Below are 131,887 nucleotides of genomic sequence, written 5' to 3' on the forward strand. Positions count from 1 at the left end.
CTTCTCCCCTGTCTCCCGTCCTCTGTCTCCCTCTCCTCTGTCTCCCCTCTCCTCTGTCTCCCCTTCTATCTTCTCCCTCTCTTCTGTCTCCCTCTCTTCTGTCTTCCTCTCCTCTGTCTCCCTCTCTTCTGTCTCCCTCTCCTCTGTCTCCCTCTCCTCTGTCTCCCTCTCTTCTGTCTCCCTCTCTTCTGTCTCCCTCTCTTCTGTCTCCCTCTCCTCTGTCTCCCTCTCCTCTGTCTCCCTCTCCTCTGTCTCCCTCTCCTCTGTCTCCCTCTCCTCTGTCTCCCTCTCCTCTGTCTCCCTCTCCTCTGTCTCCCTCTCTTCTGTCTCCCTCTCTTCTGTCTCCCTCTCCTCTCTCTCCCTGACTATCTTCTCCCTCCCCTCCTTGTCTACCTCTAAATTCTTTCCTCTGGTGACGGCTCCAGGGCAGCCAGGGCAGGAGGGGAGGAAGGGTGATGTCTCAGCCCCCCTGGGGTGTCTGATTCTGGGGCAGGCCTCTCTGGCCCCTGGTCTCTCCAGGCCAATAGTCGACTGTCTGACAGTGTTATGTTAACCGAGAGAATGGGACTAAGCCTGCTGTGGATGGATACAGAGGAGAATGTGCGTGTGTGTGTTTGTGTGTGCATGTACGTCGAGTTAGTGTGTGATTGTGTCTCTGTATGTTTGTCTCTGTGTGACGATATGTGTGTGTGTGTGTGTGTGTGTGTGTGTGTGTGTGTGTGTGTGTGTGTGTGTGTGTGTGTGTGTGTGTGTGTGTGTGTGTGTGTGTGTGTGTGTGTGTGTGTGTGTGTGTGTGTGTGTGTGTGTGTGTGTGTGTGTGTGTGTGTGTGTATGGCCAGCACAGGGAGAGTAACTAATATAGTCTGGAACTGGCAAGGTACTGTAGGTACTGTAGATATTGTAGGTACTGTAGATATTGTAGGTACTGTAGATACTGTAGGTAATGTAGATACTGTAGGTACTGTAGATATTGTAGATATTGTAGATACTGTAGGTACTGTAGATACTGTAGATACTGTAGGTATTGTAGATACTGTAGGTACTGTAGGTACTGGCTAGGTACTGTAGATACTGTAGATACTGTAGGTACTGTAGATACTGTAGGTACTGTAGATATTGTAGATACTGTAGGTACTGTAGGTACTGTAGATACTGTAGATATTGTAGATACTGTAGGTACTGTAGATATTGTAGGTACTGTAGATATTGTAGGTACTGTAGATACTGTAGATACTAGCAAGGTACTGTAGATATTGTAGGTACTGTAGATACTGTAGGTACTGTAGGTATTGTAGATACTGTAGATACTGTAGGTATTGTAGATACTGTAGGTACTGTAGGTACTGTAGATATTGTAGATACTAGCAAGGTACTGTAGATATTGTAGGTACTGTAGATACTGTAGGTACTGTAGATACTGTAGATACTGTAGGTATTGTAGATACTGTAGGTACTGTAGATACTGTAGGTACTGTAGGTACTGTAGATACTGTAGGTACTGTAGATACTGTAGGTACTGTAGGTACTGTAGATATTGTAGGTACTGTAGGTACTGTAGATATTGTAGGTACTGTAGATATTGTAGGTACTGTAGGTACTGTAGGTACTGTAGGTACTGTAGATATTGTAGGTACTGTAGGTATTGTAGATACTAGCAAGGAACTGTAGGTACTGTAGGTACTGTAGGTACTGTAGATACTAGCAAGGAACTGTAGGTACTGTAGATACTGTATGTACTGTAGGTACTGTAGGTATTGTAGATACTAGCAAGGAACTGTAGGTACTGTAGGTACTGTAGGTACTGTAGATACTGTAGATATTGTAGGTACTGTAGATATTGTAGGTACTGGCTAGGTACTGTAGATACTGTAGGTACTGTAGATATTGTAGATACTGTAGATACTGTAGATACTGTAGGTACTGGCTAGGTACTGTAGGTACTGTAGATACTGTAGGTACTGTAGGTACTGTAGGTATTGTAGATACTAGCAAGGTACTGTAGGTACTGTAGGTACTGTAGATACTGTAGGTACTGTAGGTACTGTAGATACTAGCAAGGTACTGTAGATACTGTAGGTACTGAGGGTACTGTAGGTACAGGCTAGGTACTGTAGATAATGTAGATACTAGCAAGGTACTGTAGATTCTGTAGATTCTGTAGGTACTGTAGGTATTGTAGATACTGTAGGTACTGTAGGTACTGTAGGTATTGTAGATACTGTAGGTACTCTAGGTATTGTAGATACTGTAGGTACTGTAGGTACTGTAGGTATTGTAGATACTGTAGGTACTGTAGGTATTGTAGATACTGTAGGTACTGTAGATACTGTAGGTACTGGCTAGGTACTGTAGGTATTGTAGATACTAGCAAGGTATTGTAGGTACTGTAGATATTGTAGATAATGTAGGTACTGTAGATACTGTAGCTGTAGTGGCTTCCTCTTTACCATAGCCACTGTCCTAGCCTGAAGCGGGGTTGTTTCGTACGCATACAGTCCACACTCAAGGTTTCCAAAAGGTTTCCAAAACATTCAATGAGATCCAGGGATATGGTGCAACAAAAAGGTTTATTCTTCTTATATCTAACAAAAAAAAATATTCTCCAATCAACTTAAAGCATAGATTACTTGATATGGAAAATATATAATATGACCTGTCTGTCTGTCTGTCTGTCTGTCTGTCTGTCTGTCTGTCTGTCTGTACGGTCAAAAACTATACCGCTCCCGTGTCTATCTAGGACTCCTCCCCCCGAAGGCCCAACTTCCTGCCTTTATCCTAACACACTTACCACAGTACAATGAATGGGCAAGAGGGGGGGGGTCCAAAAACTAAGTTGCACTAACAACAAATTAATACATCTAAATCACGTAAATATAAATCATAAAGGTACCTAATATTTCATCATATTCATTAATATTTAATATATTTACACAAATGTACATGGAGCTCTGTATGTTCTGTCTTCTTTACAAATATGTCCAAATCGGCTCTAAAATACCGGCCCCTAATTGTTGACTGTACTGAATGCACAACAATGACTTAATATTCAGACGTAGAGCCAATACACAAAACATTCTATACCAGAGCACTGTTACAGTTCATAGCTATACAGAAATATACAATGTCCCATATCGGAAAATATTCCATAGATCTCAGTCTGAGTTGAAGTGTTCAGGTGTTCAACTTCCAAAATGTCAAGAGTTTGACGTCCAAAAAATGTATGACTATGACATCAAAGAATGTAAGAGTACCACATCAGCGAATCAGACGTGCACGTGATTCAAAGATGGAGCACTGTGTCTGTATCTCACTCCGCCGCCTCCAGGAGCAGACAGAGTTTATTGATAGGTCTCTGTAAGATATTGGTCTCAGTCTTAACCATGACCTTTGGCCCCTTGCAAAGCCTCCACCACACGCCCCATTAGCCAAGAGTTCCTAGGGGCGGTGTTGTCGACGATGACAACAAGGTCACCAGGACTGAAGTTTCTCTTAGTTTTTGTTCCACTTGTTCCACTCCTACATAAGTGGAAGATACTCCCTGATCCATCTCTTCCAGAAGAGGTCAGTAATATATTGTACTTGCTTCCATCTCCTTTGTGAGTATAGATCTCCTCTCTGGAATAGTCCTGGTGGCAGGACTGGCTTTGCTTTCAGATGACGCAGATGGTTTGGAGTCAAGGGTTCTAGATCATTAGGGTCATTTGTTACAGTTGTGATTGGTCTGTCGTTCATAATCGCCTCAACTTCACACAAGGCTGTCTGCAAAGCCTCATCATCCAGTACTTGCTCTTTAAGGACTGAATAGAGGATATTTTTCACCAGTCGGATCAACCTTTCCCATACCCGCCCATGTTGGGCTCCAGAGGGAGGAATGAATGACCATGTCACTCCTTCCTTCAGTAATCCGTTTTGAAACTTGTTGTGATCCAGCTCTTTCAGAGCTTCTCCTAGCTCTCTGTGTGTTCCAACAAAGTTGATGCCATTTTCTGTTCTGATACTTGTTACTGGGCCCCTTCGACAGATGAACCTGCGCAGGGCATTGATGCAGGAATCAGTATCCAGATAACTAGAAACCTCTAGATGGACAGCTCGACTCACAAGGCAAGTAAAGATCACACCATACCGCTTCACATGAATGCGGCCTCGCTTCACCTCTATGGGGCCGAAGTAATCTATGCCCACATGGGTGAAAGCCGGCAAATCAGGTGACACCCGATCTTGTGGAAGGTCGGCCATCTTCTGTTCTCAAGCTCTAGCTTGCATCCGCCTGCAGAAGACACAGCTCTTAAGGATCTTCCTTACTAAGGAGTTGGCACTGGGTATCCAATATCGCTGGCGAAGTCTAGAAAGCATGTGACCTCTCCCAGAGTGGCCAACCTGCTCATGGATGTGGAGTAAGATCAGTCTGGAGATGTAGGAGTCTTTGGGCAGGATCATAGGATTCTTTAGTTCCGTAGGCATAGCAGCTTTGCTTAACTTTCCTCCCACCCTCAGAATGCCATTGTCAAAAATTGGATCAAGCTTACAGATTGAGTCGCTTCTCTTGGCACATTGTTTTCCTTTCACAACTAGTGCAATTTCTTGTTTAAAGTGCTGTCGTTGCTCAAATTCAATGATGACCTTTTCTGCTTCATCTAGGTCATCCACAGACAGACTTTCTTTTCCAAACGTCAGTTTGAACTTGTCAATTTGTTCCTTCAGTGAGTTTGTTAGACTCTGATCTGATCCTGGATCAGTTTGTGTGAGAACTTTCCTTTTCTGTCTTAACTGTAGAAGAAGTCTCTTCAGTTTCAGCATCCAGGCAACTGCTTTCTTCAAGCTGTTCCATGTTGAATAGTACTCAATCAGTTTCCTGGTCGGACTCTTTTCTTCCACACTTGTACTATTTACGATGATGTCTTTTCTCACCTCTGGATCATTCGGAGGGATGGAGCCAAGCTCCTCGGGGACTTTCGGCCATTGCATTTCTGGTTTCTCCAGGAATTCTGGTCCTTTGCGCCATCTCTTTGAGTTCAGGAAAGTTTCAACATGTAATCCTCTTGAGGAATCATCGGCTGGGTTGTGTTTGGAGTTAAAATACCTCCACTGCTTTTCTTTTGATAGGTCACGGATCATAGCAACCCTATTAGCCACAAAGGTATGGAATCTCTTGGTATTGTTGTGGATGTATTTTAGCACAGACTGACTGTCTGTCCAGAAAGTTGACTCCTCAAGTTCAATCTGGAGCTCCAACCTTAACATCCTGTCCACTCGCACCTCCAATGTTGCTGCGGCAAGTTCCAGTCTGGGGATCGTCATCTGCATGAGTGTAGTCACTCTTGATTTCCCCAGTATGAATGGGATGTGGACCTTTTCCATACCATTTGTGAACCTAAGGTAGCTTACCGTTCCATAACCTTGTTCACTTGCGTCACCGAAGTGATGCAGCTGTGCGGTCTTGACCTGACCAAAGTTCTCAGGCATCATACACCTGTCAATCTGGAATCTGGACAGCTGGTCCAGCTCTGAGAGCCATCTCTTCCATGAAATAGTGTTCTTTGGCGATGACTTCATCCCATCCACACTTTAGCTTGCAGAGCGCTTGGAGAATTTGCTTTGCCTTTAAAACGAATGGGGCGAGGAAACCTAATGGATCATAAATAGAGCTGACAGTTGAGAGAATAGCTCTTCTTGTAAGGGGTCTGTTCTTGACAGTGACTCGGAAGGTAAACGCATCACTTTCAATGGCCCATCGGATTCCAAGTGCTCTTTCAACAGGCAGCTTTTCTCTGTCCAGGTCCAGTTCTTTTATCTGCTTGGCCTTGTGTTCATCGGGGATAGAAGCCAGCACAGCGCGGCTGTTGCTGACCAACTTGGTCAATTTCAATCCACCCTGAGAGCGCACATCCCTGAGGTTTTTTGTGAGATCTATGGCTTGTTCTTCTGTGGCCACTGACTTGAGGCAGTCATCAACATAGAAGTTGGACTTGACTGTTTGAATCACCTCTTCATCGTACCTCTCACAGTTGTCTACTGCAGTCTTTCGCAGTGCAAAATTTGCACAACGTGGAGAGGATATAGCACTGAAAAGATGTACCGTTATTCTGTACTCCTCCAGTCTTTTGTTAGTATCACCGTCTGGCCACCATAGGAATCGCAGGAAGTCTAAGTCATCTTCATGGACACGTACTTGATGGAACATTCCTTTGATGTCTGCCGTCATGGCAACGTGCTCTTGCTGAAATCTTAGCAAGACTCCTATAAGCGTGTTTGCCAGGTCAGGGCCTTGAAGGAGTTCACTGTTGAGAGATGTGCCTTTATAGGATGATGAACGATCAAACACCACTCGTATTGTTACTTTGAACTTATGGTGAACACCATGGTGTGGTATGTACCATACCTTGCCTTTCTCTCTGAGGAGCTGTTCTTGTGGTACCTTCTTGGCGTAACCTTTTTTTATCATCTCTTCCATGAAGCCTTTGTACTCTGCAGCGTAACCTTTGTCCTTCTTGAACTTCCTGATAATATTTAGAGGCCGCTGCTTTACCATGTCACGATTGTTTGCAATCTTTCGTAAAGCCATCACCAAGATTGTCATAAGTTCTGCTGATGGATATGTGCATGGCTGTCAAAAAATTGGGGCAATCCACAAGAAAATGTACACTCTTTGAACCAGCGACCTAAGGATTGCTGCAATTAGCACCTACAGTCCTCCAGTCTACCAACTGTCCTATGGAAGATCAAAAAGTGAAAAATTCAGCGCTCTCAGGGAAAGATAATATGTTAGTAAAATGCAAGTCAAAGTGCACAGCTGTCAAAAAATTGGGGCAGAAAAAGTTATCCTCCTTTGAGAGAGTGTGAGCCAGTGACGTAAGGATTGTTGCAATATCATGAACACTCCGCCTCTGTACCAACTTTCATATGGAAGATCAACAAGTGAAGAATTCGGCGCTCTCAGGGAAAGATAATATGTTAGTCAAACGCAAGTCAATGTGCACGGCTGTCAAAAAATTGGGGCAATCCACAAGAAAATGTACACTCCCTTGTGCCGGATTTGAACCAGCGACCTAAGGATTGCTGTAATTAGCACCTAGGTTGAAGAGTATGTTGCACCGCAATCACCTAGATGGTCATAAGTTCTGCTGATGGATATGAGCCCTTTTAAAAGTTAAACTTCTTAGTTTGGCGGTTTCATGGAGATGCCAGGGATTGTAGCCAGGTCCTCATACATGCAAAGCATGCGCTCTTCTGCTGAACTACATCCCCTTAGAATGCAATTAGTTGCATTTGGGATAGAGAAAATGTGAGCCGAGGGTAAAGAATGCTGTTTAGGCCCGACACTGCTGAAGGTTTTTCCCTTTCCCTGGTGGTCTAGTGACAAGGATTTGGAGCTTTTGCTGTTGTGTCCCGTGTTTGATTCCCGGTCAGGGAAATAATTGCTTTTAGGGAATAACTTTGCAAACGTCGAAAAGTCAGCACAAATGCGGAAAAGGTTATCCTCCTTTGAGATAGTGTGAGCCAGTGACATAAGGATTGTTGCAATTTCACGTAGACTCCGCCGCTCTACCACCTGTCCTATGGAAGACCAACAAGTGAAGAATTCGGCGCTCTCAGGGAAAGATAATATGTTAGTCAATCGCAAGTCAAAGTTCACGGCTGTCAAAAAATTGGGGCAATCCACAAGAAAATGTACCCTCCTTTGAATCGGATTTGAACCAGCGACCTAAGGATTGCTGCACAGAGCACCTACCGTCATCCACTCTACCAACTGTCCTACGGAGAGCAAGAAATGAAGAATTTGGCGTTCTCAGGGAAAGATAATGTGTTAGTCAATCGCAAGTCAAAGTTCACGGCTGTCAAGAAATTGGGGCAATCCACAAGAAAATGTACACTCCTTTGAGCCGGATTTGAACCAGCGACCTAAGGATTGCTGTAATTAGCACCTACAGTCCTCCGCTCTACCAACTGAGCTATCAAAGGTCGATGAGTATGTCACAACGCCATCACCTAGATGGTCATAAGTTCTGCTGATGGATATGAGCCCTTTTAAAAGTTAACTTCTTAGTTTGGTGGTTTCATGGAGATGCCAGGGATTGAAGCCGGGTCCTCATACATGCTAAGCATGCGCACTTCTGCTGAGCTACATCCCCTTAGAATGCCAGTAGTAGCATTTGGGGATAGAGAAAATGTGAGCCGAGGGTAAAGAATGCTGTTTAGGCCCGACACTGCTGAAGGTTTTTCCCTTTCCCTGGTGGTCTAGTGACAAGGATTTGGAGCTTTTGCTGTTGTGTCCCGTGTTTGATTCCCGGTCAGGGAAATAATTGGTTTTAGGGAATTACTTTGCAAACGTCAAAAAGTCAGCACAAATGCGGAAAAGGTTATCCTCCTTTGAGATAGTGTGAGCCAGTGACATAAGGATTGTTGCAATTTCACGTAGACTCCGCCGCTCTACCACCTGTCCTATGGAAGACCAACAAGTGAAGAATTCGTCGCTCTCAGGGAAAGATAATATGTTAGTCAATCGCAAGTCAAAGTTCACGGCTGTCAAAAAATTGGGGCAATCCACAAGAAAATGTACACTCCTTTGAACCGGATTTGAACCAGCGACCTAAGGATTGCTGCACAGAGCACCTACCGTCATCCACTCTACCAACTGTCCTACGGAGAGCAAGAAATGAAGAATTTGGCGTTCTCAGGGAAAGATAATGTGTTAGTCAATCGCAAGTCAAAGTTCACGGCTGTCAAAAAATTGGGGCAATCCACAAGAAAAATTTCACTCCTTTGAGCCGGATTTGAACCAGCGACCTAAGGATTGCTGTAATTAGCACCTACAATGCTCCGCTCTACCAACTGAGCTATCAAAGGTCGATGAGTATGTCACAACGCCATCACCTAGATGGTCATAAGTTCTGCTGATGGATATGAGCCCTTTTAAAAGTTAACTTCTTAGTTTGGTGGTTTCATGGAGATGCCAGGGATTGAAGCCGGGTCCTCATACATGCAAAGCATGCGCACTTCTGCTGAGCTACATCCCCTGAGAATGCCAGTAGTTGCATTTGGGGATAGAGAAAATGTGAGCCGAGGGTAAAGAATGCTGTTTAGGCCCGACACTGCTGAAGGTTTTTCCCTTTCCCTGGTGGTCTAGTGACAAGGATTTGGAGCTTTTGCTGTTGTGTCCCGTGTTTGATTCCCGGTCAGGGAAATAATTGCTTTTAGGGAATAACTTTGCAAACGTCAAAAAGTCAGCACAAATGCGGAAAAGGTAATCCTCCTTTGAGATAGTGTGAGCCAGTGACATAAGGATTGTTGCAATTTCACGTACACTCCGCCGCTCTACCACCTGTCCTATGGAAGACCAACAAGTGAAGAATTCGGCGCTCTCAGGGAAAGATAATATGTTAGTCAATCGCAAGTCAAAGTTCACGGCTGTCAAGAAATTGGGGCAATCCACAAGAAAAGGTACACTCCTTTGAACCGGCGACTTAAGGATTGCTGCACAGAACACCTACAGTCATCCACTCTACCAAGTGTCCTACGGAGAGGAAGAAATGAAGAATTTCGCGTTCTCAGGGACAGATAATGTGTTAGTCAATCGTAAGTCAAAGTTCACGGCTGTCAAAAAATTGGGGCAATCCACAAGAAAATGTACACTCCTTTGAACCAGCGACATAAGGATTGCTAGACAGAGCACCTACCGTCATCCACTCTACCAACTGTCCTACGGAGAGCAAGAAATGAAGAATTAGGCGTTCTCAGGGAAAGATAATGTGTTAGTCAATCGCAAGTAGAAGTTCACGGCTGTCAAAAAATTGGGGCAATCCACAAGAAAATGTTCACTCCTTTGAGCCAGATTTGAACCATCGACCTAAGGATTGCTGCAATTAGCACCTACAGTCCTCCGCTCTACCAACTGAGCTATGAAAGGTCGATAAGTATATCACAACGCCATCACCTAGATGGTCATAAGTTCTGCTAATGGATATGAGCCCTTTTAAAAGTTAAACTTCTTAGTTTGGTGGTTTCATGGAGATGCCAGGGATTGAAGCCGGGTCCTCATACATGCAAAGCATGCGCACTTCTGCTGAGCTACATCCCCTTAGAATGCCAGTAGTTGCATTTGGGGATAGAGAAAATGTGAGCCGAGGGTAAAGAATGCTGTTTAGGCCCGACACTGCTGAAGGTTTTTCCCTCTCCCTGGTGGTCTAGTGACAAGGATTTGGAGCATTTGCTGTTGTGTCCCGTGTTTGATTCCCGGTCAGGGAAATAATTGCTTTTAGGGAATAACTTTGCAAACATCAGAAAGTCAGCACAAATGCGGAAAAGGTTATCCTCCTTTGAGATAGTGTGAGCCAGTGACATAAGGATTGTTGCAATTTCACAGAGACTCCGCCGCTCTACCACCTGTCCTATGGAAGACCAACAAGTGAAGAATTCGGCGCTCTCAGGGAAAGATAATATGTTAGTCAATCGCAAGTCAAAGTTCACGGCTGTCAAAAAATTGGGGCAATCCACAAGAAAATGTACACTCCTTTGAACCAGCGACATAAGGATTGCTAGACAGAGCACCTACAGTCCTCCGCTCTACCAACTGAGCTATCAAAGGTCGATGAGTATGTCACAACGCCATCACCTAGATGGTCATAAGTTCTGCTGATGGATATGAGCCCTTTTAAAAGTTAACTTCTTAGTTTGGTGGTTTCATGGAGATGCCAATGATTGAAGCCGGGTCCTCATACATGCAAAGCATGCGCACTTCTGCTGAGCTACATCCCCTTAGAATGCCAGTAGTTGCATTTGGGGATAGAGAAAATGTGAGCCGAGGGTAAAGAATGCTGTTTAGGCCCGACACTGCTGAAGGTTTTTCCCTTTCCCTGGTGGTCTAGTGACAAGGATTTGGAGCTTTTGCTGTTGTGTCCCGTGTTTGATTCCCAGTCAGGGAAATAATTGCTTTTAGGGAATAAATTTGCAAACGTCAAAAAGTCAGCACAAATGCGGAAAAGGTTATCCTCCTTTGAGATAGTGTGAGCCAGTGACATAAGGATTGTTGTAATTTCACGTACACTCCGCCGCTCTACCACCTGTCCTATGGAAGACCAACAAGTGAAGAATTCGGCGCTCTCAGGGAAAGATAATATGTTAGTCAATCGCAAGTCAAAGTTCACGGCTGTCAAAAAATTGGGGCAATCCACAAGAAAATGTACACTCCTTTGAACCGGATTTGAACCAGCGACCTAAGGATTGCTGCACAGAGCACCTACAGTAATCCACTCTACCAACTGTCCTACAGAGAGCAAGAAATGAAGAATTTGGCGTTCTCAGGGAAAGATAATGTGTTAGTCAATCGCAAGTCAAAGTTCACGGCTGTCAAAAAATTGGGGCAATCCACAAGAAAATGTACACTCCTTTGAACCAGCGACATAAGGATTGCTAGACAGAGCACCTACAGTCCTCCGCTCTACCAACTGAGCTATCAAAGGTCGATGAGTATGTCACAACGCCATCACCTAGATGGTCATAAGTTCTGCTGATGGATATGAGCCCTTTTAAAAGTTAACTTCTTAGTTTGGTGGTTTCATGGAGATGCCAGGGATTGAAGCCGGGTCCTCATACATGCAAAGCATGCGCACTTCTGCTGAGCTACATCCCCTTAGAATGCCAGTAGTTGCATTTGGGGATAGAGAAAATGTGAGCCGAGGGTAAAGAATGCTGTTTAGGCCCGACACTGCTGAAGGTTTTTCCCTTTCCCTGGTGGTCTAGTGACAAGGATTTGGAGCTTTTGTTGTTGTGTCCCGTGTTTGATTCCCGGTCAGGGAAATAATTGCTTTTAGGGAATAAATTTGCAAACGTCAAAAAGTCAGCACAAATGCGGAAAAGGTTATCCTCCTTTGAGATAGTGTGAGCCAGTGACATAAGGATTGTTGTAATTTCACGTACACTCCGCCGCTCTACCACCTGTCCTATGGAAGACCAACAAGTGAAGAATTCGGCGCTCTCAGGGAAAGATAATATGTTAGTCAATCGCAAGTCAAAGTTCACGGCTGTCAAAAAATTGGGGCAATCCACAAGAAAATGTACACTCCTTTGAACCGGATTTGAACCAGCGACCTAAGGATTGCTGCACAGAGCACCTACAGTAATCCACTCTACCAACTGTCCTACAGAGAGCAAGAAATGAAGAATTTGGCGTTCTCAGGGAAAGATAATGTGTTAGTCAATCGCAAGTCAAAGTTCACGGCTGTCAAAAAATTGGGGCAATCCACAAGAAAATGTACACTCCTTTGAACCAGCGACCTAAGGATTGCTGCACAGAGCACCTACCGTCATCCACTCTACCAACTGTCCTACGGAGAGCAAGAAATGAAGAATTTGGCGTTCTCAGGGAAAGATAATGTGTTAGTCAATCGCAAGTCAAAGTTCACGGCTGTCAAAAAATTGGGGCAATCCACAAGAAAAATTTCACTCCTTTGAGCCGGATTTGAACCAGCGACCTAAGGATTGCTGTAATTAGCACCTACAGTCCTCAGCTCTACCAACTGAGCTATCAAAGGTCGATGAGTATGTCACAACGCCATCACCTAGATGGTCATAAGTTCTGCTGATGGATATGAGCCCTTTTAAAAGTTAACTTCTTAGTTTGGTGGTTTCATGGAGATGCCAGGGATTGAAGCCAGGTCCTCATACATGCAAAGCATGCGCACTTCTGCTGAGCTACATCCCCTGAGAATGCCAGTAGTTGCATTTGGGGATAGAGAAAATGTGAGCCGAGGGTAAAGAATGCTGTTTAGGCCCGACACTGCTGAAGGTTTTTCCCTTTCCCTGGTGTTCTAGTGACAAGGATTTGGAGCTTTTGCTGTTGTGTCCCGTGTTTGATTCCCGGTCAGGGAAATAATTGCTTTTAGGGAATAAATTTGCAAACGTCAAAAAGTCAGCACAAATGCGGAAAAGGTTATCCTCCTTTGAGATAGTGTGAGCCAGTGACATAAGGATTGTTGCAATTTCACGTACACTCCGCCGCTCTACCACCTGTCCTATGGAAGACCAACAAGTGAAGAATTCGGCGCTCTCAGGGAAAGATAATATGTTAGTTAATCGCAAGTCAAAGTTCACGGCTGTCAAAAAATTGGGGCAATCCACAAGAAAATGTACACTCCTTTGAACCAGCGACCTAAGGATTGCTGCACAGAGCACCTACAGTCATCCACTCTATCACCTGTCCTACGGAGAGCAAGAAATGAAGAATTTGGCGTTCTCAGGGAAAGATAATGTGTTAGTCAATCGCAAGTCAAAGTTCACGGCTGTCAAAAAATTGGGGCAATCCACAAGAAAAATTTCACTCCTTTGAGCCGGATTTGAACCAGCGACCTAAGGATTGCTGTAATTAGCACCTACAGTCCTCCGCTCTACCAACTGAGCTATCAAAGGTCGATGAGTATGTCACAACGCCATCACCTAGATGGTCATAAGTTCTGCTGATGGATATGAGCCCTTTTAAAAGTTAACTTCTTAGTTTGGTGGTTTCATGGAGATGCCAGGGATTGAAGCCGGGTCCTCATACATGCAAAGCATGCGCACTTCTGCTGAGCTACATCCCCTGAGAATGCCAGTAGTTGCATTTGGGGATAGAGAAAATGTGAGCCGAGGGTAAAGAATGCTGTTTAGGCCCGACACTGCTGAAGGTTTTTCCCTTTCCCTGGTGGTCTAGTGACAAGGATTTGGAGCTTTTGGTGTTGTGTCCCGTGTTTGATTCCCGGTCAGGGAAATAATAGCTTTTAGGGAATAAATTTGCAAACGTCAAAAAGTCAGCACAAATGCGGAAAAGGTTATCCTCCTTTGAGATAGTGTGAGCCAGTGACATAAGGATTGTTGCAATTTCACGTACACTCCGCCGCTCTACCACCTGTCCTATGGAAGACCAACAAGTGAAGAATTCGGCGCTCTCAGGGAAAGATAATATGTTAGTTAATCGCAAGTCAAAGTTCACGGCTGTCAAAAAATTGGGGCAATCCACAAGAAAATGTACACTCCTTTGAACCAGCGACCTAAGGATTGCTGCACAGAGCACCTACCGTCATCCTCTCTACCAACTGTTCTACGGAGAGCAAGAAATGAAGAATTTGGCATTCTCAGGGAAAGATAATGTGTTAGTCAATTGCAAGTCAAAGTTCACGGCTGTCAAAAAATTGGGGCAATCCACAAGAAAAATTTCACTCCTTTGAGCCGGATTTGAACCAGCGACCTAAGGATTGCTGTAATTAGCACCTATAGTCCTCCGCTCTACCAACTGAGCTATCAAAGGTCGATGACTATGTCACAACGCCATCACCTAGATGGTCATAAGTTCTGCTGATGGATTTGAGCCCTTTTAAAAGTTAACTTCTTAGTTTGGTGGTTTCATGGAGATGCCAGGGATTGAAGCCGGGTCCTCATACATGCAAAGCATGCGCACTTCTGCTGAGCTACATCCCCTGAGAATGCCAGTAGTTGCATTTGGGGATAGAGAAAATGTGAGCCGAGGGTAAAGAATGCTGTTTAGGCCCGACACTGCTGAAGGTTTTTCCCTTTCCCTGGTGGTCTAGTGACAAGGATTTGGAGCTTTTGCTGTTGTGTCCCGTGTTTGATTCCCGGTCAGGGAAATAATTGCTTTTAGGGAATAACTTTGCAAACGTCAAAAAGTCAGCACAAATGCGGAAAAGGTTATCCTCCATTGAGATAGTGTGAGCCAGTGACATAAGGATTGTTGCAATTTCACGTACACTCCGCCGCTCTACCACCTGTCCTATGGAAGACCAACAAGTGAAGAATTCGGCGCTCTCAGGGAAAGATAATATGTTAGTCAATCGCAAGTCAAAGTTCACGGCTGTCAAAAAATTGGGGCAATCCACAAGAAAATGTACACTCCTTTGAACCAGCGACCTAAGGATTGCTGCACAGAGCACCTACCGTCATCCACTCTACCAACTGTCCTACGGAGAGCAAGAAATGAAGAATTTGGCGTTCTCAGGGAAAGATAATGTGTTAGTCAATCGCAAGTCAAAGTTCACGGCTGTCAAAAAATTGGGGCAATCCACAAGAAAAATTTCACTCCTTTGAGACGGATTTGAACCAGCGACCTAAGGATTGCTGTAATTAGCACCTACAGTCCTCAGCTCTACCAACTGAGCTATCAAAGGTCGATGTGTATGTCACAACGCCATCAACTAGATGGTCATAAGTTCTGCTGATGGATATGAGCCCTTTTAAAAGTTAACTTCTTAGTTTGGTGGTTTCATGGAGATGCCAGGGATTGAAGCCGGGTCCTCATACATGCAAAGCATGCGCACTTCTGCTGAGCTACATCCCCTGAGAATGCCAGTAGTTGCATTTGGGGATAGAGAAAATGTGAGCCGAGGGTAAAGAATGCTGTTTAGGCCCGACACTGCTGAAGATTTTTCCCTTTCCCTGGTGGTCTAGTGACAAGGATTTGGAGCTTTTGCTGTTGTGTCCCGTGTTTGATTCCCGGTCAGGGAAATAATTGCTTTTAGGGAATAACTTTGCAAACGTCAAAAAGTCAGCACAAATGCGGAAAAGGTTATCCTCCTTTGAGATAGTGTGAGCCAGTGACATAAGGATTGTTGCAATTTCACGTACACTCCGCCGCTCTACCACCTGTCCTATGGAAGACCAACAAGTGAAGAATTTGGCGTTCTCAGGGAAAGATAATGTGTTAGTCAATCGCAAGTCAAAGTTCACGGCTGTCAAAAAATTGGGGCAATCCACAAGAAAAATTTCACTCCTTTGAGCCGGATTTGAACCAGCGACCTAAGGATTGCTGTAATTAGCTCCTACAGTCCTCCGCTCTACCAACTGAGCTATCAAAGGTCGATGACTATGTCACAACGCCATCACCTAGATGGTCATAAGTTCTGCTAATGGATATGAGCCCTTTTAAAAGTTAAACTTCTTAGTTTGGTGGTTTCATGGAGATGCCAGGGATTGAAGCCGGGTCCTCATACATGCAAAGCATGCGCACTTCTGCTGAGCTACATCCCCTTAGAATGCCAGTAGTTGCATTTGGGGATAGAGAAAATGTGAGCCGAGGTTAAAGAATGCTGTTTAGGCCCGACACTGCTGAAGGTTTTTCCCTCTCCCTGGTGGTCTAGTGACAAGGATTTGGAGCATTTGCTGTTGTGTCCCGTGTTTGATTCCCGGTCAGGGAAATAATTGCTTTTAGGGAATAACTTTGCAAACATCAGAAAGTCAGCACAAATGCGGAAAAGGTTATCCTCCTTTGAGATAGTTTGAGCCAGTGACATAAGGATTGTTGCAATTTCACGTAGACTCCACCGCTCTACCACCTGTCCTATGGAAGACCAACAAGTGAAGAATTCGGCGCTCTCAGGGAAAGATAATATGTTAGTCAATCGCAAGTCAAAGTTCACGGCTGTCAAAAAATTGGGGCAATCCACAAGAGAATGTACACTCCTTTGAACCGGATTTGAACCAGCGACCTAAGGATTGCTGCACAGAGCACCTACCGTCATCCACTCTACCAACTGTCCTACGGAGAGCAAGAAATGAAGAATTTGGCGTTCTCAGGGAAAGATAATGTGTTAGTCAATCGCAAGTCAAAGTTCACGGCTGTCAAAAAATTGGGGCAATCCACAAGAAAAATTTCACTCCTTTGAGCCGGATTTGAACCAGCGACCTAAGGATTGCTGTAATTAGCACCTACAGTCCTCCGCTCAACCAACTGTGCTATCAAAGGTCGATGAGTATGTCACAACGCCATCACCTAGATGGTCATAAGTTCTGACCAACTGTGCTATCAAAGGTCGATGAGTATGTCACAACGCCATCACCTAGATGGTCATAAGTTCTGCTGATGGATATGAGCCCTTTTAAAAGTTAACTTCTTAGTTTGGTGGTTTCATGGAGATGCCAGGGATTGAAGCCGGGTCCTCATACATGCAAAGCATGCGCACTTCTGCTGAGCTACATCCCCTGAGAATGCCAGTAGTTGCATTTGGGGATAGAGAAAATGTGAGCCGAGGGTAAAGAATGCTGTTTAGTCCCGACACTGCTGAAGGTTTTTCCCTTTCCCTGGTGGTCTAGTGACAAGGATTTGGAGCTTTTGCTGTTGTGTCCCGTGTTTGATTCCCGGTCAGGGAAATAATTGCTTTTAGGGAATAAATTTGCAAACGTCAAAAAGTCAGCACAAATGCGGAAAAGGTTATCCTCCTTTGAGATAGTGTGAGCCAGTGACATAAGGATTGTTGCAATTTCACGTACACTCCGCCGCTCTACCACCTGTCCTATGGAAGACCAACAAGTGAAGAATTCGGCGCTCTCAGGGAAAGATAATATGTTAGTCAATCGCAAGTCAAAGTTCACGGCTGTCAAAAAATTGGGGCAATCCACAAGAAAATGTACACTCCTTTGAACCAGCGACCTAAGGATTGCTGCACAGAGCACCTACCGTCATCCTCTCTACCAACTGTTCTACGGAGAGCAAGAAATGAAGAATTTGGCGTTCTCAGGGAAAGATAATGTGTTAGTCAATTGCAAGTCAAAGTTCACGGCTGTCAAAAAATTGGGGCAATCCACAAGAAAAATTTCACTCCTTTGAGCCGGATTTGAACCAGCGACCTAAGGATTGCTGTAATTAGCACCTACAGTCCTCCGCTCTACCAACTGAGCTATCAAAGGTCGATGACTATGTCACAACGCCATCACCTAGATGGTCATAAGTTCTGCTGATGGATATGAGCCCTTTTAAAAGTTAACTTCTTAGTTTGGTGGTTTCATGGAGATGCCAGGGATTGAAGCCGGGTCCTCATACATGCAAAGCATGCGCACTTCTGCTGAGCTACATCCCCTGAGAATGCCAGTAGTTGCATTTGGGGATAGAGAAAATGTGAGCCGAGGGTAAAGAATGCTGTTTAGGCCCGACACTGCTGAAGGTTTTTCCCTTTCCGTGGTGGTCTAGTGACAAGGATTTGGAGCTTTTGCTGTTGTGTCCCGTGTTTGATTCCCGGTCAGGGAAATAATTGCTTTTAGGGAATAACTTTGCAAACGTCAAAAAGTCAGCACAAATGCGGAAAAGGTTATCCTCCATTGAGATAGTGTGAGCCAGTGACATAAGGATTGTTGCAATTTCACGTACACTCCGCCGCTCTACCACCTGTCCTATGGAAGACCAACAAGTGAAGAATTCGGCGCTCTCAGGGAAAGATAATATGTTAGTCAATCGCAAGTCAAAGTTCACGGCTGTCAAAAAATTGGGGCAATCCACAAGAAAATGTACACTCCTTTGAACCAGCGACCTAAGGATTGCTGCACAGAGCACCTACCGTCATCCACTCTACCAACTGTCCTACGGAGAGCAAGAAATGAAGAATTTGGCGTTCTCAGGGAAAGATAATGTGTTAGTCAATCGCAAGTCAAAGTTCACGGCTGTCAAAAAATTGGGGCAATCCACAAGAAAAATTTCACTCCTTTGAGCCGGATTTGAACCAGCGACCTAAGGATTGCTGTAATTAGCACCTACAGTCCTCCGCTCTACCAACTGAGCTATCTAAGGTCGATGAGTATGTCACAACGCCATCACCTAGATGGTCATAAGTTCTGCTGATGGATATGAGCCCTTTTAAAAGTTAACTTCTTAGTTTGGTGGTTTCATGGAGATGCCAGGGATTGAAGCCGGGTCCTCATACATGCAAAGCATGCGCACTTCTGCTGAGCTACATCCCCTGAGAATGCCAGTAGTTGCATTTGGGGATAGAGAAAATGTGAGCCGAGGGTAAAGAATGCTGTTTAGGCCCGACACTGCTGAAGATTTTTCCCTTTCCCTGGTGGTCTAGTGACAAGGATTTGGAGCTTTTGCTGTTGTGTCCCGTGTTTGATTCCCGGTCAGGGAAATAATTGCTTTTAGGGAATAACTTTGCAAACGTCAAAAAGTCAGCACAAATGCGGAAAAGGTTATCCTCCTTTGAGATAGTGTGAGCCAGTGACATAAGGATTGTTGCAATTTCACGTACACTCCGCCGCTCTACCACCTGTCCTATGGAAGACCAACAAGTGAAGAATTTGGCGTTCTCAGGGACAGATAATGTGTTAGTCAATCGCAAGTCAAAGTTCACGGCTGTCAAAAAATTGGGGCAATCCACAAGAAAAATTTCACTCCTTTGAGCCAGATTTGAACCAGCGACCTAAGGATTGCTGTAATTAGCACCTACAGTCCTCCGCTCTACCAACTGTGCTATCAAAGGTCGATGAGTATGTCACAACGCCATCACCTAGATGGTCATAAGTTCTGCTGATGGATATGAGCCCTTTTAAAAGTTAACTTCTTAGTTTGGTGGTTTCATGGAGATGCCAGGGATTGAAGCCGGGTCCTCATACATGCAAAGCATGCGCACTTCTGCTGAGCTACATCCCCTGAGAATGCCAGTAGTTGCATTTGGGGATAGAGAAAATGTGAGCCGAGGGTAAAGAATGCTGTTTAGGCCCGACACTGCTGAAGGTTTTTCCCTTTCCCTGTTGGTCTAGTGACAAGGATTTGGAGCTTTTGCTGTTGTGTCCCGTGTTTGATTCCCGGTCAGGGAAATAATTGCTTTTAGGGAATAACTTTGCAAACGTCAAAAAGTCAGCACAAATGCGGAAAAGGTTATCCTCCTTTGAGATAGTGTGAGCCAGTGACATAAGGATTGTTGCAATTTCACGTACACTCCGCCGCTCTACCACCTGTCCTATGGAAGACCAACAAGTGAAGAATTCGGCGTTCTCAGGGAAAGATAATGTGTTAGTCAATCGCAAGTCAAAGTTCACGGCTGTCAAAAAATTGGGGCAATCCACAAGAAAATGTACACTCCTTTGAACCAGCGACCTAAGGATTGCTGCACAGAGCACCTACCGTCATCCACTCTACCAACTGTCCTACGGAGAGCAAGAAATGAAGAATTAGGCGTTCTCAGGGAAAGATAATGTGTTAGTCAATCGCAAGTAGAAGTTCACGGCTGTCAAAAAATTGGGGCAATCCACAAGAAAATGTTCACTCCTTTGAGCCAGATTTGAACCATCGACCTAAGGATTGCTGCAATTAGCACCTACAGTCCTCCGCTCTACCAACTGAGCTATGAAAGGTCGATAAGTATATCACAACGCCATCACCTAGATGGTCATAAGTTCTGCTAATGGATATGAGCCCTTTTAAAAGTTAAACTTCTTAGTTTGGTGGTTTCATGGAGATGCCAGGGATTGAAGCCGGGTCCTCATACATGCAAAGCATGCGCACTTCTGCTGAGCTACATCCCCTTAGAATGCCAGTAGTTGCATTTGGGGATAGAGAAAATGTGAGCCGAGGGTAAAGAATGCTGTTTAGGCCCGACACTGCTGAAGGTTTTTCCCTCTCCCTGGTGGTCTAGTGACAAGGATTTGGAGCATTTGCTGTTGTGTCCCGTGTTTGATTCCCGGTCAGGGAAATAATTGCTTTTAGGGAATAACTTTGCAAACATCAGAAAGTCAGCACAAATGCGGAAAAGGTTATCCTCCTTTGAGATAGTGTGAGCCAGTGACATAAGGATTGTTGCAATTTCACAGAGACTCCGCCGCTCTACCACCTGTCCTATGGAAGACCAACAAGTGAAGAATTCGGCGCTCTCAGGGAAAGATAATATGTTAGTCAATCGCAAGTCAAAGTTCACGGCTGTCAAAAAATTGGGGCAATCCACAAGAAAATGTACACTCCTTTGAACCGGATTTGAACCAGCGACCTAAGGATTGCTGCACAGAGCACCTACCGTCATCCACTCTACCAACTGTCCTACGGAGAGCAAGAAATGAAGAATTTGGCGTTCTCAGGGAAAGATAATGTGTTAGTCAATCGCAAGTCAAAGTTCACGGCTGTCAAAAAATTGGGGCAATCCACAAGAAAATGTTCACTCCTTTGAGCCAGATTTGAACCATCGACCTAAGGATTGCTGTAATTAGCACCTACAGTCCTCCGCTCTACCAACTGTGCTATCAAAGGTCGATGAGTATGTCACAACGCCATCACCTAGATGGTCATAAGTTCTGCTAATGGATATGAGCCCTTTTAAAAGTTAAACTTCTTAGTTTGGTGGTTTCATGGAGATGCCAGGGATTGAAGCCGGGTCCTCATACATGCAAAGCATGCGCACTTCTGCTGAGCTACATCCCCTTAGAATGCCAGTAGTTGCATTTGGGGATAGAGAAAATGTGAGCCGAGGGTAAAGAATGCTGTTTAGGCCCGACACTGCTGAAGGTTTTTCCCTCTCCCTGGTGGTCTAGTGACAAGGATTTGGAGCATTTGCTGTTGTGTCCCGTGTTTGATTCCCGGTCAGGGAAATAATTGCTTTTAGGGAATAACTTTGCAAACATCAGAAAGTCAGCACAAATGCGGAAAAGGTTATCCTCCTTTGAGATAGTTTGAGCCAGTGACATAAGGATTGTTGCAATTTCACGTAGACTCCGCCGCTCTACCACCTGTCCTATGGAAGACCAACAAGTGAAGAATTCGGCGCTCTCAGGGAAAGATAATATGTTAGTCAATCGCAAGTCAAAGTTCACGGCTGTCAAAAAATTGGGGCAATCCACAAGAAAATGTACACTCCTTTGAACCAGCGACATAAGGATTGCTAGACAGAGCACCTACAGTCCTCCGCTCTACCAACTGAGCTATCAAAGGTCGATGAGTATGTCACAACGCCATCACCTAGATGGTCATAAGTTCTGCTGATGGATATGAGCCCTTTTAAAAGTTAACTTCTTAGTTTGGTGGTTTCATGGAGATGCCAGGGATTGAAGCCGGGTCCTCATACATGCAAAGCATGCGCACTTCTGCTGAGCTACATCCCCTTAGAATGCCAGTAGTTGCATTTGGGGATAGAGAAAATGTGAGCCGAGGGTAAAGAATGCTGTTTAGGCCCGACACTGCTGAAGGTTTTTCCCTTTCCCTGGTGGTCTAGTGACAAGGATTTGGAGCTTTTGCTGTTGTGTCCCGTGTTTGATTCCCAGTCAGGGAAATAATTGCTTTTAGGGAATAAATTTGCAAACGTCAAAAAGTCAGCACAAATGCGGAAAAGGTTATCCTCCTTTGAGATAGTGTGAGCCAGTGACATAAGGATTGTTGTAATTTCACGTACACTCCGCCGCTCTACCACCTGTCCTATGGAAGACCAACAAGTGAAGAATTCGGCGCTCTCAGGGAAAGATAATATGTTAGTCAATCGCAAGTCAAAGTTCACGGCTGTCAAAAAATTGGGGCAATCCACAAGAAAATGTACACTCCTTTGAACCGGATTTGAACCAGCGACCTAAGGATTGCTGCACAGAGCACCTACAGTAATCCACTCTACCAACTGTCCTACAGAGAGCAAGAAATGAAGAATTTGGCGTTCTCAGGGAAAGATAATGTGTTAGTCAATCGCAAGTCAAAGTTCACGGCTGTCAAAAAATTGGGGCAATCCACAAGAAAATGTACACTCCTTTGAACCAGCAACATAAGGATTGCTAGACAGAGCACCTACAGTCCTCCGCTCTACCAACTGAGCTATCAAAGGTCGATGAGTATGTCACAACGCCATCACCTAGATGGTCATAAGTTCTGCTGATGGATATGAGCCCTTTTAAAAGTTAACTTCTTAGTTTGGTGGTTTCATGGAGATGCCAGGGATTGAAGCCGGGTCCTCATACATGCAAAGCATGCGCACTTCTGCTGAGCTACATCCCCTGAGAATGCCAGTAGTTGCATTTGGGGATAGAGAAAATGTGAGCCGAGGGTAAAGAATGCTGTTTAGGCCCGACACTGCTGAAGGTTTTTCCCTTTCCCTGGTGGTCTAGTGACAAGGATTTGGAGCTTTTGCTGTTGTGTCCCGTGTTTGATTCCCGGTCAGGGAAATAATTGCTTTTAGGGAATAACTTTGCAAACGTCAAAAAGTCAGCACAAATGCGGAAAAGGTTATCCTCCATTGAGATAGTGTGAGCCAGTGACATAAGGATTGTTGCAATTTCACGTACACTCCGCCGCTCTACCACCTGTCCTATGGAAGACCAACAAGTGAAGAATTCGGCGCTCTCAGGGAAAGATAATATGTTAGTCAATCGCAAGTCAAAGTTCACGGCTGTCAAAAAATTGGGGCAATCCACAAGAAAATGTACACTCCTTTGAACCAGCGACCTAAGGATTGCTGCACAGAGCACCTACCGTCATCCACTCTACCAACTGTCCTACGGAGAGCAAGAAATGAAGAATTTGGCGTTCTCAGGGAAAGATAATGTGTTAGTCAATCGCAAGTCAAAGTTCACGGCTGTCAAAAAATTGGGGCAATCCACAAGAAAAATTTCACTCCTTTCAGCCGGATTTGAACCAGCGACCTAAGGATTGCTGTAATTAGCACCTACAGTCCTCCGCTCTACCAACTGAGCTATCTAAGGTCGATGAGTATGTCACAACGCCATCACCTAGATGGTCATAAGTTCTGCTGATGGATATGAGCCCTTTTAAAAGTTAACTTCTTAGTTTGGTGGTTTCATGGAGATGCCAGGGATTGAAGCCGGGTCCTCATACATGCAAAGCATGCGCACTTCTGCTGAGCTACATCCCCTGAGAATGCCAGTAGTTGCATTTGGGGATAGAGAAAATGTGAGCCGAGGGTAAAGAATGCTGTTTAGGCCCGACACTGCTGAAGGTTTTTCCCTTTCCCTGGTGGTCTAGTGACAAGGATTTGGAGCTTTTGCTGTTGTGTCCCGTGTTTGATTCCCGGTCAGGGAAATAATTGCTTTTAGGGAATAACTTTGCAAACGTCAAAAAGTCAGCACAAATGCGGAAAAGGTTATCCTCCTTTGAGATAGTGTGAGCCAGTGACATAAGGATTGTTGCAATTTCACGTACACTCCGCCGCTCTACCACCTGTCCTATGGAAGACCAACAAGTGAAGAATTTGGCGTTCTCAGGGACAGATAATGTGTTAGTCAATCGCAAGTCAAAGTTCACGGCTGTCAAAAAATTGGGGCAATCCACAAGAAAAATTTCACTCCTTTGAGCCAGATTTGAACCAGCGACCTAAGGATTGCTGTAATTAGCACCTACAGTCCTCCGCTCTACCAACTGTGCTATCAAAGGTCGATGAGTATGTCACAACGCCATCACCTAGATGGTCATAAGTTCTGCTGATGGATATGAGCCCTTTTAAAAGTTAACTTCTTAGTTTGGTGGTTTCATGGAGATGCCAGGGATTGAAGCCGGGTCCTCATACATGCAAAGCATGCGCACTTCTGCTGAGCTACATCCCCTGAGAATGCCAGTAGTTGCATTTGGGGATAGAGAAAATGTGAGCCGAGGGTAAAGAATGCTGTTTAGGCCCGACACTGCTGAAGGTTTTTCCCTTTCCCTGGTGGTCTAGTGACAAGGATTTGGAGCTTTTGCTGTTGTGTCCCGTGTTTGATTCCCGGTCAGGGAAATAATTGCTTTTAGGGAATAACTTTGCAAACGTCAAAAAGTCAGCACAAATGCGGAAAAGGTTATCCTCCTTTGAGATAGTGTGAGCCAGTGACATAAGGATTGTTGCAATTTCACGTACACTCCGCCGCTCTACCACCTGTCCTATGGAAGACCAACAAGTGAAGAATTCGGCGTTCTCAGGGAAAGATAATGTGTTAGTCAATCGCAAGTCAAAGTTCACGGCTGTCAAAAAATTGGGGCAATCCACAAGAAAATGTACACTCCTTTGAACCAGCGACCTAAGGATTGCTGCACAGAGCACCTACCGTCATCCACTCTACCAACTGTTCTACGGAGAGCAAGAAATGAAGAATTTGGCGTTCTCAGGGAAAGATAATGTGTTAGTCAATTGCAAGTCAAAGTTCACGGCTGTCAAAAAATTGGGGCAATCCACAAGAAAAATTTCACTCCTTTGAGCCAGATTTGAACCAGCGACCTAAGGATTGCTGTAATTAGCACCTACAGTCCTCCGCTCTCCCAACTGAGCTATCAAAGGTCGATGAGTATGTCACAACGCCATCACCTAGATGGTCATAAGTTCTGCTGATGGATATGAGCCCTTTTAAAAGTTAACTTCTTAGTTTGGTGGTTTCATGGAGATGCCAGGGATTGAAGCCGGGTCCTCATACATGCAAAGCATGCGCACTTCTGCTGAGCTACATCCCCTGAGAATGCCAGTAGTTGCATTTGGGGATAGAGAAAATGTGAGCCGAGGGTAAAGAATGCTGTTTAGGCCCGACACTGCTGAAGGTTTTTCCCTTTCCCTGGTGGTCTAGTGACAAGGATTTGGAGCTTTTGCTGTTGTGTCCCGTGTTTGATTCCCGGTCAGGGAAATAATTGCTTTTAGGGAATAACTTTGCAAACGTCAAAAAGTCAGCACAAATGCGGAAAAGGTTATCCTCCTTTGAGATAGTGTGAGCCAGTGACATAAGGTTTGTTGCAATTTCACGTACACTCCGCCGCTCTACCACCTGTCCTATGGAAGACCAACAAGTGAAGAATTCGGCGCTCTCAGGGAAAGATAATATGTTAGTCAATCGCAAGTCAAAGTTCACGGCTGTCAAAAAATTGGGGCAATCCACAAGAAAATGTACACTCCTTTGAACCAGCGACCTAAGGATTGCTGCACAGAGCACCTACCGTCATCCACTCTACCGACTGTCCTACGGAGAGCAAGAAATGAAGAATTTGGCGTTCTCAGGGAAAGATAATGTGTTAGTCAATCGCAAGTCAAAGTTCACGGCTGTCAAAAAATTGGGGCAATCCACAAGAAAAACTTCACTCCTTTGAGCCGGATTTGAACCAGCGACCTAAGGATTGCTGTAATTAGCACCTACAGTCCTCCGCTCTACCAACTGAGCTATCAAAGGTCAATGAGTACGTCACAACGCCATCACCTAGATGGTCATAAGTTCTGCTGATGGATATGAGCCCTTTTAAAAGTTAACTTCTTAGTTTGGTGGTTTCATGGAGATGCCAGGGATTGAAGCCGGGTCCTCATACATGCAAAGCATGCGCACTTCTGCTGAGCTACATCCCCTGAGAATGCCAGTAGTTGCATTTGGGGATAGAGAAAATGTGAGCCGAGGGTAAAGAATGCTGTTTAGGCCCGACACTGCTGAAGGTTTTTCCCTTTCCCTGGTGGTCTAGTGACAAGGATTTGGAGCTTTTGCTGTTGTGTCCCGTGTTTGATTCCCGGTCAGGGAAATAATTGCTTTTAGGGAATAACTTTGCAAACGTCAAAAAGTCAGCACAAATGCGGAAAAGGTTATCCTCCTTTGAGATAGTGTGAGCCAGTGACATAAGGATTGCTGCAATTTCACGTACACTCCGCCGCTCTACCACCTGTCCTATGGAAGACCAACAAGTGAAGAATTCGGCGCTCTCAGGGAAAGATAATATGTTAGTCAATCGCAAGTCAAAGTTCACCGCTGTCAAAAAATTGGGGCAATCCACAAGAAAAATTTCACTCCTTTGAACCAGCGACCTAAGGATTGCTGTAATTAGCACCTACAGTCCTCTGCTCTACCAACTGAGCTATCAAAGGTCGATGAGTATGTCACAACGCCATCACCTAGATGGTCATAAGTTCTGCTGATGGATATGAGCCCTTTTAAAAGTTAACTTCTTAGTTTGGTGGTTTCATGGAGATGCCAGGGATTGAAGCCGGGTCCTCATACATGCAAAGCATGCGCACTTCTGCTGAGCTACATCCCCTGAGAATGCCAGTAGTTGCATTTGGGGATAGAGAAAATGTGAGCCGAGGGTAAAGAATGCTGTTTAGGCCCGACACTGCTGAAGGTTTTTCCCTTTCCCTGGTGGTCTAGTGACAAGGATTTGGAGCTTTTGCTGTTGTGTCCCGTGTTTGATTCCCGGTCAGGGAAATAATTGCTTTTAGGGAATAACTTTGCAAACGTCAAAAAGTCAGCACAAATGCGGAAAAGGTTATCCTCCTTTGAGATAGTGTGAGCCAGTGACATAAGGATTGTTGCAATTTCACGTACACTCCGCCGCTCTACCACCTGTCCTATGGAAGACCAACAAGTGAAGAATTCGGCGCTCTCAGGGAAAGATAATATGTTAGTCAATCGCAAGTCAAAGTTCACGGCTGTCAAAAAATTGGGCAATCCACAAGAAAATGTACACTCCTTTGAACCAGCAACCTAAGGATTGCTGCACAGAGCACCTACCGTCATCCACTCTACCAACTGTCCTACGGAGAGCAAGAAATGAAGAATTTGGCGTTCTCAGGGAAAGATAATGTGTTAGTCAATCGCAAGTCAAAGTTCACGGCTGTCAAAAAATTGGGGCAATCCACAAGAAAAATTTCACTCCTTTGAGCCGGATTTGAACCAGCGACCTAAGGATTGCTGTAATTAGCACCTACAGTCCTCCGCTCTACCAACTGAGCTATCAAAGGTCGATGAGTATGTCACAACGCCATCACCTAGATGGTCATAAGTTCTGCTGATGGATATGAGCCCTTTTAAAAGTTAACTTCTTAGTTTGGTGGTTTCATGGAGATGCCAGGGATTGAAGCCGGGTCCTCATACATGCAAAGCATGCGCACTTCTGCTGAGCTACATCCCCTGAGAATGCCAGTAGTTGCATTTGGGGATAGAGAAAATGTGAGCCGAGGGTAAAGAATGCTGTTTAGGCCCGACACTGCTGAAGGTTTTTCCCTTTCCCTGGTGGTCTAGTGACAAGGATTTGGAGCTTTTGCTGTTGTGTCCCGTGTTTGATTCCCGGTCAGGGAAATAATTGCTTTTAGGGAATAACTTTGCAAACATCAGAAAGTCAGCACAAATGCGGAAAAGGTTATCCTCCTTTGAGATAGTGTGAGCCAGTGACATAAGGATTGTTGCAATTTCACGTACACTCCGCCGCTCTACCACCTGTCCTATGGAAGACCAACAAGTGAAGAATTCGGCGCTCTCAGGGAAAGATAATATGTTAGTCAATCGCAAGTCAAAGTTCACGGCTGTCAAAAAATTGGGGCAATCCACAAGAAAATGTATACTCCTTTGAACCGGATTTGAACCAGCAACCTAAGGATTGCTGCACAGAGCACCTACCGTCATCCACTCTACCAACTGTCCTATGGTGAGCAAGAAATGAAGAATTTGGCGTTCTCAGGGAAAGATAATGTGTTAGTCATTTGCAAGTCAAAGTTCACGGCTGTCAAAAAATTGGGGCAATCCACAAGAAAAATTTCACTCCTTTGAGCCGGATTTGAACCAGCGACCTAAGGATTGCTGTAATTTGCACCTACAGTCCTCCGCTCTACCAACTGAGCTATCAAAGGTCGATGAGTATGTTACAACGCCATCACCTAGATGGTCATAAGTTCTGCTGATGGATATGAGCCCTTTTAAAAGTTAACTTCTTAGTTTGGTGGTTTCATGGAGATGCCAGGGATTGAAGCCGGGTCCTCATACATGCAAAGCATGCGCACTTCTGCTGAGCTACATCCCCTGAGAATGCCAGTAGTTGCATTTGGGGATAGAGAAAATGTGAGCCGAGGGTAAAGAATGCTGTTTAGGCCCGACACTGCTGAAGGTTTTTCCCTTTCCCTGGTGGTCTAGTGACAAGGATTTGGAGCTTTTGCTGTTGTGTCCCGTGTTTGATTCCCGGTCAGGGAAATAATTGCTTTTAGGGAATAACTTTGCAAACGTCAAAAAGTCAGCACAAATGCGGAAAAGGTTATCCTCCTTTGACATAGTGTGAGCCAGTGACATAAGGATTGTTGCAATTTCACGTACACTCCGCCGCTCTACCACCTGTCCTATGGAAGACCAACAAGTGAAGAATTTGGCGTTCTCAGGGAAAGATAATGTGTTAGTCATTTGCAAGTCAAAGTTCACGGCTGTCAAAAAATTGGGGCAATCCACAAGAAAAATTTCACTCCTTTGAGCCAGATTTGAACCAGCGACCTAAGGATTGCTGTAATTAGCACCTACAGTCCTACGCTCTACCAACTGAGCTATCAAAGGTCGATGAGTAAGTCACAACGCCATCACCTAGATGGTCATAAGTTCTGCTGATGGATATGAGCCCTTTTAAAAGTTAACTTCTTAGTTTGGTGGTTTCATGGAGATGCCAGGGATTGAAGCCGGGTCCTCATACATGCAAAGCATGCGCACTTCTGCTGAGCTACATCCCCTGAGAATGCCAGTAGTTGCATTTGGGGATAGAGAAAATGTGAGCCGAGGGTAAAGAATGCTGTTTAGGCCCGACACTGCTGAAGGTTTTTCCCTTTCCCTGGTGGTCTAGTGACAAGGATTTGGAGCTTTTGCTGTTGTGTCCCGTGTTTGATTCCCGGTCAGGGAAATAATTGCTTTTAGGGAATAACTTTGCAAACGTCAAAAAGTCAGCACAAATGCGGAAAAGGTTATCCTCCTTTGAGATAGTGTGAGCCAGTGACATAAGGATTGTTGCAATTTCACGTACACTCCGCCGCTCTACCACCTGTCCTATGGAAGACCAACAAGTGAAGAATTCGGCGCTCTCAGGGAAAGATAATATGTTAGTCAATCGCAAGTCAAAGTTCACAGCTGTCAAAAAATTGGGGCAATCCACAAGAAAATGTACACTCCTTTGAACCAGCAACCTAAGGATTGCTGCACAGAGCACCTACCGTCATCCACTCTACCAACTGTCCTACGGAGAGCAAGAAATAAAGAATTTGGCGTTCTCAGGGAAAGATAATGTGTTAGTCAATCGCAAGTCAAAGTTCATGGCTGTCAAAAAATTGGGGCAATCCACAAGAAAAATTTCACTCCTTTGAGCCGGATTTGAACCAGCGACCTAAGGATTGCTGTAATTAGCACCTACAGTCCTCCGCTCTACCAACTGAGCTATCAAAGGTCGATGAGTATGTCACAACGCCATCACCTAGATGGTCATAAGTTCTGCTGATGGATATGAGCCCTTTTAAAAGTTAACTTCTTAGTTTGGTGGTTTCATGGAGATGCCAGGGATTGAAGCCGGGTCCTCATACATGCAAAGCATGCGCACTTCTGCTGAGCTACATCCCCTGAGAATGCCAGTAGTTGCATTTGGGGATAGAGAAAATGTGAGCCGAGGGTAAAGAATGCTGTTTAGGCCCGACACTGCTGAAGGTTTTTCCCTTTCCCTGGTGGTCTAGTGACAAGGATTTGGAGCTTTTGCTGTTGTGTCCCGTGTTTGATTCCCGGTCAGGGAAATAATTGCTTTTAGGGAATAACTTTGCAAACATCAGAAAGTCAGCACAAATGCGGAAAAGGTTATCCTCCTTTGAGATAGTGTGAGCCAGTGACATAAGGATTGTTGCAATTTCACGTACACTCCGCCGCTCTACCACCTGTCCTATGGAAGACCAACAAGTGAAGAATTCGGCGCTCTCAGGGAAAGATAATATGTTAGTCAATCGCAAGTCAAAGTTCACGGCTGTCAAAAAATTGGGGCAATCCACAAGAAAATGTATACTCCTTTGAACCGGATTTGAACCAGCAACCTAAGGATTGCTGCACAGAGCACCTACCGTCATCCACTCTACCAACTGTCCTACGGTGAGCAAGAAATGAAGAATTTGGCGTTCTCAGGGAAAGATAATGTGTTAGTCATTTGCAAGTCAAAGTTCACGGCTGTCAAAAAATTGGGGCAATCCACAAGAAAAATGTCACTCCTTTGAGCCGTATTTGAACCAGCGACCTAAGGATTGCTGTAATTAGCACCTACAGTCCTCCGCTCTACCAACTGAGCTATCAAAGGTCGATGAGTATGTTACAACGCCATCACCTAGATGGTCATAAGTTCTGCTGATGGATATGAGCCCTTTTAAAAGTTAACTTCTTAGTTTGGTGGTTTCATGGAGATGCCAGGGATTGAAGCCGGGTCCTCATACATGCAAAGCATGCGCACTTCTGCTGAGCTACATCCCCTGAGAATGCCAGTAGTTGCATTTGGGGATAGAGAAAATGTGAGCCGAGGGTAAAGAATGCTGTTTAGGCCCGACACTGCTGAAGGTTTTTCCCTTTCCCTGGTGGTCTAGTGACAAGGATTTGGAGCTTTTGCTGTTGTGTCCCGTGTTTGATTCCCGGTCAGGGAAATAATTGCTTTTAGGGAATAACTTTGCAAACGTCAAAAAGTCAGCACAAATGCGGAAAAGGTTATCCTCCTTTGAGATAGTGTGAGCCAGTGACATAAGGATTGTTGCAATTTCACGTACACTCCGCCGCTCTACCACCTGTCCTATGGAAGACCAACAAGTGAAGAATTTGGCGTTCTCAGGGAAAGATAATGTGTTAGTCATTTGCAAGTCAAAGTTCACGGCTGTCAAAAAATTGGGGCAATCCACAAGAAAATGTACACTCCTTTGAACCAGCAACCTAAGGATTGCTGCACAGAGCACCTACCGTCATCCACTCTACCAACTGTCCTACGGAGAGCAAGAAATGAAGAATTTGGCGTTCTCAGGGAAAGATAATGTGTTAGTCAATCGCAAGTCAAAGTTCACGGCTGTCAAAAAATTGGGGCAATCCACAAGAAAAATGTCACTCCTTTGAGCCGGATTTGAACCAGCGACCTAAGGATTGCTGTAATTAGCACCTACAGTCCTCCGCTCTACCAACTGAGCTATCAAAGGTCGATGAGTATGTTACAACGCCATCACCTAGATGGTCATAAGTTCTGCTGATGGATATGAGCCCTTTTAAAAGTTAACTTCTTAGTTTGGTGGTTTCATGGAGATGCCAGGGATTGAAGCCGGGTCCTCATACATGCAAAGCATGCGCACTTCTGCTGAGCTACATCCCCTGAGAATGCCAGTAGTTGCATTTGGGGATAGAGAAAATGTGAGCCGAGGGTAAAGAATGCTGTTTAGGCCCGACACTGCTGAAGGTTTTTCCCTTTCCCTGGTGGTCTAGTGACAAGGATTTGGAGCTTTTGCTGTTGTGTCCCGTGTTTGATTCCCGGTCAGGGAAATAATTGCTTTTAGGGAATAACTTTGCAAACGTCAAAAAGTCAGCACAAATGCGGAAAAGGTTATCCTCCTTTGAGATAGTGTGAGCCAGTGACATAAGGATTGTTGCAATTTCACGTACACTCCGCCGCTCTACCACCTGTCCTATGGAAGACCAACAAGTGAAGAATTTGGCGTTCTCAGGGAAAGATAATGTGTTAGTCATTTGCAAGTCAAAGTTCACGGCTGTCAAAAAATTGGGGCAATCCACAAGAAAATGTACACTCCTTTGAACCAGCAACCTAAGGATTGCTGCACAGAGCACCTACCGTCATCCACTCTACCAACTGTCCTACGGAGAGCAAGAAATGAAGAATTTGGCGTTCTCAGGGAAAGATAATGTGTTAGTCAATCGCAAGTCAAAGTTCACGGCTGTCAAAAAATTGGGGCAATCCACAAGAAAAATTTCACTCCTTTGAGCCGGATTTGAACCAGCGACCTAAGGATTGCTGTAATTAGCACCTACAGTCCTCCGCTCTACCAACTGAGCTATCAAAGGTCGATGAGTATGTCACAACGCCATCACCTAGATGGTCATAAGTTCTGCTGATGGATATGAGCCCTTTTAAAAGTTAACTTCTTAGTTTGGTGGTTTCATGGAGATGCCAGGGATTGAAGCCGGGTCCTCATACATGCAAAGCATGCGCACTTCTGCTGAGCTACATCCCCTGAGAATGCCAGTAGTTGCATTTGGGGATAGAGAAAATGTGAGCCGAGGGTAAAGAATGCTGTTTAGGCCCGACACTGCTGAAGGTTTTTCCCTTTCCCTGGTGGTCTAGTGACAAGGATTTGGAGCTTTTGCTGTTGTGTCCCGTGTTTGATTCCCGGTCAGGGAAATAATTGCTTTTAGGGAATAACTTTGCAAACATCAGAAAGTCAGCACAAATGCGGAAAAGGTTATCCTCCTTTGAGATAGTGTGAGCCAGTGACATAAGGATTGTTGCAATTTCACGTACACTCCGCCGCTCTACCACCTGTCCTATGGAAGACCAACAAGTGAAGAATTCGGCGCTCTCAGGGAAAGATAATATGTTAGTCAATCGCAAGTCAAAGTTCACGGCTGTCAAAAAATTGGGGCAATCCACAAGAAAATGTATACTCCTTTGAACCGGATTTGAACCAGCAACCTAAGGATTGCTGCACAGAGCACCTACCGTCATCCACTCTACCAACTGTCCTACGGTGAGCAAGAAATGAAGAATTTGGCGTTCTCAGGGAAAGATAATGTGTTAGTCATTTGCAAGTCAAAGTTCACGGCTGTCAAAAAATTGGGGCAATCCACAAGAAAAATTTCACTCCTTTGAGCCGGATTTGAACCAGCAACCTAAGGATTGCTGTAATTAGCACCTACAGTCCTCCGCTCTACCAACTGAGCTATCAAAGGTCGATGAGTATGTTACAACGCCATCACCTAGATGGTCATAAGTTCTGCTGATGGATATGAGCCCTTTTAAAAGTTAACTTCTTAGTTTGGTGGTTTCATGGAGATGCCAGGGATTGAAGCCGGGTCCTCATACATGCAAAGCATGCGCACTTCTGCTGAGCTACATCCCCTGAGAATGCCAGTAGTTGCATTTGGGGATAGAGAAAATGTGAGCCGAGGGTAAAGAATGCTGTTTAGGCCCGACACTGCTGAAGGTTTTTCCCTTTCCCTGGTGGTCTAGTGACAAGGATTTGGAGCTTTTGCTGTTGTGTCCCGTGTTTGATTCCCGGTCAGGGAAATAATTGCTTTTAGGGAATAACTTTGCAAACGTCAAAAAGTCAGCACAAATGCGGAAAAGGTTATCCTCCTTTGAGATAGTGTGAGCCAGTGACATAAGGATTGTTGCAATTTCACGTACACTCCGCCGCTCTACCACCTGTCCTATGGAAGACCAACAAGTGAAGAATTTGGCGTTCTCAGGGAAAGATAATGTGTTAGTCATTTGCAAGTCAAAGTTCACGGCTTTCAAAAAATTGGGGCAATCCACAAGAAAAATTTCACTCCTTTGAGCCAGATTTGAACCAGCGACCTAAGGATTGCTGTAATTAGCACGTACAGTCCTACGCTCTACCAACTGAGCTATCAAAGGTCGATGAGTATGTCACAACGCCATCACCTAGATGGTCATAAGTTCTGCTGATGGATATGAGCCCTTTTAAAAGTTAACTTCTTAGTTTGGTGGTTTCATGGAGATGCCAGGGATTGAAGCCGGGTCCTCATACATGCAAAGCATGCGCACTTCTGCTGAGCTACATCCCCTGAGAATGCCAGTAGTTGCATTTGGGGATAGAGAAAATGTGAGCCGAGGGTAAAGAATGCTGTTTAGGCCCGACACTGCTGAAGGTTTTTCCCTTTCCCTGGTGGTCTAGTGACAAGGATTTGGAGCTTTTGCTGTTGTGTCCCGTGTTTGATTCCCGGTCAGGGAAATAATTGCTTTTAGGGAATAACTTTGCAAACATCAGAAAGTCAGCACAAATGCGGAAAAGGTTATCCTCCTTTGAGATAGTGTGAGCCAGTGACATAAGGATTGTTGCAATTTCACGTACACTCCGCCGCTCTACCACCTGTCCTATGGAAGACCAACAAGTGAAGAATTCGGCGCTCTCAGGGAAAGATAATATGTTAGTCAATCGCAAGTCAAAGTTCACGGCTGTCAAAAAATTGGGGCAATCCACAAGAAAATGTATACTCCTTTGAACCGGATTTGAACCAGCAACCTAAGGATTGCTGCACAGAGCACCTACCGTCATCCACTCTACCAACTGTCCTACGGTGAGCAAGAAATGAAGAATTTGGCGTTCTCAGGGAAAGATAATGTGTTAGTCATTTGCAAGTCAAAGTTCACGGCTGTCAAAAAATTGGGGCAATCCACAAGAAAAATGTCACTCCTTTGAGCCGTATTTGAACCAGCGACCTAAGGATTGCTGTAATTAGCACCTACAGTCCTCCGCTCTACCAACTGAGCTATCAAAGGTCGATGAGTATGTTACAACGCCATCACCTAGATGGTCATAAGTTCTGCTGATGGATATGAGCCCTTTTAAAAGTTAACTTCTTAGTTTGGTGGTTTCATGGAGATGCCAGGGATTGAAGCCGGGTCCTCATACATGCAAAGCATGCGCACTTCTGCTGAGCTACATCCCCTGAGAATGCCAGTAGTTGCATTTGGGGATAGAGAAAATGTGAGCCGAGGGTAAAGAATGCTGTTTAGGCCCGACACTGCTGAAGGTTTTTCCCTTTCCCTGGTGGTCTAGTGACAAGGATTTGGAGCTTTTGCTGTTGTGTCCCGTGTTTGATTCCCGGTCAGGGAAATAATTGCTTTTAGGGAATAACTTTGCAAACGTCAAAAAGTCAGCACAAATGCGGAAAAGGTTATCCTCCTTTGAGATAGTGTGAGCCAGTGACATAAGGATTGTTGCAATTTCACGTACACTCCGCCGCTCTACCACCTGTCCTATGGAAGACCAACAAGTGAAGAATTTGGCGTTCTCAGGGAAAGATAATGTGTTAGTCATTTGCAAGTCAAAGTTCACGGCTGTCAAAAAATTGGGGCAATCCACAAGAAAATGTACACTCCTTTGAACCAGCAACCTAAGGATTGCTGCACAGAGCACCTACCGTCATCCACTCTACCAACTGTCCTACGGAGAGCAAGAAATGAAGAATTTGGCGTTCTCAGGGAAAGATAATGTGTTAGTCAATCGCAAGTCAAAGTTCACGGCTGTCAAAAAATTGGGGCAATCCACAAGAAAAATGTCACTCCTTTGAGCCGGATTTGAACCAGCGACCTAAGGATTGCTGTAATTAGCACCTACAGTCCTCCGCTCTACCAACTGAGCTATCAAAGGTCGATGAGTATGTTACAACGCCATCACCTAGATGGTCATAAGTTCTGCTGATGGATATGAGCCCTTTTAAAAGTTAACTTCTTAGTTTGGTGGTTTCATGGAGATGCCAGGGATTGAAGCCGGGTCCTCATACATGCAAAGCATGCGCACTTCTGCTGAGCTACATCCCCTGAGAATGCCAGTAGTTGCATTTGGGGATAGAGAAAATGTGAGCCGAGGGTAAAGAATGCTGTTTAGGCCCGACACTGCTGAAGGTTTTTCCCTTTCCCTGGTGGTCTAGTGACAAGGATTTGGAGCTTTTGCTGTTGTGTCCCGTGTTTGATTCCCGGTCAGGGAAATAATTGCTTTTAGGGAATAACTTTGCAAACGTCAAAAAGTCAGCACAAATGCGGAAAAGGTTATCCTCCTTTGAGATAGTGTGAGCCAGTGACATAAGGATTGTTGCAATTTCACGTACACTCCGCCGCTCTACCACCTGTCCTATGGAAGACCAACAAGTGAAGAATTTGGCGTTCTCAGGGAAAGATAATGTGTTAGTCATTTGCAAGTCAAAGTTCACGGCTGTCAAAAAATTGGGGCAATCCACAAGAAAATGTACACTCCTTTGAACCAGCAACCTAAGGATTGCTGCACAGAGCACCTACCGTCATCCACTCTACCAACTGTCCTACGGAGAGCAAGAAATGAAGAATTTGGCGTTCTCAGGGAAAGATAATGTGTTAGTCAATCGCAAGTCAAAGTTCACGGCTGTCAAAAAATTGGGGCAATCCACAAGAAAAATTTCACTCCTTTGAGCCGGATTTGAACCAGCGACCTAAGGATTGCTGTAATTAGCACCTACAGTCCTCCGCTCTACCAACTGAGCTATCAAAGGTCGATGAGTATGTCACAACGCCATCACCTAGATGGTCATAAGTTCTGCTGATGGATATGAGCCCTTTTAAAAGTTAACTTCTTAGTTTGGTGGTTTCATGGAGATGCCAGGGATTGAAGCCGGGTCCTCATACATGCAAAGCATGCGCACTTCTGCTGAGCTACATCCCCTGAGAATGCCAGTAGTTGCATTTGGGGATAGAGAAAATGTGAGCCGAGGGTAAAGAATGCTGTTTAGGCCCGACACTGCTGAAGGTTTTTCCCTTTCCCTGGTGGTCTAGTGACAAGGATTTGGAGCTTTTGCTGTTGTGTCCCGTGTTTGATTCCCGGTCAGGGAAATAATTGCTTTTAGGGAATAACTTTGCAAACATCAGAAAGTCAGCACAAATGCGGAAAAGGTTATCCTCCTTTGAGATAGTGTGAGCCAGTGACATAAGGATTGTTGCAATTTCACGTACACTCCGCCGCTCTACCACCTGTCCTATGGAAGACCAACAAGTGAAGAATTCGGCGCTCTCAGGGAAAGATAATATGTTAGTCAATCGCAAGTCAAAGTTCACGGCTGTCAAAAAATTGGGGCAATCCACAAGAAAATGTATACTCCTTTGAACCGGATTTGAACCAGCAACCTAAGGATTGCTGCACAGAGCACCTACCGTCATCCACTCTACCAACTGTCCTACGGTGAGCAAGAAATGAAGAATTTGGCGTTCTCAGGGAAAGATAATGTGTTAGTCATTTGCAAGTCAAAGTTCACGGCTGTCAAAAAATTGGGGCAATCCACAAGAAAAATGTCACTCCTTTGAGCCGTATTTGAACCAGCGACCTAAGGATTGCTGTAATTAGCACCTACAGTCCTCCGCTCTACCAACTGAGCTATCAAAGGTCGATGAGTATGTTACAACGCCATCACCTAGATGGTCATAAGTTCTGCTGATGGATATGAGCCCTTTTAAAAGTTAACTTCTTAGTTTGGTGGTTTCATGGAGATGCCAGGGATTGAAGCCGGGTCCTCATACATGCAAAGCATGCGCACTTCTGCTGAGCTACATCCCCTGAGAATGCCAGTAGTTGCATTTGGGGATAGAGAAAATGTGAGCCGAGGGTAAAGAATGCTGTTTAGGCCCGACACTGCTGAAGGTTTTTCCCTTTCCCTGGTGGTCTAGTGACAAGGATTTGGAGCTTTTGCTGTTGTGTCCCGTGTTTGATTCCCGGTCAGGGAAATAATTGCTTTTAGGGAATAACTTTGCAAACGTCAAAAAGTCAGCACAAATGCGGAAAAGGTTATCCTCCTTTGAGATAGTGTGAGCCAGTGACATAAGGATTGTTGCAATTTCACGTACACTCCGCCGCTCTACCACCTGTCCTATGGAAGACCAACAAGTGAAGAATTTGGCGTTCTCAGGGAAAGATAATGTGTTAGTCATTTGCAAGTCAAAGTTCACGGCTGTCAAAAAATTGGGGCAATCCACAAGAAAATGTACACTCCTTTGAACCAGCAACCTAAGGATTGCTGCACAGAGCACCTACCGTCATCCACTCTACCAACTGTCCTACGGAGAGCAAGAAATGAAGAATTTGGCGTTCTCAGGGAAAGATAATGTGTTAGTCAATCGCAAGTCAAAGTTCACGGCTGTCAAAAAATTGGGGCAATCCACAAGAAAAATGTCACTCCTTTGAGCCGGATTTGAACCAGCGACCTAAGGATTGCTGTAATTAGCACCTACAGTCCTCCGCTCTACCAACTGAGCTATCAAAGGTCGATGAGTATGTTACAACGCCATCACCTAGATGGTCATAAGTTCTGCTGATGGATATGAGCCCTTTTAAAAGTTAACTTCTTAGTTTGGTGGTTTCATGGAGATGCCAGGGATTGAAGCCGGGTCCTCATACATGCAAAGCATGCGCACTTCTGCTGAGCTACATCCCCTGAGAATGCCAGTAGTTGCATTTGGGGATAGAGAAAATGTGAGCCGAGGGTAAAGAATGCTGTTTAGGCCCGACACTGCTGAAGGTTTTTCCCTTTCCCTGGTGGTCTAGTGACAAGGATTTGGAGCTTTTGCTGTTGTGTCCCGTGTTTGATTCCCGGTCAGGGAAATAATTGCTTTTAGGGAATAACTTTGCAAACGTCAAAAAGTCAGCACAAATGCGGAAAAGGTTATCCTCCTTTGAGATAGTGTGAGCCAGTGACATAAGGATTGTTGCAATTTCACGTACACTCCGCCGCTCTACCACCTGTCCTATGGAAGACCAACAAGTGAAGAATTTGGCGTTCTCAGGGAAAGATAATGTGTTAGTCATTTGCAAGTCAAAGTTCACGGCTGTCAAAAAATTGGGGCAATCCACAAGAAAATGTACACTCCTTTGAACCAGCAACCTAAGGATTGCTGCACAGAGCACCTACCGTCATCCACTCTACCAACTGTCCTACGGAGAGCAAGAAATGAAGAATTTGGCGTTCTCAGGGAAAGATAATGTGTTAGTCAATCGCAAGTCAAAGTTCACGGCTGTCAAAAAATTGGGGCAATCCACAAGAAAAATTTCACTCCTTTGAGCCGGATTTGAACCAGCGACCTAAGGATTGCTGTAATTAGCACCTACAGTCCTCCGCTCTACCAACTGAGCTATCAAAGGTCGATGAGTATGTCACAACGCCATCACCTAGATGGTCATAAGTTCTGCTGATGGATATGAGCCCTTTTAAAAGTTAACTTCTTAGTTTGGTGGTTTCATGGAGATGCCAGGGATTGAAGCCGGGTCCTCATACATGCAAAGCATGCGCACTTCTGCTGAGCTACATCCCCTGAGAATGCCAGTAGTTGCATTTGGGGATAGAGAAAATGTGAGCCGAGGGTAAAGAATGCTGTTTAGGCCCGACACTGCTGAAGGTTTTTCCCTTTCCCTGGTGGTCTAGTGACAAGGATTTGGAGCTTTTGCTGTTGTGTCCCGTGTTTGATTCCCGGTCAGGGAAATAATTGCTTTTAGGGAATAACTTTGCAAACATCAGAAAGTCAGCACAAATGCGGAAAAGGTTATCCTCCTTTGAGATAGTGTGAGCCAGTGACATAAGGATTGTTGCAATTTCACGTACACTCCGCCGCTCTACCACCTGTCCTATGGAAGACCAACAAGTGAAGAATTCGGCGCTCTCAGGGAAAGATAATATGTTAGTCAATCGCAAGTCAAAGTTCACGGCTGTCAAAAAATTGGGGCAATCCACAAGAAAATGTATACTCCTTTGAACCGGATTTGAACCAGCAACCTAAGGATTGCTGCACAGAGCACCTACCGTCATCCACTCTACCAACTGTCCTACGGTGAGCAAGAAATGAAGAATTTGGCGTTCTCAGGGAAAGATAATGTGTTAGTCATTTGCAAGTCAAAGTTCACGGCTGTCAAAAAATTGGGGCAATCCACAAGAAAAATTTCACTCCTTTGAGCCGGATTTGAACCAGCAACCTAAGGATTGCTGTAATTAGCACCTACAGTCCTCCGCTCTACCAACTGAGCTATCAAAGGTCGATGAGTATGTTACAACGCCATCACCTAGATGGTCATAAGTTCTGCTGATGGATATGAGCCCTTTTAAAAGTTAACTTCTTAGTTTGGTGGTTTCATGGAGATGCCAGGGATTGAAGCCGGGTCCTCATACATGCAAAGCATGCGCACTTCTGCTGAGCTACATCCCCTGAGAATGCCAGTAGTTGCATTTGGGGATAGAGAAAATGTGAGCCGAGGGTAAAGAATGCTGTTTAGGCCCGACACTGCTGAAGGTTTTTCCCTTTCCCTGGTGGTCTAGTGACAAGGATTTGGAGCTTTTGCTGTTGTGTCCCGTGTTTGATTCCCGGTCAGGGAAATAATTGCTTTTAGGGAATAACTTTGCAAACGTCAAAAAGTCAGCACAAATGCGGAAAAGGTTATCCTCCTTTGAGATAGTGTGAGCCAGTGACATAAGGATTGTTGCAATTTCACGTACACTCCGCCGCTCTACCACCTGTCCTATGGAAGACCAACAAGTGAAGAATTTGGCGTTCTCAGGGAAAGATAATGTGTTAGTCATTTGCAAGTCAAAGTTCACGGCTTTCAAAAAATTGGGGCAATCCACAAGAAAAATTTCACTCCTTTGAGCCAGATTTGAACCAGCGACCTAAGGATTGCTGTAATTAGCACGTACAGTCCTACGCTCTACCAACTGAGCTATCAAAGGTCGATGAGTATGTCACAACGCCATCACCTAGATGGTCATAAGTTCTGCTGATGGATATGAGCCCTTTTAAAAGTTAACTTCTTAGTTTGGTGGTTTCATGGAGATGCCAGGGATTGAAGCCGGGTCCTCATACATGCAAAGCATGCGCACTTCTGCTGAGCTACATCCCCTGAGAATGCCAGTAGTTGCATTTGGGGATAGAGAAAATGTGAGCCGAGGGTAAAGAATGCTGTTTAGGCCCGACACTGCTGAAGGTTTTTCCCTTTCCCTGGTGGTCTAGTGACAAGGATTTGGAGCTTTTGCTGTTGTGTCCCGTGTTTGATTCCCGGTCAGGGAAATAATTACTTTTCGGGAATAACTTTGCAAACGTCAAAAAGTCAGCACAAATGCGGAAAAGGTTATCCTCCTTTGAGATAGTGTGAGCCAGTGACATAAGGATTGTTGCAATTTCACGTACACTCCGCCGCTCTACCACCTGTCCTATGGAAGACCAACAAGTGAAGAATTCGGCGCTCTCAGGGAAAGATAATATGTTAGTCAATCGCAAGTCAAAGTTCACGGCTGTCAAAAAATTGGGGCAATCCACAAGAAAATGTACACTCCTTTGAACCAGCAACCTAAGGATTGCTGCACAGAGCACCTACCGTCATCCACTCTACCAACTGTCCTACGGAGAGCAAGAAATGAAGAATTTGGCGTTCTCAGGGAAAGATAATGTGTTAGTCAATCGCAAGTCAAAGTTCACGGCTGTCAAAAAATTGGGGCAATCCACAAGAAAAATTTCACTCCTTTGAGCCGGATTTGAACCAGCGACCTAAGGATTGCTGTAATTAGCACCTACAGTCCTCCGCTCTACCAACTGAGCTATCAAAGGTCGATGAGTATGTCACAACGCCATCACCTAGATGGTCATAAGTTCTGCTGATGGATATGAGCCCTTTTAAAAGTTAACTTCTTAGTTTGGTGGTTTCATGGAGATGCCAGGGATTGAAGCCGGGTCCTCATACATGCAAAGCATGCGCACTTCTGCTGAGCTACATCCCCTGAGAATGCCAGTAGTTGCATTTGGGGATAGAGAAAATGTGAGCCGAGGGTAAAGAATGCTGTTTAGGCCCGACACTGCTGAAGGTTTTTCCCTTTCCCTGGTGGTCTAGTGACAAGGATTTGGAGCTTTTGCTGTTGTGTCCCGTGTTTGATTCCCGGTCAGGGAAATAATTGCTTTTAGGGAATAACTTTGCAAACATCAGAAAGTCAGCACAAATGCGGAAAAGGTTATCCTCCTTTGAGATAGTGTGAGCCAGTGACATAAGGATTGTTGCAATTTCACGTACACTCCGCCGCTCTACCACCTGTCCTATGGAAGACCAACAAGTGAAGAATTCGGCGCTCTCAGGGAAAGATAATATGTTAGTCAATCGCAAGTCAAAGTTCACGGCTGTCAAAAAATTGGGGCAATCCACAAGAAAATGTATACTCCTTTGAACCGGATTTGAACCAGCAACCTAAGGATTGCTGCACAGAGCACCTACCGTCATCCACTCTACCAACTGTCCTACGGTGAGCAAGAAATGAAGAATTTGGCGTTCTCAGGGAAAGATAATGTGTTAGTCATTTGCAAGTCAAAGTTCACGGCTGTCAAAAAATTGGGGCAATCCACAAGAAAAATTTCACTCCTTTGAGCCGGATTTGAACCAGCAACCTAAGGATTGCTGTAATTAGCACCTACAGTCCTCCGCTCTACCAACTGAGCTATCAAAGGTCGATGAGTATGTTACAACGCCATCACCTAGATGGTCATAAGTTCTGCTGATGGATATGAGCCCTTTTAAAAGTTAACTTCTTAGTTTGGTGGTTTCATGGAGATGCCAGGGATTGAAGCCGGGTCCTCATACATGCAAAGCATGCGCACTTCTGCTGAGCTACATCCCCTGAGAATGCCAGTAGTTGCATTTGGGGATAGAGAAAATGTGAGCCGAGGGTAAAGAATGCTGTTTAGGCCCGACACTGCTGAAGGTTTTTCCCTTTCCCTGGTGGTCTAGTGACAAGGATTTGGAGCTTTTGCTGTTGTGTCCCGTGTTTGATTCCCGGTCAGGGAAATAATTGCTTTTAGGGAATAACTTTGCAAACGTCAAAAAGTCAGCACAAATGCGGAAAAGGTTATCCTCCTTTGAGATAGTGTGAGCCAGTGACATAAGGATTGTTGCAATTTCACGTACACTCCGCCGCTCTACCACCTGTCCTATGGAAGACCAACAAGTGAAGAATTTGGCGTTCTCAGGGAAAGATAATGTGTTAGTCATTTGCAAGTCAAAGTTCACGGCTGTCAAAAAATTGGGGCAATCCACAAGAAAAATTTCACTCCTTTGAGCCAGATTTGAACCAGCGACCTAAGGATTGCTGTAATTAGCACCTACAGTCCTACGCTCTACCAACTGAGCTATCAAAGGTCGATGAGTATGTCACAACGCCATCACCTAGATGGTCATAAGTTCTGCTGATGGATATGAGCCCTTTTAAAAGTTAACTTCTTAGTTTGGTGGTTTCATGGAGATGCCAGGGATTGAAGCCGGGTCCTCATACATGCAAAGCATGCGCACTTCTGCTGAGCTACATCCCCTGAGAATGCCAGTAGTTGCATTTGGGGATAGAGAAAATGTGAGCCGAGGGTAAAGAATGCTGTTTAGGCCCGACACTGCTGAAGGTTTTTCCCTTTCCCTGGTGGTCTAGTGACAAGGATTTGGAGCTTTTGCTGTTGTGTCCCGTGTTTGATTCCCGGTCAGGGAAATAATTGCGTTTAGGGAATAACTTTGCAAACGTCAAAAAGTCAGCACAAATGCGGAAAAGGTTATCCTCCTTTGAGATAGTGTGAGCCAGTGACATAAGGATTGTTGCAATTTCACGTACACTCCGCCGCTCTACCACCTGTCCTATGGAAGACCAACAAGTGAAGAATTCGGCGCTCTCAGGGAAAGATAATATGTTAGTCAATCGCAAGTCAAAGTTCACGGCTGTCAAAAAATTGGGGCAATCCACAAGAAAAAGTACACTCCTTTGAACCAGCGACCTAAGGATTGCTGCACAGACCACCTACCGTCATCCACTCTACCAACTGTCCTACGGAGAGCAAGAAATTAAGAATTTGGCGTTCTCAGGGAAAGATAATGTGTTAGTCCATCGCAAGTCAAAGTTCACGGCTGTCAAAAAATTGGGGCAATCCACAAGAAAACGTACAGTGCTTTGAACCGGATTTGAACCAGCAACCTAAGGATTGCTGCACAGAGCACCTACAGTCATCCACTCTACCAACTGTCCTACGGAGAGCAAGAAATGAAGAATTTGGCGTTCTCAGGGAAAGATAATGTGTTAGTCAATCGCAAGTCAAAGTTCACGGCTGTCAAAATTTGGGGCAATCCACAAGAAAAATTTCACTCCTTTGAACCAGCGACCAAAGGATTGCTGTAATTAGCACCTACAGTCCTCTGCTCTACCAACTGAGCTATCAAAGTTCGATGAGTATGTCACAACGCCATCACCTAGATGGTCGTAAGTTCTGCTGATGGATATGAGCCCTTTTAAAAGTTAAACTTCTTAGTTTGGTGGTTTCATGGAGATGCCAGGGATTGAAGCCGGGTCCTCATACATGCAAAGCATGCGCACTTCTGCTGAGCTACATCCCCTTAGAATGCCAGTAGTTGCATTTGGGGATAGAGAAAATGTGAGCCGAGGGTAAAGAATGCTTTTTAGGCCCGACACTGCTGAAGGTTGTTCCCTCTCCCTGGTGGTCTAGTGACAAGGATTTGGAGCATTTGCTGTTGTGTCCCGTGTTTGATTCCCGGTCAGGGAAATAATTGCTTTTAGGGAATAACTTTGCAAACATCAGAAAGTCAGCACAAATGCGGAAAAGGTTATCCTCCTTTGAGATAGTGTGAGCCAGTGACATAAGGATTGTTGCAATTTCACGTACACTCCGCCGCTCTACCACCTGTCCTATGGAAGACCAACAAGTGAAGAATTCGGCGCTCTCAGGGAAAGATAATATGTTAGTCAATCGCAAGTCAAAGTTCACGGCTGTCAAAAAATTGGGGCAATCCACAAGAAAATGTATACTCCTTTGAACCGGATTTGAACCAGCGACCTAAGGATTGCTGCACAGAGCACCTACCGTCATCCACTCTACCAACTGTCCTACGGTGAGCAAGAAATGAAGAATTTGGCGTTCTCAGGGAAAGATAATGTGTTAGTCATTTGCAAGTCAAAGTTCAAGGCTGTCAAAAAATTGGGGCAATCCACAAGAAAAATTTCACTCCTTTGAGCCGGATTTGAACCAGCGACCTAAGGATTGCTGTAATTAGGACCTACAGTCCTCCGCTCTACCAACTGAGCTATCAAAGGTCGATGAGTATGTCACAACGCCATCACCTAGATGGTCATAAGTTCTGCTGATGGATATGAGCCCTTTTAAAAGTTAACTTCTTAGTTTGGTGGTTTCATGGAGATGCCAGGGATTGAAGCCGGGTCCTCATACATGCAAAGCATGCGCACTTCTGCTGAGCTACATCCCCTGAGAATGCCAGTAGTTGCATTTGGGGATAGAGAAAATGTGAGCCGAGGGTAAAGAATGCTGTTTAGGCCCGACACTGCTGAAGGTTTTTCCCTTTCCCTGGTGGTCTAGTGACAAGGATTTGGAGCTTTTGCTGTTGTGTCCCGTGTTTGATTCCCGGTCAGGGAAATAATTGCTTTTAGGGAATAACTTTGCAAACGTCAAAAAGTCAGCACAAATGCGGAAAAGGTTATCCTCCTTTGAGATAGTGTGAGCCAGTGACATAAGGATTGTTGCAATTTCACGTACACTCCGCCGCTCTACCACCTGTCCTATGGAAGACCAACAAGTGAAGAATTCGGCGCTCTCAGGGAAAGATAATATGTTAGTCAATCGCAAGTCAAAGTTCACGGCTGTCAAAAAATTGGGGCAATCCACAAGAAAATGTATACTCCTTTGAACCGGATTTGAACCAGCGACCTAAGGATTGCTGCACAGAGCACCTACCGTCATCCACTCTACCAACTGTCCTACGGTGAGCAAGAAATGAAGAATTTGGCGTTCTCAGGGAAAGATAATGTGTTAGTCATTTGCAAGTCAAAGTTCAAGGCTGTCAAAAAATTGGGGCAATCCACAAGAAAAATTTCACTCCTTTGAGCCGGATTTGAACCAGCGACCTAAGGATTGCTGTAATTAGGACCTACAGTCCTCCACTCTACCAACTGAGCTATCAAAGGTCGATGAGTATGTCACAACGCCATCACCTAGATGGTCATAAGTTCTGCTGATGGATATGAGCCCTTTTAAAAGTTAACTTCTTAGTTTGGTGGTTTCATGGAGATGCCAGGGATTGAAGCCGGGTCCTCATACATGCAAAGCATGCGCACTTCTGCTGAGCTACATCCCCTGAGAATGCCAGTAGTTGCATTTGGAGATAGAGAAAATGTGAGCCGAGGGTAAAGAATGCTGTTTAGGCCCGACACTGCTGAAGGTTTTTCCCTTTCCCTGGTGGTCTAGTGACAAGGATTTGGAGCTTTTGCTGTTGTGTCCCGTGTTTGATTCCCGGTCAGGGAAATAATTGCTTTTAGGGAATAACTTTGCAAACGTCAAAAAGTCAGCACAAATGCGGAAAAGGTTATACTCCTTTGAGATAGTGTGAGCCAGTGACATAAGGATTGTTGCAATTTCACGTAGACTCCGCCGCTCTACCACCTGTCCTATGGAAGACCAACAAGTGAAGAATTCGGCGCTCTCAGGGAAAGATAATATGTTAGTCAATCGCAAGTCAAAGTTCACGGCTGTCAAAAAATTGGGGCAATCCACGAGAAAATGTACACTCCTTTGAACCGGATTTGAACCAGCGACCTAAGGATTGCTGCACAGAGCACCTACAGTCATCCACTCTACCAACTGTCCTACGGAGAGGAAGAAATGAAGAATTTCGCGTTTTCAGGGACAGATAATGTGTTAGTCAATCGCAAGTCAAATTTCACAGCTGTCAAAAAATTGGGGCAATCCACAAGAAAAATTTCACTCCTTTGAGCCGGATTTGAACCAGCGACCTAAGGATTGCTGTAATTAGCACCTACAGTCCTCCGCTCTACCAACTGTGCTATCAAAGGTCGATGAGTATGTCACAACGCCATCACCTAGATGGTCATAAGTTCTGCTGATGGATATGAGCCCTTTTAAAAGTTAACTTCTTAGTTTGGTGGTTTCATGGAGATGCCAGGGATTGAAGCCGGGTCCTCATACATGCAAAGCATGCGCACTTCTGCTGAGCTACATCCCCTGAGAATGCCAGTAGTTGCATTTGGGGATAGAGAAAATGTGAGCCGAGGGTAAAGAATGCTGTTTAGGCCCGACACTGCTGAAGGTTTTTCCCTTTCCCTGGTGGTCTAGTGACAAGGATTTGGAGCTTTTGCTGTTGTGTCCCGTGTTTGATTCCCGGTCAGGGAAATAATTGCTTTTAGGGAATAACTTTGCAAAGGTCAAAAAGTCAGCACAAATGCGGAAAAGGTTATCCTCCTTTGAGATAGTGTGAGCCAGTGACATAAGGATTGTTGCAATTTCACGTACACTCCGCCGCTCTACCACCTGTCCTATGGAAGACCAACAAGTGAAGAATTCGGCGTTCTCAGGGAAAGATAATGTGTTAGTCAATCGCAAGTCAAAGTTCACGGCTGTCAAAAAATTGGGGAAATCCACAAGAAAAATTTCACTCATTTGAGCCGGATTTGAACCAGCGACCTAAGGATTGCTGTAATTAGCACCTACAGTCCTCCGCTCTACCAACTGTGCTATCAAAGGTCGATGAGTATGTCACAACGCCATCACCTAGATGGTCATAAGTTCTGCTGATGGATATGAGCCCTTTTAAAAGTTAACTTCTTAGTTTGGTGGTTTCATGGAGATGCCAGGGATTGAAGCCGGGTCCTCATACATGCAAAGCATGCGCACTTCTGCTGAGCTACATCCCCTGAGAATGCCAGTAGTTGCATTTAGGGATAGAGAAAATGTGAGCCGAGGGTAAAGAATGCTGTTTAGGCCCGACACTGCTGAAGGTTTTTCCCTTTCCCTGGTGGTCTAGTGACAAGGATTTGGAGCTTTTGCTGTTGTGTCCCGTGTTTGATTCCCGGTCAGGGAAATAATTGCTTTTAGGGAATAACTTTGCAAACGTCAAAAAGTCAGCACAAATGCGGAAAAGGTTATCCTCCTTTGAGATAGTGTGAGCCAGTGACATAAGGATGTTGCAATTTCACGTACACTCCGCCGCTCTACCACCTGTCCTATGGAAGACCAACAAGTGAAGAATTCGGCGCTCTCAGGGAAAGATAATATGTTAGTCAATCGCAAGTCAAAGTTCACGGCTGTCAAAAAATTGGGGCAATCCACAAGAAAAATTTCACTCCTTTGAACCAGCGACCTAAGGATTGCTGTAATTAGCACCTACAGTCCTCTGCTCTACCAACTGAGCTATCAAAGGTCGATGAGTATGTCACAACGCCATCACCTAGATGGTCATAAGTTCTGCTGATGGATATGAGCCCTTTTAAAAGTTAACTTCTTAGTTTGGTGGTTTCATGGAGATGCCAGGGATTGAAGCCGGGTCCTCATACATGCAAAGCATGCGCACTTCTGCTGAGCTACATCCCCTGAGAATGCCAGTAGTTGCATTTGGGGATAGAGAAAATGTGAGCCGAGGGTAAAGAATGCTGTTTAGGCCCGACACTGCTGAAGGTTTTTCCCTTTCCCTGGTGGTCTAGTGACAAGGATTTGGAGCTTTTGCTGTTGTGTCCCGTGTTTGATTCCCGGTCAGGGAAATAATTGCTTTTAGGGAATAACTTTTCAAACGTCAAAAAGTCAGCACAAATGCGGAAAAGGTTATCCTCCTTTGAGATAGTGTGAGCCAGTGACATAAGGATTGTTGCAATTTCACGTACACTCCGCCGCTCTACCACCTGTCCTATGGAAGACCAACAAGTGAAGAATTCGGCGCTCTCAGGGAAAGATAATATGTTAGTCAATCGCAAGTCAAAGTTCACGGCTGTCAAAAAATTGGGGCAATCCACAAAAAAATGTACCCTCCTTTGAACCGGATTTGAACCAGCGACCTAAGGATTGCTGCACAGAGCACCTACCGTCATCCACTCTACCAACTGTCCTACGGAGAGCAAGAAATGAAGAATTTGGCGTTCTCAGGGAAAGATAATGTGTTAGTCAATCGCAAGTCAAAGTTCACGGCTGAAAAAATTGGGGCAATCCACAAGAAAAATTTCACTCCTTTGAGCCGGATTTGAACCAGCAACCTAAGGATTGCTGTAATTTGCACCTACAGTCCTCCGCTCTACCAACTGAGCTATCAAAGGTCGATGAGTATGTCACAACGCCATCACCTAGATGGTCATAAGTTCTGCTGATGGATATGAGCCCTTTTAAAAGTTAAACTTCTTAGTTTGGTGGTTTCATGTAGATGCCAGGGATTGAAGCCGGGTCCTCATACATGCAAAGCATGCGCACTTCTGCTGAGCTACATCCCCTTAGAATGCCAGTAGTTGTATTTGGGGATAGAGAAAATGTGAGCCGAGGGTAAAGAATGCTGTTTAGGCCCGACACTGCTGAAGGTTTTTCCCTTTCCCTGGTGGTCTAGTGACAAGGATTTGGAGCTTTTGCTGTTGTGTCCCGTGTTTGATTCCCAGTCAGGGAAATAATTGCTTTTAGGGAATAACTTTGCAAACGTCAAAAAGTCAGCACAAATGCGGAAAAGGTTATCCTCCTTTGAGATAGTGTGAGCCAGTGACATAAGGATTGTTGCAATTTCACGTACACTCCGCCGCTCTACCACCTGTCCTATGGAAGACCAACAAGTGAAGAATTCGGCGCTCTCAGGGAAAGATAATATGTTAGTCAATCGCAAGTCAAAGTTCACGGCTGTCAAAAAATTGGGGCAATGCACAAGAAAATGTACACTCCTTTGAACCGGATTTGAACCAGCGACCTAAGGATTGCTGCACAGAGCACGTACCGTCATCCACTCTACCAACTGTCCTACGGAGAGCAAGAAATGACGAATTTGGCGTTCTCAGGGAAAGATAATGTGTTAGTCAATCGCAAGTCAAAGTTCACGGCTGTCAAAAAATTGGGGCAATCCACAAGAAAAATTTCACTCCTTTGAGCCAGATTTGAACCAGCGACCTAAGGATTGCTGTAATTAGCACCTACAGTCCTCCGCTCTACCAACTGAGCTATCAAAGGTCGATGAGTATGTCACAACGCCATCACCTAGATGGTCATAAGTTCTGCTGATGGATATGAGCCCTTTTAAAAGTTAACTTCTTAGTTTGGTGGTTTCATGGAGATGCCAGGGATTGAAGCCGGGTCCTCATACATGCAAAGCATGCGCATTTCTGCTGAGCTACATCCCCTGAGAATGCCAGTAGTTGCATTTGGGGATAGAGAAAATGTGAGCCGAGGGTAAAGAATGCTGTTTAGGCCCGACACTGCTGAAGGTTTTTCCCATTCCCTGGTGGTTTAGTGACAAGGATTTGGAGCTTTTGCTGTTGTGTCCCGTGTTTGATTCCCGGTCATGGAAATAATTGCTTTTAGGGAATAACTTTGCAAACGTCAAAAAGTCAGCACAAATGCGGAAAAGGTTATGCTCCTTTGAGATAGTGTGAGCCAGTGACATAAGGATTGTTGCAATTTCACGTACACTCCGCCGCTCTACCACCTGTCCTATGGAAGACCAACAAGTGAAGAATTCGGCGCTCTCAGGGAAAGATAATATGTTAGTCAATCGCAAGTCAAAGTTCACGGCTGTCAAAAAATTGGGGCAATCCACAAGAAAATGTACACTCCTTTGAACCGGATTTGAACCAGCGACCAAAGGATTACTGCACAGAGCACCTACAGTCATCCAAACTACCAACTGTGCTACGGAGAGCAAGAAATGAAGAATTTGGCGTTCTCAGGGAAAGATAATGTGTTAGTCAATCGCAAGTCAAAGTTCACGGCTGTCAAAAAATTGGGGCAATCCACAAGAAAAATGTCACTCCTTTGAGCCGGATTTGAACCAGCGACCTAAGGATTGCTGTAATTAGCACCTACAGTCCTCCGCTCTACCAACTGAGCTATCAAAGGTCGATGAGTATGTCACAACGCCATCACCTAGATGGTCATAAGTTCTGCTGATGGATATGAGCCCTTTTAAAAGTTAAAGTTCTTAGTTTGGTGGTTTCATGGAGATGCCAGGGATTGAAGCCTGGTCCTCATACATGCAAAGCATGCGCACTTCTGCTGAGCTACATCCCTTTAGAATGCCAGTAGTTGCATTTGGGGATAGAGAAAATGCGAGTCAAGGGTAAAGAATGCTGTTTAGGCCCGAAACTGCTGAAGGTTTTTCCCTTTCCCTGGTGGTCTAGTGACAAGGATTTGGAGCTTTTGCTGTTGTGTCCCGTGTTTGATTCCCAGTCAGGGAAATAATTGCTTTTAGGGAATAACTTTGCAAACGTCAAAAAGTCAGCACAAATGCGGAAAAGGTTATCCTCCTTTGAGATAGTGTGAGCCAGTGACATAAGGATTGTTGCAATTTCACGTACACTCCGCCGCTCTACCACCTGTCCTATGGAAGACCAACAAGTGAAGAATTCGGCGCTCTCAGGGAAAGATAATATGTTAGTCAATCGCAAGTCAAAGTTCACGGCTGTCAAAAAATTGGGGCAATCCACAAGAAAATGTACACTCCTTTGAACCGGATTTGAACCAGCGACCTAAGGATTGCTGCACAGAGCACCTACCGTCATCCACTCTACCAACTGTCCTACGGAGAGCAAGAAATGACGAATTTGGCGTTCTCAGGGAAAGATAATGTGTTAGTCAATCGCAAGTCAAAGTTCACGGCTGTCAAAAAATTGGGGCAATCCACAAGAAAAATGTCACTCCTTTGAGCCGGATTTGAACCAGCGACCTAAGGATTGCTGTAAATAGCACCTACAGTCCTCCGCTCTACCAACTGAGCTATCAAAGGTCGATGAGTATGTCACAACGCCATCACCTAGATGGTCATAAGTTCTGCTGATGGATATGAGCCCTTTTAAAAGTTAACTTCTTAGTTTGGTGGTTTCATGGAGATGCCAGGGATTGAAGCCGGGTCCTCATACATGCAAAGCATGCGCACTTCTGCTGAGCTACATCCCCTGAGAATGCCAGTAGTTGCATTTGGGGATAGAGAAAATGTGAGCCGAGGGTAAAGAATGCTGTTTAGGCCCGACACTGCTGAAGGTTTTTCCCTTTCCCTGGTGGTTTAGTGACAAGGATTTGGAGCTTTTGCTGTTGTGTCCCGTGTTTGATTCCCGGTCATGGAAATAATTGCTTTTAGGGAATAACTTTGCAAACGTCAAAAAGTCAGCACAAATGCGGAAAAGGTTATGCTCCTTTGAGATAGTGTGAGCCAGTAACATAAGGATTGTTGCAATTTCACGTACACTCCGCCGCTCTACCACCTGTCCTATGGAAGACCAACAAGTGAAGAATTCGGCGCTCTCAGGGAAAGATAATATGTTAGTCAATCGCAAGTCAAAGTTCACGGCTGTCAAAAAATTGGGGCAATCCACAAGAAAATGTACACTCCTTTGAACCGGATTTGAACCAGCGACCAAAGGATTACTGCACAGAGCACCTACAGTCATCCAAACTACCAACTGTCCTACGGAGAGCAAGAAATGAAGAATTTGGCGTTCTCAGGGAAAGATAATGTGTTAGTCAATCGCAAGTCAAAGTTCACGGCTGTCAAAAAATTGGGGCAATCCACAAGAAAAATGTCACTCCTTTGAGCCGGATTTGAACCAGCGACCTAAGGATTGCTGTAATTAGCACCTACAGTCCTCCGCTCTACCAACTGAGCTATCAAAGGTCGATGAGTATGTCACAACGCCATCACCTAGATGGTCATAAGTTCTGCTGATGGATATGAGCCCTTTTAAAAGTTAAAGTTCTTAGTTTGGTGGTTTCATGGAGATGCCAGGGATTGAAGCCGGGTCCTCATACATGCAAAGCATGCGCACTTCTGCTGAGCTACATCCCTTTAGAATGCCAGTAGTTGCATTTGGGGATAGAGAAAATGCGAGTCAAGGGTAAAGAATGCTGTTTAGGCCCGAAACTGCTGAAGGTTTTTCCCTTTCCCTGGTGGTCTAGTGACAAGGATTTGGAGCTTTTGCTGTTGTGTCCCGTGTTTGATTCCCAGTCAGGGAAATAATTGCTTTTAGGGAATAACTTTGCAAACGTCAAAAAGTCAGCACAAATGCGGAAAAGGTTATCCTCCTTTGAGATAGTGTGAGCCAGTGACATAAGGATTGTTGCAATTTCACGTACACTCCGCCGCTCTACCACCTGTCCTATGGAAGACCAACAAGTGAAGAATTCGGCGCTCTCAGGGAAAGATAATATGTTAGTCAATCGCAAGTCAAAGTTCACGGCTGTCAAAAAATTGGGGCAATCCACAAGAAAATGTACACTCCTTTGAACCGGATTTGAACCAGCGACCTAAGGATTGCTGCACAGAGCACCTACCGTCATCCACTCTACCAACTGTCCTACGGAGAGCAAGAAATGACGAATTTGGCGTTCTCAGGGAAAGATAATGTGTTAGTCAATCGCAAGTCAAAGTTCACGGCTGTCAAAAAATTGGGGCAATCCACAAGAAAAATGTCACTCCTTTGAGCCGGATTTGAACCAGCGACCTAAGGATTGCTGTAATTAGCACCTACAGTCCTCCGCTCTACCAACTGAGCTATCAAAGGTCGATGAGTATGTCACAACGCCATCACCTAGATGGTCATAAGTTCTGCTGATGGATATGAGCCCTTTTAAAAGTTAACTTCTTAGTTTGGTGGTTTCATGGAGATGCCAGGGATTGAAGCCGGGTCCTCATACATGCAAAGCATGCGCACTTCTGCTGAGCTACATCCCCTGAGAATGCCAGTAGTTGCATTTGGGGATAGAGAAAATGTGAGCCGAGGGTAAAGAATGCTGTTTAGGCCCGACACTGCTGAAGGTTTTTCCCTTTCCCTGGTGGTTTAGTGACAAGGATTTGGAGCTTTTGCTGTTGTGTCCCGTGTTTGATTCCCGGTCATGGAAATAATTGCTTTTAGGGAATAACTTTGCAAACGTCAAAAAGTCAGCACAAATGCGGAAAAGGTTATGCTCCTTTGAGATAGTGTGAGCCAGTAACATAAGGATTGTTGCAATTTCACGTACACTCCGCCGCTCTACCACCTGTCCTATGGAAGACCAACAAGTGAAGAATTCGGCGCTCTCAGGGAAAGATAATATGTTAGTCAATCGCAAGTCAAAGTTCACGGCTGTCAAAAAATTGGGGCAATCCACAAGAAAATGTACACTCCTTTTAACCGGATTTGAACCAGCGACCAAAGGATTACTGCACAGAGCACCTACAGTCATCCACTCTACCAACTGTCCTACGGAGAGCAAGAAATGAAGAATTTGGCGTTCTCAGGGAAAGATAATGTGTTAGTCAATCGCAAGTCAAAGTTCACGGCTGTCAAAAAATTGGGGCAATCCACAAGAAAAATGTCACTCCTTTGAGCCGGATTTGAACCAGCGACCTAAGGATTGCTGTAATTAGCACCTACAGTCCTCCGCTCTACCAACTGAGCTATCAAAGGTCGATGAGTATGTCACAACGCCATCACCTAGATGGTCATAAGTTCTGCTGATGGATATGAGCCCTTTTATAAGTTAACTTCTTAGTTTGGTGGTTTCATGGAGATGCCAGGGATTGAAGCCGGGTCCTCATACATGCAAAGCATGCGCACTTCTGCTGAGCTACATCCCCTTAGAATGCCAGTAGTTGCATTTGGGGATAGAGAAAATGTGAGCCGAGGGTAAAGAATGCTGTTTAGGCGCGACACTGCTGAAGGTTTTTCCCTTTCCCTGGTGGTCTAGTGACAAGGATTTGGAGCTTTTGCTGTTGTGTCCCGTGTTTGATTCCCGGTCAGGGAAATAATTGCTTTTAGGGAATAACTTTGCAAACGTCAAAAAGTCAGCACAAATGCGGAAAAGGTTATCCTCCTTTGAGATAGTGTGAGCCAGTGACATAAGGATTGTTGCAATTTCACGTACACTCCGCCGCTCTACCACCTGTCCTATGGAAGACCAACAAGTGAAGAATTCGGCGCTCTCAGGGAAAGATAATATGTTAGTCAATCGCAAGTCAAAGTTCACGGCTGTCAAAAAATTGGGGCAATCCACAAAAAAATGTACCCTCCTTTGAACCGGATTTGAACCAGCGACCTAAGGATTGCTGCACAGAGCACCTACCGTCATCCACTCTACCAACTGTCCTACGGAGAGCAAGAAATGAAGAATTTGGCGTTCTCAGGGAAAGATAATGTGTTAGTCAATCGCAAGTCAAAGTTCACGGCTGAAAAAATTGGGGCAATCCACAAGAAAAATTTCACTCCTTTGAGCCGGATTTGAACCAGCGACCTAAGGATTGCTGTAATTTGCACCTACAGTCCTCCGCTCTACCAACTGAGCTATCAAAGGTCGATGAGTATGTCACAACGCCATCACCTAGATGGTCATAAGTTCTGCTGATGGATATGAGCCCTTTTAAAAGTTAAACTTCTTAGTTTGGTGGTTTCATGTAGATGCCAGGGATTGAAGCCGGGTCCTCATACATGCAAAGCATGCGCACTTCTGCTGAGCTACATCCCCTTAGAATGCCAGTAGTTGCATTTGGGGATAGAGAAAATGTGAGCCGAGGGTAAAGAATGCTGTTTAGGCCCGACACTGCTGAAGGTTTTTCCCTTTCCCTGGTGGTCTAGTGACAAGGATTTGGAGCTTTTGCTGTTGTGTCCCGTGTTTGATTCCCAGTCAGGGAAATAATTGCTTTTAGGGAATAACTTTGCAAACGTCAAAAAGTCAGCACAAATGCGGAAAAGGTTATCCTCCTTTGAGATAGTGTGAGCCAGTGACATAAAGATTGTTGCAATTTCACGTACACTCCGCCGCTCTACCACCTGTCCTATGGAAGACCAACAAGTGAAGAATTCGGCGCTCTCAGGGAAAGATAATATGTTAGTCAATCGCAAGTCAAAGTTCACCGCTGTCAAAAAATTGGGGCAATCCACAAGAAAATGTACCCTCCTTTGAACCGGATTTGAACCAGCGACCTAAGGATTGCTGCACAGAGCACATACCGTCATCCACTCTACCACCTGTCCTACGGAGAGCAAGAAATAAAGAATTTGGCGTTCTCAGGGAAAGATAATGTGTTAGTCAATCGCAAGTCAAAGTTCACGGCTGTCAAAAAATTGGGGCAATCCACAAGAAAAATTTCACTCTTTTGAGCCGGATTTGAACCGGCGACCTAAGGATTGATGTAATTAAGACCTACAGTCCTCCGCTCTACCAACTGTGCTATCAAAGGTCGATGAGTATGTCACAACGCCATCACCTAGATGGTCATAAGTTCTGCTGATGGATATGAGCCCTTTTAAAAGTTAACTTCTTAGTTTGGTGGTTTCATGGAGATGCCAGGGATTGAAGCCGGGTCCTCATACATGCAAAGCATGCGCACTTCTGCTGAGCTACATCCCCTGAGAATGCCAGTATTTGCATTTGGGGATAGAGAAAATGTGAGCCGAGGGTAAAGAATGCTGTTTAGGCCCGACACTGCTGAAGGTTTTTCCCTTTCCCTGGTGGTCTAGTGACAAGGATTTGGAGCTTTTGCTGTTGTGTCCCGTGTTTGATTCCCGGTCAGGGAAATAATTGCTTTTAGGGAATAAATTTGCAAACGTCACAAAGTCAGCACAAATGCGGAAAAGGTTATCCTCCTTTGAGATAGTGTGAGCCAGTGACATAAGGATTGTTGCAATTTCACGTACACTCCGCCGCTCTACCACCTGTCCTATGGAAGACCAACAAGTGAAGAATTCGGCGCTCTCAGGGAAAGATAATATGTTAGTCAATCGCAAGTCAAAGTTCACGGCTGTCAAAAAATTGGGGCAATCCACAAGAAAATGTACACTCCTTTGAACCGGATTTGAACCAGCGACCAAAGGATTACTGCACAGAGCACCTACAGTCATCCACTCTACCAACTGTCCTACGGAGAGCAAGAAATGAAGAATTTGGCGTTCTCAGGGAAAGATAATGTGTTAGTCAATCGCAAGTCAAAGTTCACGGCTGTCCAAAAATTGGGCCAATCCACAAGAAAAATGTCACTCCTTTGAGCCGGATTTGAACCAGCGACCTAAGGATTGCTGTAATTAGCACCTACAGTCCTCCGCTCTACCAACTGAGCTATCACAGGTCGATGAGTATGTCACAACGCCATCACCTAGATGGTCATAAGTTCTGCTGATGGATATGAGCCCTTTTAAAAGTTAAAGTTCTTAGTTTGGTGGTTTCATGGAGATGCCAGGGATTGAAGCCGGGTCCTCATACATGCAAAGCATGCGCACTTCTGCTGAGCTACATCCCTTTAGAATGCCAGTAGTTGCATTTGGGGATAGAGAAAATGTGAGCCAAGGGTAAAGAATGCTGTTTAGGCGCGACACTGCTGAAGGTTTTTCCCTTTCCCTGGTGGTCTAGTGACAAGGATTTGGAGCTTTTGCTGTTGTGTCCCGTGTTTGATTCCCAGTCAGGGAAATAATTGCTTTTAGGGAATAACTTTGCAAACGTCAAAAAGTCAGCACAAATGCGGAAAAGGTTATCCTCCTTTGAGATAGTGTGAGCCAGTGACATAAGGATTGTTGCAATTTCACGTACACTCCGCCGCTCTACCACCTGTCCTACGGAGAGCAAGAAATAAAGAATTTGGCGTTCTCAGGGAAAGATAATGTGTTAGTCAATCGCAAGTCAAAGTTCACGGCTGTCAAAAAATTGGGGCAATCCACAAGAAAATGTACACTCCTTTGAACCGGATTTGAACCAGCGACCTAAGGATTGCTGCACAGAGCACCTACCATCATCCACTCTACCAACTGTCCTACGGAGCGCAAGAAATGAAGAATTTGGCGTTCTCAGGGAAAGATAATGTGTTAGCCAATCGCAAGTCAAAGATCACGGCTGAAAAAATTGGGGCAATCCACAAGAAAAATTTCACTCCTTTGAGCTGGATTTGAACCAGCGACCTAAGGATTGCTGTAATTAGCACCTACAGTCCTCCGCTCTACCAACTGAGCTATCAAAGGGCGATGAGTATGTCACAACGCCATCACCTAGATGGTCATAAGTTCTGCTGATGGATATGAGCCCTTTTAAAAGTTAAACTTCTTAGTTTGGTGGTTTCATGTAGATGCCAGGGATTGAAGCCGGGTCCTCATACATGCAAAGCATGCGCACTTCTGCTGAGCTACATCCCCTTAGAATGCCAGTAGTTGCATTTGGGGATAGAGAAAATGTGAGCCGAGGGTAAAGAATGCTGTTTAGGCCCGACACTGCTGGAGGTTTTTCCCTTTCCCTGGTGGTCTAGTGACAAGGATTTGGAGCTTTTGCTGTTGTGTCCCGTGTTTGATTCCCGGTCAGGGAAATAATTGCTTTTAGGGAATAACTTTGCAAACGTCAAAAAGTCAGCACAAATGCGGAAAAGGTTATCCTCCTTTGAGATAGTGTGAGCCAGTGACATAAGGATTGTTGCAATTTCACGTACACTCCGCCGCTCTACCACCTGTCCTATGGAAGACCAACAAGTGAAGAATTCGGCGCTCTCAGGGAAAGATAATATGTTAGTCAATCGCAAGTCAAAGTTCACGGCTGTCAAAAAATTGGGGCAATCCACAAGAAAATGTACCCTCCTTTGAACCAGCGACCTAAGGATTGCTGCACAGAGCACCTACCGTCATCCACTCTACCAACTGTCCTACGGAGAGCAAGAAATGAAGAATTTGGCGTTCTCAGGGAAAGATAATGTGTTAGTCAATCGCAAGTCAAAGTTAACGGCTGTCAAAAAATTGGGGCAATCCACAAGAAAAAGTTCACTCCTTTGAGCCGGATTTGAACCAGCGACCTAAGGATTGCTGTAATTAGCACCTACAGTCCTCCGCTCTACCAAATGAGCTATCAAAGGTCGATGAGTATGTCACAACGCCATCACCTAGATGGTCATAAGTTCTGCTGATGGATATGAGCCCTTTTAAAAGTTAAACTTCTTAGTTTGGTGGTTTCATGGAGATGCCAGGGATTGAAGCCGGGTCCTCATACATGCAAAGCATGCGCACTTCTGCTGAGCTACATCCCCTTAGAATGCCAGTAGTTGCATTTGGGGATAGAGAAAATGTGAGCCGAGGGTAAAGAATGCTGTTTAGGCCCGACACTGCTGAAGGTTTTTCCCTTTCCCTGGTGGTCTAGTGACAAGGATTTGTAGCTTTTGCTGTTGTGTCCCGTGTTTGATTCCCGGTCATGGAAATAATTGCTTTTAGGGAATAACTTTGCAAACGTCAAAAAGTCAGCACAAATGCGTAAAAGGTTATGCTCCTTTGAGATAGTGTAAGCCAGTGACATAAGCGTTGTTGCAATTTCACGTACACGCCGCCGCTCTACCACCTGTCCTATGGAAGACCAACAAGTGAAGAATTCGGCACTCTCAGGGAAAGATAATATGTTAGTCAATCGCAAGTCAAAGTTCACGGCTGTCCAAAAATTGGGGCAATCCACAAGAAAATGTACCCTCCTTTGAACCGGGCGCGACCTAAGGATTGCTGCACAGAGCACCTACCGTCATCCACTCTACCAACTGTCCTACGGAGAGCAAGAAATGACGAATTTGGCGTTCTCAGGGAAAGATAATGTGTTAGTCAATCGCAAGTCAAAGTTCACGGCTGTCAAAAAATTGGGGCAATCCACAAGAAAAATTTCACTCCTTTGAGCCGGATTTGAACCAGCGACCTAAGGATTGCTGTAATTAGCACCTACAGTCCTCCGCTCTACCAACTGAGCTATCAAAGGTCGATGAGTATGTCACAACGCCATCACCTAGATGGTCATAAGTTCTGCTGATGGATATGAGCCCTTTTATAAGTTAACTTCTTAGTTTGGTGGTTTCATGGAGATGCCAGGGATTGAAGCCGGGTCCTCATACATGCAAAGCATGCGCACTTCTGCTGAGCTACATCCCCTGAGAATGCCAGTAGTTGCATTTGGGGATAGAGAAAATGTGAGCCGAGGGTAAAGAATGCTGTTTAGGCCCGACACTGCTGAAGGTTTTTCCCTTTCCCTGGTGGTCTAGTGACAAGGATATGGAGCTTTTGCTGTTGTGTCCCGTGTTTGATTCCCGGTCAGGGAAATAATTGCTTTTAGGGAATAACTTTGCAAACGTCAAAAAGTCAGCACAAATGCGGAAAAGGTTATCCTCCTTTGAGATAGTGTGAGCCAGTGACATAAGGATTGTTGCAATTTCACGTACACTCCGCCGCTCTACCACCTGTCCTATGGAAGACCAACAAGTGAAGAATTCGGCGCTCTCAGGGAAAGATAATATGTTAGTCAATCGCAAGTCAAAGTTCACGGCTGTCAAAAAATTGGGGCAATCCACAAGAAAATGTACACTCCTTTGAACCGGATTTGAACCAGCGACCTAAGGATTGCTGCACAGAGCACCTACCGTCATCCACTCTACCAACTGTCCTACGGAGAGCAAGAAATGACGAATTTGGCGTTCTCAGGGAAAGATAATGTGTTAGTCAATCGCAAGTCAAAGTTCACGGCTGTCAAAAAATTGGGGCAATCCACAAGAAAAATTTCACTCCTTTGAGCCGGATTTGAACCAGCGACCTAAGGATTGCTGTAATTAGCACCTACAGTCCTCCGCTCTACCAACTGAGCTATCAAAGGTCGATGAGTATGTCACAACGCCATCACCTAGATGGTCATAAGTTCTGCTGATGGATATGAGCCCTTTTATAAGTTAACTTCTTAGTTTGGTGGTTTCATGGAGATGCCAGGGATTGAAGCCGGGTCCTCATACATGCAAAGCATGCGCACTTCTGCTGAGCTACATCCCCTTAGAATGCCAGTAGTTGCATTTGGGGATAGAGAAAATGTGAGCCGAGGGTAAAGAATGCTGTTTAGGCCCGACACTGCTGAAGGTTTTTCCCTTTCCCTGGTGGTCTAGTGACAAGGATTTGGAGCTTTTGCTGTTGTGTCCCGTGTTTGATTCCCGGTCATGGAAATAATTGCTTTTAGGGAATAACTTTGCAAACGTCAAAAAGTCAGCACAAATGCGGAAAAGGTTATGCTCCTTTGAGATAGTGTAAGCCAGTGACATAAGGATTGTTGCAATTTCACGTACACTCCGCCGCTCTACCACCTGTCCTATGGAAGACCAACAAGTGAAGAATTCGGCGCTCTCAGGGAAAGATAATATGTTAGTCAATCGCAAGTCAAAGTTCACGGCTGTCCAAAAATTGGGGCAATCCACAAGAAAATGTACCCTCCTTTGAACCGGATTTGAACCAGCGACCTAAGGATTGCTGCACAGAGCACCTACCGTTATCCACTCTACCAACTGTCCTACGGAGAGCAAGAAATGAAGAATTTGGCGTTCTCAGGGAAAGATAATGTGTTAGTCAATCGCAAGTCAAAGTTAACGGCTGTCAAAAAATTGGGGCAATCCACAAGAAAAAGTTCACTCCTTTGAGCCGGATTTGAACCAGCGACCTAAGGATTGCTGTAATTAGCACCTACAGTCCTCCGCTCTACCAAATGAGCTATCAAAGGTCGATGAGTATGTCACAACGCCATCACCTAGATGGTCATAAGTTCTGCTGATGGATATGAGCCCTTTTAAAAGTTAAACTTCTTAGTTTGGTGGTTTCATGGAGATGCCAGGGATTGAAGCCGGGTCCTCATACATGCTAAGCATGCGCACTTCTGCTGAGCTACATCCCCTTAGAATGCCAGTAGTTGCATTTGGGGATAGAGAAAATGTGAGCCGAGGGTAAAGAATGCTGTTTAGGCCCGACACTGCTGAAGGTTTTTCCCTTTCCCTGGTGGTCTAGTGACAAGGATTTGTAGCTTTTGCTGTTGTGTCCCGTGTTTGATTCCCGGTCATGGAAATAATTGCTTTTAGGGAATAACTTTGCAAACGTCAAAAAGTCAGCACAAATGCGTAAAAGGTTATGCTCCTTTGAGATAGTGTAAGCCAGTGACATAAGCGTTGTTGCAATTTCACGTACACGCCGCCGCTCTACCACCTGTCCTATGGAAGACCAACAAGTGAAGAATTCGGCACTCTCAGGGAAAGATAATATGTTAGTCAATCGCAAGTCAAAGTTCACGGCTGTCCAAAAATTGGGGCAATCCACAAGAAAATGTACCCTCCTTTGAACCGGCGACCTAAGGATTGCTGCACAGAGCACCTACCGTCATCCACTCTACCAACTGTCCTACGGAGAGCAAGAAATGAAGAATTTGGCGTTCTCAGGGAAAGATAATGTGTTAGTCAATCGCAAGTCAAAGTTCACGGCTGTCAAAAAATTGGGGCAATCCACAAGAAAAATTTCACTCCTTTGAGCCGGATTTGAACCAGCGACCTAAGGATTGCTGTAATTAGCACCTACAGTCCTCCGCTCTACCAACTGAGCTATCAAAGGTCGATGAGTATGTCACAACGCCATCACCTAGATGGTCATAAGTTCTGCTGATGGATATGAGCCCTTTTAAAAGTTAACTTCTTAGTTTGGTGGTTTCATGGAGATGCCAGGGATTGAAGCCGGGTCCTCATACATGCAAAGCATGCGCACTTCTGCTGAGCTACATCCCCTGAGAATGCCAGTAGTTGCATTTGGGGATAGAGAAAATGTGAGCCGAGGGTAAAGAATGCTGTTTAGGCCCGACACTGCTGAAGGTTTTTCCCTTTCCCTGGTGGTCTAGTGACAAGGATATGGAGCTTTTGCTGTTGTGTCCCGTGTTTGATTCCCGGTCAGGGAAATAATTGCTTTTAGGGAATAACTTTGCAAACGTCAAAAAGTCAGCACAAATGCGGAAAAGGTTATCCTCCTTTGAGATAGTGTGAGCCAGTGACATAAGGATTGTTGCAATTTCACGTACACTCCGCCGCTCTACCACCTGTCCTATGGAAGACCAACAAGTGAAGAATTCGGCGCTCTCAGGGAAAGATAATATGTTAGTCAATCGCAAGTCAAAGTTCACGGCTGTCAAAAAATTGGGGCAATCCACAAGAAAATGTACACTCCTTTGAACCGGATTTGAACCAGCGACCTAAGGGTTGCTGCACAGAGCACCTACCGTCATCCACTCTACCAACTGTCCTACGGAGAGCAAGAAATGACGAATTTGGCGTTCTCAGGGAAAGATAATGTGTTAGTCAATCGCAAGTCAAAGTTCACGGCTGTCAAAAAATTGGGGCAATCCACAAGAAAAATTTCACTCCTTTGAGCCGGATTTGAACCAGCGACCTAAGGATTGCTGTAATTAGCACCTACAGTCCTCCGCTCTACCAACTGAGCTATCAAAGGTCGATGAGTATGTCACAACGCCATCACCTAGATGGTCATAAGTTCTGCTGATGGATATGAGCCCTTTTATAAGTTAACTTCTTAGTTTGGTGGTTTCATGGAGATGCCAGGGATTGAAGCCGGGTCCTCATACATGCAAAGCATGCGCACTTCTGCTGAGCTACATCCCCTTAGAATGCCAGTAGTTGCATTTGGGGATAGAGAAAATGTGAGCCGAGGGTAAAGAATGCTGTTTAGGCCCGACACTGCTGAAGGTTTTTCCCTTTCCCTGGTGGTCTAGTGACAAGGATTTGGAGCTTTTGCTGTTGTGTCCCGTGTTTGATTCCCGGTCAGGGAAATAATTGCTTTTAGGGAATAACTTTGCAAACGTCAAAAAGTCAGCACAAATGCGGAAAAGGTTATCCTCCTTTGAGATAGTGTGAGCCAGTGACATAAGGATTGTTGCAATTTCACGTACACTCCGCCGCTCTACCACCTGTCCTATGGAAGACCAACAAGTGAAGAATTCGGCGCTCTCAGGGAAAGATAATATGTTAGTCAATCGCAAGTCAAAGTTCACGGCTGTCAAAAAATTGGGGCAATCCACAAGAAAATGTACACTCCTTTGAACCGGATTTGAACCAGCGACCTAAGGATTGCTGCACAGAGCACCTACCGTCATCCACTCTACCAACTGTCCTACGGAGAGCAAGAAATGACGAATTTGGCGTTCTCAGGGAAAGATAATGTGTTAGTCAATCGCAAGTCAAAGTTCACGGCTGTCAAAAAATTGGGGCAATCCACAAGAAAAATTTCACTCCTTTGAGCCTGATTTGAACCAGCGACCTAAGGATTGCTGTAATTAGCACCTACAGTCCTCCGCTCTACCAACTGAGCTATCAAAGGTCGATGAGTATGTCACAACGCCATCACCTAGATGGTCATAAGTTCTGCTGATGGATATGAGCCCTTTTATAAGTTAACTTCTTAGTTTGGTGGTTTCATGGAGATGCCAGGGATTGAAGCCGGGTCCTCATACATGCAAAGCATGCGCACTTCTGCTGAGCTACATCCCCTTAGAATGCCAGTATTTGCATTTGGGGATAGAGAAAATGTGAGCCGAGGGTAAAGAATGGTGTTTAGGCCCGACACTGCTGAAGGTTTTTCCCTTTCCCTGGTGGTCTAGTGACAAGGATTTGGAGCTTTTGCTGTTGTGTCCCGTGTTTGATTCCCGGTCAGGGAAATAATTGCTTTTAGGGAATAACTTTGCAAACGTCAAAAAGTCAGCACAAATGCGGAAAAGGTTATCCTCCTTTGAGATAGTGTGAGCCAGTGACATAAGGATTGTTGCAATTTCACGTACACTCCGCCGCTCTACCACCTGTCCTATGGAAGACCAACAAGTGAAGAATTCGGCGCTCTCAGGGAAAGATAATATGTTAGTCAATCGCAAGTCAAAGTTCACGGCTGTCAAAAAATTGGGGCAATCCACAAGAAAATGTACACTCCTTTGAACCGGATTTGAACCAGCGACCTAAGGATTGCTGCACAGAGCACCTACCGTCATCCACTCTACCAACTGTCCTACGGAGAGCAAGAAATGACGAATTTGGCGTTCTCAGGGAAAGATAATGTGTTAGTCAATCGCAAGTCAAAGTTCACGGCTGTCAAAAAATTGGGGCAATCCACAAGAAAAATTTCACTCCTTTGAGCCGGATTTGAACCAGCGACCTAAGGATTGCTGTAATTAGCACCTACAGTCCTCCGCTCTACCAACTGAGCTATCAAAGGTCGATGAGTATGTCACAACGCCATCACCTAGATGGTCATAAGTTCTGCTGATGGATATGAGCCCTTTTATAAGTTAACTTCTTAGTTTGGTGGTTTCATGGAGATGCCAGGGATTGAAGCCGGGTCCTCATACATGCTAAGCATGCGCACTTCTGCTGAGCTACATCCCCTTAGAATGCCAGTAGTTGCATTTGGGGATAGAGAAAATGTGAGCCGAGGGTAAAGAATGCTGTTTAGGCCCGACACTGCTGAAGGTTTTTCCCTTTCCCTGGTGGTCTAGTGACAAGGATATGGAGCTTTTGCTGTTGTGTCCCGTGTTTGATTCCCGGTCAGGGAAATAATTGCTTTTAGGGAATAACTTTGCAAACGTCAAAAAGTCAGCACAAATGCGGAAAAGGTTATCCTCCTTTGAGATAGTGTGAGCCAGTGACATAAGGATTGTTGCAATTTCACGTACACTCCGCCGCTCTACCACCTGTCCTATGGAAGACCAACAAGTGAAGAATTCGGCGCTCTCAGGGAAAGATAATATGTTAGTCAATCGCAAGTCAAAGTTCACGGCTGTCAAAAAATTGGGGCAATCCACAAGAAAATGTACACTCCTTTGAACCGGATTTGAACCAGCGACCTAAGGCTTGCTGCACAGAGCACCTACCGTCATCCACTCTACCAACTGTCCTACGGAGAGCAAGAAATGACGAATTTGGCGTTCTCAGGGAAAGATAATGTGTTAGTCAATCGCAAGTCAAAGTTCACGGCTGTCAAAAAATTGGGGCAATCCACAAGAAAAATTTCACTCCTTTGAGCCGGATTTGAACCAGCGACCTAAGGATTGCTGTAATTAGCACCTACAGTCCTCCGCTCTACCAACTGAGCTATCAAAGGTCGATGAGTATGTCACAACGCCATCACCTAGATGGTCATAAGTTCTGCTGATGGATATGAGCCCTTTTATAAGTTAACTTCTTAGTTTGGTGGTTTCATGGAGATGCCAGGGATTGAAGCCGGGTCCTCATACATGCAAAGCATGCGCACTTCTGCTGAGCTACATCCCCTTAGAATGCCAGTATTTGCATTTGGGGATAGAGAAAATGTGAGCCGAGGGTAAAGAATGCTGTTTAGGCCCGACACTGCTGAAGGTTTTTCCCTTTCCCTGGTGGTCTAGTGACAAGGATTTGGAGCTTTTGCTGTTGTGTCCCGTGTTTGATTCCCGGTCAGGGAAATAATTGCTTTTAGGGAATAACTTTGCAAACGTCAAAAAGTCAGCACAAATGCGGAAAAGGTTATCCTCCTTTGAGATAGTGTGAGCCAGTGACATAAGGATTGTTGCAATTTCACGTACACTCCGCCGCTCTACCACCTGTCCTATGGAAGACCAACAAGTGAAGAATTCGGCGCTCTCAGGGAAAGATAATATGTTAGTCAATCGCAAGTCAAAGTTCACGGCTGTCAAAAAATTGGGGCAATCCACAAGAAAATGTACACTCCTTTGAACCGGATTTGAACCAGCGACCTAAGGATTGCTGCACAGAGCACCTACCGTCATCCACTCTACCAACTGTCCTACGGAGAGCAAGAAATGACGAATTTGGCGTTCTCAGGGAAAGATAATGTGTTAGTCAATCGCAAGTCAAAGTTCACGGCTGTCAAAAAATTGGGGCAATCCACAAGAAAAATTTCACTCCTTTGAGCCGGATTTGAACCAGCGACCTAAGGATTGCTGTAATTAGCACCTACAGTCCTCCGCTCTACCAACTGAGCTATCAAAGGTCGATGAGTATGTCACAACGCCATCACCTAGATGGTCATAAGTTCTGCTGATGGATATGAGCCCTTTTATAAGTTAACTTCTTAGTTTGGTGGTTTCATGGAGATGCCAGGGATTGAAGCCGGGTCCTCATACATGCTAAGCATGCGCACTTCTGCTGAGCTACATCCCCTTAGAATGCCAGTAGTTGCATTTGGGGATAGAGAAAATGTGAGCCGAGGGTAAAGAATGCTGTTTAGGCCCGACACTGCTGAAGGTTTTTCCCTTTCCCTGGTGGTCTAGTGACAAGGATTTGGAGCTTTTGCTGTTGTGTCCCGTGTTTGATTCCCGGTCAGGGAAATAATTGCTTTTAGGGAATAACTTTGCAAACGTCAAAAAGTCAGCACAAATGCGGAAAAGGTTATGCTCCTTTGAGATAGTGTGAGCCAGTGACATAAGGATTGTTGCAATTTCACGTACACTCCGCCGCTCTACCACCTGTCCTATGGAAGACCAACAAGTGAAGAATTCGGCGCTCTCAGGGAAAGATAATATGTTAGTCAATCGCAAGTCAAAGTTCACGGCTGTCAAAAAATTGGGGCAATCCACAAGAAAATGTACCCTCCTTTGAACCGGATTTGAACCAGCGACCTAAGGATTGCTGCACAGAGCACCTACCGTCATCCACTCTACCAACTGTCCTACGGAGAGCAAGAAATGAAGAATTTGGCGTTCTCAGGGAAAGATAATGTGTTAGTCAATCGCAAGTCAAAGTTCACGGCTGTCAAAAAATTGGGGCAATCCACAAGAAAAATTTCACTCCTTTGAGCCAGATTTGAACCAGCGACCTATGGATTGCTGTAATTAGCACCTACAGTCCTCTGCTCTACCAACTGAGCTATCAAAGGTCGATGAGTATGTCACAACGCCATCACCTAGATGGTCATAAGTTCTGCTGATGGATATGAGCCCTTTTAAAAGTTAACTTCTTAGTTTGGTGGTTTCATGGAGATGCCAGGGATTGATGCCGGGTCCTCATACATGCAAAGCATGCGCACTTCTGCTGAGCTACATCCCCTGAGAATGCCAGTAGTTGCATTTGGGGATAGAGAAAATGTGAGCTGAGGGTAAAGAATGCTGTTTAGGCCCGACACTGCTGAAGATTTTTCCCTTTCCCTGGTGGTCTAGTGACAAGGATTTGGAGCTTTTGCTGTTGTGTCCCGTGTTTGATTCCCGGTCAGGGAAATAATTGCTTTTAGGGAATAACTTTGCAAACGTCAAAAAGTCAGCACAAATGCGGAAAAGGTTATCCTCCTTTGAGATAGTGTGAGCCAGTGACATAAGGATTGTTGCAATTTCACGTACACTCCGCCGCTCTACCACCTGTCCTATGGAAGACCAACAAGTGAAGAATTTGGCGTTCTCAGGGAAAGATAATGTGTTATTCAATCGCAAGTCAAAGTTCACGGCTGTCAAAAAATTGGGGCAATCCACAAGAAAAATTTCACTCCTTTGAGCCGGATTTGAACCAGCGACCTAAGGATTGATGTAATTAGCACCTACAGTCCTCCGCTCTACCAACTGTGCTATCAAAGGTCGATGAGTATGTCACAACGCCATCACCTAGATGGTCATAAGTTCTCCTGATGGATATGAGCCCTTTTAAAAGTTAACTTCTTAGTTTGGTGGTTTCATGGAGATGCCAGGGATTGAAGCCGGGTCCTCATACATGCAAAGCATGCGCACTTCTGCTGAGCTACATCCCCTGAGAATGCCAGTAGTTGCATTTGGGGATAGAGAAAATGTGAGCCGAGGGTAAAGAATGCTGTTTAGGCCCGACACTGCTGAAGGTTTTTCCCTTTCCCTGGTGGTCTAGTGACAAGGATTTGGAGCTTTTGCTGTTGTGTCCCGTGTTTGATTCCCGGTCAGGGAAATAATTGCTTTTAGGGAATAACTTTGCAAACGTCAAAAAGTCAGCACAAATGCGGAAAAGGTTATCCTCCTTTGAGATAGTGTGAGCCAGTGACATAAGGATTGTTGCAATTTCACGTACACTCCGCCGCTCTACCACCTGTCCTATGGAAGACCAACAAGTGAAGAATTCGGCGCTCTCAGGGAAAGATAATATGTTAGTCAATCGCAAGTCAAAGTTCACGGCTGTCAAAAAATTGGGGCAATCCACAAGAGAATGTACACTCCTTTGAACCGGATTTGAACCAGCGACCTAAGGATTGCTGCACAGAGCACCTACCGTCATCCACTCTACCAACTGTCCTACGGAGAGCAAGAAATGAAGAATTTGGCGTTCTCAGGGAAAGATAATGTGTTAGTCAATCGCAAGTCAAAGTTCACGGCTGTCAAAAAATTGGGGCAATCCACAAGAAAAATTTCACTCCTTTGAGCCGGATTTGAACCAGCGACCTAAGGATTGCTGTAATTAGCACCTACAGTCCTCCGCTCAACCAACTGTGCTATCAAAGGTCGATGAGTATGTCACAACGCCATCACCTAGATGGTCATAAGTTCTGCTGATGGATATGAGCCCTTTTAAAAGTTAACTTCTTAGTTTGGTGGTTTCATGGAGATGCCAGGGATTGAAGCCGGGTCCTCATACATGCAAAGCATGCGCACTTCTGCTGAGCTACATCCCCTGAGAATGCCAGTAGTTGCATTTGGGGATAGAGAAAATGTGAGCCGAGGGTAAAGAATGCTGTTTAGGCCCGACACTGCTGAAGATTTTTCCCTTTCCCTGGTGGTCTAGTGACAAGGATTTGGAGCTTTTGCTGTTGTGTCCCGTGTTTGATTCCCGGTCAGGGAAATAATTGCTTTTAGGGAATAACTTTGCAAACGTCAAAAAGTCAGCACAAATGCGGAAAAGGTTATCCTCCTTTGAGATAGTGTGAGCCAGTGACATAAGGATTGTTGCAATTTCACGTACACTCCGCCGCTCTACCACCTGTCCTACGGAGAGCAAGAAATAAAGAATTTGGCGTTCTCAGGGAAAGATAATGTGTTAGTCAATCGCAAGTCAAAGTTCACGGCTGTCAAAAAATTGGGGCAATCCACAAGAAAATGTACACTCCTTTGAACCGGATTTGAACCAGCGACCTAAGGATTGCTGCACAGAGCACCTACCATCATCCACTCTACCAACTGTCCTACGGAGCGCAAGAAATGAAGAATTTGGCGTTCTCAGGGAAAGATAATGTGTTAGTCAATCGCAAGTCAAAGTTCACGGCTGTCAAAAAATTGGGGCAATCCACAAGAAAATGTACCCTCCTTTGAACCAGCGACCTAAGGATTGCTGCACAGAGCACCTACCGTCATCCACTCTACCAACTGTCCTACGGAGAGCAAGAAATGAAGAATTTGGCGTTCTCAGGGAAAGATAATGTGTTAGTCAATCGCAAGTCAAAGTTAACGGCTGTCAAAAAATTGGGGCAATCCACAAGAAAAAGTTCACTCCTTTGAGCCGGATTTGAACCAGCGACCTAAGGATTGCTGTAATTAGCACCTACAGTCCTCCGCTCTACCAAATGAGCTATCAAAGGTCGATGAGTATGTCACAACGCCATCACCTAGATGGTCATAAGTTCTGCTGATGGATATGAGCCCTTTTAAAAGTTAAACTTCTTAGTTTGGTGGTTTCATGGAGATGCCAGGGATTGAAGCCGGGTCCTCATACATGCTAAGCATGCGCACTTCTGCTGAGCTACATCCCCTTAGAATGCCAGTAGTTGCATTTGGGGATAGAGAAAATGTGAGCCGAGGGTAAAGAATGCTGTTTAGGCCCGACACTGCTGAAGGTTTTTCCCTTTCCCTGGTGGTCTAGTGACAAGGATTTGTAGCTTTTGCTGTTGTGTCCCGTGTTTGATTCCCGGTCATGGAAATAATTGCTTTTAGGGAATAACTTTGCAAACGTCAAAAAGTCAGCACAAATGCATAAAAGGTTATGCTCCTTTGAGATAGTGTAAGCCAGTGACATAAGCGTTGTTGCAATTTCACGTACACGCCGCCGCTCTACCACCTGTCCTATGGAAGACCAACAAGTGAAGAATTCGGCACTCTCAGGGAAAGATAATATGTTAGTCAATCGCAAGTCAAAGTTCACGGCTGTCCAAAAATTGGGGCAATCCACAAGAAGATGTACCCTCCTTTGAACCGGATTTGAACCAGCGACCTAAGGATTGCTGCACAGAGCACCTACCGTTATCCACTCTACCAACTGTCCTACGGAGAGCAAGAAATGAAGAATTTGGCGTTCTCAGGGAAAGATAATGTGTTAGTCAATCGCAAGTCAAAGTTCACGGCTGTCAAAAAATTGGGGCAATCCACAAGAAAAATTTCACTCCTTTGAGCCGGATTTGAACCAGCGACCTAAGGATTGCTGTAATTAGCACCTACAGTCCTCCGCTCTACCAGACTGAGCTATAAAAGGTCGATGAGTATGTCACAACGCCATGACCTAGATGGTCATAAGTTCTGCTGATGGATATGAGCCCTTTTAAAATTTAACTTCTTAGTTTGGTGGTTTCATGGAGATGCCAGGGATTGAAGCCGGGTCCTCATACATGCAAAGCATGCGCACTTCTGCTGAGCTACATCCCCTGAGAATGCCAGTAGTTGCATTTGGGGATAGAGAAAATGTGAGCCGAGGGTAAAGAATGCTGTTTAGGCCCGACACTGCTGAAGGTTTTTCCCTTTCCCTGGTGGTCTAGTGACAAGGATTTGGAGCTTTTGCTGTTGTGTCCCGTGTTTGATTCCCGGTCAGGGAAATAATTGCTTTTAGGGAATAACTTTGCAAACGTCAAAAAGTCAGCACAAATGCGGAAAAGGTTATCCTCCTTTGAGATAGTGTGAGCCAGTGACATAAGGATTGTTGCAATTTCACGTACACTCCGCCGCTCTACCACCTGTCCTATGGAAGACCAACAAGTGAAGAATTCGGCGCTCTCAGGGAAAGATAATATGTTAGTCAATCGCAAGTCAAAGTTCACGGCTGTCAAAAAATTGGGGCAATCCACAAGAAAATGTACACTCCTTTGAACCGGATTTGAACCAGCGACCTAAGGATTGCTGCACAGAGCACCTACCGTCATCCACTCTACCAACTGTCCTACGGAGAGCAAGAAATGACGAATTTGGCGTTCTCAGGGAAAGATAATGTGTTAGTCAATCGCAAGTCAAAGTTCACGGCTGTCAAAAAATTGGGGCAATCCACAAGAAAAATTTCACTCCTTTGAGCCGGATTTGAACCAGCGACCTAAGGATTGCTGTAATTAGCACCTACAGTCCTCCGCTCTACCAACTGAGCTATCAAAGGTCGATGAGTATGTCACAACGCCATCACCTAGATGGTCATAAGTTCTGCTGATGGATATGAGCCCTTTTATAAGTTAACTTCTTAGTTTGGTGGTTTCATGGAGATGCCAGGGATTGAAGCCGGGTCCTCATACATGCAAAGCATGCGCACTTCTGCTGAGCTACATCCCCTTAGAATGCCAGTAGTTGCATTTGGGGATAGAGAAAATGTGAGCCGAGGGTAAAGAATGCTGTTTAGGCCCGACACTGCTGAAGGTTTTTCCCTTTCCCTGGTGGTCTAGTGACAAGGATTTGGAGCTTTTGCTGTTGTGTCCCGTGTTTGATTCCCGGTCAGGGAAATAATTGCTTTTAGGGAATAACTTTGCAAACGTCAAAAAGTCAGCACAAATGCGGAAAAGGTTATCCTCCTTTGAGATAGTGTGAGCCAGTGACATAAGGATTGTTGCAATTTCACGTACACTCCGCCGCTCTACCACCTGTCCTATGGAAGACCAACAAGTGAAGAATTCGGCGCTCTCAGGGAAAGATAATATGTTAGTCAATCGCAAGTCAAAGTTCACGGCTGTCAAAAAATTGGGGCAATCCACAAGAAAATGTACACTCCTTTGAACCGGATTTGAACCAGCGACCTAAGGATTGCTGCACAGAGCACCTACCGTCATCCACTCTACCAACTGTCCTACGGAGAGCAAGAAATGACGAATTTGGCGTTCTCAGGGAAAGATAATGTGTTAGTCAATCGCAAGTCAAAGTTCACGGCTGTCAAAAAATTGGGGCAATCCACAAGAAAAATTTCACTCCTTTGAGCCTGATTTGAACCAGCGACCTAAGGATTGCTGTAATTAGCACCTACAGTCCTCCGCTCTACCAACTGAGCTATCAAAGGTCGATGAGTATGTCACAACGCCATCACCTAGATGGTCATAAGTTCTGCTGATGGATATGAGCCCTTTTATAAGTTAACTTCTTAGTTTGGTGGTTTCATGGAGATGCCAGGGATTGAAGCCGGGTCCTCATACATGCAAAGCATGCGCACTTCTGCTGAGCTACATCCCCTTAGAATGCCAGTATTTGCATTTGGGGATAGAGAAAATGTGAGCCGAGGGTAAAGAATGGTGTTTAGGCCCGACACTGCTGAAGGTTTTTCCCTTTCCCTGGTGGTCTAGTGACAAGGATTTGGAGCTTTTGCTGTTGTGTCCCGTGTTTGATTCCCGGTCAGGGAAATAATTGCTTTTAGGGAATAACTTTGCAAACGTCAAAAAGTCAGCACAAATGCGGAAAAGGTTATCCTCCTTTGAGATAGTGTGAGCCAGTGACATAAGGATTGTTGCAATTTCACGTACACTCCGCCGCTCTACCACCTGTCCTATGGAAGACCAACAAGTGAAGAATTCGGCGCTCTCAGGGAAAGATAATATGTTAGTCAATCGCAAGTCAAAGTTCACGGCTGTCAAAAAATTGGGGCAATCCACAAGAAAATGTACACTCCTTTGAACCGGATTTGAACCAGCGACCTAAGGATTGCTGCACAGAGCACCTACCGTCATCCACTCTACCAACTGTCCTACGGAGAGCAAGAAATGACGAATTTGGCGTTCTCAGGGAAAGATAATGTGTTAGTCAATCGCAAGTCAAAGTTCACGGCTGTCAAAAAATTGGGGCAATCCACAAGAAAAATGTCACTCCTTTGAGCCGGATTTGAACCAGCGACCTAAGGATTGCTGTAATTAGCACCTACAGTCCTCCGCTCTACCAACTGAGCTATCAAAGGTCGATGAGTATGTCACAACGCCATCACCTAGATGGTCATAAGTTCTGCTGATGGATATGAGCCCTTTTATAAGTTAACTTCTTAGTTTGGTGGTTTCATGGAGATGCCAGGGATTGAAGCCGGGTCCTCATACATGCTAAGCATGCGCACTTCTGCTGAGCTACATCCCCTTAGAATGCCAGTAGTTGCATTTGGGGATAGAGAAAATGTGAGCCGAGGGTAAAGAATGCTGTTTAGGCCCGACACTGCTGAAGGTTTTTCCCTTTCCCTGGTGGTCTAGTGACAAGGATATGGAGCTTTTGCTGTTGTGTCCCGTGTTTGATTCCCGGTCAGGGAAATAATTGCTTTTAGGGAATAACTTTGCAAACGTCAAAAAGTCAGCACAAATGCGGAAAAGGTTATCCTCCTTTGAGATAGTGTGAGCCAGTGACATAAGGATTGTTGCAATTTCACGTACACTCCGCCGCTCTACCACCTGTCCTATGGAAGACCAACAAGTGAAGAATTCGGCGCTCTCAGGGAAAGATAATATGTTAGTCAATCGCAAGTCAAAGTTCACGGCTGTCAAAAAATTGGGGCAATCCACAAGAAAATGTACACTCCTTTGAACCGGATTTGAACCAGCGACCTAAGGCTTGCTGCACAGAGCACCTACCGTCATCCACTCTACCAACTGTCCTACGGAGAGCAAGAAATGACGAATTTGGCGTTCTCAGGGAAAGATAATGTGTTAGTCAATCGCAAGTCAAAGTTCACGGCTGTCAAAAAATTGGGGCAATCCACAAGAAAAATTTCACTCCTTTGAGCCGGATTTGAACCAGCGACCTAAGGATTGCTGTAATTAGCACCTACAGTCCTCCGCTCTACCAACTGAGCTATCAAAGGTCGATGAGTATGTCACAACGCCATCACCTAGATGGTCATAAGTTCTGCTGATGGATATGAGCCCTTTTATAAGTTAACTTCTTAGTTTGGTGGTTTCATGGAGATGCCAGGGATTGAAGCCGGGTCCTCATACATGCAAAGCATGCGCACTTCTGCTGAGCTACATCCCCTTAGAATGCCAGTAGTTGCATTTGGGGATAGAGAAAATGTGAGCCGAGGGTAAAGAATGCTGTTTAGGCCCGACACTGCTGAAGGTTTTTCCCTTTCCCTGGTGGTCTAGTGACAAGGATTTGGAGCTTTTGCTGTTGTGTCCCGTGTTTGATTCCCGGTCAGGGAAATAATTGCTTTTAGGGAATAACTTTGCAAACGTCAAAAAGTCAGCACAAATGCGGAAAAGGTTATCCTCCTTTGAGATAGTGTGAGCCAGTGACATAAGGATTGTTGCAATTTCACGTACACTCCGCCGCTCTACCACCTGTCCTATGGAAGACCAACAAGTGAAGAATTCGGCGCTCTCAGGGAAAGATAATATGTTAGTCAATCGCAAGTCAAAGTTCACGGCTGTCAAAAAATTGGGGCAATCCACAAGAAAATGTACACTCCTTTGAACCGGATTTGAACCAGCGACCTAAGGATTGCTGCACAGAGCACCTACCGTCATCCACTCTACCAACTGTCCTACGGAGAGCAAGAAATGACGAATTTGGCGTTCTCAGGGAAAGATAATGTGTTAGTCAATCGCAAGTCAAAGTTCACGGCTGTCAAAAAATTGGGGCAATCCACAAGAAAAATTTCACTCCTTTGAGCCTGATTTGAACCAGCGACCTAAGGATTGCTGTAATTAGCACCTACAGTCCTCCGCTCTACCAACTGAGCTATCAAAGGTCGATGAGTATGTCACAACGCCATCACCTAGATGGTCATAAGTTCTGCTGATGGATATGAGCCCTTTTATAAGTTAACTTCTTAGTTTGGTGGTTTCATGGAGATGCCAGGGATTGAAGCCGGGTCCTCATACATGCAAAGCATGCGCACTTCTGCTAAGCTACATCCCCTTAGAATGCCAGTATTTGCATTTGGGGATAGAGAAAATGTGAGCCGAGGGTAAAGAATGGTGTTTAGGCCCGACACTGCTGAAGGTTTTTCCCTTTCCCTGGTGGTCTAGTGACAAGGATTTGGAGCTTTTGCTGTTGTGTCCCGTGTTTGATTCCCGGTCAGGGAAATAATTGCTTTTAGGGAATAACTTTGCAAACGTCAAAAAGTCAGCACAAATGCGGAAAAGGTTATCCTCCTTTGAGATAGTGTGAGCCAGTGACATAAGGATTGTTGCAATTTCACGTACACTCCGCCGCTCTACCACCTGTCCTATGGAAGACCAACAAGTGAAGAATTCGGCGCTCTCAGGGAAAGATAATATGTTAGTCAATCGCAAGTCAAAGTTCACGGCTGTCAAAAAATTGGGGCAATCCACAAGAAAATGTACACTCCTTTGAACCGGATTTGAACCAGCGACCTAAGGATTGCTGCACAGAGCACCTACCGTCATCTACTCTACCAACTGTCCTACGGAGAGCAAGAAATGACGAATTTGGCGTTCTCAGGGAAAGATAATGTGTTAGTCAATCGCAAGTCAAAGTTCACGGCTGTCAAAAAATTGGGGCAATCCACAAGAAAAATTTCACTCCTTTGAGCCGGATTTGAACCAGCGACCTAAGGATTGCTGTAATTAGCACCTACAGTCCTCCGCTCTACCAACTGAGCTATCAAAGGTCGATGAGTATGTCACAACGCCATCACCTAGATGGTCATAAGTTCTGCTGATGGATATGAGCCCTTTTATAAGTTAACTTCTTAGTTTGGTGGTTTCATGGAGATGCCAGGGATTGAAGCCGGGTCCTCATACATGCTAAGCATGCGCACTTCTGCTGAGCTACATCCCCTTAGAATGCCAGTAGTTGCATTTGGGGATAGAGAAAATGTGAGCCGAGGGTAAAGAATGCTGTTTAGGCCCGACACTGCTGAAGGTTTTTCCCTTTCCCTGGTGGTCTAGTGACAAGGATTTGGAGCTTTTGCTGTTGTGTCCCGTGTTTGATTCCCGGTCAGGGAAATAATTGCTTTTAGGGAATAACTTTGCAAACGTCAAAAAGTCAGCACAAATGCGGAAAAGGTTATCCTCCTTTGAGATAGTGTGAGCCAGTGACATAAGGATTGTTGCAATTTCACGTACACTCCGCCGCTCTACCACCTGTCCTATGGAAGACCAACAAGTGAAGAATTCGGCGCTCTCAGGGAAAGATAATATGTTAGTCAATCGCAAGTCAAAGTTCACGGCTGTCAAAAAATTGGGGCAATCCACAAGAAAATGTACACTCCTTTGAACCGGATTTGAACCAGCGACCTAAGGATTGCTGCACAGAGCACCTACCGTCATCCACTCTACCAACTGTCCTACGGAGAGCAAGAAATGACGAATTTGGCGTTCTCAGGGAAAGATAATGTGTTAGTCAATCGCAAGTCAAAGTTCACGGCTGTCAAAAAATTGGGGCAATCCACAAGAAAAATTTCACTCCTTTGAGCCGGATTTGAACCAGCGACCTAAGGATTGCTGTAACTGGCACCTACAGTCCTCCGCTCTACCAACTGAGCTATCAAAGGTCGATGAGTATGTCACAACGCCATCACCTAGATGGTCATAAGTTCTGCTGATGGATATGAGCCCTTTTATAAGTTAACTTCTTAGTTTGGTGGTTTCATGGAGATGCCAGGGATTGAAGCCGGGTCCTCATACATGCTAAGCATGCGCACTTCTGCTGAGCTACATCCCCTTAGAATGCCAGTAGTTGCATTTGGGGATAGAGAAAATGTGAGCCGAGGGTAAAGAATGCTGTTTAGGCCCGACACTGCTGAAGGTTTTTCCCTTTCCCTGGTGGTCTAGTGACAAGGATTTGGAGCTTTTGCTGTTGTGTCCCATGTTTGATTCCCGGTCATGGAAATAATTGCTTTTAGGGAATAACTTTGCAAACGTCAAAAAGTCAGCACAAATGCGGAAAAGGTTATGCTCCTTTGAGATAGTGTAAGCCAGTGACATAAGGATTGTTGCAATTTCACGTACACTCCGCCGCTCTACCACCTGTCCTATGGAAGACCAACAAGTGAAGAATTCGGCGCTCTCAGGGAAAGATAATATGTTAGTCAATCGCAAGTCAAAGTTCACGGCTGTCAAAAAATTGGGGCAATCCACAAGAAAATGTACCCTCCTTTGAACCGGATTTGAACCAGCGACCTAAGGATTGCTGCACAGAGCACCTACCGTCATCCACTCTACCAACTGTCCTACGGAGAGCAAGAAATGAAGAATTTGGCGTTCTCAGGGAAAGATAATGTGTTAGTCAATCGCAAGTCAAAGTTCACGGCTGTCAAAAAGTTGGGGCAATCCACAAGAAAAATTTCACTCCTTTGAGACGGATTTGAACCAGCGACCTAAGGATTGATGTAATTAGCACCTACAGTCCTCCGCTCTACCAACTGAGCTATCAAAGGTCGATGAGTATGTCACAACGCCATGACCTAGATGGTCATAAGTTCTGCTGATGGATATGAGCCCTTTTAAAAGTTAACTTCTTAGTTTGGTGGTTTCATGGAGATGCCAGGGATTGAAGCCGGGTCCTCACACATGCAAAGCATGCGCACTTCTGCTGAGCTACATCCCCTGAGAATGCCAGTAGTTGCATTTGGGGATAGAGAAAATGTGAGCCGAGGGTAAAGAATGCTGTTTAGTCCCGACACAGCTGAAGGTTTTTCCCTTTCCCTGGTGGTCTAGTGACAAGGATTTGGAGCTTTTGCTGTTGTGTCCCGTGTTTGATTCCCGGTCAGGGAAATAATTGCTTTTAGGGAATAACTTTGCAAACGTCAAAAAGTCAGCACAAATGCGGAAAAGGTTATCCTCCTTTGAGATAGTGTGAGCCAGTGACATAAGGATTGTTGCAATTTCACGTACACTCCGCCGCTCTACCACCTGTCCTATGGAAGACCAACAAGTGAAGAATTCGGCGCTCTCAGGGAAAGATAATATATTAGTCAATCGCAAGTCAAAGTTCACGGCTGTCAAAAAATTGGGGAAATCCACAAGAAAATGTACACTCCTTTGAACCAGCGACCTAAGGATTGCTGCACAGAGCACCTACCGTCATCAACTCTACCAACTGTCCTACGGAGAGCAAGAAATGAAGAATTTGGCGTTCTCAGGGAAAGATAATGTGTTAGTCAATCGCAAGTCAAAGTTCACGGCTGTCAAAAAATTGGGGCAATCCACAAGAAAAATTTCACTCCTTTGAGCCAGATTTGAACCAGCGACCTAAGGATTGCTGTAATTAGCACCTACAGTCCTCTGCTCTACCAACTGAGCTATCAAAGGTCGATGAGTATGTCACAACGCCATCACCTAGATGGTCATAAGTTCTGCTGATGGATATGAGCCCTTTTAAAAGTTAACTTCTTAGTTTGGTGGTTTCATGGAGATGCCAGGGATTGATGCCGGGTCCTCATACATGCAAAGCATGCGCACTTCTGCTGAGCTACATCCCCTGAGAATGCCAGTAGTTGCATTTGGGGATAGAGAAAATGTGAGCTGAGGGTAAAGAATGCTGTTTAGGCCCGACACTGCTGAAGATTTTTCCCTTTCCCTGGTGGTCTAGTGACAAGGATTTGGAGCTTTTGCTGTTGTGTCCCGTGTTTGATTCCCGGTCAGGGAAATAATTGCTTTTAGGGAATAACTTTGCAAACGTCAAAAAGTCAGCACAAATGCGGAAAAGGTTATCCTCCTTTGAGATAGTGTGAGCCAGTGACATAAGGATTGTTGCAATTTCACGTACACTCCGCCGCTCTACCACCTGTCCTATGGAAGACCAACAAGTGAAGAATTTGGCGTTCTCAGGGAAAGATAATGTGTTATTCAATCGCAAGTCAAAGTTCACGGCTGTCAAAAAATTGGGGCAATCCACAAGAAAAATTTCACTCCTTTGAGCCGGATTTGAACCAGCGACCTAAGGATTGATGTAATTAGCACCTACAGTCCTCCGCTCTACCAACTGAGCTATCAAAGGGCGATGAGTATGTCACAACGCCATCACCTAGATGGTCATAAGTTCTGCTGATGGATATGAGCCCTTTTAAAAGTTAAACTTCTTAGTTTGGTGGTTTCATGTAGATGCCAGGGATTGAAGCCGGGTCCTCATACATGCAAAGCATGCGCACTTCTGCTGAGCTACATCCCCTTAGAATGCCAGTAGTTGCATTTGGGGATAGAGAAAATGTGAGCCGAGGGTAAAGAATGCTGTTTAGGCCCGACACTGCTGGAGGTTTTTCCCTTTCCCTGGTGGTCTAGTGACAAGGATTTGGAGCTTTTGCTGTTGTGTCCCGTGTTTGATTCCCGGTCAGGGAAATAATTGCTTTTAGGGAATAACTTTGCAAACGTCAAAAAGTCAGCACAAATGCGGAAAAGGTTATCCTCCTTTGAGATAGTGTGAGCCAGTGACATAAGGATTGTTGCAATTTCACGTACACTCCGCCGCTCTACCACCTGTCCTATGGAAGACCAACAAGTGAAGAATTCGGCGCTCTCAGGGAAAGATAATATGTTAGTCAATCGCAAGTCAAAGTTCACGGCTGTCAAAAAATTGGGGCAATCCACAAGAAAATGTACCCTCCTTTGAACCAGCGACCTAAGGATTGCTGCACAGAGCACCTACCGTTATCCACTCTACCAACTGTCCTACGGAGAGCAAGAAATGAAGAATTTGGCGTTCTCAGGGAAAGATAATGTGTTAGTCAATCGCAAGTCAAAGTTAACGGCTGTCAAAAAATTGGGGCAATCCACAAGAAAAAGTTCACTCCTTTGAGCCGGATTTGAACCAGCGACCTAAGGATTGCTGTAATTAGCACCTACAGTCCTCCGCTCTACCAAATGAGCTATCAAAGGTCGATGAGTATGTCACAACGCCATCACCTAGATGGTCATAAGTTCTGCTGATGGATATGAGCCCTTTTAAAAGTTAAACTTCTTAGTTTGGTGGTTTCATGGAGATGCCAGGGATTGAAGCCGGGTCCTCATACATGCTAAGCATGCGCACTTCTGCTGAGCTACATCCCCTTAGAATGCCAGTAGTTGCATTTGGGGATAGAGAAAATGTGAGCCGAGGGTAAAGAATGCTGTTTAGGCCCGACACTGCTGAAGGTTTTTCCCTTTCCCTGGTGGTCTAGTGACAAGGATTTGTAGCTTTTGCTGTTGTGTCCCGTGTTTGATTCCCGGTCATGGAAATAATTGCTTTTAGGGAATAACTTTGCAAACGTCAAAAAGTCAGCACAAATGCATAAAAGGTTATGCTCCTTTGAGATAGTGTAAGCCAGTGACATAAGCGTTGTTGCAATTTCACGTACACGCCGCCGCTCTACCACCTGTCCTATGGAAGACCAACAAGTGAAGAATTCGGCACTCTCAGGGAAAGATAATATGTTAGTCAATCGCAAGTCAAAGTTCACGGCTGTCCAAAAATTGGGGCAATCCACAAGAAGATGTACCCTCCTTTGAACCGGATTTGAACCAGCGACCTAAGGATTGCTGCACAGAGCACCTACCGTTATCCACTCTACCAACTGTCCTACGGAGAGCAAGAAATGAAGAATTTGGCGTTCTCAGGGAAAGATAATGTGTTAGTCAATCGCAAGTCAAAGTTCACGGCTGTCAAAAAATTGGGGCAATCCACAAGAAAAATTTCACTCCTTTGAGCCGGATTTGAACCAGCGACCTAAGGATTGATGTAATTAGCACCTACAGTCCTCCGCTCTACCAACTGAGCTATCAAAGGGCGATGAGTATGTCACAACGCCATCACCTAGATGGTCATAAGTTCTGCTGATGGATATGAGCCCTTTTAAAAGTTAAACTTCTTAGTTTGGTGGTTTCATGTAGATGCCAGGGATTGAAGCCGGGTCCTCATACATGCAAAGCATGCGCACTTCTGCTGAGCTACATCCCCTTAGAATGCCAGTAGTTGCATTTGGGGATAGAGAAAATGTGAGCCGAGGGTAAAGAATGCTGTTTAGGCCCGACACTGCTGGAGGTTTTTCCCTTTCCCTGGTGGTCTAGTGACAAGGATTTGGAGCTTTTGCTGTTGTGTCCCGTGTTTGATTCCCGGTCAGGGAAATAATTGCTTTTAGGGAATAACTTTGCAAACGTCAAAAAGTCAGCACAAATGCGGAAAAGGTTATCCTCCTTTGAGATAGTGTGAGCCAGTGACATAAGGATTGTTGCAATTTCACGTACACTCCGCCGCTCTACCACCTGTCCTATGGAAGACCAACAAGTGAAGAATTCGGCGCTCTCAGGGAAAGATAATATGTTAGTCAATCGCAAGTCAAAGTTCACGGCTGTCAAAAAATTGGGGCAATCCACAAGAAAATGTACCCTCCTTTGAACCAGCGACCTAAGGATTGCTGCACAGAGCACCTACCGTTATCCACTCTACCAACTGTCCTACGGAGAGCAAGAAATGAAGAATTTGGCGTTCTCAGGGAAAGATAATGTGTTAGTCAATCGCAAGTCAAAGTTAACGGCTGTCAAAAAATTGGGGCAATCCACAAGAAAAAGTTCACTCCTTTGAGCCGGATTTGAACCAGCGACCTAAGGATTGCTGTAATTAGCACCTACAGTCCTCCGCTCTACCAAATGAGCTATCAAAGGTCGATGAGTATGTCACAACGCCATCACCTAGATGGTCATAAGTTCTGCTGATGGATATGAGCCCTTTTAAAAGTTAAACTTCTTAGTTTGGTGGTTTCATGGAGATGCCAGGGATTGAAGCCGGGTCCTCATACATGCTAAGCATGCGCACTTCTGCTGAGCTACATCCCCTTAGAATGCCAGTAGTTGCATTTGGGGATAGAGAAAATGTGAGCCGAGGGTAAAGAATGCTGTTTAGGCCCGACACTGCTGAAGGTTTTTCCCTTTCCCTGGTGGTCTAGTGACAAGGATTTGTAGCTTTTGCTGTTGTGTCCCGTGTTTGATTCCCGGTCATGGAAATAATTGCTTTTAGGGAATAACTTTGCAAACGTCAAAAAGTCAGCACAAATGCATAAAAGGTTATGCTCCTTTGAGATAGTGTAAGCCAGTGACATAAGCGTTGTTGCAATTTCACGTACACGCCGCCGCTCTACCACCTGTCCTATGGAAGACCAACAAGTGAAGAATTCGGCACTCTCAGGGAAAGATAATATGTTAGTCAATCGCAAGTCAAAGTTCACGGCTGTCCAAAAATTGGGGCAATCCACAAGAAGATGTACCCTCCTTTGAACCGGATTTGAACCAGCGACCTAAGGATTGCTGCACAGAGCACCTACCGTTATCCACTCTACCAACTGTCCTACGGAGAGCAAGAAATGAAGAATTTGGCGTTCTCAGGGAAAGATAATGTGTTAGTCAATCGCAAGTCAAAGTTCACGGCTGTCAAAAAATTGGGGCAATCCACAAGAAAAATTTCAGTCCTTTGAGCCGGATTTGAACCAGCGACCTAAGGATTGCTGTAATTAGCACCTACAGTCCTCCGCTCTACCAACTGAGCTATCAAAGGTCGATGAGTATGTCACAACGCCATGACCTAGATGGTCATAAGTTCTGCTGATGGATATGAGCCCTTTTAAAATTTAACTTCTTAGTTTGGTGGTTTCATGGAGATGCCAGGGATTGAAGCCGGGTCCTCATACATGCAAAGCATGCGCACTTCTGCTGAGCTACATCCCCTGAGAATGCCAGTAGTTGCATTTGGGGATAGAGAAAATGTGAGCCGAGGGTAAAGAATGCTGTTTAGGCCCGACACTGCTGAAGGTTTTTCCCTTTCCCTGGTGGTCTAGTGACAAGGATTTGGAGCTTTTGCTGTTGTGTCCCGTGTTTGATTCCCGGTCAGGGAAATAATTGCTTTTAGGGAATAACTTTGCAAACGTCAAAAAGTCAGCACAAATGCGGAAAAGGTTATCCTCCTTTGAGATAGTGTGAGCCAGTGACATAAGGATTGTTGCAATTTCACGTACACTCCGCCGCTCTACCACCTGTCCTATGGAAGACCAACAAGTGAAGAATTCGGCGCTCTCAGGGAAAGATAATATGTTAGTCAATCGCAAGTCAAAGTTCACGGCTGTCAAAAAATTGGGGCAATCCACAAGAAAATGTACACTCCTTTGAACCGGATTTGAACCAGCGACCTAAGGATTGCTGCACAGAGCACCTACCGTCATCCACTCTACCAACTGTCCTACGGAGAGCAAGAAATGACGAATTTGGCGTTCTCAGGGAAAGATAATGTGTTAGTCAATCGCAAGTCAAAGTTCACGGCTGTCAAAAAATTGGGGCAATCCACAAGAAAAATTTCACTCCTTTGAGCCGGATTTGAACCAGCGACCTAAGGATTGCTGTAATTAGCACCTACAGTCCTCTGCTCTACCAACTGAGCTATCAAAGGTCGATGAGTATGTCACAACGCCATCACCTAGATGGTCATAAGTTCTGCTGATGGATATGAGCCCTTTTATAAGTTAACTTCTTAGTTTGGTGGTTTCATGGAGATGCCAGGGATTGAAGCCGGGTCCTCATACATGCAAAGCATGCGCACTTCTGCTGAGCTACATCCCCTTAGAATGCCAGTAGTTGCATTTGGGGATAGAGAAAATGTGAGCCGAGGGTAAAGAATGCTGTTTAGGCCCGACACTGCTGAAGGTTTTTCCCTTTCCCTGGTGGTCTAGTGACAAGGATTTGGAGCTTTTGCTGTTGTGTCCCGTGTTTGATTCCCGGTCAGGGAAATAATTGCTTTTAGGGAATAACTTTGCAAACGTCAAAAAGTCAGCACAAATGCGGAAAAGGTTATCCTCCTTTGAGATAGTGTGAGCCAGTGACATAAGGATTGTTGCAATTTCACGTACACTCCGCCGCTCTACCACCTGTCCTATGGAAGACCAACAAGTGAAGAATTCGGCGCTCTCAGGGAAAGATAATATGTTAGTCAATCGCAAGTCAAAGTTCACGGCTGTCAAAAAATTGGGGCAATCCACAAGAAAATGTACACTCCTTTGAACCGGATTTGAACCAGCGACCTAAGGATTGCTGCACAGAGCACCTACCGTCATCCACTCTACCAACTGTCCTACGGAGAGCAAGAAATGACGAATTTGGCGTTCTCAGGGAAAGATAATGTGTTAGTCAATCGCAAGTCAAAGTTCACGGCTGTCAAAAAATTGGGGCAATCCACAAGAAAAATTTCACTCCTTTGAGCCTGATTTGAACCAGCGACCTAAGGATTGCTGTAATTAGCACCTACAGTCCTCCGCTCTACCAACTGAGCTATCAAAGGTCGATGAGTATGTCACAACGCCATCACCTAGATGGTCATAAGTTCTGCTGATGGATATGAGCCCTTTTATAAGTTAACTTCTTAGTTTGGTGGTTTCATGGAGATGCCAGGGATTGAAGCCGGGTCCTCATACATGCAAAGCATGCGCACTTCTGCTGAGCTACATCCCCTTAGAATGCCAGTATTTGCATTTGGGGATAGAGAAAATGTGAGCCGAGGGTAAAGAATGGTGTTTAGGCCCGACACTGCTGAAGGTTTTTCCCTTTCCCTGGTGGTCTAGTGACAAGGATTTGGAGCTTTTGCTGTTGTGTCCCGTGTTTGATTCCCGGTCAGGGAAATAATTGCTTTTAGGGAATAACTTTGCAAACGTCAAAAAGTCAGCACAAATGCGGAAAAGGTTATCCTCCTTTGAGATAGTGTGAGCCAGTGACATAAGGATTGTTGCAATTTCACGTACACTCCGCCGCTCTACCACCTGTCCTATGGAAGACCAACAAGTGAAGAATTCGGCGCTCTCAGGGAAAGATAATATGTTAGTCAATCGCAAGTCAAAGTTCACGGCTGTCAAAAAATTGGGGCAATCCACAAGAAAATGTACACTCCTTTGAACCGGATTTGAACCAGCGACCTAAGGATTGCTGCACAGAGCACCTACCGTCATCCACTCTACCAACTGTCCTACGGAGAGCAAGAAATGACGAATTTGGCGTTCTCAGGGAAAGATAATGTGTTAGTCAATCGCAAGTCAAAGTTCACGGCTGTCAAAAAATTGGGGCAATCCACAAGAAAAATTTCACTCCTTTGAGCCTGATTTGAACCAGCGACCTAAGGATTGCTGTAATTAGCACCTACAGTCCTCCGCTCTACCAACTGAGCTATCAAAGGTCGATGAGTATGTCACAACGCCATCACCTAGATGGTCATAAGTTCTGCTGATGGATATGAGCCCTTTTATAAGTTAACTTCTTAGTTTGGTGGTTTCATGGAGATGCCAGGGATTGAAGCCGGGTCCTCATACATGCAAAGCATGCGCACTTCTGCTGAGCTACATCCCCTTAGAATGCCAGTATTTGCATTTGGGGATAGAGAAAATGTGAGCCGAGGGTAAAGAATGGTGTTTAGGCCCGACACTGCTGAAGGTTTTTCCCTTTCCCTGGTGGTCTAGTGACAAGGATTTGGAGCTTTTGCTGTTGTGTCCCGTGTTTGATTCCCGGTCAGGGAAATAATTGCTTTTAGGGAATAACTTTGCAAACGTCAAAAAGTCAGCACAAATGCGGAAAAGGTTATCCTCCTTTGAGATAGTGTGAGCCAGTGACATAAGGATTGTTGCAATTTCACGTACACTCCGCCGCTCTACCACCTGTCCTATGGAAGACCAACAAGTGAAGAATTCGGCGCTCTCAGGGAAAGATAATATGTTAGTCAATCGCAAGTCAAAGTTCACGGCTGTCAAAAAATTGGGGCAATCCACAAGAAAATGTACACTCCTTTGAACCGGATTTGAACCAGCGACCTAAGGATTGCTGCACAGAGCACCTACCGTCATCTACTCTACCAACTGTCCTACGGAGAGCAAGAAATGACGAATTTGGCGTTCTCAGGGAAAGATAATGTGTTAGTCAATCGCAAGTCAAAGTTCACGGCTGTCAAAAAATTGGGGCAATCCACAAGAAAAATTTCACTCCTTTGAGCCGGATTTGAACCAGCGACCTAAGGATTGCTGTAATTAGCACCTACAGTCCTCCGCTCTACCAACTGAGCTATCAAAGGTCGATGAGTATGTCACAACGCCATCACCTAGATGGTCATAAGTTCTGCTGATGGATATGAGCCCTTTTATAAGTTAACTTCTTAGTTTGGTGGTTTCATGGAGATGCCAGGGATTGAAGCCGGGTCCTCATACATGCTAAGCATGCGCACTTCTGCTGAGCTACATCCCCTTAGAATGCCAGTAGTTGCATTTGGGGATAGAGAAAATGTGAGCCGAGGGTAAAGAATGCTGTTTAGGCCCGACACTGCTGAAGGTTTTTCCCTTTCCCTGGTGGTCTAGTGACAAGGATTTGGAGCTTTTGCTGTTGTGTCCCGTGTTTGATTCCCGGTCAGGGAAATAATTGCTTTTAGGGAATAACTTTGCAAACGTCAAAAAGTCAGCACAAATGCGGAAAAGGTTATCCTCCTTTGAGATAGTGTGAGCCAGTGACATAAGGATTGTTGCAATTTCACGTACACTCCGCCGCTCTACCACCTGTCCTATGGAAGACCAACAAGTGAAGAATTCGGCGCTCTCAGGGAAAGATAATATGTTAGTCAATCGCAAGTCAAAGTTCACGGCTGTCAAAAAATTGGGGCAATCCACAAGAAAATGTACACTCCTTTGAACCGGATTTGAACCAGCGACCTAAGGATTGCTGCACAGAGCACCTACCGTCATCCACTCTACCAACTGTCCTACGGAGAGCAAGAAATGACGAATTTGGCGTTCTCAGGGAAAGATAATGTGTTAGTCAATCGCAAGTCAAAGTTCACGGCTGTCAAAAAATTGGGGCAATCCACAAGAAAAATTTCACTCCTTTGAGCCGGATTTGAACCAGCGACCTAAGGATTGCTGTAACTGGCACCTACAGTCCTCCGCTCTACCAACTGAGCTATCAAAGGTCGATGAGTATGTCACAACGCCATCACCTAGATGGTCATAAGTTCTGCTGATGGATATGAGCCCTTTTATAAGTTAACTTCTTAGTTTGGTGGTTTCATGGAGATGCCAGGGATTGAAGCCGGGTCCTCATACATGCTAAGCATGCGCACTTCTGCTGAGCTACATCCCCTTAGAATGCCAGTAGTTGCATTTGGGGATAGAGAAAATGTGAGCCGAGGGTAAAGAATGCTGTTTAGGCCCGACACTGCTGAAGGTTTTTCCCTTTCCCTGGTGGTCTAGTGACAAGGATTTGGAGCTTTTGCTGTTGTGTCCCATGTTTGATTCCCGGTCATGGAAATAATTGCTTTTAGGGAATAACTTTGCAAACGTCAAAAAGTCAGCACAAATGCGGAAAAGGTTATGCTCCTTTGAGATAGTGTAAGCCAGTGACATAAGGATTGTTGCAATTTCACGTACACTCCGCCGCTCTACCACCTGTCCTATGGAAGACCAACAAGTGAAGAATTCGGCGCTCTCAGGGAAAGATAATATGTTAGTCAATCGCAAGTCAAAGTTCACGGCTGTCAAAAAATTGGGGCAATCCACAAGAAAATGTACCCTCCTTTGAACCGGATTTGAACCAGCGACCTAAGGATTGCTGCACAGAGCACCTACCGTCATCCACTCTACCAACTGTCCTACGGAGAGCAAGAAATGAAGAATTTGGCGTTCTCAGGGAAAGATAATGTGTTAGTCAATCGCAAGTCAAAGTTCACGGCTGTCAAAAAGTTGGGGCAATCCACAAGAAAAATTTCACTCCTTTGAGACGGATTTGAACCAGCGACCTAAGGATTGATGTAATTAGCACCTACAGTCCTCCGCTCTACCAACTGAGCTATCAAAGGTCGATGAGTATGTCACAACGCCATGACCTAGATGGTCATAAGTTCTGCTGATGGATATGAGCCCTTTTAAAAGTTAACTTCTTAGTTTGGTGGTTTCATGGAGATGCCAGGGATTGAAGCCGGGTCCTCACACATGCAAAGCATGCGCACTTCTGCTGAGCTACATCCCCTGAGAATGCCAGTAGTTGCATTTGGGGATAGAGAAAATGTGAGCCGAGGGTAAAGAATGCTGTTTAGTCCCGACACAGCTGAAGGTTTTTCCCTTTCCCTGGTGGTCTAGTGACAAGGATTTGGAGCTTTTGCTGTTGTGTCCCGTGTTTGATTCCCGGTCAGGGAAATAATTGCTTTTAGGGAATAACTTTGCAAACGTCAAAAAGTCAGCACAAATGCGGAAAAGGTTATCCTCCTTTGAGATAGTGTGAGCCAGTGACATAAGGATTGTTGCAATTTCACGTACACTCCGCCGCTCTACCACCTGTCCTATGGAAGACCAACAAGTGAAGAATTCGGCGCTCTCAGGGAAAGATAATATATTAGTCAATCGCAAGTCAAAGTTCACGGCTGTCAAAAAATTGGGGCAATCCACGAGAAAATGTACACTCCTTTGAACCAGCGACCTAAGGATTGCTGCACAGAGCACCTACCGTCATCAACTCTACCAACTGTCCTACGGAGAGCAAGAAATGAAGAATTTGGCGTTCTCAGGGAAAGATAATGTGTTAGTCAATCGCAAGTCAAAGTTCACGGCTGTCAAAAAATTGGGGCAATCCACAAGAAAAATTTCACTCCTTTGAGCCAGATTTGAACCAGCGACCTAAGGATTGCTGTAATTAGCACCTACAGTCCTCTGCTCTACCAACTGAGCTATCAAAGGTCGATGAGTATGTCACAACGCCATCACCTAGATGGTCATAAGTTCTGCTGATGGATATGAGCCCTTTTAAAAGTTAACTTCTTAGTTTGGTGGTTTCATGGAGATGCCAGGGATTGATGCCGGGTCCTCATACATGCAAAGCATGCGCACTTCTGCTGAGCTACATCCCCTGAGAATGCCAGTAGTTGCATTTGGGGATAGAGAAAATGTGAGCTGAGGGTAAAGAATGCTGTTTAGGCCCGACACTGCTGAAGATTTTTCCCTTTCCCTGGTGGTCTAGTGACAAGGATTTGGAGCTTTTGCTGTTGTGTCCCGTGTTTGATTCCCGGTCAGGGAAATAATTGCTTTTAGGGAATAACTTTGCAAACGTCAAAAAGTCAGCACAAATGCGGAAAAGGTTATCCTCCTTTGAGATAGTGTGAGCCAGTGACATAAGGATTGTTGCAATTTCACGTACACTCCGCCGCTCTACCACCTGTCCTATGGAAGACCAACAAGTGAAGAATTTGGCGTTCTCAGGGAAAGATAATGTGTTATTCAATCGCAAGTCAAAGTTCACGGCTGTCAAAAAATTGGGGCAATCCACAAGAAAAATTTCACTCCTTTGAGCCGGATTTGAACCAGCGACCTAAGGATTGATGTAATTAGCACCTACAGTCCTCCGCTCTACCAACTGTGCTATCAAAGGTCGATGAGTATGTCACAACGCCATCACCTAGATGGTCATAAGTTCTCCTGATGGATATGAGCCCTTTTAAAAGTTAACTTCTTAGTTTGGTGGTTTCATGGAGATGCCAGGGATTGAAGCCGGGTCCTCATACATGCAAAGCATGCGCACTTCTGCTGAGCTACATCCCCTGAGAATGCCAGTAGTTGCATTTGGGGATAGAGAAAATGTGAGCCGAGGGTAAAGAATGCTGTTTAGGCCCGACACTGCTGAAGGTTTTTCCCTTTCCCTGGTGGTCTAGTGACAAGGATTTGGAGCTTTTGCTGTTGTGTCCCGTGTTTGATTCCCGGTCAGGGAAATAATTGCTTTTAGGGAATAACTTTGCAAACGTCAAAAAGTCAGCACAAATGCGGAAAAGGTTATCCTCCTTTGAGATAGTGTGAGCCAGTGACATAAGGATTGTTGCAATTTCACGTACACTCCGCCGCTCTACCACCTGTCCTATGGAAGACCAACAAGTGAAGAATTCGGCGCTCTCAGGGAAAGATAATATGTTAGTCAATCGCAAGTCAAAGTTCACGGCTGTCAAAAAATTGGGGCAATCCACAAGAGAATGTACACTCCTTTGAACCGGATTTGAACCAGCGACCTAAGGATTGCTGCACAGAGCACCTACCGTCATCCACTCTACCAACTGTCCTACGGAGAGCAAGAAATGAAGAATTTGGCGTTCTCAGGGAAAGATAATGTGTTAGTCAATCGCAAGTCAAAGTTCACGGCTGTCAAAAAATTGGGGCAATCCACAAGAAAAATTTCACTCCTTTGAGCCGGATTTGAACCAGCGACCTAAGGATTGCTGTAATTAGCACCTACAGTCCTCCGCTCAACCAACTGTGCTATCAAAGGTCGATGAGTATGTCACAACGCCATCACCTAGATGGTCATAAGTTCTGCTGATGGATATGAGCCCTTTTAAAAGTTAACTTCTTAGTTTGGTGGTTTCATGGAGATGCCAGGGATTGAAGCCGGGTCCTCATACATGCAAAGCATGCGCACTTCTGCTGAGCTACATCCCCTGAGAATGCCAGTAGTTGCATTTGGGGATAGAGAAAATGTGAGCCGAGGGTAAAGAATGCTGTTTAGTCCCGACACTGCTGAAGGTTTTTCCCTTTCCCTGGTGGTCTAGTGACAAGGATTTGGAGCTTTTGCTGTTGTGTCCCGTGTTTGATTCCCGGTCAGGGAAATAATTGCTTTTAGGGAATAAATTTGCAAACGTCAAAAAGTCAGCACAAATGCGGAAAAGGTTATCCTCCTTTGAGATAGTGTGAGCCAGTGACATAAGGATTGTTGCAATTTCACGTACACTCCGCCGCTCTACCACCTGTCCTATGGAAGACCAACAAGTGAAGAATTCGGCGCTCTCAGGGAAAGATAATATGTTAGTCAATCGCAAGTCAAAGTTCACGGCTGTCAAAAAATTGGGGCAATCCACAAGAAAATCTACACTCCTTTGAACCGGATTTGAACCAGCGACCTAAGGATTGCTGCACAGAGCACCTACCGTCATCCACTCTACCAACTGTCCTACGGAGAGCAAGAAATGAAGAATTTGGCGTTCTCAGGGAAAGATAATGTGTTAGTCAATCGCAAGTCAAAGTTCACGGCTGTCAAAAAATTGGGGCAATCCACAAGAAAAATTTCACTCCTTTGAGCCGGATTTGAACCAGCGACCTAAGGATTGCTGTAATTAGCACCTACAGTTCTCCGCTCTACCAACTGAGCTATGAAAGGTCGATGAGTATGTCACAACGCCATCACCTAGATGGTCATAAGTTCTGCTGATGGATATGAGCCCTTTTAAAAGTTAACTTCTTAGTTTGGTGGTTTCATGGAGATGCCAGGGATTGAAGCCGGGTCCTCATACATGCAAAGCATGCGCACTTCTGCTGAGCTACATCCCCTGAGAATGCCAGTAGTTGCATTTGGGGATAGAGAAAATGTGAGCCGAGGGTAAAGAATGCTGTTTAGGCCCGACACTGCTGAAGATTTTTCCCTTTCCCTGGTGGTCTAGTGACAAGGATTTGGAGCTTTTGCTGTTGTGTCCCGTGTTTGATTCCCGGTCAGGGAAATAATTGCTTTTAGGGAATAACTTTGCAAACGTCAAAAAGTCAGCACAAATGCGGAAAAGGTTATCCTCCTTTGAGATAGTGTGAGCCAGTGACATAAGGATTGTTGCAATTTCACGTACACTCCGCCGCTCTACCACCTGTCCTATGGAAGACCAACAAGTGAAGAATTTGGCGTTCTCAGGGAAAGATAATGTGTTAGTCAATCGCAAGTCAAAGTTCACGGCTGTCAAAAAATTGGGGCAATCCACAAGAAAAATTTCACTCCTTTGAGCCGGATTTGAACCAGCGACCTAAGGATTGCTGTAATTAGCTCCTACAGTCCTCCGCTCTACCAACTGAGCTATCAAAGGTCGATGACTATGTCACAACGCCATCACCTAGATGGTCATAAGTTCTGCTAATGGATATGAGCCCTTTTAAAAGTTAAACTTCTTAGTTTGGTGGTTTCATGGAGATGCCAGGGATTGAAGCCGGGTCCTCATACATGCAAAGCATGCGCACTTCTGCTGAGCTACATCCCCTTAGAATGCCAGTAGTTGCATTTGGGGATAGAGAAAATGTGAGCCGAGGTTAAAGAATGCTGTTTAGGCCCGACACTGCTGAAGGTTTTTCCCTCTCCCTGGTGGTCTAGTGACAAGGATTTGGAGCATTTGCTGTTGTGTCCCGTGTTTGATTCCCGGTCAGGGAAATAATTGCTTTTAGGGAATAACTTTGCAAACATCAGAAAGTCAGCACAAATGCGGAAAAGGTTATCCTCCTTTGAGATAGTTTGAGCCAGTGACATAAGGATTGTTGCAATTTCACGTAGACTCCACCGCTCTACCACCTGTCCTATGGAAGACCAACAAGTGAAGAATTCGGCGCTCTCAGGGAAAGATAATATGTTAGTCAATCGCAAGTCAAAGTTCACGGCTGTCAAAAAATTGGGGCAATCCACAAGAGAATGTACACTCCTTTGAACCGGATTTGAACCAGCGACCTAAGGATTGCTGCACAGAGCACCTACCGTCATCCACTCTACCAACTGTCCTACGGAGAGCAAGAAATGAAGAATTTGGCGTTCTCAGGGAAAGATAATGTGTTAGTCAATCGCAAGTCAAAGTTCACGGCTGTCAAAAAATTGGGGCAATCCACAAGAAAAATTTCACTCCTTTGAGCCGGATTTGAACCAGCGACCTAAGGATTGCTGTAATTAGCACCTACAGTCCTCCGCTCAACCAACTGTGCTATCAAAGGTCGATGAGTATGTCACAACGCCATCACCTAGATGGTCATAAGTTCTGCTGATGGATATGAGCCCTTTTAAAAGTTAACTTCTTAGTTTGGTGGTTTCATGGAGATGCCAGGGATTGAAGCCGGGTCCTCATACATGCAAAGCATGCGCACTTCTGCTGAGCTACATCCCCTGAGAATGCCAGTAGTTGCATTTGGGGATAGAGAAAATGTGAGCCGAGGGTAAAGAATGCTGTTTAGTCCCGACACTGCTGAAGGTTTTTCCCTTTCCCTGGTGGTCTAGTGACAAGGATTTGGAGCTTTTGCTGTTGTGTCCCGTGTTTGATTCCCGGTCAGGGAAATAATTGCTTTTAGGGAATAAATTTGCAAACGTCAAAAAGTCAGCACAAATGCGGAAAAGGTTATCCTCCTTTGAGATAGTGTGAGCCAGTGACATAAGGATTGTTGCAATTTCACGTACACTCCGCCGCTCTACCACCTGTCCTATGGAAGACCAACAAGTGAAGAATTCGGCGCTCTCAGGGAAAGATAATATGTTAGTCAATCGCAAGTCAAAGTTCACGGCTGTCAAAAAATTGGGGCAATCCACAAGAAAATCTACACTCCTTTGAACCGGATTTGAACCAGCGACCTAAGGATTGCTGCACAGAGCACCTACCGTCATCCACTCTACCAACTGTCCTACGGAGAGCAAGAAATGAAGAATTTGGCGTTCTCAGGGAAAGATAATGTGTTAGTCAATCGCAAGTCAAAGTTCACGGCTGTCAAAAAATTGGGGCAATCCACAAGAAAAATTTCACTCCTTTGAGCCGGATTTGAACCAGCGACCTAAGGATTGCTGTAATTAGCACCTACAGTTCTCCGCTCTACCAACTGAGCTATGAAAGGTCGATGAGTATGTCACAACGCCATCACCTAGATGGTCATAAGTTCTGCTGATGGATATGAGCCCTTTTAAAAGTTAACTTCTTAGTTTGGTGGTTTCATGGAGATGCCAGGGATTGAAGCCGGGTCCTCATACATGCAAAGCATGCGCACTTCTGCTGAGCTACATCCCCTGAGAATGCCAGTAGTTGCATTTGGGGATAGAGAAAATGTGAGCCGAGGGTAAAGAATGCTGTTTAGGCCCGACACTGCTGAAGATTTTTCCCTTTCCCTGGTGGTCTAGTGACAAGGATTTGGAGCTTTTGCTGTTGTGTCCCGTGTTTGATTCCCGGTCAGGGAAATAATTGCTTTTAGGGAATAACTTTGCAAACGTCAAAAAGTCAGCACAAATGCGGAAAAGGTTATCCTCCTTTGAGATAGTGTGAGCCAGTGACATAAGGATTGTTGCAATTTCACGTACACTCCGCCGCTCTACCACCTGTCCTATGGAAGACCAACAAGTGAAGAATTTGGCGTTCTCAGGGAAAGATAATGTGTTAGTCAATCGCAAGTCAAAGTTCACGGCTGTCAAAAAATTGGGGCAATCCACAAGAAAAATTTCACTCCTTTGAGCCGGATTTGAACCAGCGACCTAAGGATTGCTGTAATTAGCTCCTACAGTCCTCCGCTCTACCAACTGAGCTATCAAAGGTCGATGACTATGTCACAACGCCATCACCTAGATGGTCATAAGTTCTGCTAATGGATATGAGCCCTTTTAAAAGTTAAACTTCTTAGTTTGGTGGTTTCATGGAGATGCCAGGGATTGAAGCCGGGTCCTCATACATGCAAAGCATGCGCACTTCTGCTGAGCTACATCCCCTTAGAATGCCAGTAGTTGCATTTGGGGATAGAGAAAATGTGAGCCGAGGTTAAAGAATGCTGTTTAGGCCCGACACTGCTGAAGGTTTTTCCCTCTCCCTGGTGGTCTAGTGACAAGGATTTGGAGCATTTGCTGTTGTGTCCCGTGTTTGATTCCCGGTCAGGGAAATAATTGCTTTTAGGGAATAACTTTGCAAACATCAGAAAGTCAGCACAAATGCGGAAAAGGTTATCCTCCTTTGAGATAGTTTGAGCCAGTGACATAAGGATTGTTGCAATTTCACGTAGACTCCACCGCTCTACCACCTGTCCTATGGAAGACCAACAAGTGAAGAATTCGGCGCTCTCAGGGAAAGATAATATGTTAGTCAATCGCAAGTCAAAGTTCACGGCTGTCAAAAAATTGGGGCAATCCACAAGAGAATGTACACTCCTTTGAACCGGATTTGAACCAGCGACCTAAGGATTGCTGCACAGAGCACCTACCGTCATCCACTCTACCAACTGTCCTACGGAGAGCAAGAAATGAAGAATTTGGCGTTCTCAGGGAAAGATAATGTGTTAGTCAATCGCAAGTCAAAGTTCACGGCTGTCAAAAAATTGGGGCAATCCACAAGAAAAATTTCACTCCTTTGAGCCGGATTTGAACCAGCGACCTAAGGATTGCTGTAATTAGCACCTACAGTCCTCCGCTCAACCAACTGTGCTATCAAAGGTCGATGAGTATGTCACAACGCCATCACCTAGATGGTCATAAGTTCTGCTGATGGATATGAGCCCTTTTAAAAGTTAACTTCTTAGTTTGGTGGTTTCATGGAGATGCCAGGGATTGAAGCCGGGTCCTCATACATGCAAAGCATGCGCACTTCTGCTGAGCTACATCCCCTGAGAATGCCAGTAGTTGCATTTGGGGATAGAGAAAATGTGAGCCGAGGGTAAAGAATGCTGTTTAGTCCCGACACTGCTGAAGGTTTTTCCCTTTCCCTGGTGGTCTAGTGACAAGGATTTGGAGCTTTTGCTGTTGTGTCCCGTGTTTGATTCCCGGTCAGGGAAATAATTGCTTTTAGGGAATAAATTTGCAAACGTCAAAAAGTCAGCACAAATGCGGAAAAGGTTATCCTCCTTTGAGATAGTGTGAGCCAGTGACATAAGGATTGTTGCAATTTCACGTACACTCCGCCGCTCTACCACCTGTCCTATGGAAGACCAACAAGTGAAGAATTCGGCGCTCTCAGGGAAAGATAATATGTTAGTCAATCGCAAGTCAAAGTTCACGGCTGTCAAAAAATTGGGGCAATCCACAAGAAAATCTACACTCCTTTGAACCGGATTTGAACCAGCGACCTAAGGATTGCTGCACAGAGCACCTACCGTCATCCACTCTACCAACTGTCCTACGGAGAGCAAGAAATGAAGAATTTGGCGTTCTCAGGGAAAGATAATGTGTTAGTCAATCGCAAGTCAAAGTTCACGGCTGTCAAAAAATTGGGGCAATCCACAAGAAAAATTTCACTCCTTTGAGCCGGATTTGAACCAGCGACCTAAGGATTGCTGTAATTAGCACCTACAGTTCTCCGCTCTACCAACTGAGCTATGAAAGGTCGATGAGTATGTCACAACGCCATCACCTAGATGGTCATAAGTTCTGCTGATGGATATGAGCCCTTTTAAAAGTTAACTTCTTAGTTTGGTGGTTTCATGGAGATGCCAGGGATTGAAGCCGGGTCCTCATACATGCAAAGCATGCGCACTTCTGCTGAGCTACATCCCCTGAGAATGCCAGTAGTTGCATTTGGGGATAGAGAAAATGTGAGCCGAGGGTAAAGAATGCTGTTTAGGCCCGACACTGCTGAAGATTTTTCCCTTTCCCTGGTGGTCTAGTGACAAGGATTTGGAGCTTTTGCTGTTGTGTCCCGTGTTTGATTCCCGGTCAGGGAAATAATTGCTTTTAGGGAATAACTTTGCAAACGTCAAAAAGTCAGCACAAATGCGGAAAAGGTTATCCTCCTTTGAGATAGTGTGAGCCAGTGACATAAGGATTGTTGCAATTTCACGTACACTCCGCCGCTCTACCACCTGTCCTATGGAAGACCAACAAGTGAAGAATTTGGCGTTCTCAGGGAAAGATAATGTGTTAGTCAATCGCAAGTCAAAGTTCACGGCTGTCAAAAAATTGGGGCAATCCACAAGAAAAATTTCACTCCTTTGAGCCGGATTTGAACCAGCGACCTAAGGATTGCTGTAATTAGCTCCTACAGTCCTCCGCTCTACCAACTGAGCTATCAAAGGTCGATGACTATGTCACAACGCCATCACCTAGATGGTCATAAGTTCTGCTAATGGATATGAGCCCTTTTAAAAGTTAAACTTCTTAGTTTGGTGGTTTCATGGAGATGCCAGGGATTGAAGCCGGGTCCTCATACATGCAAAGCATGCGCACTTCTGCTGAGCTACATCCCCTTAGAATGCCAGTAGTTGCATTTGGGGATAGAGAAAATGTGAGCCGAGGTTAAAGAATGCTGTTTAGGCCCGACACTGCTGAAGGTTTTTCCCTCTCCCTGGTGGTCTAGTGACAAGGATTTGGAGCATTTGCTGTTGTGTCCCGTGTTTGATTCCCGGTCAGGGAAATAATTGCTTTTAGGGAATAACTTTGCAAACATCAGAAAGTCAGCACAAATGCGGAAAAGGTTATCCTCCTTTGAGATAGTTTGAGCCAGTGACATAAGGATTGTTGCAATTTCACGTAGACTCCACCGCTCTACCACCTGTCCTATGGAAGACCAACAAGTGAAGAATTCGGCGCTCTCAGGGAAAGATAATATGTTAGTCAATCGCAAGTCAAAGTTCACGGCTGTCAAAAAATTGGGGCAATCCACAAGAGAATGTACACTCCTTTGAACCGGATTTGAACCAGCGACCTAAGGATTGCTGCACAGAGCACCTACCGTCATCCACTCTACCAACTGTCCTACGGAGAGCAAGAAATGAAGAATTTGGCGTTCTCAGGGAAAGATAATGTGTTAGTCAATCGCAAGTCAAAGTTCACGGCTGTCAAAAAATTGGGGCAATCCACAAGAAAAATTTCACTCCTTTGAGCCGGATTTGAACCAGCGACCTAAGGATTGCTGTAATTAGCAGCTACAGTCCTCCGCTCAACCAACTGTGCTATCAAAGGTCGATGAGTATGTCACAACGCCATCACCTAGATGGTCATAAGTTCTGCTGATGGATATGAGCCCTTTTAAAAGTTAACTTCTTAGTTTGGTGGTTTCATGGAGATGCCAGGGATTGAAGCCGGGTCCTCATACATGCAAAGCATGCGCACTTCTGCTGAGCTACATCCCCTGAGAATGCCAGTAGTTGCATTTGGGGATAGAGAAAATGTGAGCCGAGGGTAAAGAATGCTGTTTAGTCCCGACACTGCTGAAGGTTTTTCCCTTTCCCTGGTGGTCTAGTGACAAGGATTTGGAGCTTTTGCTGTTGTGTCCCGTGTTTGATTCCCGGTCAGGGAAATAATTGCTTTTAGGGAATAAATTTGCAAACGTCAAAAAGTCAGCACAAATGCGGAAAAGGTTATCCTCCTTTGAGATAGTGTGAGCCAGTGACATAAGGATTGTTGCAATTTCACGTACACTCCGCCGCTCTACCACCTGTCCTATGGAAGACCAACAAGTGAAGAATTCGGCGCTCTCAGGGAAAGATAATATGTTAGTCAATCGCAAGTCAAAGTTCACGGCTGTCAAAAAATTGGGGCAATCCACAAGAAAATCTACACTCCTTTGAACCGGATTTGAACCAGCGACCTAAGGATTGCTGCACAGAGCACCTACCGTCATCCACTCTACCAACTGTCCTACGGAGAGCAAGAAATGAAGAATTTGGCGTTCTCAGGGAAAGATAATGTGTTAGTCAATCTCAAGTCAAAGTTCACGGCTGTCAAAAAATTGGGGCAATCCACAAGAAAAATTTCACTCCTTTGAGCCGGATTTGAACCAGCGACCTAAGGATTGCTGTAATTAGCACCTACAGTTCTCCGCTCTACCAACTGAGCTATGAAAGGTCGATGAGTATGTCACAACGCCATCACCTAGATGGTCATAAGTTCTGCTGATGGATATGAGCCCTTTTAAAAGTTAACTTCTTAGTTTGGTGGTTTCATGGAGATGCCAGGGATTGAAGCCGGGTCCTCATACATGCAAAGCATGCGCACTTCTGCTGAGCTACATCCCCTGAGAATGCCAGTAGTTGCATTTGGGGATAGAGAAAATGTGAGCCGAGGGTAAAGAATGCTGTTTAGGCCCGACACTGCTGAAGATTTTTCCCTTTCCCTGGTGGTCTAGTGACAAGGATTTGGAGCTTTTGCTGTTGTGTCCCGTGTTTGATTCCCGGTCAGGGAAATAATTGCTTTTAGGGAATAACTTTGCAAACGTCAAAAAGTCAGCACAAATGCGGAAAAGGTTATCCTCCTTTGAGATAGTGTGAGCCAGTGACATAAGGATTGTTGCAATTTCACGTACACTCCGCCGCTCTACCACCTGTCCTATGGAAGACCAACAAGTGAAGAATTTGGCGTTCTCAGGGAAAGATAATGTGTTAGTCAATCGCAAGTCAAAGTTCACGGCTGTCAAAAAATTGGGGCAATCCACAAGAAAAATTTCACTCCTTTGAGCCGGATTTGAACCAGCGACCTAAGGTTTGCTGTAATTAGCTCCTACAGTCCTCCGCTCTACCAACTGAGCTATCAAAGGTCGATGACTATGTCACAACGCCATCACCTAGATGGTCATAAGTTCTGCTAATGGATATGAGCCCTTTTAAAAGTTAAACTTCTTAGTTTGGTGGTTTCATGGAGATGCCAGGGATTGAAGCCGGGTCCTCATACATGCAAAGCATGCGCACTTCTGCTGAGCTACATCCCCTTAGAATGCCAGTAGTTGCATTTGGGGATAGAGAAAATGTGAGCCGAGGTTAAAGAATGCTGTTTAGGCCCGACACTGCTGAAGGTTTTTCCCTCTCCCTGGTGGTCTAGTGACAAGGATTTGGAGCATTTGCTGTTGTGTCCCGTGTTTGATTCCCGGTCAGGGAAATAATTGCTTTTAGGGAATAACTTTGCAAACATCAGAAAGTCAGCACAAATGCGGAAAAGGTTATCCTCCTTTGAGATAGTTTGAGCCAGTGACATAAGGATTGTTGCAATTTCACGTAGACTCCACCGCTCTACCACCTGTCCTATGGAAGACCAACAAGTGAAGAATTCGGCGCTCTCAGGGAAAGATAATATGTTAGTCAATCGCAAGTCAAAGTTCACGGCTGTCAAAAAATTGGGGCAATCCACAAGAAAAATTTCACTCCTTTGAGACGGATTTGAACCAGCGACCTAAGGATTGATGTAATTAGCACCTACAGTCCTCCGCTCTACCAACTGAGCTATCAAAGGTCGATGAGTATGTCACAACGCCATGACCTAGATGGTCATAAGTTCTGCTGATGGATATGAGCCCTTTTAAAAGTTAACTTCTTAGTTTGGTGGTTTCATGGAGATGCCAGGGATTGAAGCCGGGTCCTCACACATGCAAAGCATGCGCACTTCTGCTGAGCTACATCCCCTGAGAATGCCAGTAGTTGCATTTGGGGATAGAGAAAATGTGAGCCGAGGGTAAAGAATGCTGTTTAGTCCCGACACAGCTGAAGGTTTTTCCCTTTCCCTGGTGGTCTAGTGACAAGGATTTGGAGCTTTTGCTGTTTTGTCCCGTGTTTGATTCCCGGTCAGGGAAATAATTGCTTTTAGGGAATAACTTTGCAAACGTCAAAAAGTCAGCACAAATGCGGAAAAGGTTATCCTCCTTTGAGATAGTGTGAGCCAGTGACATAAGGATTGTTGCAATTTCACGTACACTCCGCCGCTCTACCACCTGTCCTATGGAAGACCAACAAGTGAAGAATTCGGCGCTCTCAGGGAAAGATAATATATTAGTCAATCGCAAGTCAAAGTTCACGGCTGTCAAAAAATTGGGGCAATCCACAAGAAAATGTACACTCCTTTGAACCAGCGACCTAAGGATTGCTGCACAGAGCACCTACCGTCATCAACTCTACCAACTGTCCTACGGAGAGCAAGAAATTAAGAATTTGGCGTTCTCAGGGAAAGATAATGTGTTAGTCAATCGCAAGTCAAAGTTCACGGCTGTCAAAAAATTGGGGCAATCCACAAGAAAAATTTCACTCCTTTGAGCCGGATTTGAACCAGCGACCTAAGGATTGCTGTAATTAGCACCTACAGTCCTCTGCTCTACCAACTGAGCTATCAAAGGTCGATGAGTATGTCACAACGCCATCACCTAGATGGTCATAAGTTCTGCTGATGGATATGAGCCCTTTTAAAAGTTAACTTCTTAGTTTGGTGGTTTCATGGAGATGCCAGGGATTGATGCCGGGTCCTCATACATGCTAAGCATGCGCACTTCTGCTGAGCTACATCCCCTGAGAATGCCAGTAGTTGCATTTGGGGATAGAGAAAATGTGAGCTGAGGGTAAAGAATGCTGTTTAGGCCCGACACTGCTGAAGATTTTTCCCTTTCCCTGGTGGTCTAGTGACAAGGATTTGGAGCTTTTGCTGTTGTGTCCCGTGTTTGATTCCCGGTCAGGGAAATAATTGCTTTTAGGGAATAACTTTGCAAACGTCAAAAAGTCAGCACAAATGCGGAAAAGGTTATCCTCCTTTGAGATAGTGTGAGCCAGTGACATAAGGATTGTTGCAATTTCACGTACACTCCGCCGCTCTACCACCTGTCCTATGGAAGACCAACAAGTGAAGAATTTGGCGTTCTCAGGGAAAGATAATGTGTTATTCAATCGCAAGTCAAAGTTCACGGCTGTCAAAAAATTGGGGCAATCCACAAGAAAAATTTCACTCCTTTGAGCCGGATTTGAACCAGCGACCTAAGGATTGATGTAATTAGCACCTACAGTCCTCCGCTCTACCAACTGTGCTATCAAAGGTCGATGAGTATGTCACAACGCCATCACCTAGATGGTCATAAGTTCTCCTGATGGATATGAGCCCTTTTAAAAGTTAACTTCTTAGTTTGGTGGTTTCATGGAGATGCCAGGGATTGAAGCCGGGTCCTCATACATGCAAAGCATGCGCACTTCTGCTGAGCTACATCCCCTGAGAATGCCAGTAGTTGCATTTGGGGATAGAGAAAATGTGAGCCGAGGGTAAAGAATGCTGTTTAGGCCCGACACTGCTGAAGGTTTTTCCCTTTCCCTGGTGGTCTAGTGACAAGGATTTGGAGCTTTTGCTGTTGTGTCCCGTGTTTGATTCCCGGTCAGGGAAATAATTGCTTTTAGGGAATAACTTTGCAAACGTCAAAAAGTCAGCACAAATGCGGAAAAGGTTATCCTCCTTTGAGATAGTGTGAGCCAGTGACATAAGGATTGTTGCAATTTCACGTACACTCCGCCGCTCTACCACCTGTCCTATGGAAGACCAACAAGTGAAGAATTCGGCGCTCTCAGGGAAAGATAATATGTTAGTCAATCGCAAGTCAAAGTTCACGGCTGTCAAAAAATTGGGGCAATCCACAAGAGAATGTACACTCCTTTGAACCGGATTTGAACCAGCGACCTAAGGATTGCTGCACAGAGCACCTACCGTCATCCACTCTACCAACTGTCCTACGGAGAGCAAGAAATGAAGAATTTGGCGTTCTCAGGGAAAGATAATGTGTTAGTCAATCGCAAGTCAAAGTTCACGGCTGTCAAAAAATTGGGGCAATCCACAAGAAAAATTTCACTCCTTTGAGCCGGATTTGAACCAGCGACCTAAGGATTGCTGTAATTAGCACCTACAGTCCTCCGCTCAACCAACTGTGCTATCAAAGGTTGATGAGTATGTGTCAACGCCATCACCTAGATGGTCATAAGTTCTGCTGATGGATATGAGCCCTTTTAAAAGTTAACTTCTTAGTTTGGTGGTTTCATGGAGATGCCAGGGATTGAAGCCGGGTCCTCATACATGCAAAGCATGCGCACTTCTGCTGAGCTACATCCCCTGAGAATGCCAGTAGTTGCATTTGGGGATAGAGAAAATGTGAGCCGAGGGTAAAGAATGCTGTTTAGTCCCGACACTGCTGAAGGTTTTTCCCTTTCCCTGGTGGTCTAGTGACAAGGATTTGGAGCTTTTGCTGTTGTGTCCCGTGTTTGATTCCCGGTCAGGGAAATAATTGCTTTTAGGGAATAAATTTGCAAACGTCAAAAAGTCAGCACAAATGCGGAAAAGGTTATCCTCCTTTGAGATAGTGTGAGCCAGTGACATAAGGATTGTTGCAATTTCACGTACACTCCGCCGCTCTACCACCTGTCCTATGGAAGACCAACAAGTGAAGAATTCGGCGCTCTCAGGGAAAGATAATATGTTAGTCAATCGCAAGTCAAAGTTCACGGCTGTCAAAAAATTGGGGCAATCCACAAGAAAATCTACACTCCTTTGAACCGGATTTGAACCAGCGACCTAAGGATTGCTGCACAGAGCACCTACCGTCATCCACTCTACCAACTGTCCTACGGAGAGCAAGAAATGAAGAATTTGGCGTTCTCAGGGAAAGATAATGTGTTAGTCAATCGCAAGTCAAAGTTCACGGCTGTCAAAAAATTGGGGCAATCCACAAGAAAAATTTCACTCCTTTGAGCCGGATTTGAACCAGCGACCTAAGGATTGCTGTAATTAGCACCTACAGTTCTCCGCTCTACCAACTGAGCTATCAAAGGTCGATGAGTATGTCACAACGCCATCACCTAGATGGTCATAAGTTCTGCTGATGGATATGAGCCCTTTTAAAAGTTAACTTCTTAGTTTGGTGGTTTCATGGAGATGCCAGGGATTGAAGCCGGGTCCTCATACATGCAAAGCATGCGCACTTCTGCTGAGCTACATCCCCTGAGAATGCCAGTAGTTGCATTTGGGGATAGAGAAAATGTGAGCCGAGGGTAAAGAATGCTGTTTAGGCCCGACACTGCTGAAGATTTTTCCCTTTCCCTGGTGGTCTAGTGACAAGGATTTGGAGCTTTTGCTGTTGTGTCCCGTGTTTGATTCCCGGTCAGGGAAATAATTGCTTTTAGGGAATAACTTTGCAAACGTCAAAAAGTCAGCACAAATGCGGAAAAGGTTATCCTCCTTTGAGATAGTGTGAGCCAGTGACATAAGGATTGTTGCAATTTCACGTACACTCCGCCGCTCTACCACCTGTCCTATGGAAGACCAACAAGTGAAGAATTTGGCGTTCTCAGGGAAAGATAATGTGTTAGTCAATCGCAAGTCAAAGTTCACGGCTGTCAAAAAATTGGGGCAATCCACAAGAAAAATTTCACTCCTTTGAGCCGGATTTGAACCAGCGACCTAAGGATTGCTGTAATTAGCTCCTACAGTCCTCCGCTCTACCAACTGAGCTATCAAAGGTCGATGACTATGTCACAACGCCATCACCTAGATGGTCATAAGTTCTGCTAATGGATATGAGCCCTTTTAAAAGTTAAACTTCTTAGTTTGGTGGTTTCATGGAGATGCCAGGGATTGAAGCCGGGTCCTCATACATGCAAAGCATGCGCACTTCTGCTGAGCTACATCCCCTTAGAATGCCAGTAGTTGCATTTGGGGATAGAGAAAATGTGAGCCGAGGTTAAAGAATGCTGTTTAGGCCCGACACTGCTGAAGGTTTTTCCCTCTCCCTGGTGGTCTAGTGACAAGGATTTGGAGCATTTGCTGTTGTGTCCCGTGTTTGATTCCCGGTCAGGGAAATAATTGCTTTTAGGGAATAACTTTGCAAACATCAGAAAGTCAGCACAAATGCGGAAAAGGTTATCCTCCTTTGAGATAGTTTGAGCCAGTGACATAAGGATTGTTGCAATTTCACGTAGACTCCACCGCTCTACCACCTGTCCTATGGAAGACCAACAAGTGAAGAATTCGGCGCTCTCAGGGAAAGATAATATGTTAGTCAATCGCAAGTCAAAGTTCACGGCTGTCAAAAAATTGGGGCAATCCACAAGAAAATGTACACTCCTTTGAGCCGGATTTGAGCCAGCGACCTAAGGATCGCTGGACCGAGCACCTACAGTCCTCCGCTCTACCAACTGAGCTATCAAAGGTCGATGAGTATGTCACAACGCCATCACCTAGATGGTCATAAGTTCTGCTGATGGATATGAGCCCTTTTAAAAGTTAACTTCTTAGTTTGGTGGTTTCATGGAGATGCCAGGGATTGAAGCCGGGTCCTCATACATGCAAAGCATGCTCACTTCTGCTGAGCTACATCCCCTTAGAATGCCAGTAGTTGCATTTGGGGATAGAGAAAATGTGAGCCGAGGGTAAAGAATGCTGTTTAGGCCCGACACTGCTGAAGGTTTTTCCCTCTCCCTGGTGGTCTAGTGACAAGGATTTGGAGCATTTGCTGTTGTGTCCCGTGTTTGATTCCCGGTCAGGGAAATAATTGCTTTTAGGGAATAACTTTGCAAACATCAGAAAGTCAGCACAAATGCGGAAAAGGTTATCCTCCTTTGAGATAGTGTGAGCCAGTGACATAAGGATTGTTGCAATTTCACGTAGACTCCACCGCTCTACCACCTGTCCTATAGAAGACCAACAAGTGAAGAATTCGGCGCTCTCAGGGAAAGATAATATGTTAGTCAATCGCAAGTCAAAGTTCACGGCTGTCAAAAAATTGGGGCAATCCACAAGAAAATGTACACTCCTGTGAGCCGGATTTGAGCCAGCGACCTAAGGATTGCTGGACAGAGCATCTAGAGTCCTCCGCTCTACCAACTGAGCTATCAAAGGTCGATGAGTATGTCACAACGCCATCACCTAGATGGTAATAAGTTCTGCTGATGGATATGAGCCCTTTTAAAAGTTAACTTCTTAGTTTGGTGGTTTCATGGAGATGCCAGGGATTGAAGCCGGGTCCTCATACATGCAAAGCATGCGCACTTCTGCTGAGCTACATCCCCTTAGAATGCCAGTAGTTGCATTTGGGGATAGAGAAAATGTGAGCCGAGGGTAAAGAATGCTGTTTAGGCCCGACACTGCTGAAGGTTTTTCCCTTTCCCTGGTGGTCTAGTGACAAGGATTTGGAGCTTTTGCTGTTGTGTCCCGTGTTTGATTCCCGGTCAGGGAAATAATTGCTTTTAGGGAATAAATTTGCAAACGTCAAAAAGTCAGCACAAATGCGGAAAAGGTTATCCTCCTTTGAGATAGTGTGAGCCAGTGACATAAGGATTGTTGCAATTTCACGTACACTCCGCCGCTCTACCACCTGTCCTATGGAAGACCAACAAGTGAAGAATTTGGCGCTCTCAGGGAAAGATAATATGTTAGTCAATCGCAAGTCAAAGTTCACGGCTGTCAAAAAATTGAGGCAATCCACAAGAAAATTTACACTCCTTTGAACCGGATTTGAACCAGCGACCTAAGGATTGCTGCACAGAGCACCTACAGTCATCCACTCTACCAACTGTCCTACGGAGAGCAAGAAATGAAGAATTTGGCGTTCTCAGGGAAAGATAATGTGTTAGTCAATCGCAAGTCAAAGTTCACGGCTGTCAAAAAATTGGGGCAATCCACAAGAAAAATTTCACTCCTTTGAGCCGGATTTGAACCAGCGACCTAAGGATTGCTGTAATTAGCTCCTACAGTCCTCCGCTCTACCAACTGAGCTATCAAAGGTCGATGAGTATGTCACAACGCCATCACCTAGATGGTCATAAGTTCTGCTGATGGATATGAGCCCTTTTAAAAGTTAAACTTCTTAGTTTGGTGGTTTCATGTAGATGCCAGGGATTGAAGCCGGGTCCTCATACATGCAAAGCATGCGCACTTCTGCTGAGCTACATCCCCTTAGAATGCCAGTAGTTGCATTTGGGGATAGAGAAAATGTGAGCCGAGGGTAAAGAATGCTGTTTAGGCCCGACACTGCTGAAGGTTTTTCCCTTTCCCTGGTGGTCTAGTGACAAGGATTTGGAGCTTTTGCTGTTGTGTCCCGTGTTTGATTCCCGGTCAGGGAAATAATTGCTTTTAGGGAATAACTTTGCAAACGTCGAAAAGTCAGCACAAATGCGGAAAAGGTTATCCTCCTTTGAGATAGTGTGAGCCAGTGACATCACGTACACTCCGCCTCTCTACCACCTGTCCTATGGAAGACCAACAAGTGAAGAATTCGGTGCTCTCAGGGAAAGATAATATGTTAGTCAATCGCAAGTCAAAGTTCACGGCTGTCAAGAAATTGGGGCAATCCACAAGAAAATCTACACTCCTTTGAACCGGATTTGAACCAGCGACCTAAGGATTGCTGCACAGAGCACCTACAGTCATCCACTCTACCAACTGTCCTACGCAGAGGAAGATACGAAGAATTTGGCGTTCTCAGGGACAGATAATGTGTTAGTCAATCGCAAGTCAAAGTTCACGGCTGTCAAAAAATTGGGGCAATCCACAAGAAAATGTACACTCCTTTGAGCCGGATTTGAGCCAGCGACCTAAGGATCGCTGGACCGAGCATCTACAGTCCTCCGCTCTACCAACTGAGCTATCAAAGGTCGATGAGTATGTCACAACGCCATCACCAAGATGGTCATAAGTTCTGCTGATGGATATGAGCCCTTTTAAAAGTTAACTTCTTAGTTTGGTGGTTTCATGGAGATGCCAGGGATTGAAGCCGGGTCCTCATACATGCAAAGCATGCGCACTTCTGCTGAGCTACATCCCCTTAGAATGCCAGTAGTTGCATTTGGGGATAGAGAAAATGTGAGCCGAGGGTAAAGAATGCTGTTTAGGCCCGACACTGCTGAAGGTTTTTCCCTCTCCCTGGTGGTCTAGTGACAAGGATTTGGAGCATTTGCTGTTGTGTCCCGTGTTTGATTCCCGGTCAGGGAAATAATTGCTTTTAGGGAATAACTTTGCAAACGTCAAAAAGTCAGCACAAATGCGGAAAAGGTTATCCTCCTTTGAGATAGTGTGAGCCAGTGACATAAGGATTGTTGCAATTTCACGTACACTCCGCCGCTCTACCACCTGTCCTATGGAAGACCAACAAGTGAAGAATTCGGCGCTCTCAGGGAAAGATAATATGTTAGTCAATCGCAAGTCAAAGTTCACGCTGTCAAAAAATTGGGGCAATCCACAAGAAAACGTACAGTCCTTTGAACCGGATTTGAACCAGCAACCTAAGGATTGCTGCACAGAGCACCTACAGTCATCCACTCTACCAACTGTCCTACGGAGAGCAAGAAATGAAGAATTTGGCGTTCTCAGGGAAAGATAATGTGTTAGTCAATCGCAAGTCAAAGTTCACGGCTGTCAAAAAATTGGGGCAATCCACAAGAAAAATGTAGCTCCTTAGAGCCGGATTTGAACCAGCGACCTAAGGATTGCTACAATTAGCAGCTACAGTCCTCTGCTCTACCAACTGAGCTATCAAAGGTCAATGAGTATGTCACAACGCCATCACCTAGATGGTCATAAGTTCTGCTGATGGATATGAGTCCTTTTAAAAGTTAAACTTCTTAGTTTGGTGGTTTCATGGAGATGCCAGGGATTGAAGCCGGGTCCTCATACATGCAAAGCATGCGCACTTCTGCTGAGCTACATCCCCTTAGAATGCCAGTAGTTGCATTTGGGGATAGAGAAAATGTGAGCCGAGGGTAAATAATGCTGTTTAGGCCCGACACTGCTGAAGGTTTTTCCCTTTCCCTGGTGGTCTAGTGACAAGGATTTGGAGCTTTTGCTGTTGTGTCCCGTGTTTGATTCCCGGTCAGGGAAATAATTGCTTTTAGGGAATAACTTTGCAAACGTCAAAAAGTCAGCACAAATGCGGAAAAGGTTATCCTCCTTTGAGATAGTGTGAGCCAGTGACATATGGATTGTTGCAATTTCACCTACACAGTCCGCCGCTCTACCACCTGTCCTATCGAAGACCAACAAGTGAAGAATTCGGCGCTCTCAGGAAAGATAATATGTTAGTCAATCGCAAGTCAAAGTTCACGGCTGTCAAAAAATTGGGGCAATCCACAAGATAATGTACACTCCTTTGAACCAGATTTGAACCAGCGACCTAAGGATTGCTGCACAGAGCACCTACAGTCCTCTGCTCTACCAACTGTCCTACGGAGAGCAAGAAATGAAGAATTTGGCGTTCTCAGGGAAAGATAATATGTTAGTCAATCGCAAGTCAAAGTTCACGGCTGTCAAAAAATTGGGGCAATCCACAAGAAAATGTACACTCCTTTGAACCAGCAACCTAAGGATTGCGGCACAGAGCACCTACAGTCATCCACTCTACCAACTGTCCTACGGAGAGCAAGAAATGAAGAATTTGGCGTTCTCAGGGAAAGATAATGTGTTAGTCAATCGCAAGTCAAAGTTCACGGCTGTCAAAAATTTGGGGCAATCCACAAGAAAAATGTCACTACTTTGAGCCGGATTTGAACCAGCGACTTAAGGTTTGCTGCAATTAGCACCTACAGTCCTCCGCTCTACCAACTGAGCTATCAAAGGTAGATGAGTATGTCACAACGCCATCACCTAGATGGTAATAAGATCCGCTGATGGATATGAGCCCTTTTAAAAGTTAAACTTCTTTGTTTGGTGGTTTCATGGAGATGCCAGGATTGAAGCCGGGTCCTCATACATGCAAAGCATGCGCACTTCTGCTGAGCTACATCCCCTTAGAATGCCAGTAGTTGCATTTGGGGATAGAGAAAATGTGAGCCGAGGGTAAAGAATGCTGTTTAGGCCCGACACTGCTGAAGGTTTTTCCCTTTCCCTGGTGGTCTAGTGACAAGGATTTGGAGCTTTTGCTGTTGTGTCCCGTGTTTGATTCCCGGTCAGGGAAATAATTGCTTTTAGGGAATAACTTTGCAAACGTCAAAAAGTCAGCACAAATGCGGAAAAGGTTATCCTCCTTTGAGATAGTGTGAGCCAGTGACATAAGGATTGTTGCAATTTCACGTACACTCCGCCGCTCTACCACCTGTCCTATGGAAGACCAACAAGTGAAGAATTCGGCGCTCTCAGGGAAAGATAATATGTTAGTCAATCGCAAGTCAAAGTTCACGGCTGTCAAAAAATTGGGGCAATCCACAAGAAAATGTACACTCCTTTGAACCGGATTTGAACCAGCAACCTAAGGATTGCTGCACAGAGCACCTACAGTCATCCACTCTACCAACTGTCCTACGGAGAGCAAGTAATGAAGAATTTGGCGTTCTCAGGGATAGATAATGTGTTAGTCAATCGCAAGTCAAAGTTCACGGCTGTCAAAAATTTGGGGCAATCCACAAGAAAAATGTCACTACTTTGAGCCGGATTTGAACCAGCGACTTAAGGTTTGCTGCAATTAGCACCTACAGTCCTCCGCTCTACCAACTGAGATATCAAAGGTCGGCGAGTATATTGCAACTCCATCACCTAGATGTTCATAAGTTCTGCTGATGGATATGAGCCCTTTTAAAAGTTAAACTTCTTAGTTTGGTGGTTTCATGGAGATGCCAGGGATTGAAGCCGGGTCCTCATACATGCAAACCATCCCACCTGGCCGACATCAAGTGAAATTGCAGAGCGCCAATTTCAAAAACAGAAATATTTATTATAAAAATTAATAAAACATACATGTGTTATACATCGGTTTAAAGATTCACTTCTTGCTAATCCAACCACGGTGTCAGATTTCAAAAAGACTTTACGGCGAAAGCAAACCACGCGATTTTCTGAGAACAATGCCCAGCATACAATTCATTACAAACAGTAACCAGTCAAGTAGAGGAGTAACAAAGTCAGAAATAGCTATAAAATGAATCACTAACCTTTGATGATCTTCATATGGTTACACTCACAAGACTCCCAGTTACCCAATGAATGTTTGTTTTGTTCGATAAAGTCCCTCTTTATATCCAAAAACTTCCGTTTTGTTAGTGCGTTTTGTTCAGAAATCCACTGTCTCAAACAACATCCGGTGAAATTGTAGAGCGTGAAACTCAACAAAACAGAAACTCTCATAATAAACATTCATAAAAGATACAAATGTTATACACCAGCTTAAAGAAACTTCTTGTTAATCCAACCGCTGTGTCAGATTTCAAAAACACTTTACGGCGAAAGCAAACCATGCGATTTTCTGAGAACAGTTCCCAGCAGACAATTCATTACAAACAGTAACCAGCCAAGTAGAGGAGTAACAAAAGTCAGAAATAGCAATAAAATGTATCACTTACCTTTGATCTTCATATGGTTGCACGCCCAAGACTCCATCTTACACAATAAATGTTCGTTTTGCTCAATAAAGTCCCTCTTTATATTGAAAAACCTCTGTTTTGTTGGTGCGTTTTGTTCAGTAATCCATTGGAACAAAGCGCGGTCAGAACAGACAGATGAAAAATCATAAAAGTTTGTAGAAACATTTCAAACAATGTTTCTAATCAATCCTCAGGTTGTTTTTATCATAAATAATCGATCATATTTCAACCGGACAATAGCTTCGTCAATAGAAAAGGAAAAACAAGAAAGGCACGCTCCCGGTCACACACAGGACTCAAGTCTGGAAATGTCCACTGTCCTCTCATTGAAAGTGTTGTTTCTCCCTAATTTTTCAGAGTAAAAGCCTGAAACAATGCCTTAAGACTGGCCACATGTAGTGGAAGCCATAGGGATCGTGAACTGGGTCATAAGTCTTTGTATGGTGGATAGGCTTTCAACGGAAAAACAGCCATTTCAAAATAATAGCACTTCCTGGATGGATTTTCCTCAGGTTTTCACCTGCCATATCAGTTCTGTTATACTCACAGACATTATTTTAACAGTTTTGCAAGTTTTGGAGTGTTTCTATCCAAATCTACCAATTATATGCATATCCGAGCTTCTGGGCTTGAGTAGCAGGCAGTTTACTTTGGGCATGCTTTTCATCCAAAATTCCAAATGCTGCCCCCTACCCTAGTGAAGTTAACCACTTCTGGTTGCTCCAGGAAGCTTAGAATCAACACAGGTAGACTTCACAGTCGCCTGATGGATTGTTATAGAAGACAGGTTCTATATAGGCTTCAGGTTGAAGTTAGGGCAGCGTATTTCTATGGGGAGAGATGTCATTGTAAACTGTTAGATGAAAACACCCTGTTTTCACTGTTAAGGGTTAATTCCACAAGGTCAAGGTTAGGCTTGCACAGATTGCGAGGACCTTAGGAATGTTCCTGTGGTTGAATTGTCCTTTTAACCCTAATGGTTCTACCACTGTCACCCAAAAGCACCTGAAATTTAGGCAAGGCATAATTTTGGGCATACTTTTTTGCACGTTCCCTGCAGTCAGACAGAGCGAGCTACGGTCAAGTGGGGGATCTCCTTGAACTCGGCACGGAATAAAGACTACGGTGATGCCATCAGTCAATAAGATATCATTTTGACACCAAACTGATACAAACTGACACCAAACCCACTTTGTCCAACTCGTTTAGAAGCCAACTATCACATATTTCAGAGCAGAGCACAAAATTCACAGCGCCTTCTGTTTAAACCATAAGAAATACTACGGGGTCCCTGAAAGATTGGACAGAAACTTTAGGGTCCGTCTCTAAGGGCCAAAGCGGTTCCAATGCACCTAGTCTTCCGCTAGCGGAACGCCTCACCAATATCCAATGGTAGAGCGTGGCGCGAAATACAAAAAACCTTAAAAATGCTATAACTTCAATTTCTCAAACATATGACTATTTTACACCATTTGAAAGATAAGACTCTCGTTAATCCAACCACATTGTCCGATTTCAAAAAGGCTGTACAGCAAAAGCAAAACATTAGATTATGTTAGGAGAGTACCCAGCCCAAAATAATCACAAAGCCATTTTCAAAGCAAGCATATATGTCACAAAAACCCAAAACACAGCTAAATGCAGCACTAACCTTTGATGATCTTCATCAGATGACACTCCTAGGACATTATGTTATACAATACATGCATGTTTTGATCAATCAAGTTCATATTTATATCAAAAAACTGCTTTTTACATTAGCATGTGATGTTCAGAACTAGCATTCCCACCCAAAACTTCGGGTGAATTTACTAAATTAATCATCATAAACGTTCACAAAATACATAACAATTATTTTAAGAATTATAGATACAGAACTCTTTTATGCAATCGCTATGTCAGATTTTAAAATAGCTTTTCGGCGAAAGCACATTTTGCAATATTCTGAGTACATAGCACAGCCATCACAGGCTAGCTATTCAGACACCTGCCAACTTCGGGGCTCACTAAACTCAGAATTACTATTAGAAAAATTGTATTACCTTTGCTGTTCTTCGTCAGAATGCACTCCCAGGACTGCTACTTCCACAACAAATGTTGTTTTTGTTCCAAATAATCCATAGTTATGTCCAAATACCCCTGTTTTGTTTGTGCGTTCAGGTCACTATCCAAAGGGTAACGCGCGAGCGCATTTCCAGACAAAAAAACCCAAAATGTTCCATTACCGTACTTAGAAGCATGTCAATCGCTGTTTAAAATCAATTTTTATGCTATTTTTCTCGTAAAATAGCGATAATATTCCAACCGGACAATGTTGTATTCATTCAAAGAGGAAAATAAAAAATGGCGTGATCTCGTGAACGCGCATCTCCAATCTCTCTGTCACCAGACAGTCCACTGACAAACTGTGCTCCTGTTATCTGCCCAGAGACAGGAGATGCTTCAATCCGGTTTCTGAAGGCTTTAGAGAGCCAATGGAAGCCTTAGAAAGTGTCACGTAACAGCTCAGATACTGTAGTTTCGATAGAGATGCAACAGAAGGACTACAATTTCTCAGACAGGCCACTTCCTGCTTGGAACCTTCTCAGGTTTTTGCCTGCTATATGAGTTCTGTTTTACTCACAGACACCATTCAAACAGTTTTAGAAACTTTAGAGTGTTTTCTATCCAAATCTACTAATTATATGCATATTCTAGTTTCTGGGCAAGAGTAGTAACCAGATTAAATTGGGTACTTTTTTTTCATCCAGCCGTGAAAATACTGCCCCCTATCCACAACAGGTTAAACAACACATTTCTTTAACCATCACCAATTGTACATTGTATGATTTCTCGTAAATAACGATAGATAAATGGCTGGCTTTTTTTTCCTGACACCGTAGATTCATGTACTTTGAAGTGAAGCGGTCAAATTAGCGCTCTATTATCATTTTTGACTTTTAATCCCAAAAAAAGGACCTTAACTCAAAAAGGATTGAGGCATTGACGCCATCTTGTTTCTGGGCTAAAAGCCCATGCTCACCGCGTTTCGTCTTCAAAGTCTTTTCCATTTAGGAGAAATGGCCAATTCACTTTGGTGATGTTTTATCCATTTGCAGTAAGCAGCCTGTTGCCATCTGGCGGAATTTTCCGGAAATGCAGAAAAATTACAAAAATGTGAAAATGTTATTAAACGGAAACCAAATGTCCCAGAGACTTCATTTGATGACATCCTGGAAGATCTGGCCCTGGGGCACGACCTGAGGTCGTCAGTTTATTTTAAAAACATATTGACGTTTGCCTAGTGTTTTACCAAAAGTATTCCATTCCCTAACCGGGAATTGAACCCTGGCTGCGGAGGTGAGACCGCAAAATAATGAGCACCATGAAGAGATCAAAAACCTTTAGCTGTCAGGGTGCTAAACATCATTCTTTACCCTCGGCTCAGTTTTTCTCTATCCTCAAATGCAACTACTGGCATTCTAAGGGGATGTAGCTCAGCAGAAGAGCGCATGCTTTGCACCCGGGTTCAATCCCCGTCATCTCCATGAAACCACCAAACTAAGCAGATTATATTTTAAAAGGGAACATATGCATCAGCAGAACTTCTGAGCATCTAGTTGATGGCTTTAAGAAACACTTGTCAACCTTTCATAGCTCAGTTGGCTGAGTGGAGGACGGTAGGTGAAATTACTGCAATTTGAAGGTTGCTGGTTCAAATCCTTCTTGAAGGAGGCCATTTTTTCTTGTTGCTTGCGGTTAACTTTTTGACAGCAGTGCACTTTGACTTGACTAACAGATTGTCTATCCCTGAGAGCTCCGAATTCTTCACTTGTTGACCTTCCATAGGACAGTTGGTAGAGCGGCGGAGTGTACGTGAGCACTAGGGAATATGCTACCATTTGTAACGTATCCCTCGTTTGACTGGAAGCTTCATAACATGCAATGAGACACAAACAGACAGGTGACTCGTGCCGTGTTCTCCAAATTAAATAAACCATTTTTTTGATCAAGCTATCAACTAGTCTTGAGGGTTTAGAATCCCAGCTGCTGCTCGCTAGATAAAGCATCAAACTTGGAGGTCCATGATAACAAGCATGGAGACACTAACAGGGAGAGTGACTCACTTCTTGTTTTGTTCCAACGTTGTAGATACACTTGTTACTACGTTGCCTTGAAAAGCTCATCTTGAAAAGGAAATTCCGGCACAAATATCTCCCTCTATTTTCAACGGTTATACAATGAGTCAGCCGATCAACGACACAATGGTGAAGTTAGGAAGTAGTGATGTCAACTCTTATTGAAAGCAAGGCTGAATTGGTATTGAGAGGAACCTTTGGAATCGTCAGGTAGTGTAGAATGTCGTGGCGTTCCGAGTGTTCTATAGTTCCGCTACAACTTGTTAGTTCTACGGTGGCATCACTGAAGATGTGCTGTGCTGTGCCGTGCTGTGCCGTGCTGTGCTGTGCGTTCATGTGTTTCAACCGCACTGAAGGAGAGAGGATAATACACACACACACACACACACACACACACACACACACACACACACACACACACACACACACACACACACACTCACACACACACACACACACACACACACACACACACACACACACACACACACACACACAGGATACACACACATTTACCGTACAGACAATCATACCCATACACTATGTACAAAACACAGTGGGTGGTGAGAGGTCACATGTCAGGTGTGTGCGTGTGTGGGCATTCACGCATACACCTGTGTGTGGTTATGTTTGTGTGTTTGGGGTGTGTTTGGGGTGTCTCTGATAGCAATGTTAATGTTGTCAGATTGAGTAGCTCTGTTTTACACGAGGTCAAGCTAAAATTCACTTGAACAGTGCTCCGCTCCATATCTCAACGGCTGGCAGCAGAAACCACTAAAATATTCAAAGGCCACTTCATGTTCTCATGTGGACAGTAATGGTAAGCACATGTGGCATACGTTGCAAGGATTCAGTGGTTGGATCGCTTCATCGTGAACACAGCAAATATTTTCTTCATTCCGTTCCACTGTTCCGACCAGGCCGATGTTACTAGGTTGAACCGGTTCGAAACACGAAATAGTTTATATTGTTCCTTTCAATTCCTTTTCTAACCTTCTCAAATCTACATAGTAATACTATTAGCTCCTTAAATTACTCCACCATACAGTGCAGATAAAGCAGCTTACTAAAAATGTGAAAGGTTTTCTATAATTTTTGTTGTTTTTGAAAGTAGATATGGGTACCCAAAATTGATGCACAATTGTGTACCATGTCATCCATTCTGTTTGATGAGTTACAAGTTGCACAAAAAACTATTCTCTCGCCCCCTCATCACATCACCAAGCCAGTCATCTCTCCGCAGCCCCCTCATCACATCACCAAGCCAGTCATCTCTCTGCAGCCCTCTCTCTCTCTCTCCCTCTCTCTCTCCCTCTCATTCCTTCCTTCCTTCTCTCTCTCTCTCATTCCTTCTCCTTCTCCCTCTCTCTCTCTCTCTCCCTCTCTCTCTCCATCTCATTCATTCCTTCCTTCCTTCCTTCCTTCTCTCTCCTTCCTTCCTTCCTTCCTTCCTTCCTTCCTTCCTTCCTTCCTTCCTTCCTTCCTTCCTTCCTTCCTTCCTTCCTTCCTTCCTTCCTTCCTTCCTTCCTTCCTTCCTTCCTTCCTTCCTTCCTTCCTTCCTTTCTTCCTTCCTTCCTTCCTTCCTTCCTTCCTTCCTTCCTTCTCTCTCTCTCTCTCTCTCTCTCTCTCGCACACCTACCGCTATCTCTGTTAGTAGTGTGTGTGTGGTGGTTTAGAAGTGGTGTGTGAAGGGCGATAATGGCACAGGAAAATCATAAATAATGCAGTAGAAACATTCTGGGTGAGACTCTGTGAACATACACACCCACCCGCCTTTTGCCAGAAAAATAAAGGGATCTTCAGAGGCAATAAATGAATCACCCTTCACCTAATCCAGAGAGAAAACTAAGAAGTTCTCTTTCTGGATTTTGATAATTAACGGGTATCGGCCTAATTCTGCTCTGCGTGCATCTCCTCTCTCTCTCTCGCTCTCTCTTTATCTCTTTCTCTCACACACATCGACTCTCTCACTCTCCTTCGCTATCTCTCTCTCCATTGCTCTCTCTCTCTCTTTCTCACGCACACACACCGACTCTCTCACTTTCTCTCATCTCTCTCTCACTCTCCTTCGCTATCTGTCTCTCCTTTGCTCTCTCTCTCCTCTCTCTCTCTCTCTCTCTCTCTCTCCCTCTCTCCTCTCTCCCTCTCTCTCTCTCTCTCTCTCTCTCTCTCTCTCTCTCTCTCTCTCTCTCACACATATTTATTTTTCAATTTTTGCCTATATGACATACCCAAATCTATATATAACACAATATAAGACAATACATCTGGTAGAAGAAAATACAATCTGGTAGAAGAAAAAAATAAAAAAAAAATAAATAAAAAATAAAACAACCAGTGTTGTTTTACCACCATCTTTGAAATGCAATAGAAAGGTCTCTGTTCTAGCCATCACTCTGGTTGTAAATCCAATAGTGTCCACAAGATGGAAGCAGTGTATGTGCAAAGTTTCAGATGGATACCTCGGAGGAAGACTCGTCCTCATGACTTTTAGTGTGAAGTCCCAATGTACATTTGGGCAAATCATGAAGGAGACATTCGCATTCACATTCCAATTTTCTGCAGGAATATCGTCAAATATGTATACTTGGACTTTGATTTAGCTTTCCAAGTATTAGTAGCCATATTATAAGTTCAACATTTGCAAAACAACCAGTTTTCATAGCTTCATAACTCTGAATGTCCTTATATTTTTTGTCCAAAATGAAAAGGCATGCTGTCGTAAAAGGTTAGTAGCTACATTGTACGACATATATTTACGACGTGGTTTCCGGATACTCCCGTAAAGCCCAGATCATTGGCTATCTAGATAGCTTTGTTTGACCCCGATCGGTCCTTATTTGACAAGGATACAGTCGTTCAAGTGGTGGCTGCCCTCGTCATCGGCGTGCCATGAAGGCGTCGCTCTCTGACCAAATATGGTGTCCTATAGGATATACTACACCCCTAATGATATAGTGAAGTCTGGTTACGTTCTAGGATCTCTGAGGAATAGATACGAACGTGATTTGACTTGCTGAAACAACGTTTAGGGTTAGATTTTCACAGATTCCTTTCTTTGCAAATTGAACGAGTGGAAATACAATATCGATCGTGCATGCTATAAGGACTTTTTTAGGATATGAAAAATGATTTTATCTAACAAAACGACACTTCATGTTATCTCTGGGACCCTTTGGATGATAAATCAGAGCAAAATTTCAGAATGTAAGTAGACGTTTTACCTTCAGAGGTGAATTTATCAAAACTATCGCTGTGAAAAAAGTGTTTTGTTGTTAGGAGCTCTCCTCAAACAATAGCATGGCATTTTTTTCACAGTAATAGCTACTGTAAATTGGGCAGTGCAGTTATATTAACAAGAATTTAAGCTTTCAGCCGATATAAGACAATTATTTGTACCGACATTTGTTGTTAGTCTAAAATCTGCGATCTTGACATAACGTGCTGAATGATTTACAACTGTCCTGTTGACGGGACGCCGATCCTTAAGAAGATTTATAAATTCTACAACCACCTATACCTTCCATAACAAAGCCATCCCCTAAAGAGAGATGAACATGGAGAAGAGCTCCCTAAGCAAGCTGGTCCTGTGGCTCTGTTCACAAACACAAACAGACCCCACAGTTCTGTTCTTCTGTTGTCCACTACGTCCCACTCCTGTTCTTCTGTTGTTCCACTACCTCCCTCTCCTGTTCTTCTGTTGTTCCACTACCTCCCTCTCCTGTTCTTCTGTTGTTCCACTACCTCCCTCTCCTGTTCTTCTGTTGTTCCACTACTACCCTGTCCTGTTCTTCTGTTGTTCCACTACTTCCCTCTCCTGTTCTTCTGTTGTTCCACTACTACCCTCTCCTGTTCTTCTGTTGTTCCACTACCTCCCTCTCCTGTTCTTCTGTTGTTCCACTACCTCCCTCTCCTGTTCTTCTGTTGTTCCACTACTTCCCTCTCCTGTTCTTCTGTTGTTCCACTACCTCCCTCTCCTGTTATCCTGTTGTTCCACTACTACCCTCTCCTGTTCTTCTGTTGTTCCACTACCTCCCTCTCCTGTTCTTCTGTTGTTCCACTACCTCCCTCTCCTGTTATCCTGTTGTTCCACTACTACCCTCTCCTGTTCTTCTGTTGTTCCACTACCTCCCTCTCCTGTTCTTCTGTTGTTCCACTACTACCCTCTCCTGTTCTTCTGTTGTTCCACTACCTCCCTCTCCTGTTCTTCTGTTGTTCCACTACTACCCTCTCCTGTTCTTCTGTTGTTCCACTACTTCCCTCACGTGGCCTTGACCTCTTTCCTCCACTTAGCACCTACCTATCCCTCGTTCATAACACACACACACACACACACACACACAGACAAACACACGTCCCCACCAGCACTAAGTCCCTTGTACCCGGGCATCTCCACCACTTACCCCTCTCATCAGTCAAACTGTTCAGTCCAACACTGCTCTCACTGCCACATGGCACCTTATTCCCTTTGTAGTGCACTACACTATGGGTCCTGGTCAAAAGTAGTGCACTAGATAGGGAAAAGGGTGCAATTTGGGATGCAGAGAAAAGTGGATGAGAAAATAGAGGACAGAATGAAGTGAAGAGAGGCGCTGCTTTGACAGCAGAACTTTCCCTTGACACATGTTATATTTATTCTTTAAATTGGCTGCACATTCAGCACAACAGATGGGGCACTTCCCTGCTCTACAGAGAGAGAGAGAGAGAGAGAGAGAGAGAGAGAGAGAGAGAGAGAGAGAGAGAGAGAGAGAGAGAGAGAGAGAGACTACTACAATTACTTAGGTTTAAAAATAAGCTCAACTGGAGACCTTAATAAGGCAGCGAATGAACTGAGAGAGAAAGCACGCAGGGCATTCTACGCCATTAAAAAGCAAATTCAAATTGAAATACCTATTAAAATTGAGCTAAAACTAATTGAATATGTAATTGAACCAATTGCACTTTATGGCAGCGAGGTGTGGGGTCCACTTGCAAACAAGATTTCATCAAATGGGACAAACACCCCACTGAAACCCTGCATGCAGAGTTCTGTAAGATTATCCTACATGTCCAGAGGAAAACTACAATCAATGCATGCAGGGCAGAATTAGGCCAATATCCACTAATAATAAAAACTCAAAAAGAGCAATTCAGTTTTGAAACATCTAAAATACAGTGACCCCCTCTCATATCATTACCAAGCCCTGCAACACCAAGAGCTGAGCAAAGAAAGAGTCCCCTCATCCAGCTGGTCCTGGGGCTGAGTTCACAAACCTGTTCTACTAACACACTGAAGCCTCAGGACCAGAACATCCAATCAATCAGAATAAACCAAATAACAACATAGTCAAAACAAAGGAGGACGCAGAGAGCTGTGGGTTGGCAGCGCTGTACACTGCTGCCTGCCATAAGTTGAGGGACAGTGTCTGACAGATCAATCAACCTGCACATGTCCTCTATGCTTATTGTTATTGTTCAATGTATGGTTATTTTGACTCTTGGTTATTGTTGTTACTGTTGTCCCGTTGACAATTTTGATTCTCATTATTTTTCATATTGTAAATATCAGAAGTAAGCTTTGGCAAAATGTACATTGTTACGTCATGCCAATAAAGCAAATTGAATTGAAGTGAATTGAGAGAGAGAGAGAGAGAGAGAGAGAGAGAGAGAGAGAGAGAGAGCGAAAGAGAGAGAGCGAAAGAGAGAGAGCGAAAGAGAGAGAGAGAGAGAGACAGTGAGAGAGAGGGATGACGGAGCGGTAGAGAGATGACTGGCTTGGTGATGTGATGAGGGGGTGTTATAGAGGATCAGGTGATGTGATGAGGGGGTGTTACAGAGGATCAGGTGATGTGATGAGGGGGTGTTATAGAGGATCAGGTGATGTGATGAGGGGGTGTTATAGATGATCAGGTGATGTGATGAGGGGGTGTTACAGAGGATCAGGTGATATGATGAGGGGGGTGTTATAGAGAATCAGGTGATATGATGAGGGGGTGTTATAGAGGATCAGGTGATATGATGAGGGGGTGTTATAGAGGATCATGTGATATGATGAGGGGGTGTTAAAGGGGATCAGGTGATATGATGAGGGGGTGTTATAGAGGATCAGGTGGTGTGATGAGGGGGTGTTATAGAGGATCAGGTGATGTGATGAGGGGGTGCTATAGAGGATCAGGTGGTGTGATGAGGGGGTGTTATAGAGGTTCAGGTGATGTGATGAGGGGGTGTTATAGAGGATCAGGTGATATGATGAGGGGGTGTTATAGAGGATCAGGTGATATGATGAGGGGGTGTTATAGAGGATCAGGTGATATGATGAGGGGGTGTTATAGATGATCAGGTGATGTGATGAGGGGGTGTTATAGAGGATCAGGTGGTGTGATGAGGGGGTGTTATAGAGGATCAGGTGATATGATGAGGGGGTGTTATAGAGGATCAGGTGGTGTGATGAGGGGGTGTTATAGAGGATCAGGTGATATGATGAGGGGGTGTTATAGAGGATCAGGTGGTGTGATGAGGGGGTGTTATAGAGGATCATGTGATGTGATGAGGGGGTGTTATAGAGGATCATGTGATGTGATGAGGGGGTGTTATAGAGGATCAGGTGATGTGATGAGGAGGTGCTATAGAGGATCAGGTGGTGTGATGAGGGGGTGTTATAGAGGATCAGGTGATGTGATGAGGGGGTGTTATAGAGGATCAGGTGGTGTGATGAGGGGGTGTTATAGAGGATCAGGTGGTGTGATGAGGGGGTGTTATAGAGGATCAGGTGATATGATGGTTATCCTGTTGTGCCTGGTTTCCTTGCATGATACGGTTTTCTTCTCCGCTACAGTTCTGCCCGCTCTGACTCTGGTCCCTGTCTTCAGTCCCACATCTCCTCATCCTCCTACTCTGCCCTGGATTCCCCACTTTACTGCTCACTTGGATTCCCCTCCGGACCTGCTTACCCTGTCCCAACCCCTCTCCCTCCACCCTCAGCCCCCGCACCTGGTTTCCTGCAACCTGCCCGAGCTTCCCCTGGCCTGCGCTCCATCTTCCCCCTGCGTTTCAACAATAGCTTGGTTACTTCATCCCAGTCTCCTTGTCTGAGTCTGCTCTTGGGTTTAAATGACCATTTTGCTCCAGCTGGCCACCTGTTTGAAAGGATAGTCTCTGGAAATTAATCTCATTCCACTGCTAGAGGGAGTCTTCTAGTCTCCTCAGAACATGCCACTAGGGTGAGTCTTCTAGTCTCCTCAGAACATGCCACTAGGGTGAGTCTTCTAGTCTCCTCAGAACATGCCACTAAGGTGAGTCTTCTAGTCTCTTCAGAACATGCCACTAAGGTGAGTCTTCGAGTCTCCTCAGAACATGCCACTAAGGTGAGTCTTCGAGTCTCCTCAGAACATGCCAACAGAGTGAGTCTTCTAGTCTCCTCAGAACATGCCACTAGAGTGAGTCTTCTAGTCTCCTCAGAACATGCCACTAAGGTGAGTCTTCTAATCTCCTCAGAACATGCCACTAGGGTGAGTCTTCTAGTCTCCTCAGAACATGCCACTAGAGTGAGTCTTCTAGTCTCCTCAGAACATGCCACTAAGTTGAGTCTTCTAGTCTCTTCAGAACATGCCACTAAGGTGAGTCTTCGAGTCTCCTCAGAACATGCCACTAAGGTGAGTCTTCTAGTCTCCTCAGAACATGCCACTAGGGTGAGTCTTCGAGTCTCCTCAGAACATGCCACTAGAGTGAGTCTTCTAGTCTCCTCAGAACATGCCACTAAGGTGAGTCTTCTAATCTCCTCAGAACATGCCACTAGGGTGAGTCTTCTAGTCTCCTCAGAACATGCCACTAGGGTGAGTCTTCTAGTCTCCTCAGAACATGCCACTAGGGTGAGTCTTCTAGTCTCCTCAGAACATGCCACTAGGGTGAGTCTTCTAGTCTCCTCAGAACATGCCACTAAGGTGAGTCTTCGAGTCTCCTCAGAACATGCCACTAGAGTGAGTCTTCTAGTCTCCTCAGAGCATGCCACTAGGGTGAGTCTTCTAATCTCCTCAGAACATGCCACTAGATTGAGTCTTCTGGTCTCCTCAGAACATGCCACTAGGGTGATTCTTCTAGTCTCCTCAGAACATGCCACTAGGGTGAGTCTTCTAGTCTCCTCAGAACATGCCACTAAGTTGAGTCTTCTAGTCTCTTCAGAACATGCCACTAGGGTGAGTCTTCTAGTCTCCTCAGAGCATGCCACTAGGGTGAGTCTTCTAGTCTCCTCAGAACATGCCACTAGGGTGAGTCTTCTAGTCTCCTCAGAACATGCCACTAGGGTGAGTCTTCTAGTCTCCTCAGAACATGCCACTAGGGTGAGTCTTCTAGTCTCCTCAGAACATGCCACTAGGGTGAGTCTTCTAGTCTCCTCAGAACATGCCACTAGAGTGAGTCAGTCTTCTAGTCTCCTCAGAACAGAGTGTAGAGAATGTTGCACTAATAGAGTCACAGACTACATTTTCATTTGAACTGTTTGTTGTCTACGATGTGCTTTGCTAAATAATGATGTTTAAAAAATCCATAGGGGCTGATTCAATGAATTCTTCCTTACTGCAGTTCTCTGCCCCTCTTATTGCAGAACTGTTGACCTACATCTTTAGTTGGACAATAGTTTCTGGTGTTATCCTTATGATCTGGAAAGAGTCACATTTCCTCCCCCTTACATAAAGGAGGAAATCCTTCTGACTTAGGTAACCATCGTCCAATCTCCAAATTATCTTTTAGAATCCCTGGCCAACTGTTAGCTTAGAACTTTTTTGTTGTTGTTGTAATTAACATTTTATTTTTATTTCACAATATATAACACACAAGGCAGGATTAACATTACAAATACTAGCCGACATGACAACACTAACATACAATACAACTATTTACATACTGTCAGGAGTCAATTATTTGAGTGCACAATATGACATTGACAGAAAGGAAGTAGGGTTTATAATACAACATATTCTATACTATTCTCAGAAAAGAAAATGGCATCCCCTCACTCCCCTAACCATGTAGGTCCATAGGTTGGTTAAGTGTCGTTGATATCTGATAGAGTTTTACATTATACATTCCATGCCTCAACTGGATTTGCCCAAGCTTTGTTTATCATGGCCACTGATCGTTCTATACGAACAATATCTGGAAAATATGATAACCATGTTTGAAGGCAAGAGGATTGTATAGGTAATCAGAGCATGAAGGATAACCTTTTTGCTGATGTTAACCCTGCATAAATTATTATTTTATGAACCAGTTGCAATACAAATGAGGAGTCACCATTCAACAAAAATAAAAGTGGGTCTTTGTTCACAGGGAAACCTATACTTGTAAGGAAATCTGAAACATGTGACCAGACCCGGACGCCACAGGACATTACCAATACATGTGACCAGACCCGGACGCCACAGGACATTCCCAAAACATGTGACCAGACCTGGGACAGCACATGACATTCCCAAAACATGTGCATTAGTGTTCCAGCAGCATTCATACGGCATCTATCACATATCACACACCTCAATTACCTCGACTAACCGATGCCCGCGTTACATTGACTCTGTACCGGTACCACCTGTATATAGTCTCCACATTGACTCTGTACCGGTACCCTCTGTATATAGTCTCGCTATTGTTATTTTACTGCTGCTCTTTAACTACTTGTTACTTTTATTTGTTAATCTTATTTTTTTAACTGCATTGTTGGTTAGGGGCTTGGAAGTAAGCATTTTCACTGTAAGGTCTACACCTGTTGTATTCAGCGCATGTGACTAATACAATTTAATTGGATTTGATATTGGAGTAGGAATCAGTTTCATCTTAAAACGTCTAAATGGGGTTGCATAACCTCTACTGTATGTATCAGCTTATAATGTATAAACTGGTGTGCTGTTTTTTTTTAGAGGTAACAAATACATTTTCCCAAATGGTAGATAGTGCCCTAATCCCTGCAATTCGCGGTTCCATACCAGAGTGACCCCCAATGTAGAGCATCTAACTGACAGCAGGCAATCATAAGTGGCAGAGACCATTTTAGAAGTCAATGACGGGTCTATCCATGTAGGCATTATGTGGGATGTTAACGGGGCATCCCATGGTACACCATAAGCTTTCAACAATTATCTTAACTTTTGGTAAAGGAATCATGAAAAGCCTGGAAGTGAATACATTTGTTTGAGGTCCTGGAAAAAGGTATTAGCCCCTTATCATTATACATGTCTCGTAAGGTATCCACACCCTTATCCGCCCACAATAGATACACAAAAGTCTTATTGTTTGTCAGCAGGTTATGGTTATGCCATTGTCATGACGTTGCCCTGTTGGTGAGGTTCATGACCCCCATAAATACCTTTCCCCCTTTTCTCTCTCTACTCTACAGATTTGACTCTTGGAAAGCCCTTTGCTAACATAGAGAGAGTCTGGTAACGTCAAAAGGTTAGGGAACTGAACCATATTTCGGTAATCCAACCAGTTGAAAATATCCGTTGGTACTTAAAGAATATGATGTCAGATCAGTTGTCATCTGAGACATTATGACTGATGATAGGACGACATAAACTGTACCTTGGAAAGTCTACACATTCTAGTTCTCAGATTCACATGGAATTGTTGTGCAATTTAAATGTTTAAATATGAACTATTTGTGAAAATATGAAATGTAATTTTAGTTCTAAATGAGAGAATTGTTTTCATAAGCGAACTATGCACACTCAGTGTCCCCGTCCAAGTGAACAGAGATTGATTGTGAACTATGTGTCAGGCATGTGCGTACTTGTGCTGAAGTCAGTTGCAGGAGAGCAGGGAATTGTGAACAGGCACACAATTTATTTAGGCAGGAGAGATATATGGATGGACGCAGCTGCGTCCAAAAACCTCCAGCCAACAAGGCACAGTGTAAAACGCGCAAAACAGTCACAACACATCAAATGTATACAAACAGGCTTTGTGAAAAAACACGGGAAAAACACATTCAAGCCTAGTAAGTACAAAACACGTAACACACAAACAATCTTACACAAAGACATGAGGGGGAACAGAGGAATAAATACATGTAGTGTGATTGGGGAATGAAAACCAGGTGTGCAGGGAACAAGACAAAACAAATGGATAAATGAAAAATGGAGTGGCGATGGCTAGAAAGCCGGTGACATCGACCGCCGAGCGCCGCCCCAACAAGGAGAGGAGCCGACTTCGGCGGAAGTCATGACACTATGAAACACGCCCATCTCTCCACCACTACAAAAGCCCATTGACGAAAGTCAACCTTGTGTTCCAGATGACGTGAGGACTGCTGTCCATACATTTAAAAGGGCTAATATCAACTACAGAACTAAGCCAACCTCAGCGTGAGTTCTGGTTGCGAATGGTTGAATGACTACAACCTAACGAAATTAACATTGTGTTCCTGGTGACGTGAGGACTGATGCCCATACGTTTAGAAGGGCAAATTTCAACGTGGAGGTGACGATCGACAAGCTGGAAGGATGAATTTTGACTATACCAGCCAGAATATAGCATGAGCTTATAGTATGGCAACTTGGTATGAACTTTGAACTCTTGCTCACTAAAGAAGTGATACATCCTAGACGTCGAGTTAGCAGCAGCAGCTGTAAACATGGGCTTGGAAAGGACGGACAATCTGTTCAGAAAGACAGGGTACTACAACGTATCTGTTCGACCACAAGACATATTCTTCAAAGGACAAGGGAGATCTCTGCTGGGCAATCCAGCCTTCCATCTTTGACCAATCTATCGAAGCGCAGCTCAGAGTAAATATTTACAGCATTTTCCTTTTTTGTCACGCTCTGACCTAGGAGAGCTGTGTTTTCTCTGTTTAGTTAGGTCAGGGTGTGATAGGTGGGTGGGCATTCTATGTTTTTGTTTTCTATGTTTTGGCCTGGTATGGTTTCCAATCAGAGGCAGCTGTCTATCGTTGTCTCTGATTGGAAGCCATACTTAGGCAGCCTGTTTTTCCTTTTGTGTTTGTGGGTAGTTGCTCTCTGTTTAGTTTGTAACCTGACGGAACTGTTGGCTGTCATTTTGTTATTTTGTCTAGTGTTCGTTTCCATTAAAATATACAACAATGAGCACTCTACAAGCTGCGCCTTGGTCTCCTCTATACGACGCCCGTAACACTTTTCCAAATGGGAGGTTATTAGAATGCATAAGATTCTGTATTTACGATAGCATAGCTTCATGAGGTCCGACAGAGACCCAATCCTTTTGTTCCTCAGTCTTCCCGCGCTTTCATTCAAACCCAACCCCCTTTCTTTGTGTAACCAGCCGTCATATCGGTTCCATCTGCCAGGGACGTTTTCTTGTATGAAATAATTAGTAATCAATGTATGATCCATCCTGTGTATATGTAATTCTGTGTGATTACTTAGTAAATAAATAATTAAACCACATTTTGTATTGCTGATTCAACTTGTTAGCCAGGGTTTGTGAAGATAACCAATAATTTTCCGCTGTTCAGATGAGACTGAATAAGGTGACAATTTAATATTGACTGCTATTGATATAAAAGATTACCAGGTCTTTAAGAGTTTATTTGGAAGACAACAGCTTTATAATCATTATTTCATGGTGCCCCGACATCCTAGTTAATTACATTTACAAGATTAGTTTAATCAGGTAATATTAATTACAGAGATATTCTTTTATAAAATAGCATGTCACTTAATCCATAGCAAAGAAACAACAGCTAATAGGAGAAGATTCACAGAACGTCTTAGTGTTGCCTATATGTCTCTCAGTGTAGTACCATACTTGTAGTGAGTTGGAAATAATTGAACCAAATTTTTGGAATACTCTTTTTACCTGTAAGTCTATGCGGTGCAACAAGTGCTTCGTCTATGCCTCTCTAAGAAGCTACAATAAAATCATCTGACCAATGACTCTCAAGGATTCTATTTGGAAGATCAGTAATATAATTTGTAATCTGGAAGAGACAAACCTCCTGTTCCCTTTAACTGTGGAAGAGTTTCATATCGAAAGCGTGGCTTTTTATTATTCAACTTTGAGGTCATTGACTTTAATAACTCAAAGTATTTTGGTGGAGGAGGTATACGCAGTATGGAGAAAATAAAATGTAGTCGACCGAGTACGTTTATTTTTACAACTGCAATCCTACCTTGTAATGAGATTTTAAGAGAGGACCATCTTTGCAATTCGGAGGTGATCTCCTCTTTAAGTTTGACATAGTTCCTTCTGCAAACTTGGGATTATTTGGTGGGTATGCATATGCCCAAATAAATAAAGTCTGCCTCATGCCACTGCAATGGAGAAGCAGCAGGCAAAGTAAGCAATTTCGCAATGCGCACCAGTAAAGATTTTAACCAGTTTATTTTATATCCACAGACTTAACCAAAAGTAGTAAATAATTTCAGAATCTGTGTAAGGGAAATTGAGATGTCTGAGAAATACAATAAGGTGTCATCGGCATAGAGTGACACTTTATGCTGAGTACCTTTAATATTGAAGGGTGAAATAAGTGGGTTCATTCTCATCGTTTGAGCAAGGGGCTGCAATGACAGTGGCAAAGAGTGTAGGTGATAATGGACATCCTTGTTTTGTGGAATGTTGTAAACAGAAAGTCTTGGATAGAAATGTTTCCTGTCTGCACAACTGCTTGAGAAGCAGAAAACAACATTTTTAACATGGAGATAAATCCTTTACCCAAATCAAAGGCCTCCAAAACACACCATAAATAGTTCCATTCGAGCCTATCAAAGGTTTTTTCTGCATCCAAACTAAAAAAGGAACTGGTTAGTTTTCAGACTCATTTATGATATGGAATAGACGTCTAATATTGTCTGAGGCTAAACAACCCTTTTTAGACCCAGTTTGATCATCGGTAATTAGATTTCCTACAAGCTGTTCCAATCTGATGTCAAGTACCTTTGCAAATAGCTTGAGCTCTGTTGTAATACACCTTAAGTGTTAGGCGGAGCAGCACAGGGGAACTCAAGAGCAGACTCAGACTAAGAAACAGAGATGAATGAACCAAGATATTAATTGCAACACAGGGAGAGAGGAGCGCAGGCCACACTAAGGGTTGTAGGAAACCAGATGTGGAGGCTGAGGTTGGAATGACCTGGGTTGAGACAGGGTAAACAGGTCCGGAGGGAAATTCAAGGGAGTGATGGTGAGCTGAATCCAGAACAGGGTAGCAGGGTGGTGAGATGTGAAACAGGAGACGGGTACCAGAGTCAGAGCGGCAAAACTGCAGTGAGAGGATAACAGCGTCAGGCAGGGAAACAGGCACAGCAGGGTAACAAGATCTTGAATAATCATAAAAAGCTAGAAGCATAATACTGACTGAGCAGAGATTACGATCTGGCAGAGTGGAAGTGGCAGGACTGAGTATTTGTAGAGGTCTTGATTATGGAACGGGTTGCAGCTGGTGGGGAACTGCTCTGACTCCAGCATACCTGTCTCTGCCCACACAATCACACACACACACAGAGGGAGGGAGAGGGAACTGGGGGAATGGCTGCAGGTCAAGGAGACACCGGATGTCCACTAGGGGGTGTGGCAGGAGCAGATGTGACATTAAGGGCCTACAACTTTTACAGTCTAGGGAAGATTTGCAATTTTTTTTTACCAAACTATGATCAGTGAGATGTTTTGGTCTCTATGGAATTCTCCATGTTTTAATGCATGATTGTTAGAATTAAGAATTAGTGGCGCGACAATATCCCATATTTCAAGAAACAGCTCAGGACGGAATCCATCAAGTCCTGGTGATTTGACCCTTTTCATAGATGTTCTTCAAGAGTAAGTGGGGAGTCAAGGAATCCAGATTGCTCTATGTCGAGTTTGGGAAGGTCCAATGATGATAAGAAGTGTTTCATCTTACTATGATCAGGGTCCGCCTCTGACGTACATAATTGGGAATAAAACTGCCATAACGTATCATTAATTTCTGCCGGGTCATGTGATATCTTACCAGGTGGTGTTTGAATTGTATTGATACAAGAAAAGGCCTCATTTTGCTTAAAGCCTTGTAGCCAAAAGTATGTTACTCTTGTGCGATGCATTATAAATTCTGCTTTAGATTGTAGTAATGTGTAGTAAAATGCTGTTCAAATCTTCCCCTCTTGCTCTGTACATTTTTAGTTTCTGAGCGATTCAACAAGAGCAATTTGTTTTTCCAGATCTACTACTTTTTTTTTTTACTGCGAGTTGAATTCAGATATGAGGCAAACGAAGTTGAAAGTTATGTTAAAAAAGCCTTATTCTGCAGCAACGTTGTGTTAATGCACCATCTTCTGGCACCTTTCTGTTTGTTGCTGTCAAGTGTCGTGACGTTGTATTAGTTAATGTGACGACTGTTGCTCATCGAATGATTAACGGTTTATAATTGCGTGATTAAATGAATTAAGCAATTGAATCAAGCAATTATTAACTCATCAACCTGGGGCACCATGGGAACAGTATTTTGATTGAGTTTCTATTTCCCAAATTAACTCAAAGGATATCAGAATATCGATTTTACAACAGTCGCTAAATTAATCAATTTCCTCTATAGTCTCATTCTGAACGTCGCATAATCCGGGAATCTGCACGGACCCGGGCTTCACCAATGAGTTTACCACACCAATCTTAGTTGATTATGTATTTACTAGCAAGCTAAAATGATGATAAAAATACACATACACAAAACACAGTCTAGCTATTGATTAGGACTTAGTATAACGGGCCAACACACTATGGCGCGTGTTACCCAAAATGGGGATTTAAAAGAGAGAGAAACAAAGGAAGTACACGAGAGAAATATACATTTGGGTTCATTTGTCAGCTATGCTTATTTAAACCTAGCCTTGCCCCGAACTGCCGCTCTTATGGGTCAGAATATAATGATGTAATTACGTGTTGGAGGTCTCAGGTGGGAATCTCCGCGTGGGTCGTTTAGGCTTCTCAATGACGCACTTCTCCGGCGCAACTCTCTGGTTGTCCTCACGATGTCAGTGTCCTTCTTGGCTAAGT

At 44.6% G+C, this 131,887-nt stretch overlaps 78 non-coding genes across 78 annotated transcripts; all 78 read right to left on the reverse strand.

Annotated features, from left to right (window-relative positions):
* Positions 1–7,871: 7,871 nt before the first annotated feature.
* On the reverse strand, positions 7,872–7,959 carry trnay-gua (transfer RNA tyrosine (anticodon GUA)). Its single transcript is given in 2 exon segments — positions 7,872–7,907; positions 7,923–7,959. It is a non-coding gene; the product is annotated as a tRNA-Tyr (tRNA).
* A 4,480-nt stretch (positions 7,960–12,439) lies between these two features.
* On the reverse strand, positions 12,440–12,527 carry trnay-gua (transfer RNA tyrosine (anticodon GUA)). Its single transcript is given in 2 exon segments — positions 12,440–12,475; positions 12,491–12,527. It is a non-coding gene; the product is annotated as a tRNA-Tyr (tRNA).
* Positions 12,528–13,313: 786 nt separating this feature from the next.
* On the reverse strand, positions 13,314–13,401 carry trnay-gua (transfer RNA tyrosine (anticodon GUA)). The gene is given in 2 exon segments: positions 13,314–13,349; positions 13,365–13,401. It is a non-coding gene; the product is annotated as a tRNA-Tyr (tRNA).
* A 786-nt stretch (positions 13,402–14,187) lies between these two features.
* On the reverse strand, positions 14,188–14,275 carry trnay-gua (transfer RNA tyrosine (anticodon GUA)). The gene is given in 2 exon segments: positions 14,188–14,223; positions 14,239–14,275. It is a non-coding gene; the product is annotated as a tRNA-Tyr (tRNA).
* Positions 14,276–15,749: 1,474 nt separating this feature from the next.
* Positions 15,750–15,837, reverse strand: trnay-gua (transfer RNA tyrosine (anticodon GUA)). Its single transcript is given in 2 exon segments — positions 15,750–15,785; positions 15,801–15,837. It is a non-coding gene; the product is annotated as a tRNA-Tyr (tRNA).
* A 1,739-nt stretch (positions 15,838–17,576) lies between these two features.
* On the reverse strand, positions 17,577–17,664 carry trnay-gua (transfer RNA tyrosine (anticodon GUA)). The gene is given in 2 exon segments: positions 17,577–17,612; positions 17,628–17,664. It is a non-coding gene; the product is annotated as a tRNA-Tyr (tRNA).
* A 786-nt stretch (positions 17,665–18,450) lies between these two features.
* On the reverse strand, positions 18,451–18,538 carry trnay-gua (transfer RNA tyrosine (anticodon GUA)). Its single transcript is given in 2 exon segments — positions 18,451–18,486; positions 18,502–18,538. It is a non-coding gene; the product is annotated as a tRNA-Tyr (tRNA).
* A 7,222-nt stretch (positions 18,539–25,760) lies between these two features.
* Positions 25,761–25,848, reverse strand: trnay-gua (transfer RNA tyrosine (anticodon GUA)). Its single transcript is given in 2 exon segments — positions 25,761–25,796; positions 25,812–25,848. It is a non-coding gene; the product is annotated as a tRNA-Tyr (tRNA).
* Positions 25,849–27,310: 1,462 nt separating this feature from the next.
* On the reverse strand, positions 27,311–27,398 carry trnay-gua (transfer RNA tyrosine (anticodon GUA)). The gene is given in 2 exon segments: positions 27,311–27,346; positions 27,362–27,398. It is a non-coding gene; the product is annotated as a tRNA-Tyr (tRNA).
* Positions 27,399–28,195: 797 nt separating this feature from the next.
* On the reverse strand, positions 28,196–28,283 carry trnay-gua (transfer RNA tyrosine (anticodon GUA)). Its single transcript is given in 2 exon segments — positions 28,196–28,231; positions 28,247–28,283. It is a non-coding gene; the product is annotated as a tRNA-Tyr (tRNA).
* A 1,474-nt stretch (positions 28,284–29,757) lies between these two features.
* Positions 29,758–29,845, reverse strand: trnay-gua (transfer RNA tyrosine (anticodon GUA)). The gene is given in 2 exon segments: positions 29,758–29,793; positions 29,809–29,845. It is a non-coding gene; the product is annotated as a tRNA-Tyr (tRNA).
* Positions 29,846–30,642: 797 nt separating this feature from the next.
* Positions 30,643–30,730, reverse strand: trnay-gua (transfer RNA tyrosine (anticodon GUA)). Its single transcript is given in 2 exon segments — positions 30,643–30,678; positions 30,694–30,730. It is a non-coding gene; the product is annotated as a tRNA-Tyr (tRNA).
* A 786-nt stretch (positions 30,731–31,516) lies between these two features.
* Positions 31,517–31,604, reverse strand: trnay-gua (transfer RNA tyrosine (anticodon GUA)). Its single transcript is given in 2 exon segments — positions 31,517–31,552; positions 31,568–31,604. It is a non-coding gene; the product is annotated as a tRNA-Tyr (tRNA).
* Positions 31,605–32,390: 786 nt separating this feature from the next.
* trnay-gua (transfer RNA tyrosine (anticodon GUA)) lies at positions 32,391–32,478 on the reverse strand. Its single transcript is given in 2 exon segments — positions 32,391–32,426; positions 32,442–32,478. It is a non-coding gene; the product is annotated as a tRNA-Tyr (tRNA).
* Positions 32,479–33,275: 797 nt separating this feature from the next.
* Positions 33,276–33,363, reverse strand: trnay-gua (transfer RNA tyrosine (anticodon GUA)). Its single transcript is given in 2 exon segments — positions 33,276–33,311; positions 33,327–33,363. It is a non-coding gene; the product is annotated as a tRNA-Tyr (tRNA).
* Positions 33,364–34,848: 1,485 nt separating this feature from the next.
* Positions 34,849–34,936, reverse strand: trnay-gua (transfer RNA tyrosine (anticodon GUA)). The gene is given in 2 exon segments: positions 34,849–34,884; positions 34,900–34,936. It is a non-coding gene; the product is annotated as a tRNA-Tyr (tRNA).
* Positions 34,937–35,722: 786 nt separating this feature from the next.
* On the reverse strand, positions 35,723–35,810 carry trnay-gua (transfer RNA tyrosine (anticodon GUA)). Its single transcript is given in 2 exon segments — positions 35,723–35,758; positions 35,774–35,810. It is a non-coding gene; the product is annotated as a tRNA-Tyr (tRNA).
* Positions 35,811–36,596: 786 nt separating this feature from the next.
* On the reverse strand, positions 36,597–36,684 carry trnay-gua (transfer RNA tyrosine (anticodon GUA)). Its single transcript is given in 2 exon segments — positions 36,597–36,632; positions 36,648–36,684. It is a non-coding gene; the product is annotated as a tRNA-Tyr (tRNA).
* A 1,671-nt stretch (positions 36,685–38,355) lies between these two features.
* On the reverse strand, positions 38,356–38,443 carry trnay-gua (transfer RNA tyrosine (anticodon GUA)). The gene is given in 2 exon segments: positions 38,356–38,391; positions 38,407–38,443. It is a non-coding gene; the product is annotated as a tRNA-Tyr (tRNA).
* A 786-nt stretch (positions 38,444–39,229) lies between these two features.
* On the reverse strand, positions 39,230–39,317 carry trnay-gua (transfer RNA tyrosine (anticodon GUA)). The gene is given in 2 exon segments: positions 39,230–39,265; positions 39,281–39,317. It is a non-coding gene; the product is annotated as a tRNA-Tyr (tRNA).
* Positions 39,318–40,114: 797 nt separating this feature from the next.
* On the reverse strand, positions 40,115–40,202 carry trnay-gua (transfer RNA tyrosine (anticodon GUA)). The gene is given in 2 exon segments: positions 40,115–40,150; positions 40,166–40,202. It is a non-coding gene; the product is annotated as a tRNA-Tyr (tRNA).
* Positions 40,203–41,676: 1,474 nt separating this feature from the next.
* trnay-gua (transfer RNA tyrosine (anticodon GUA)) lies at positions 41,677–41,764 on the reverse strand. The gene is given in 2 exon segments: positions 41,677–41,712; positions 41,728–41,764. It is a non-coding gene; the product is annotated as a tRNA-Tyr (tRNA).
* Positions 41,765–42,561: 797 nt separating this feature from the next.
* On the reverse strand, positions 42,562–42,649 carry trnay-gua (transfer RNA tyrosine (anticodon GUA)). Its single transcript is given in 2 exon segments — positions 42,562–42,597; positions 42,613–42,649. It is a non-coding gene; the product is annotated as a tRNA-Tyr (tRNA).
* A 2,545-nt stretch (positions 42,650–45,194) lies between these two features.
* On the reverse strand, positions 45,195–45,282 carry trnay-gua (transfer RNA tyrosine (anticodon GUA)). Its single transcript is given in 2 exon segments — positions 45,195–45,230; positions 45,246–45,282. It is a non-coding gene; the product is annotated as a tRNA-Tyr (tRNA).
* Positions 45,283–46,079: 797 nt separating this feature from the next.
* On the reverse strand, positions 46,080–46,167 carry trnay-gua (transfer RNA tyrosine (anticodon GUA)). The gene is given in 2 exon segments: positions 46,080–46,115; positions 46,131–46,167. It is a non-coding gene; the product is annotated as a tRNA-Tyr (tRNA).
* Positions 46,168–49,211: 3,044 nt separating this feature from the next.
* On the reverse strand, positions 49,212–49,299 carry trnay-gua (transfer RNA tyrosine (anticodon GUA)). The gene is given in 2 exon segments: positions 49,212–49,247; positions 49,263–49,299. It is a non-coding gene; the product is annotated as a tRNA-Tyr (tRNA).
* Positions 49,300–50,097: 798 nt separating this feature from the next.
* trnay-gua (transfer RNA tyrosine (anticodon GUA)) lies at positions 50,098–50,185 on the reverse strand. Its single transcript is given in 2 exon segments — positions 50,098–50,133; positions 50,149–50,185. It is a non-coding gene; the product is annotated as a tRNA-Tyr (tRNA).
* A 797-nt stretch (positions 50,186–50,982) lies between these two features.
* On the reverse strand, positions 50,983–51,070 carry trnay-gua (transfer RNA tyrosine (anticodon GUA)). The gene is given in 2 exon segments: positions 50,983–51,018; positions 51,034–51,070. It is a non-coding gene; the product is annotated as a tRNA-Tyr (tRNA).
* Positions 51,071–51,868: 798 nt separating this feature from the next.
* trnay-gua (transfer RNA tyrosine (anticodon GUA)) lies at positions 51,869–51,956 on the reverse strand. Its single transcript is given in 2 exon segments — positions 51,869–51,904; positions 51,920–51,956. It is a non-coding gene; the product is annotated as a tRNA-Tyr (tRNA).
* Positions 51,957–52,753: 797 nt separating this feature from the next.
* trnay-gua (transfer RNA tyrosine (anticodon GUA)) lies at positions 52,754–52,841 on the reverse strand. Its single transcript is given in 2 exon segments — positions 52,754–52,789; positions 52,805–52,841. It is a non-coding gene; the product is annotated as a tRNA-Tyr (tRNA).
* Positions 52,842–53,639: 798 nt separating this feature from the next.
* On the reverse strand, positions 53,640–53,727 carry trnay-gua (transfer RNA tyrosine (anticodon GUA)). Its single transcript is given in 2 exon segments — positions 53,640–53,675; positions 53,691–53,727. It is a non-coding gene; the product is annotated as a tRNA-Tyr (tRNA).
* Positions 53,728–54,524: 797 nt separating this feature from the next.
* Positions 54,525–54,612, reverse strand: trnay-gua (transfer RNA tyrosine (anticodon GUA)). The gene is given in 2 exon segments: positions 54,525–54,560; positions 54,576–54,612. It is a non-coding gene; the product is annotated as a tRNA-Tyr (tRNA).
* A 795-nt stretch (positions 54,613–55,407) lies between these two features.
* On the reverse strand, positions 55,408–55,495 carry trnay-gua (transfer RNA tyrosine (anticodon GUA)). Its single transcript is given in 2 exon segments — positions 55,408–55,443; positions 55,459–55,495. It is a non-coding gene; the product is annotated as a tRNA-Tyr (tRNA).
* A 1,683-nt stretch (positions 55,496–57,178) lies between these two features.
* trnay-gua (transfer RNA tyrosine (anticodon GUA)) lies at positions 57,179–57,266 on the reverse strand. The gene is given in 2 exon segments: positions 57,179–57,214; positions 57,230–57,266. It is a non-coding gene; the product is annotated as a tRNA-Tyr (tRNA).
* Positions 57,267–58,061: 795 nt separating this feature from the next.
* On the reverse strand, positions 58,062–58,149 carry trnay-gua (transfer RNA tyrosine (anticodon GUA)). The gene is given in 2 exon segments: positions 58,062–58,097; positions 58,113–58,149. It is a non-coding gene; the product is annotated as a tRNA-Tyr (tRNA).
* Positions 58,150–58,936: 787 nt separating this feature from the next.
* trnay-gua (transfer RNA tyrosine (anticodon GUA)) lies at positions 58,937–59,024 on the reverse strand. The gene is given in 2 exon segments: positions 58,937–58,972; positions 58,988–59,024. It is a non-coding gene; the product is annotated as a tRNA-Tyr (tRNA).
* A 790-nt stretch (positions 59,025–59,814) lies between these two features.
* Positions 59,815–59,902, reverse strand: trnay-gua (transfer RNA tyrosine (anticodon GUA)). Its single transcript is given in 2 exon segments — positions 59,815–59,850; positions 59,866–59,902. It is a non-coding gene; the product is annotated as a tRNA-Tyr (tRNA).
* A 797-nt stretch (positions 59,903–60,699) lies between these two features.
* On the reverse strand, positions 60,700–60,787 carry trnay-gua (transfer RNA tyrosine (anticodon GUA)). Its single transcript is given in 2 exon segments — positions 60,700–60,735; positions 60,751–60,787. It is a non-coding gene; the product is annotated as a tRNA-Tyr (tRNA).
* Positions 60,788–61,584: 797 nt separating this feature from the next.
* Positions 61,585–61,672, reverse strand: trnay-gua (transfer RNA tyrosine (anticodon GUA)). Its single transcript is given in 2 exon segments — positions 61,585–61,620; positions 61,636–61,672. It is a non-coding gene; the product is annotated as a tRNA-Tyr (tRNA).
* A 787-nt stretch (positions 61,673–62,459) lies between these two features.
* trnay-gua (transfer RNA tyrosine (anticodon GUA)) lies at positions 62,460–62,547 on the reverse strand. The gene is given in 2 exon segments: positions 62,460–62,495; positions 62,511–62,547. It is a non-coding gene; the product is annotated as a tRNA-Tyr (tRNA).
* Positions 62,548–63,344: 797 nt separating this feature from the next.
* trnay-gua (transfer RNA tyrosine (anticodon GUA)) lies at positions 63,345–63,432 on the reverse strand. Its single transcript is given in 2 exon segments — positions 63,345–63,380; positions 63,396–63,432. It is a non-coding gene; the product is annotated as a tRNA-Tyr (tRNA).
* A 797-nt stretch (positions 63,433–64,229) lies between these two features.
* Positions 64,230–64,317, reverse strand: trnay-gua (transfer RNA tyrosine (anticodon GUA)). Its single transcript is given in 2 exon segments — positions 64,230–64,265; positions 64,281–64,317. It is a non-coding gene; the product is annotated as a tRNA-Tyr (tRNA).
* Positions 64,318–65,114: 797 nt separating this feature from the next.
* On the reverse strand, positions 65,115–65,202 carry trnay-gua (transfer RNA tyrosine (anticodon GUA)). Its single transcript is given in 2 exon segments — positions 65,115–65,150; positions 65,166–65,202. It is a non-coding gene; the product is annotated as a tRNA-Tyr (tRNA).
* Positions 65,203–65,999: 797 nt separating this feature from the next.
* Positions 66,000–66,087, reverse strand: trnay-gua (transfer RNA tyrosine (anticodon GUA)). Its single transcript is given in 2 exon segments — positions 66,000–66,035; positions 66,051–66,087. It is a non-coding gene; the product is annotated as a tRNA-Tyr (tRNA).
* A 797-nt stretch (positions 66,088–66,884) lies between these two features.
* Positions 66,885–66,972, reverse strand: trnay-gua (transfer RNA tyrosine (anticodon GUA)). Its single transcript is given in 2 exon segments — positions 66,885–66,920; positions 66,936–66,972. It is a non-coding gene; the product is annotated as a tRNA-Tyr (tRNA).
* Positions 66,973–70,412: 3,440 nt separating this feature from the next.
* On the reverse strand, positions 70,413–70,500 carry trnay-gua (transfer RNA tyrosine (anticodon GUA)). Its single transcript is given in 2 exon segments — positions 70,413–70,448; positions 70,464–70,500. It is a non-coding gene; the product is annotated as a tRNA-Tyr (tRNA).
* A 1,684-nt stretch (positions 70,501–72,184) lies between these two features.
* Positions 72,185–72,272, reverse strand: trnay-gua (transfer RNA tyrosine (anticodon GUA)). Its single transcript is given in 2 exon segments — positions 72,185–72,220; positions 72,236–72,272. It is a non-coding gene; the product is annotated as a tRNA-Tyr (tRNA).
* A 797-nt stretch (positions 72,273–73,069) lies between these two features.
* Positions 73,070–73,157, reverse strand: trnay-gua (transfer RNA tyrosine (anticodon GUA)). Its single transcript is given in 2 exon segments — positions 73,070–73,105; positions 73,121–73,157. It is a non-coding gene; the product is annotated as a tRNA-Tyr (tRNA).
* Positions 73,158–73,954: 797 nt separating this feature from the next.
* On the reverse strand, positions 73,955–74,042 carry trnay-gua (transfer RNA tyrosine (anticodon GUA)). The gene is given in 2 exon segments: positions 73,955–73,990; positions 74,006–74,042. It is a non-coding gene; the product is annotated as a tRNA-Tyr (tRNA).
* A 797-nt stretch (positions 74,043–74,839) lies between these two features.
* On the reverse strand, positions 74,840–74,927 carry trnay-gua (transfer RNA tyrosine (anticodon GUA)). Its single transcript is given in 2 exon segments — positions 74,840–74,875; positions 74,891–74,927. It is a non-coding gene; the product is annotated as a tRNA-Tyr (tRNA).
* Positions 74,928–75,724: 797 nt separating this feature from the next.
* Positions 75,725–75,812, reverse strand: trnay-gua (transfer RNA tyrosine (anticodon GUA)). The gene is given in 2 exon segments: positions 75,725–75,760; positions 75,776–75,812. It is a non-coding gene; the product is annotated as a tRNA-Tyr (tRNA).
* A 797-nt stretch (positions 75,813–76,609) lies between these two features.
* trnay-gua (transfer RNA tyrosine (anticodon GUA)) lies at positions 76,610–76,697 on the reverse strand. The gene is given in 2 exon segments: positions 76,610–76,645; positions 76,661–76,697. It is a non-coding gene; the product is annotated as a tRNA-Tyr (tRNA).
* Positions 76,698–77,494: 797 nt separating this feature from the next.
* On the reverse strand, positions 77,495–77,582 carry trnay-gua (transfer RNA tyrosine (anticodon GUA)). The gene is given in 2 exon segments: positions 77,495–77,530; positions 77,546–77,582. It is a non-coding gene; the product is annotated as a tRNA-Tyr (tRNA).
* A 797-nt stretch (positions 77,583–78,379) lies between these two features.
* On the reverse strand, positions 78,380–78,467 carry trnay-gua (transfer RNA tyrosine (anticodon GUA)). Its single transcript is given in 2 exon segments — positions 78,380–78,415; positions 78,431–78,467. It is a non-coding gene; the product is annotated as a tRNA-Tyr (tRNA).
* Positions 78,468–79,253: 786 nt separating this feature from the next.
* On the reverse strand, positions 79,254–79,341 carry trnay-gua (transfer RNA tyrosine (anticodon GUA)). Its single transcript is given in 2 exon segments — positions 79,254–79,289; positions 79,305–79,341. It is a non-coding gene; the product is annotated as a tRNA-Tyr (tRNA).
* Positions 79,342–79,941: 600 nt separating this feature from the next.
* On the reverse strand, positions 79,942–80,029 carry trnay-gua (transfer RNA tyrosine (anticodon GUA)). The gene is given in 2 exon segments: positions 79,942–79,977; positions 79,993–80,029. It is a non-coding gene; the product is annotated as a tRNA-Tyr (tRNA).
* Positions 80,030–80,816: 787 nt separating this feature from the next.
* trnay-gua (transfer RNA tyrosine (anticodon GUA)) lies at positions 80,817–80,904 on the reverse strand. Its single transcript is given in 2 exon segments — positions 80,817–80,852; positions 80,868–80,904. It is a non-coding gene; the product is annotated as a tRNA-Tyr (tRNA).
* Positions 80,905–81,702: 798 nt separating this feature from the next.
* trnay-gua (transfer RNA tyrosine (anticodon GUA)) lies at positions 81,703–81,790 on the reverse strand. Its single transcript is given in 2 exon segments — positions 81,703–81,738; positions 81,754–81,790. It is a non-coding gene; the product is annotated as a tRNA-Tyr (tRNA).
* A 787-nt stretch (positions 81,791–82,577) lies between these two features.
* Positions 82,578–82,665, reverse strand: trnay-gua (transfer RNA tyrosine (anticodon GUA)). Its single transcript is given in 2 exon segments — positions 82,578–82,613; positions 82,629–82,665. It is a non-coding gene; the product is annotated as a tRNA-Tyr (tRNA).
* Positions 82,666–83,463: 798 nt separating this feature from the next.
* On the reverse strand, positions 83,464–83,551 carry trnay-gua (transfer RNA tyrosine (anticodon GUA)). Its single transcript is given in 2 exon segments — positions 83,464–83,499; positions 83,515–83,551. It is a non-coding gene; the product is annotated as a tRNA-Tyr (tRNA).
* Positions 83,552–84,348: 797 nt separating this feature from the next.
* Positions 84,349–84,436, reverse strand: trnay-gua (transfer RNA tyrosine (anticodon GUA)). Its single transcript is given in 2 exon segments — positions 84,349–84,384; positions 84,400–84,436. It is a non-coding gene; the product is annotated as a tRNA-Tyr (tRNA).
* A 797-nt stretch (positions 84,437–85,233) lies between these two features.
* On the reverse strand, positions 85,234–85,321 carry trnay-gua (transfer RNA tyrosine (anticodon GUA)). Its single transcript is given in 2 exon segments — positions 85,234–85,269; positions 85,285–85,321. It is a non-coding gene; the product is annotated as a tRNA-Tyr (tRNA).
* Positions 85,322–86,118: 797 nt separating this feature from the next.
* On the reverse strand, positions 86,119–86,206 carry trnay-gua (transfer RNA tyrosine (anticodon GUA)). The gene is given in 2 exon segments: positions 86,119–86,154; positions 86,170–86,206. It is a non-coding gene; the product is annotated as a tRNA-Tyr (tRNA).
* Positions 86,207–87,003: 797 nt separating this feature from the next.
* Positions 87,004–87,091, reverse strand: trnay-gua (transfer RNA tyrosine (anticodon GUA)). The gene is given in 2 exon segments: positions 87,004–87,039; positions 87,055–87,091. It is a non-coding gene; the product is annotated as a tRNA-Tyr (tRNA).
* A 797-nt stretch (positions 87,092–87,888) lies between these two features.
* On the reverse strand, positions 87,889–87,976 carry trnay-gua (transfer RNA tyrosine (anticodon GUA)). Its single transcript is given in 2 exon segments — positions 87,889–87,924; positions 87,940–87,976. It is a non-coding gene; the product is annotated as a tRNA-Tyr (tRNA).
* A 797-nt stretch (positions 87,977–88,773) lies between these two features.
* trnay-gua (transfer RNA tyrosine (anticodon GUA)) lies at positions 88,774–88,861 on the reverse strand. Its single transcript is given in 2 exon segments — positions 88,774–88,809; positions 88,825–88,861. It is a non-coding gene; the product is annotated as a tRNA-Tyr (tRNA).
* A 786-nt stretch (positions 88,862–89,647) lies between these two features.
* Positions 89,648–89,735, reverse strand: trnay-gua (transfer RNA tyrosine (anticodon GUA)). Its single transcript is given in 2 exon segments — positions 89,648–89,683; positions 89,699–89,735. It is a non-coding gene; the product is annotated as a tRNA-Tyr (tRNA).
* Positions 89,736–92,793: 3,058 nt separating this feature from the next.
* On the reverse strand, positions 92,794–92,881 carry trnay-gua (transfer RNA tyrosine (anticodon GUA)). Its single transcript is given in 2 exon segments — positions 92,794–92,829; positions 92,845–92,881. It is a non-coding gene; the product is annotated as a tRNA-Tyr (tRNA).
* A 2,371-nt stretch (positions 92,882–95,252) lies between these two features.
* On the reverse strand, positions 95,253–95,340 carry trnay-gua (transfer RNA tyrosine (anticodon GUA)). The gene is given in 2 exon segments: positions 95,253–95,288; positions 95,304–95,340. It is a non-coding gene; the product is annotated as a tRNA-Tyr (tRNA).
* Positions 95,341–97,711: 2,371 nt separating this feature from the next.
* Positions 97,712–97,799, reverse strand: trnay-gua (transfer RNA tyrosine (anticodon GUA)). The gene is given in 2 exon segments: positions 97,712–97,747; positions 97,763–97,799. It is a non-coding gene; the product is annotated as a tRNA-Tyr (tRNA).
* Positions 97,800–100,859: 3,060 nt separating this feature from the next.
* Positions 100,860–100,947, reverse strand: trnay-gua (transfer RNA tyrosine (anticodon GUA)). Its single transcript is given in 2 exon segments — positions 100,860–100,895; positions 100,911–100,947. It is a non-coding gene; the product is annotated as a tRNA-Tyr (tRNA).
* Positions 100,948–101,733: 786 nt separating this feature from the next.
* Positions 101,734–101,821, reverse strand: trnay-gua (transfer RNA tyrosine (anticodon GUA)). The gene is given in 2 exon segments: positions 101,734–101,769; positions 101,785–101,821. It is a non-coding gene; the product is annotated as a tRNA-Tyr (tRNA).
* Positions 101,822–104,191: 2,370 nt separating this feature from the next.
* trnay-gua (transfer RNA tyrosine (anticodon GUA)) lies at positions 104,192–104,279 on the reverse strand. The gene is given in 2 exon segments: positions 104,192–104,227; positions 104,243–104,279. It is a non-coding gene; the product is annotated as a tRNA-Tyr (tRNA).
* Positions 104,280–104,879: 600 nt separating this feature from the next.
* Positions 104,880–104,967, reverse strand: trnay-gua (transfer RNA tyrosine (anticodon GUA)). The gene is given in 2 exon segments: positions 104,880–104,915; positions 104,931–104,967. It is a non-coding gene; the product is annotated as a tRNA-Tyr (tRNA).
* Positions 104,968–105,568: 601 nt separating this feature from the next.
* trnay-gua (transfer RNA tyrosine (anticodon GUA)) lies at positions 105,569–105,656 on the reverse strand. Its single transcript is given in 2 exon segments — positions 105,569–105,604; positions 105,620–105,656. It is a non-coding gene; the product is annotated as a tRNA-Tyr (tRNA).
* Positions 105,657–107,141: 1,485 nt separating this feature from the next.
* On the reverse strand, positions 107,142–107,229 carry trnay-gua (transfer RNA tyrosine (anticodon GUA)). Its single transcript is given in 2 exon segments — positions 107,142–107,177; positions 107,193–107,229. It is a non-coding gene; the product is annotated as a tRNA-Tyr (tRNA).
* Positions 107,230–108,010: 781 nt separating this feature from the next.
* trnay-gua (transfer RNA tyrosine (anticodon GUA)) lies at positions 108,011–108,098 on the reverse strand. The gene is given in 2 exon segments: positions 108,011–108,046; positions 108,062–108,098. It is a non-coding gene; the product is annotated as a tRNA-Tyr (tRNA).
* A 796-nt stretch (positions 108,099–108,894) lies between these two features.
* Positions 108,895–108,982, reverse strand: trnay-gua (transfer RNA tyrosine (anticodon GUA)). Its single transcript is given in 2 exon segments — positions 108,895–108,930; positions 108,946–108,982. It is a non-coding gene; the product is annotated as a tRNA-Tyr (tRNA).
* Positions 108,983–131,887: the final 22,905 nt, after the last annotated feature.

Source organism: Salmo salar, chromosome 27, assembly GCF_965601325.2.
Source record: "Salmo salar chromosome 27, fSalSal1, whole genome shotgun sequence".
Lineage (NCBI taxonomy): Eukaryota > Metazoa > Chordata > Actinopteri > Salmoniformes > Salmonidae > Salmo > Salmo salar.